Here is a 123,406-nt window from a genome sequence, read left to right on the forward strand (position 1 = left end):
AAATTATCACTATTTTTAAATTTTAAATGTGGTATTCTTAAGATAATTTTAACTAAAATATTTTATTTCTCTTATTATAATTATTTAATTATTGGCATAATAATTTATTTGATCCTGCAACTTTATAAAAAAAGTTATTTTAGTTCTTTATTTAAAATTTTATCTCTTTTAGCCCTTAAAATTGTATTTTTATCAAATCACTCCAAAATGGATGAAAAAGTTAACATTTCTTTTAAATTTTACTAATATGACATACACTTAGATTGCACGTGGATAACATGTCAAGTATTTAATTAATTTTAAAATTAAAAACATAAAATCTATTTTTAAAATTAATAATCATTAAATTATTAAAATTAAAAAATTATTTTTAATATATTTTTTAAAATTTAAAATAAATAATTAAATCGACATGTCATCCATGTGGCAATCCACGATATGCCACATTAGTAAAGTTATCACATGTTAACTTTTCATCAATTATGGAGTAATTAAAAAAAGAAAATGCGAGTTGAAGAGTTTTAAAAAAAAGATGAAAAAAATAAATGAAGAGCTAAAAGAACTTTTTAACCCATGTTACAATATCACTAGAATATCTAATTTCATTACCACCGCTGTTTTTATATTAATTGTAGATAAATGCACCGCTCATCCAAACTCACCTTTAAGATAAACTTGATTCATAAATTATTTTATTTGGTGGTGGTCCGAATGGAATCTTACAGTTTAATTTACAGTTTGATTAAGATGAGTTAGTTACGTAACATTAGTTATGGAGATTAAATGATTTTTTATTCTTTTTAATTTTTAATATTGAGTAAATTAGCTCATCTAACAAATTAAAGCAATTTAATTCTTATCAATTTTGAACGTGAGCAACTAAGGACAATTAATCACAATAATAATATATATTTTTAATTTTATATATTTTTAATTAGTATAATAATGAGTTTAACTCTCAAAGTTTTCACATTAGGTCAATTTCATCTTGATTTAATAAAATTGCCGTAACATTTACATATTCTTATTAATTTGGTTATGATTTAAGAAATTTAGCTTATAATATTTATATATTTTTATAATTTTAAAATTATGAAAAAAAATTAAGACAATGATAATTATATTTAATTATTTTTTTCCGAAATTAACAATGATTAAATTAGTCAGAATATCAACATTTGGAAAGGTGTTTTTTTATCTCTACTGTATTTGCTTGAATATTAAAATTTTCACTAAGCTGCAATTAAACAGGTAAAAGACGACAGATAGAAAATAGCCATAATCCATGTCCGTTCCTTACAACCTACGGCAAGGATAAAACCCCCCCGTTGACTTCAAGTTTAGCTTCAATTAGTTCTTAGATTTCATCCAAAATTTCATCATCCACCAATCACAACTCGCCACGTGTGTCTCCTTTGTTTGTTAATCTCCTTCTCAAAACTATGATCAGAATTCAGATTCCTTGCTTCCACAGTTCCACTTAGAATGTTACTTCTAACACCTTCAAAACCATACAACTTTTTGTCTTGTTTCTTGTTTTCGAGCTTCATTTTACCTTTGATTCTTGGCTTCTGCTGTCTTCCAAGAGAGGATTTGAAAATGGGGAATGCTCTAAGTTTGTTGTACACCCACTTCTGCAAACCAACAACCACCGCCGGAGACGCTGGATCCTTTGGCTCCCACGGTGGCGTTTCAGCTCTTGCTCATGATATCTTCCAGTTTGAACTCACTTCACAGGTAATTCTGTCATGTTTTGCTTATATATTTTGGTTATTTATTTAAAATTTAATCTCTAGTTTAAAATCTTCTATTTTAATAATGTTATTAGTTATTATAAGGTTAGCATAGCTATGTCTTTTAGTTCAAACGATGATGAAATATAGTGAGGGTTAAGCTTTGACAATTACTTTTATTTCTCGGATTAGTTAGAATTCAATTTTAATAATTTTAAAGAACTTTTAAATTTAATTTTGATTTTAATTTTTTAAGTTATTGAACAATAAAATGAGTTGAGTTGGATCGGCTCAAAATAGTCTAGATTTGAATTTTTTAAAATCAGCCCGACTTGACTAGTGGACAAATCTAAGTCATTAGAAAAGGTTTTTTTTTTTTTTTTTTGTGTGTGTGTGTTTAAATGCTATTATTTTAATTGAAATAATTTACGGTGTAATTATTTGAAATAGTTAAATGACATAAATATAGGGATTATATCTCGAATTTAAGCATAGTAAAGGTCAGGGGCACATTATTTTACTATTTATGGGTTGAGTAGAGATTATGACTAATTTTAAATCTCTCAAAAAAGAGAATATATAATAAGAATTTATAATGAGATTTTAAAAAGAAAAATAATTGAGTTTAATTTTAATCATGATTTTGATTGTATTGCCCAACCTATTTTAGGTTCCTGAAGGGCTAAACAACCATGTGGTTTCATCCAAGAAAGCTCAGGCCAACTGGTAATAATTTATTAATTAATTAATTTTATAAGCTCAACTAAAATGATATCTTTTTCCCCTAATTTTGTAAGGTATAGAAAGCTATTAGATGCTTGGAGTGAAGCAAAACCTCCACCAAAAACTTCCGAGGAAGCTTCAAAGTTTGTTATTGACAATTTGAAGAAACACCAAAAGGCAGATGTTGAGGTAATAAAGAACATAGTTCTTAAAACATAATTGACATTTGCCACAATTTTTGTTAGAATTTAAGAAAACCAGGACATTAATGCATTGTAGGGACTATTGGCATTTTATGGTCTGCCTCTCCCTCAGACACTTGGCCAGCCTTCTGCTAACTCCGAAACATCATTGCCTCAAGGAGTTAAGTTCGAGTTACGGACTTTACCGGTAAGGACGCTTCGGTCCAACTCCAAACTTCATGTTTTCATTCAGTTAACGGTTTGAACTGATTGAATTAGGTGGATGTGAAAGCAATACCAGATGGAGATACCATAACAGTGTATGTAAGTACTACTGAACCCTGGGAATCATCGAACATACCTAAGGACGTACGAGTAGCAGCTGCTCAAAGATCGAAAGCATGTGCCGACAAGAATTATACTAAGGCAGATGCACTTCAGAAGAAAATTACTATTTCAGGATACAGGTTTTAAGCTATCAAATCTTCTCACATACGATAAATGCCGATTCGGGATCAGTTTCTAACAGCCTTAGCTTGTTGCTACAGGGTGTTGAATGTTCGGAACCAGGAGATTCTTGCTCGAAAGTATCGAATCCGGCTAAGGTAGCACATTTATTTGTTTATGTTCAATGTTCAATGTTTTATCAGCTAAATCTCAATCTAAAATGTGAGATAGGGGTATAGATGCACCAGAGAGTTCAATGCCATACGGTAAAGAAGCGAAAGAAGAGTTGGTTAAGCTTGTTGGTGGGAAATGTTTACGAGTTCTCGTCTATGGGGAAGATCGATACGGCCGTTGTGTCGGAGATATATATTGCAATGGAAAATTCGTACAGGAAATTATGTTGAAAAAGGGGCTTGCATGGCATTACTCTGCTTATGACCAACGTATAGAACTAGCAACTGTGAGTAACCAACAGATTCTCCATTCCTGCACTTGTTTCAATCAAAACTTGAAAAAACTGTCAAATTCTAAATGCTATGTGCTTGTATGAAACTAGTGGGAAAAGGAGGCTCGAGCGAAGCGGGTAGGTTTATGGGCTTTACCGAATCCTGAGAAGCCATGGGAATGGAGAAAGGACAAACGACAAGGCAGATGACAACGTCTGATACCTTGAATGAACCACATTTGACATGTACATAAAGAAATATGGGTGCCCTATAACTTGTACACAAGACCAGGGGAATCTACAAACCATTTGAACATTGTCAATTTGATGTTTTATTCCGATTTTAGAAAGTGTTAGTAACATGTAACATTTGTTCAAACAATTAAAGCAAGTGTTGTAACGTATATATTTTATCAATTTGATTCTTGTAAAAATCTATAGAACTCTTACCGCATTAGTTAGCAAAATGTACCTGATAATATTTATCAATTTAAAGCATCGAAAGGCAATTCTTGTGTCATTAAAACATGTATATCAACGGTAGAATCTAGGGTAAAAATTATTTTATTAAGCGTCACATTGCATTTCATGTAAAAAATAAATAAACTAGTCCTTATACATTAGATTAAAGAATAAATTGATTCTTTCTATTAAACTATACACTAGTAACATGAGACTAATTTACATTTTTTATTAAAAAATATAAAATACAATCTAACTTTTAATTTACCTAAAATCTATTATTATTATTATTATTATTATTATTATTATTATTATTATTATAATATAAGAGCTTTGAGGTGATAGGATACTATAAAATTTTTGGAGTAAAGGTCAGTAGTACCAACAGGAATCTGCAAACGAAACTCATTGGAAGCGCCTTTGACCATAAAAAAAATATCCCACCATAAGTCTTTCTCTTTCCTTGCATGTCTTCCAGCTTTCATTTACCCCAGTCCTCAATATCTCCTCTATAGTGCTACAGCAAAAGTTTTGAGAGCTAGGATTTTTCAAGATGGGAAATGCTCTTAGGCTCCTATATGAGAAAAGTTTGGAAGCCGTCGTCATTACGGAAGGTGGTTCAGTAGAGCCACGTTATACCACTACAGCTCCTCGGGTTTCAGCTCTTGCCCGTGATCTCCTCAACTTTGAAAGAACTTCCCTGGTAATGATTATTTCTGTGTGTTCTCTTTGTTGATCTTTTTGAGCTGAGCAAAGCTTATCTGTTTGTTTAAAATTGGAAACTGGTTTCTTCAAGGTACCGGAAGATCTCACTCAGCATGTTGTATCATCAAGGAAGGCTCAAGTCAAATGGTAACTAACATATCTGATGATGATGATGGTGATAATGATGATGATGATCAACACCATCTGGTTGACTTTTCTTGGTCTGTTTTACATTAAGGTATGGAAAGTTATTGCAAGCATGGAAAGAAGCAAAACCCCGACCAAAAACACCTGAAGAGGTTGCTAGGCTTATTGTTGAGACCTTAAGCAGACATCAAAAGGCAGATGTTGAGGTATAAAAAAGGCCAATAGCATCAAAAGCATTAGTTATGTACTGTTGTTAATGCTATTGCAGTAATGTTTTTTGTGTTCTAATTTACTTTTAGGGTTTATTGGAATTCTATGATCTTCCTCATCCTACTATTTTTGAGGAAATTTCTACTGGTGTCCCGATAAGATTGCCTGAAGGAGTGAAATTTGAAATGCATACATTACCAGTGAGGATATTAAATGCCATTTCAATATTGTTCAAGGGAGATTGCTCTCTGGGCCAGTCTTGAATCCTCAATGGTGAAGGTATTGTACTCTAGATGTCTATTCTTGATTATCCTCAAGTTTTATCTTCTGTAATTCGAGAAGAAGCAAAAGAGATTCACAAAGTTTAGAAAGTGTCTCGCCACCAGGGAAATGTTTAGCATTTAGCCACCAAATGCTAAACATTTACTTGGTGGGGAGATGCTCCTAAGTTCAGTGAACTTTTGGGGTTCGCTTCGGACTACAAGAGATAAAAACCCGGGGATAATCCATAATAGACTTTCTGAGTATAATACCTCCACCGTTGAGGTCTGAAACCGGCCTAAAGAGCAACCTCCCCTCAACAAGTATACATATTGGATTTGATAATTTCGATGCTGTAAACTTCTTTAACTTAATCAGGTAGATGGGAATACGGTACCAGATGGGGATGGTTTAAATGTGTATGTGAATACTGATGATCCTAGGGAGTCCTCGAACATACCTAGAGCCGTTCTTATGGCTGCGGTTCGAAGATCAAAAGCACGTGCTAAGAAAAACTATGCCAGAGCCGATGAACTTCGCGAGAAGATTATTGAATCAGGATACCAGTTAGTTACATTCAACTTGTCAAATTTTTAGTACTACTGTGATTCGAGATTGTTAATCGTTGTTTGTCTGCAGGGTCATAGACTTTCAAAACGAAGAGATTCTTGCTCGAGAGTATCGGATTCGACTGAGGTAACATTGTCTGTTTGTAGGACTTTTATGTTCTATAGTGTAACTTGTTGAAAGCATATAAACGGGGGTATAGATGCACCTGAGATGTTGATGCCGTTCGGAGAAGAAGCAAAACAAGAGTTGGCTAAGCTTGTTCGTGGGAAATGTTTGAGAGTGCTTGTCTACGGGAAAGATCAACACGGTCGTTGTGTTGCAGACATATCCTGCAATGGCATTTTCGCGCAGGTAGATACCCTTTTTGTAAGCTTCAATTCGGTTTACCTGATAAGAACGAATTAATCTGCAAACCTGTTGCTTGAACAGGAAGTAATGCTAAAGAAAGGACTCGCATGGCATTATGTAGCCTACGACCAACGGGTTGAATTCGCAACCGTAAGTAAACAACAATCCTGTATGTTCTTGCACATCGTTGAGTTAAAACTTGTGACTATTGTCTTTGTACGTATGTAATATCAGTGGCAAAAAGAGGCTCAGGCAAAGAGAACCGGCCTTTGGGTACACTCAAACCCGGAGAAGCCATGGGAATGGAGGAAGAAGAACAAACGGTAAGGTAGATAAAACTGTCCTTAAGGATCCATAACATCTTGAGAAGTGATAAAAGTACACAATTATCATATTTGTGTAAAGAACCATGTTTGATAGTTGAAACTTGTTGTAAGTTGTTTCAAAAACTTGATGAATGATATGTATTTGCAGCATGGAGTCCAAGGAGGAGTGTTGAAATTGGCCAACCATGCTGCTGTTTGAAGTGCATGCAGCTTGATGACATGCTGCAGCACGTATGCTTGCTGTGACAGCAAGGTTTTCTCTTTAGTTTCTTTGTTAAGCTACTTAGTTGAAAATGAACAAGTTGGTATTGTTTTGATGTTTTTAGGTGCTGATTGACATAATCAGCTTGTGTGCAAGTTAAGTTTTACTTGTTTCTAAGTATAATTAGTGGTAGTAGGTACTATTTGGTGATGTATTTGACTATATATATGTTGTTTTTCTAGTTGAATGAATGAGTTGAATGAGCTATCAGCCATAAGCTCCCTTGCTGCACGTTTGTGAGCAAGTAAAAATTTTCTTGCACCTTGCTTCATGTTCTGTTCTCTCTGTTCTCTTATTTTGCTGCTGCCATTGTTCCAACATTGATCCATTCCCATATCTCTTGTTTGTATGCAATGCTTATTATTATCAAATGATTGTCAAACATATATATGTACATTACTTTTGAAACATGGATGTGCTCCTAAAATTGATCTCTAAGGAGAGCATTGTACCATAATATGGCATGCTCAACTCAAACATATGGACACCATTTAACAAAGACATAAAATCATATTCATGTCGGCCGAATCAAAACATCTTCGTGTAGGACCATAGCTTTATCCAAAATTTCCAAGCATAGATTTGCATAAAGATCTGTTCAGCATGCAAAATCCCCAACGGTGCAATCCATAAAATACCAAAATCCGTTAACAGGGAAAAGAAAGCATATTCCATTAAATGAAACTCCTTTACATATACAATTCAGTCATAACAATCTATGATCTCAATAGCAAATACAGCAACACTTGAAAGAACAAAAGATGATAAAAAACAAATGATCATCAAAGGGTACACAAAGGGAACAAAAAATAATCAAGTGAGAGTGTGAAAAGAATAGAAACCACATCTCTATTTGGCAAAATAAAAGCAGCAAGTGAATATGTTTGCAACTTGCTCATTTGTTTTTGTTGGCACCATCTTGATCTCCTCTTCAGGGACCTTTTTGCAAATATTATGATAATGCACTTCTATATTGTTCTTGCATGAAAGATTAGATTCTCTACTAGACGTATGACTGATAAATTATTGTAGAGAAGCCTTACTTGATAGTTTATTGGCTGATGAAGATCTTTCATAAGTTGTTTCAGCCAAATACTCCCTTGTGGCGCTGATGTTGCTGACCAATATTCCACTTCGGTACTTGATAAAGACACTGTTGGTTGTCTCTTGCTGCATTATGATATTACTCCTGATCCAAGGCTGAAGATGTACCCTGTAGTTGATCGTCGCGTATCATAGTCTCCACCATAGTCGACATCACAATATCCAACCAACAGACATTCTTTTGTTTTCTTGTATAAAATATCAAAATTAATGGTGCCTTTAACATGCCTCAGGATGCACCGTATTGCATCGAGATGAGGCTTCTTAGGATTACTCATGTATCGACTAGCCACACCAACTACATAAATTATGTCTGGCCGGCTTAGAGTAAGATAGATATGACTTTCGACCAGCTATCAATACATAGTTACATCTTCTAAATGTTTTCCTTCATCTACTCGTAGTTTTATATTGGGATCCATGAGAGTGGAGATAGGCTTGCAGTCAAGCATCCCATACCTCTATAGAAGATCCTTCGCATTTTTCTGTTGGCTAAAAAATAATCCTTCCTTTGTGTGCTTTACTTCAAGTCCAAGAAAATGTTTGAGTTCTCTTAGTTCATTCATATGAAATCTGATAAAAAGATTTTTCTTTGTTTGTTGAATTTCCTCGCAATAATCTCCCGTGATGATTAAGTCATCTACATATACTAGCATTATAGCTAGTTTTCCTTGATTTGCTTTCACAAATAACCTAGAATATGAAGAAGCAATTGTAAAACCACTTTGTATTAAGAACTCACCGATCTTCTTGTACCATGTTCTTGGAGTTTACTTCAAGCCGTAAAGCGTCTTCTTCAGTTTGTAAACATACTCAGGATGGATATTATTCTCAAAACCTCTTGGTTGCTCCATGTAGAGGTCCTTGTCAAGTTCTTCATGTAGGAAAGCATTCTTGACGTCCATCTGCCACAGCTTTTAGGACTTTCTAGCTGTCAATTCTAGTAAGACTCGAACAGTTGTGATCTTTGTCACCGTGCTAAATGTTTCTTCATAATCCAACCCATATTGTTGAGAGAAAACAAGTCGAGCAATGGTTGAAGATGAATACATCTAAATCTATGTATTATAAAAGCAATAAGCAGCCCTAGATTTTCAACACATACGACGAATTCATTATGTCTCAAATTGATCACAATAATTTGCAATGCCACCTCCAACAAAGTGTCTCTCATGGAAATATCGAAAATATCGAATCCCAATACTATAATGATATGGGGAAATATGATGATTAGTGATATAAAGTCATAACAATAGTTAACATCCTCAACATAGAAATTGGAGATTATAATAATGAAAGATGCGAAGTAACTAACAAGAATGTTATGATGAGCAACATTTATATATCATTCGTGTCCATACGGTTTATCTTCCAAAATTTCCACTCATACCAACATTTGAAAGTGATATTGTTAACAAGATTTTCACTATTTTTAAATTTTAAAAGTGGTATTGTAACAAGAATTATACTAAGGCAGATGCACTTCAAAAGAAAATTACTATTTCAGGATACAGGTTTTAAGCTATCAAATCTTCTCATACACGAAAAATGCCGGTTCGGGATTGGTTTTTAGCGGCCTTAGCTTGTTGCTACAGGGTGTTGAATGTTCAGAACCAGGAGATTCTTGCTCGAAAGTATCGAATCCAGCTAAAGTAGCACATTTATTTGTTTAATGTTCAATGTTCAATGTTTTATCAGCTAAATCTCAATCTAAAATGTGAGATAGGGGTATAGATGCACCAGAGAGTTCAATGCCATACGGTAAAGAAGCGAAAGAAGAGTTGGTTAAGCTTGTTGGTGTGAAATGCTTACGAGTTCTCGTCTATGGGGAAGATCGATACGACCGTTGCGTCGGAGATATAAATTGCAATGGAAAATTCGTTCAGGAAATTATGTTGAAAAAGGGGCTTGCATGGCATTACTCTGCTTATGACCAACGTATAGAACTAGCAACTGTGAGTAACCAATAGATTCTCCATCCCTGCACTTGTTTCAATCAAAACATGAAAAAACTGTCAAATTCTAAATGCTATGTACTTGTATGAAACTAGTGGGAAAAGGAGGCTCGAGCGAAGCGGGTCGGTTTATGGGCTTTACCGAATCTTAAGAAGCCATGGGAATGGAGAAAGGACAAACGACAAGGCAGATGACAATGTCTGATACCTTGAATGAACCACATTTGACATGTACATAAAGGAATATGGGTGCCCTATAACTTGTACACAAGACTAGGGGAATCTACAAACCATTTGAACATTGTCAATTTGATGTTTTATTCTGATTTTAAAAAGTGTTAGTAACATGTAACATTTGTTCAAACAATTAAATCAAGTGTTGTAACATATATATTTTATCAATTTGCTTCTTGTAAAAATCTATGGAACTCTTACCGCATCAATTACCAAAATGTACCTGATAATATTTATCAGTTTGAAGCATCAAAAGGCAACTCTTGTGTCATTAAAACATGTATATCAACGGTAGAATCTAGGGTAAAAAATTATTTTATTACGTGTTACATTGTCTTTCATGTAAAATAAATAAATAAATTAGTCCTTATACATTAGATTAAAGAATAAATTGATTCTTTCTATTAAACTATACACTAGTAACATGAGACTAATTTGCATTTTTTTATTAAAAATATAAAATATAATCTAACTTTTAATTTACCTAAAATTTATTATTATTATTATTATTATTATTATTATTATTATTATTATGATATAAGAGCTTTGAGGTGACAAGATACTCTAAAATTTTTTTGAGTAAAGGTCAGTAGTACCAACAGGAATCTGCAAACGAAATTCATTGGAAGCGCCTTTGACCATAAAAAAAATATCCCACCATAAGTCTTTCTCTTTCCTGGTTTTTCTTCCAGCTTTCTTTTACCCCAGTCCTGAATATCTCCTCTATAGTGCTACAGCAAAAGTTTTGAGAGCTAGGATTTTTCAAGATGGGAAATGCTTTTAGGCTCCTATATGGGATATGTTGCAAACCCTCCACCACTGGGGATTCTGATTCAGTAGGGCCACCTTATACCACTACAGCTCCTGGGGTTTCAGCTCTTGCCCATGATCTCTTCAATTTTGAAATCACATCCCAGGTAATGATTATTTCTGTGTGTTCTCTTTGTTGATCTTTTTGAGCTGAACAAAGCTTCTCTGTTTGTTTAAAATTGGAAACTGGTTTCTTCAAGGTCCCTGAAGATCTCAGTCAGCATGTTGTATCATCAAGGAAGGCTCAAGTCAAATGGTAACTAACATATCTGATGATGATGATGATGATGATGATGATCAACACCATTTGGTTAACTTTTCTTGGTCTGTTTTACATTAAGGTATGGAAAGTTATTGCAAGCATGGAAAGAAGCAAAACCCCCACCAAAAACACCTGAAGAGGTTGCTAGGCTTATTGTTGAGACCTTGAGCGGACATCGAAGGGCAGATGTTGAGGTATAAAAAAGGCCAATAGCATAAAAAACATTAGTTATGTACTGTTGTTAATGCTATTGCAGTGATGCTTTTTGTGTTCTAATTTACTTTTAGGGTTTATTGGAATTCTATGATCTTCCTCGCCCTTCTATTTTAGAGGAAATTTCTACTGGTGCCCCGACAAGATTGCCTGAAGGAGTGAAATCTGAAATGCATACATTACCAGTGAGGATATTAAATGCCATTTCAATATTGTTCAAGGGAGATTGCTCTCTGGGCCAGTCTTGAATCCTCAATGGTGAAGGTATTGTACTCTAGATGTCTATTCTTGATTATCTTCAAGTTTTATCTTCTGTAATTCGAGAAGAAACAAAAGAGATTCACAAAGTTTAGAAAGTGTCTCACCACCAAGGAAATGTTTAGCATTTAGCCACCAAAGCCAAATGCTAAACATTTCCTTGGTGGGGAGATGCTCCTAAGTTCAGTGAACTTTTGGGGTTCGCTTCGGACTACAAGAGATAAAAACCCGGGGATAATCCATAATAGACTTTCTGAGTATAATACCTCCACCGTTGAGGTCTGAAACCGGCCTAAAGAGCAACCTCCCCTCAACAAGTATACATATTGGATTTGATAATTTCGATGCTGTAAACTTCTTTAACTTAATCAGGTAGATGGGAATACGGTACCAGATGGGGATGGTTTAAATGTGTATGTGAATACTGATGATCCTAGGGAGTCCTCGAACATACCTAGAGCCGTTCTTATGGCTGCGGTTCAAAGATCAAAAGCACGTGCTAAGAAAAACTATGCCAGAGCCGATGAACTTCGCGAGAAGATTATTGAATCAGGATACCAGTTAGTTACATTCAACTTGTCAAATTTTTAGTACTACTGTGATTCGAGATTGTTAATCGTTGTTTGTCTGCAGGGTCATAGACTTTCAAAACGAAGAGATTCTTGCTCGAAAGTATCGGATTCGACTGAGGTAACATTGTCTGTTTGTTGGACTTTTATGTTCTATATTGTAACTTGTTGAAAGCATATAAACAGAGGTATAGATGCACCTGAGATGTCGATGCCGTTCGGGAAAGAAGCAAAAGAAGAGTTGGCTAAGCTTGTTCATGGGAAATGTTTGAGAGTGCTTGCCTACGGGGAAGATCAATACGGTCGTTGTGTTGCAGACATATACTGCAATGGCATTTTTGCGCAGGTAGATACCCTTTTTGTAAGCTTCAATTTGGTTTACCTGATAAGAACGAATTAATCTGCAAACCTGTTACTTGAACAGGAAGTAATGCTAAAGAAAGGACTCGCATGGCATTATGTAGCCTACGACCGACGGGTTGAATTTGCAACCGTAAGTAAACAACAATCCTGTATGTTCTTGCACATCGTTGAGTTAAAACTTGTGACTATTGTCTTTGTACGTATGTAATATCAGTGGCAAAAAGAGGCTCGGGCAAAGAGAACCGGCCTTTGGGTACAATCAAACCCGGAGAAGCCATGGGAATGGAGGAAGAAGAACAAACAATAAGGTAGATAACACTGTCCTTAAGGATCCATAACATCTTGAGAAGTGATAAAAGTACACAATTATCATATTTGTGTAAAGAACCATGTTTGATCCATTCCTCTCTCTCTTGTTTGTTTGCAATGCTTATTATTATCAAATGATTGTCAAACATATATATATACACATTACTTTTGAAACATGGTTGTGCTCCTAAAATTGATCTCTAAGGAGAGCATTGTACCATAATATGGCATGCTCAACATATGGACACCATTTAACAAAGACATAACATCATATTCATGTCGGCCGAATCAAAACATCTTCGTGTAGGACCAGAGCTCTATCCAAAATTTCCAAGCATAGATTTGCATAAAGATCTGTTCAGCATGCAAAATCCCCAACGGTGCAATCCATAAAAATACCAAAATCCGTTAACAGGGAAAAGAAAGCATATTCCATTAAATGAAACTCCTTTACATATACAATTCAGTCATAACAATCTATGATTTCAATAGCAAATACAGCAACACTTGAAAGAACAAAAGATGATAAAAAACAAATGATCATCAAAGGATACACAAAGGGAACAAAAAATAATCAAGTGTGAGTGTGAAAAGAATAGAAACCACTCTCTATTTGGCAAAATAAAAGCAGCCAGTGAAGAAGCATCATGACCCACAACACTGCAAAAGCAATTAATTTTCAGTATCTATCAAAGAAAGCAATAAAAAATTAGCCTTTTAACAAGCATCTATAGCCATAACCAAGCATGCAAAACTGGTTCATATGGTTCCAGAAAGCAACAATAATGTGAATCAAATTTAGCTCTTTTTCCAAGCATCTAGAAGACAGCAGCTACATCAATTGAAAAGCAACAAAAATGAATCAATTTAGCCCTTTAAAAACATTTATAGCCATTGCGATACATTTGGCCAACAAGCACTTGCATATTGGTATCACCAGCATTAGCTTCCTTAAGAGCATCATCGAACTGTACTTTTACTAACTGGGAAACCACCCGAGCCAACGGAATCCGATCCGGGTCAACCCGGTTATCCATTTCCTTCTGCTTCACTCGCTCCGCATCCAACTCGGACTCACTTTTTCAGGGAAAGAAACGCGGTTTACCGATTTGGGTTTTACGTGTTACGCTCAGTGAAGCTTGTTTGATGGGACTGCTTTTGTAAAGTCTCGATCTTTCATTTGATTTTCCCATGAAAACACAATCTTTTTCTCTTTTCTTTATTTGAATTTAGATTTTTTTTTAAAATGAAAATTAATGAATTAAGAAAAGAGAAAAAGGTAGAGGAAATGGGTTTACTTTGCATGGATTATTCGATTGCTTTTCTTTTTCCTTATCTGGTTCTCATGGTGACAGTTTCCCTTTTTGGGTAGGCAGCTTTGATCTTTGAGAGTTTGGAGAGTGAAATGTCCAATCTTAATTTGAGCTTAAAATAAATATTTCATCAAGTTCGAATTGAGTATCAAGTTCTAAATTTTGAGTCGAGTTTAAACTTACTAATATTTAAGCTCGGCTCGGCTCAATTACACCGACACCGAAAATTAAAAGGTTAATCCTAGTTATACATGTGAACTTAAAATGCTAATTTTTAAAATATTTGGTTAAAAAAATTTTAAAAATGCTTTAGCAAATTTAGTTAAAGGTGACAATGGTTGATTAAGATTAAATAAAAGTGAACTACTTACTTAAAAACCAAATTTGTTTTTTATTATTATATTAAAACACTAAAATTGGATACTTAAACAAAAGTAGAAATATTAATTGTGATTAAGGATAATTTTGTTCTTCAAAATCAAAATCCCACAGCTTACCCAAAAATTTCCCTTTCCCATCTTCATCATTTTTTAAAATTTTTGCTTCTGATTTTCATTCAATTAAGTGAAATTTATTGGAACTTAGCCTATCCAATTCCTATTAAAGGTATGTTATTATATATATATATATATATATATATATATATATATATATATATATTACATTTTATGCATGAGAAAGTTTGATTAAAGTTTACAGCCTGGAAGATAGGATTCAATTTCAAGAACATTGTTTTAGCACATTAAAAAAGGGATTAATTACAATATATTCCAAATGCTCAAATTTATTTTTTGAAAATGTAGAAAGTTTTAAAAGTTGTCTCTATACACTTTTTTTTCCTTTAAATTTTTGTTTTCATCTACTTTGCTTCTTCCTTTCTCCAAAATGGACTAATACCAATATAGACTTAAAGGATAAGTATTCTAGTTTGCATTTTTTGAAAACAGAAATGTTAAAGAAAGCAAAGTATTGGCTAGCCCTATCATATTGGTTAAATTATGTTTTTGGTCCTTAAATTATATTCTATTATATATCAACTCTACTAGCGCGACTCGAACTCAGGCCACATCTGGACATGAACACCCTGACCATCAAAATTATTATTATTTAACTTTATGCATTTTTTTTAGTTTTAGTAATTAGCGAGGAATTTGTTTTAAAAACTGTGAGTTGATTTTTTTTCAAAAATTTTGGTTGGTTGAATTTACTAAATTTTGAATCTAATTTTATTTTTATAAAATATTTTTTCCTCAAAAATTTTTGTGTGTTGAATTCTCAATGTGCCTCCTCCACGGCTAACCAATAACATTACGAAAGTTAAGGTCAAATTAAATTAAGGGACTAAATATCAAATTTAAGAATAGTAGAGGGATTAAAACAAGAATTTCACCTTTTTAATTTCTTTTACATGTTTGAAAACAGTATTAAAATAAAAAAATAAAAGAAATCTGACATTGTTGGCCTTGATTATGTAATAAAGGTAGGTAGGGAAGGGGTTAGCTTCTCCAAGTGTGTTCCAACAGAGAAAAAATCATTAGCAATCAAAAGAAAAAAAAAATACAGAGAGAAGATTGGAAATGGAAGATCAAATGGTAAAGGTTGTCGGAGAAAGATTTTGTGTTCCTTACACCATGGAACTTGTCGTAAAGAGGAAACTACAATCATTTTCTAAATCACTTTACGAAGCTTTTGATGCTACCGGAAATTTTCTTCTCCAGGTCGACGGCGGTGTTTGGAAATTTCAAAAGAAAAGGGTTATGAAAGATCCCGCCGGTTTGCCGGTTGCCACTTTGAGAGAAAAGGTACGTAATGTAATGAAAAATATTATGGTTAAAATATGTTATCAGTCCTTATACTTTTCGTTGTTAAATTTAGGTTCATTACTAAATTATTTTGTAGTTACGTAGTTATCAATTGAGTTTTTTTTATTTAAAAATGTTACACTAATAAATTTAATGAAATTTATTTAATGATGTTAATAGTTAGACTTGATATTTGAAATTTGGAAAGTAGAGACTAAATTTATAAAATAAAATATAGGGATTAAACTCTTAATTTATGAAGAGTATAGGGACTAAAGGCACATTTTAACCACAATACTTTGGTTAAAATATGTCATTTTCCTTTTAATTTTTTAAATTTAGAATTTAGTCTCTATATTTTTATTTTTAGAAATTTAGTTATACTTTCATATTTCTAAAATTTAAGTTCAATTGTTAATACCGTTAAATTTTTCTTGTCAAATTTGTTGATGTAGCATTTTGAAGTAAAAAAAAACCCCACTTGATAGCTATGTAATTAAAAAATAACGTTGCAATGAACATGAATTTAACAAAATAATTGTAAGAGGGTTAACAATTTTATTTGAGTTTTAAAATATAAGAAGTAGACATAGGTGGACAGTCATTAAGATTTTGGGAGGTCTTTGGGGGCAAGACCCCCAAAGTTTTTGGAAATTTTTATTATAACCTTAAATTTTTAAAAAATTATTTAGCCCCCCCAAATTTTTGTAAATTTTCATTAAACCTTTAAAAATTTTGAGCGTTATAAATTAGACCTACCAAAATTTTGAAAATTCACATTAAAACCCTCAAAATTTTAGTTCTCTCAATTTAATGCCAAATTTGTCACTGGAACTAAAAGGTAGAATCACTAAATTATAAACTTATGAAGAGTAAAGGGATTAATGTATTATTTTAACCAAATATTGTTGTTTGGAAAGTGTTTTTTTTTTGGTAATGAATTTAATGATGTATGGATTGATGGTAAATCTTGCAGCAGGCATTGTCATGGAAACATCAATGGATGATTCATCAAGGTGAAAGCTCAGAGAGAAACCATTTTCTTTGCACTGTGCAAAAATCAAATGCGCTTAGGATCAAAAACAATCTGGATGTTTTCTTGGGGAATCGGTACAAGGATCATGGCAGAGATTTTCATGTCACCGGAAGTTTTTCTTCGCTTTCCTTCAAAGTTATAAGGGCTAATACAGTCATTGCCGAGGTAAAATTAACGGGTTAATTTAACTTTTAGTCCCTGACCTTAAAAATTAAGTTATTTTAGTGTATTTACTTTTTTTTATCCATTTTGATACGTGAACTTGACAACTGAGTTTTATTGTGAATTTGGATTCCATCAAGGATTGTGTCATTTTATCACTTGGATTTCTTTTAGTTTTCGGGTGATGAAATGACACAATCTCTGAGACAATACAATGATTGCAAAGGTAAAATAGGGGTTAATATAACTTTTATTCCTTGAACTTTGCGATTAATTCCATTTTGATACCTGCACTTTTTTTTGTCTACTTTGATACATAAACTTGACAACTAGGTCTATTGTGAATTTGAATTCCATCGAGATTTGATGGTGTGGCACTATGTAATTGTGTCACTTCATCACTTGGATTTTCCTTTTTAATTTTCAAGTAATGACATAGCATAATCTCAGAACGATACATCATCAAATCTTGAAGGAATTTAATGACTAAAATGAATCTAATTGTCAAATTTAGGTACCAAGGTAGATCAAATTGTTGAGTTCAAGGACTAAAAACTATACTAATTAACTCTAAAAAAACATAAAACTCTTTCCGCTTCAATTTTTGTTGAGCTAATGTTAAAAGACAAATAAATCTAAGCTCGGTTCATATTTTAAATGAGCTTATATTTTATTAAAAACCATCTTTCGAGTTTAATATTTTCATGTAAATCTTCTTAGATATCAAATTGACATTTAGTATTGAGCTCTCAAGTTAAACCATTCGAAATGAGAAATCCTTACGTGTTCCTAGGGGCAAATGCTCATTGAAGTTGGGGACTCGATTCTTCAATTTTTTGAAGATTTTAATCAGACTCTTAAATTTTTGAAAAAGATGTCATTAAATCTTTTAATTAAATCATAGATTCATTGTTGTATTATCCTTTCATTAATCAAATGTGATGTGAATAAATACAGGTTAGGCACAATTTCACATGGGGGAGCTGTAAGGGGAAAGAAAGTTTCAAGGTTAAAGTATATCCAGAGGTGGACTATGCTTTCATTGTAGCTTTGTTGGTGATTATGAACGAAAGTGACGGTCCATAGTATCTAATGCTGTGTGATTAGTATCCCAGCACAATTTTATGGCACATATACATATATCTATGTACAAAACCCAAGGGAAATTAACCTTAATGTGAGTGCATACGTTGCACATAGTTTAGGGTGCCAGTTTTTTTTTCCTTAATTTCTTTTGTATTTATTTTATTCCATCAATTTGGGTTGGGTCTTTAATTTGGGTTTAAACATTAAACTAGACTAGTTTAAAGACGAGTCCAAGCCTTAAAATTTTTAAGTCTGATTTAAGAAAAAATTATTTAGGTTTGGTTTAAGAAAACCGTGATTATCAAAATACCCTTTATATGTACGTAATACTAATTTAAAATATATGGTAATGAAATTTATATTTATATTTATATATGCTTTAGTATAATTATGCATAGAAACAATTAATAGTATTGATACAAATTACGCACGGGAGGAGAGTGAGGAGGAGTAAGTGACAGTTCTATGGAAGTCAATTCATCTAAGCGGAAAGCTAAAAAGGAATAAAAGGGCAAGCTAATTGCTCAAAGCAACTTTAAGGGTCGGGAAATTGATCTATTTTTCATCGTTGGGAATGTATTTATAGTACAGGTCCTTTTGTCCAGTAGCATGACGTGATTGGTTGTTATGAGGGAAGCTGCTATCATGCAATACGTGAAGGACGTGCATTGTGGGCCCTTTTTGTTATGCATTCTATCAATATAAGGTTGTTATACTCAAGTGGATTCTCATTATCTCAAGGGAATGTTCGCACCTAAAAAACCGGCACTTGCCGTCAATAAAAATAAAAATAAGAAAATTTGTTAATATTTTTATTTTTTATATAATACCAAATTTAGCCCTCAATATTTACATAGTTTTTTTTTTATTTTAACATTTTCATAAACTAAATTTGACCATTAACCTTTCAAAAAAATTAAATCGCTTTTTTTAACTAAAGTCAATTAATTATCTTTTAAAAAAAAATTGAAGTAAAGGATAGGAGTTCACCTCTGAAATTAGAAAGCAAAATGACATACGAAAGCCATAAATGGGACCAAAAAACCAAATGGATAGTGAAAGTGAAAAGGATATAATAGAATACTTTTCTAGTGGCAACTATATGCTTTTGCAAATTCTAATTTCACACAATAGAATAAGTTTCCACTTTTGTGCTTAAAAATTACATTTAATATATTTGTATTCAACAATCTTATTATAGGTTCTAATTATATCTGTTTTTTTACATAATTCGTAAAATTACCTATAGCTCCTCTCCAACCCATAAATAGGAGAATAATGTACTTCACCACACTTGAACTCACATCCTCTTGTATTGAAAATGGCATATTTTTGGGCATAACCTTTTGAGAAGGGAGATACAGCATATATATTTAGGAATCATATGCTTTATATTTTATTTAGTTCAGATACTTAAATATATGATATTGACTTGTTTAATTAATTTAATTATCCCTTTTCTTTCATTTAAATTGGCCCACAAAAACAAGATAATACCATAAATAAATAATTAAACAATAACACTAGCTAGTAATTTAGGGGTGGAATAAAAGAGTAATAATACTAATTACTTACTTTCACTTTTATTTTATTTTTTTTAACTTACTAATTTGAAGAACGGGACTTTGGTATCGTTGGTAAAGATTGAGATTTTTGGGTATTTGAGGACAATATTCAAGTTCAATCATGCATGACTGTCATTAGAGATATAGTTAGAAAAAAAAATTTAGGGGTCGAAATTAAGATTAATAATGCATGATTGTCAAAATGCTTAAATAAAAATGTAACATTTTTTAAAATGAAACTATAATTTCATCATATATTAGTTTGAGATTTTATAAATTTTAAGGGTTTAAAACAAAAATTCCTCGTTTTAGAGGGTCAGAGCCCTTGCTAACCCCAGGTTGATGTTTTGTTATTGTACATTTTATTTAAATTAATTTTAAAATTATTCAAATATATATTTGTAATTGCAATCCACTTGTTTTGAGATTATATTTATAAGCTCTAAAAATTGGAAAGAAAAGAAGAAATTGGTCACCGCATCTCCATGCTAAATTTGAAATGGAAATTGGATATATTCATGGTAGAAAGCGATATATTCATATGGATCATTTAATATTCCCCATTTATTTTTGGGCATATGCTTTTGATATTGAATGTTACTCATAATCTAAATATATGGAAAATAATCAAATCAAGTCCTTAATTGGAATGCTCTTCTTGGTCCTATATGATATGATTTGCCTCATATCATGCAATATTCATTATTTTACATGATAAAGTTACATTTAGATTCTCCAAAAAAAAAAAGTAAATTTGTGAATTAATTTCTCTAAAAATGTAAACATACAAGTTAATATAATAAAAATTTACATTTTAACTTTTATAAAGATATATAATTCGATTTTAATTACGTACTTGGCTCTAGTTTCATCCACAGATTGAAATTATTAGATTTTTGTAGAGGACGAAAGACATTTTCGACAAACTTGTTTTAGTGCTTGGCAAATTAATTGGGGTAGTGGTATGGATGAGTTATAGGAGATTGGAAAAGCGTCATCGTAGAACATGTCCCTTAAACAAGAAGGAATCATCACATGACTCAAATAAAAAATGGGGTTTTAAGAATAAGAATGATCACATGGTTAAAAATGATGCCAAGACAAAAGTATCCACTGTTCCCCTTCCCTGTCGGAGATTCTCATCTTCATTGATTGATAATCACTAACCTCTATCATCATATGGTGCAACATGAACAAAAGCCATCACATATTCCATTAAATTTGCCTAATAAATAGATTCTTTAATAATAGCATAGATTTTTTGGATAAAATTTCCTTTCTAAATGATTTTGGATTTGGTCTGTTAGGCTGCTCCTCACGTTGGCAGTACCCACGTATAATATCACCCCAATATAAATTCAATAATGATTAGAAAAATAAAAATAATTATGATAAAAGCTATTAATTTAATATTAAATTAAAATAATATACCAATAGATATAGATATAGATAAATCTAAATTGATATTGATCGAAACAACATTGAACTAGAACATATCTTGAACTACATGATATCAAAATTTTATATATCAATTAATGCGACCAATGCCAAAACAATATTAATTATTAATTATTATGACTGCTCCTATATTAAGAATTAAATTGTATTTTATTTTAGACATATATAAATTAATTATTGTATTATTATTTTCATTAAAATTAACGTAATTATCAAATTTTAAACGTAAAAATATAGGATAAATTAGAGGAGGGTCTTACTTTTAAAATAATAAGGAGAAAAGAAGTAGAAGTATCTGCAATAATAAGAAAGTGAAGAAGATAGCAGATATTTATTAGACAATGGAAACACTGAAAATGAGAAGGAGGAGGAGGAACTCTTCTCATGCTGGACCCCACACACTTCACTAAATCCAATTGCATTGGAAAACAACACTCACAACACAACAATAATAATAAGTTACCAAATTGACAGTTCTGACACAATAATTTTAACACCAGACCCAACTCAACTCATGGAACTCACATCTGTTATCTTAACCACGCGTGGGAGGAGGAAACTAAATTGCAAGAACAAGACCCGGAACTGATTTCCCCACCCGGTTGGAAAGGCTACTCTCCCAAACGTAAGGGCAATACACCGGCGCAATCTCCGCCGTCGAAGAACTGCAAGCTGACGGTGGAGAGTCTCCAAGGCGAGTAACGGTGAGAGAAGTGTTGAAATACTCCCTCACTTGGGTGATTGTCCCATCACGAACAGTCCAAGCGTGAACCCAGGAGATCGAACGGCTGTTGTCACAGCCTTCGACGATGACGGTTGATCCAAAGGTGGTGACTAAAACAGGGTCGACCTCGAAACGGAAAGGATCGTCGGATGAAGCGCCGGTGAGTAAGCGCATCAAAAACTGGTGAGTGGGTGGACCGTGGAACCACCACTCTAGATCGGGAGCAAGGATTTGGTGAACGGTGTTGACGTCTCGTGTGTTTAAGGCTTCATAGAGGGCAAGAACCACCGCTTGGTTCTTGTTGGTTTCCTCCACGATTTTTTGCTGAGCGTTAGCCAGTTCTTAGCAAAACGAACCAAAATAGCAAAGCAAAGATGATTTGGTTTTGTGCAATCAAAAGAGAACCGGCTAGGGGTCTTATGTGAGGATGTAAGGAAAAAAAGGGTTTATATAGAAAAAAACGGGTGATTTTGGGTTTTGATTCGCTACACCCGTTTCTCGTTTCATAATCTAAGCTAATGTGGACAAGTGGGAAGAATGGGGGTTACGTGGCTGGACATGAGTGGATTTAGCGACAAAGTGGGTCCCATAGATGATGAATAATCAGATTTTATCGTACGCGGCTAGGTGGGGATGATGACAGGTAGCAAATAGTCATAAAAAATTCTGCTGTACCCAACTCCTTTTGACCCCACTAAAAATTATAAAATAGTAATTAAATTATCCAAAAAAAATGATTTCCGTTAATTTTCTTTTTAAAATTAGATTAGCGAGTTTTAAACAAGGATTGGTACGGTGAATTAATATATATCAACAAGTAGATGAACATACCTTAGATTCAATCGATTTGACAATTAAAGTCAAAGATCGAAAAAGAAAGCTATTTAGATTTTAGTTTATAGGTCCGTGAATGTTTAAAGTTATATCATGGAAAAGATTGAATTGTAGAGGAGAAGAGAAAGAGAGCGTTCGATTGGTACAAGTGGTGCGAACAAAAGTGATGCAATAACGATTTTAACAACTTAAATGATAACTTTCAAATAGTTCAATGCCCACTTTATAACTTGTTGAACTTAAATAATCAAAATGTAAACTTACTAATAGTTTAGTGACATTTAACAATTTATCTTTCAATCATAGATTAATTTAATCATATCTCCTCAATCTATAACACAAATTTTAAATTAGTCCAAAACTTCAAAACCCACTAATTGAGTTGTAAAAATATCAATTAAATTTTTTTGTTAGCGCGTAGAAATTAGTTATTTTTTATGGTAATGTAATTTTTTTTTTATTTTTCTTGATTCATCGTTTCGGATTGGAAATCTAATCAAGTTTAAACCTCATTCAACTTTCCTTCTTCTTTTAAGTAAGACATCATAGAATAGAAAATTTTCACGAATCCAGTATGTATACTTGAAAAGTGGAAGAGGTTTTTAATGTTTAACAGGCAATATCAAAGCAAGCAAAATGGCAAAACAGTTGGCTCCATTATATTAATGGCACAACTTTATTTTTTGTTACATATCAAGGATTATAAAACTTATGTATGTATACATGATAGGTGATTTTCATTTCACATCACCTTAGTTTTCATTTCACTTTAATCACTAATTGGTATTTTGTCTCACATGATACGCATTTTCATTTCATATCACCTCAATTTTTTTTCTTAACGGATTTAACCATTCATGGTTTTTGTTTCATTAGATGGGATGTGTTTGTTTTTTTATTATTATTATTATCTAGAATTATACATAGTCCTTCACCAACCTGTAAATAAAAAGGCAATGCGTTAATTTCAACGCTCTTGAATTTACGTCTTTTTATATTGACAACAATATTTATGTTAATCGAACTAGAAATCCTCATATATCATTAATTGAAAGTCCAAACAATTTTGATTCAAAGCATACCCAGGCAAGTTACAATAACCAACCATGTGTTCAGAAATGTTCTCAAGTTGCAATTGATGTTATATCTAATAGTTGTAATTGACACCAACAAATATGTTTTATATGGTGAAAGTACCATAAAGGTTCTTGTGCTAAGAGTTAATTTGCATTTTGTTCTTTTTACTAAAAAGACAGATAAATTAGTCCATATATATTAGATTAAAGATTAAATTGATTTTTCTTGTCAAAAATTTTATCCATTTGCACTGCTAAAAATTGACATGACTGGTGAAATAATCAGACAATGACACATGGCGTACCATATGTACCTAATGTTAACGTATCAAGACCAGCTTTTAATGGTAAAAATGTATGAAATTTTTAACAAAACAACTAGTTTGTTCTTCCATTTAATGTTTACAATGACTATTTTTTTGAATAAAATGAAAAAATGCAATCTAATTCTTAATACAAAAAGTTTAGTTAGCCTGCCTTTGTTGAAAACAAAGGCCATGGACCATGGTAAATAATAGTTGGTATTGGTTTGGAGACAGGCCATGCTCATCTATCATCGTTACAGCACTAATAAGGGTCCCTCCTCGGCCTTTTGATCAAGATCAAACGCCTATTGCAGTCCACAAATTGTCTAGTCCAAAAGTGGTCCTCAATTGTCCCTACCACTATCACATTCCCTGGATCAGGATGTAAGGTTGAATTCTTTGGAAAAGTGCAGACAATTGCTCCAATAGCTTGCCAATGTAGCTAGAATTGAAAGATGGTAATATTTTGGAAGGTAGAGATTAATGTGACAAGGACCCAAATTGTGCAAATGATGTGGATTAAGATATGATTTGTCAATTTCCCCATAAACTTTTTCCAAAAAACAAACTAAAAGTGTTGACAGACAAAATAGTGAGTGATGGTTTGTTATATTAGGATCATGGAAGTTTTTTGAGCTGGAAATTTCAATTTCAATGAGCTATTGCCTGAAATGGCTGATGGTTAAAAGCACCTAGTCTCCCAAATGGATTTAGCCCTAGTGGGGTGGGTCAATCAAGTTCCTTTCAACTTAATTGCTATTCGTTTAGGGGAACCATGATAGGATATATTATGCATAAATGGCATCAACAACTATGAAAATTATTTATTTATTTATTATTAGTTATGTCTTTTTTACTTCAGGTTCGTAATTGTCTCTTCTAATAATATCATATTTAAAATTTAAACTTGCAATCTCTTTTGAGAATATAATGTGCTTTATCATTACACCAACACTCATTAATGCTATGTAAATTAATTATCCTCAATTAATTTTAAAAAATTAAATTATTCTAATTAAAATTTTAAAGTGTTAATACCGACTTAAATTACTGAGCTATTACCATAAATGGGTCATGATTAAAAGCACCTAGTCTCCCAAATGGATTTAACCCTAGTGGGGTTGGCTCAATCAAGTATCTTTCAACTCAATTTGTTGGAGGTAAATTTGTGCAAGTAACGAATAAAAAATAATAAAGATATTAAAAGATTGAATATATAAATTTTATGTGAAAAATTTCATCTGAAGAGGGTAAAAATTATGGGTAAAAATAATTTCACTAAATCAACAAAAAAGAAGAGTATAAAAATGGAGATAAAAACTAAATCTTGAAACCCAAAAATAAGAACTCTCAAAATTTAAACACAAAATTCTCTGAAAGCTTGTAAAAACTAATACTTAAATGTGTTATGAGTTAATCTTTCTAGGGTAGAAAAGAGTCTATTTATAGGCTAAATTCAAAAGTCAAATAATATTAAAATAATCTACACTAATCAGAGTTCGACTGTGACAAATAATCAAAATTTGATTGGAAGAAGAAAATCAAGAAAATTGCATGACACGTCGCCACGTCCCCTAGCGTGTCGTCGCGACGTCATTTATGCTTCTCCCTTGTTTCGTCGTCGCATTGTCATGATGTTACTCTTTGTTTGTGTCTTAATTTGACTTAAATACGAGACATACTCCACACAATTACTATTTGTTAAGGGCAACCATGAAGGATATATATTGCATTAGTGGTATCAAGAACATTGTAAATTAGTTTGATACCCCGTATAAAAGTAGCCCACCTATTGTAGCAATACCCAATTGATGAAAGAGAAAAGGTTAATTCCATTAAACGTCCTCAAATTATAATACGAGCTTTAAATTAACCTTAAATTTTCAAAATATTCTAATTAAAATTTTAAAGTGTTAGTATTGTGTCAATTAATCAAGTCATTTTGTCAACTCAGTATCAACTTAAGAGTTAAATGTTAATTTATGATCTTACATAGAGTATTTAAACACATAAATTAAAATTTGAATACGTTTGCACCTATCGCGTGGATAGCTCGATTCACACATGTTAAAAAATAGTGCTACTAGATTTTAATGGTGTTATCCTTTTTATAACATATCATATCCAAATTGTTGATACAATAGGCAAATAAGTGTTAAAAATTTAATCCATGTATTTTAAATGTGCTCCACGTTAGATTCAAGCTAGCATTTAATGCATACGTGACATTAGATTAGTGAAATAACTTAATTGATATAATACTAATAATGGAAATTTAGGGACTAATATAAAATATAGATAATAGTTTAGAGACGCTTGCTGAACATAACCCAAAAGTAAATGTCAACAAGAGTTCAATCACTCAATGAGTAGAAAACAGCCTGTAACCATTAGCTGCAGTGGTGGTTGCTCAGTTCATTTTTTAACTATGTGTTTGACGGTTCAATCTCTATTCATAAGAATTGAGTACGTTTCATAACCAACCGTTTATTTCTTCAAAGAGCACATGAAATGAGAGTGAGGATTTCACAAAATTTTATTATTATTTTTGCACCAATTTCAATGAACATTCAACTTTGATGATACAACATTCACCAGCCTATATTGTCAAATTGTGCCACCTATGCCAAACTTACTTCATCTCTAATGTCGTTTTTTTTCCCAGAAAAGAGCCAAGGTTAATTGCAAACGAAAGCAACCTAAATTTTCTGTCCTCTAATGAAGGAGCTGCCTTCAATAATACGCTCATTTATGCTATTTTATGATTTCAGATGTATATTATTAGCATGTATCCTTTTTGGGGGGGCTTTCCAACGGTGGCTACTAGTACAGGACCGTGCTTGCTTGTAAGGGCGTAGCTTAGATGGCAAGAAGAGGGGATTTTGCCCCTTAATTAAGTGGCTCAATGCAAAAGTTTGGCTTTTGTTTGGCATACAAGGTCACGTTCCACTAATATTTTAATCAGACATAAATTTTTAATTTCAACGACACTATTTTAAAAAGTTACAAATTTATCATTAAAATATTTGAAAGTTTTTATTTAAATCAGTAAATTATTTAAAGTTTTTATTTAAGTTGTTAAGTCTTTTTTCTTTTTAAAAGTTCGGCTAACAAACTCCAAGTGAATTTGATAGTTGGTACGGTAGATCAATACCCATTGACAAGTAGAATAACATATAATAGATATAAATCGATCAGATAATCATTATCGGAGATTGGAGAAGAATACTGTTTAAATTTTAGTTTACAGATTTTTGAAGTTCAAAAATTTTTCATAAAAACAAAAAAACCTATTCGACCATTATATGTGAACCGATATATCAACCAATTTTTTATTCAACCGATTTGAATAACACTGCTATCAACCCTTTAGACAGCTTGGAGTTGCTGGCTATGATTATGACGTATGCAAAAAAAATGGTCTATTAAGTTCCCAAAAATAGCAGCTACCTCGTAACTTCGCAAGCAATTTTCTATTGACAGATATTGTACTAGTCACTGTCCGACCAGCTTGCCCAGCTCCAATAAAGAATTTTTATGTTAAATTATAGTTTTGGTCCTTCTACTATATTCATATTAAGGATTTAGTCTCTACACTAATTTTATTTATTTACTTTTATAATATTATTGATTAGTCCGGATAGTTAACATCATTAACTATTCCAATTAAATTCTGATTTGGATTTAGAAAGAAAAAGAAACCATACTTTCCAGCCCCATAAAATCTATGTTAACAATATGAGTAAGAGTATTTTTATATTGAAGTATTATTTTAATTAAAATAGTTAATGGCGTTACCTATTTATACTAGTTGATAACAGTATATAAAAAAGGATTAAATTAAGCTAAATTAAAATATAAGGACTAAATTATAAATTTGGAATTAGTAGGTGAACAAGAACTACAATTTAACTTTTTTCTCGCTTGCGTGTTCAGGTGTGGGCTTTTCTACGTGTAACGCAATACAGATCTGATGTGAATTATGTTATCAAGTTATGAAATTAATGACCTTGGAATTTTAAATTTTGGTTAATAGTATAATATTAGTAATTTTTATTTGTATTAGGTTACATTTTAATTATTTTGTTTGAAGTGTTATGTTTTAGTCATTTACGTTATCGTTTTGTTACAAAATTATTCCTCTGTCGTAAAGATTTGTTATCTCCCAAAACGACAATTCAACATGACAGTTAAAATGAGTTTTAGGGCAAAAAAAAACCCAACTGTTATTTCTTTTTAAATTGGAAAAAATTGAGTTTTAAGGTAAAATTTTATATTTTATTTTCATAATTTTTTTAAACTTTTCTCATCTCAACTGGATATTTATGTTGGCATTTAAAACTCATTTTAACTATCACGTTGGACTGTCGTTTGGGAGGTAATAGATTTTAACGGCAGAGTGATCATTTCGTAACAAAATGATAACGTAAGTGACTAAAACGTAACATTTCAAACATATTTAACTAAGATGTAACCTGAGGCAAATAAAATTAACTATTTTATAGTTTACCCTTTTAAAAATATGTTATTTTAATAACTTAATTATTTTTGTTAAAAGTTTAATTATAGATAATATATCCTTAATATTTAATTATTGTATTATATGTTTAATTTTATGTAATAGAAATTCAAAAATAAAACAATATATTATATCATAAAATAAAAAGTCAGGTGGAGTAGTTAATTGGAAGATAAAATGATAATATATATATATATATATATATATATACGTGGGCATAAATACCAGTTAACTTTAATTAGTTTTATAATGCTTTCTGGCATTTTAACTAAATAAGTGTTGTGAATTTACTCTTTAACTCGATTGATATGGATATTATTGTTAATATAGGAAGATGAGGATTCGATGCTGTTGAAATGCATTATTTTCCTAATTATGAGTTGAGAAAAAGCTATAAAAAACTATGAGTAGCTATAAATATTATGTCAAAATAAGTAAATATTATCAGAAATTATAACGAAATTGTTTAAAAAAATAAACAAATCAAACAAGTGTTATTTCATGCATTTACAATATTATATATAAAGCGTGTGAGAAAGTTAGTAACAAAGGGAACAAAACAAGACAAGCATGGTGTGAAGTTAGTAGGACGAAAGTGGCCAACAATGTAGATCCATTGCCTTTTTGTTTTTTCTTTTATTAAACGCTTTCCTCGTGGACTCTGTCGTCATAATTTCATAACGACAACATCCATATTGGAATTTTTTATTCTATTTTATATATTTTAACAATTTGATTATAGATTCCGATCATATCTATTTTTTCTAATACGATATCTAGAATTACTTATAATGTCTCCCCAACCTATAAATAGTAGAAGAATGCGCTTCAACATACTCGAACCCACGTTCTCCTGCATTGGCAACAATGCTCATGTCAATCAAGTTAAGACTCAATCGACATAAATATATATTATATAAGAGTCTATTTCACAAATGTTATATGATGTTTATAATTACTCATAATCTCTCCCCAAGCTATAAATAGGAGGATAATACGCTCCAACACACTCGAACCCACGTCTTCCTACATTTGCAACAATGCTCATGTCAATCGAATTAAGATTCAATCGACATAAGTATATATATTATATAAAAGTCCATTTCACAAAAGTTAAAATCGAGAGTAGGGAAAAGGAAGATTCAATTTGAAAAAAAAAATTTGTTTGAATTTTGAGTTAATTGAATCGAGTTATTTATCTTTCGAATCAACTCGAATAAGTAATTTGATTTTTGTTGAATTTTATAACTTGAATAATTCAAATAACATATTCATGTAAATACTCTTTGGGTCCTTGATAATTTTGAAAATGTGCAAATTGATACCTAATTTCAAAGAGAAAATAAAAAAATCAAAATGATTCTAAAATTCAAATATTTATACAATATTGTTTTCCAAAGTTTTATAAATATATATAAATTAAAAATTTAAAAGATTACTAAAAATATAAAAATATATAAAATGCTAATTTATATATTTTAAAATTTTCAATATATAAATTTGAGGCATTAAACAAATAAATTATCAATTCAAGTTTATCATACTAATTACTTTATGTTGTTTTAAAAGAATTTAATCATATTGTCAACGAGATTTTAATATAGCGGTTTAATTTTTAAATTTAACTTGAACAAATTTATTCGATTCGACTCAATTGAATTGTATTTCACTCGATTTAATAAAAAATAATCATGTTAAAAAAATAAAATAATTAAGACTCATTTACTCGACTAACTTAAAATTCCTTAATGTTCACCATTAGGGAGGCAAATATATGAGTGACAAAATCTTGAGAAACAAGATGACAATATCAACTTATGAGCACAGTCTAATGGTTGGCATGGTTATTAGTTACTCTTAAAAGTCGCATAATCTATTGATTGACATTGTTATTGGTTGACTTATAATAGTGAGGAATAGTGTAATAGTTGTTGATTTCGTTACTTAACCATAAGTTCAGGATTCTTACTCATTTTGAAGAGCACCCACCAAAAAATTCACATAGCTAGCGAGAGTTGACTTTGGTGCTATATCACTAGATTTTTAGCCTCCAAATGATTTCCCATCTCCTGTTTAGAGAGACGCATTAAAAGTGTAATTATACACAATAGGACAACAATATATAGTGGATATTCTAACAGGAAAAGTCTCATCTTTCTAGAATATCTATCCCGCTGCCGGAGTAAATGCACCGTTAATTGCCAGCAGCGCAGTAAAGCACGCATCGGTTTCCGGTGCCATGTTTAATGTGTCCACAAGCATTATAGGTTCTGGAATTACATTGTCATAATTCCAGTCATTGTTACAGCTTTCACATTCCATTTCAATGGTGAAGAACACTTTGACCTCATAAATTGTTGTTGTATACTTGTATGGAAGTTACGTTTATGCCTCGGTTTCGAGATGGATAAACTTTCCTATATAATATCAACGGTCCGAATATCATCGGTCATATATGCTGCCATCTACTTCACTATAGAAAAGCCACACTACACAATCTAATACTTGAGTGAACATGTAAAGGAAACAAAGGCAATGCCACAATGTGTGAAAAATTTGAATTTCATTGTCGAATCCTTTTTTTGTAATCAACTTTTGGTTTTAAAACAAACGAAAAATGAGAGTCGCCACCAATCATTTTTTACTTAGGTGTGATCGGATCTCCTCGCAATTCAATCATTTTAATAAAAGTTTAAATTTACTAAAACGATGATTCTTGGTCTACAAAATCCAGAAAATGTGTTCGAGAGTCGGTTACGCACGAGGAAGGATTAGCACCCTCGTAACGCCCAAAATTGGTACCTAGTTGACTAATTAAAGTCTTAGTGTCGTGAATCAAAAATTTGAACAAGTTTAAAATACGATCCTCTTTACATTAAGGCACTATCTAACTAGAATAATTTTCGCGAAAATGGTTCATTTCAAGTTAATTGAGAAAAAAGATCGCGTCCCATAAGTTAGGACACCATGCCTTAAATCCTCGAGAACGAACACTAAAATCTTATTTTTATTTATTTTAAGATAGATATTTGACCATCTCGGTTTTAGAATGAAGCAATATCCCGTAAGTTAAGAATACGACCTTTCTAATTCCAAAATAATGAATATTTACGTCGTTTTAAAAATTTTCCTTTTTGTGCCTCGTGCAAAAACTAATGTAATACTTAAGTTGTACTTTTAACTTGTTTGAGCATAAGGTAAATGAATGAATATATAACGACATAGTAATTAACAAAATAAAACAAAGTTGTGATGAAATGATATCGAATAATAAATAAATAATAAAAAGCTAAAATTGTCATGCTTAGCGAATAATGCTAACGCAGCATCAATTTGTGGTAATAATGGCAAAATTAGCCTAATAAAATATAAAAGTATAATAGTAATAATAAATCATGATACTAATATGCATAATAGAATAATAATAACAATAATAATAAATAATCTAATTTTTTGAAAGTTAAAACAATAAATAAATAAGTAATAAATAATAGAATAATAATAAAATAATAAAGGAAAAAATAAAATAAAATAAAAATGCACAATAAATACAAAAATAAACCGAATTTAAGAAAAGAAATGATAAGTAAGTAAATAAATAAAATAAAAATATTGTAGCTTAAGCTAAATGGAATACTAATTTGCAAAACTATTGAATAGTTTGATATTTTCCATTGATGAATATAATAGGGTTTTGATGTTTAATGGAAGAAAATGAATCTTTGTTGTTAGTTAAACAATTTTTGTTAAGAGATTTGTAATGAAATTGTCAAATAGGGGTTAAATTGAGAAATGTGAAAATTATGTGTTAAATGTGTGAAATTGTGGAATATATGGGCTGCTATGAGCACCTATAAAATTTGGCTAGGCTTGGGTGTAGAGAAATTTGCATGAATTTTATTTTACGAGCCTAGGGACTAAATTGTAAAGAGGTCAAATTTATAGGGGCAAAATGGTAATTTTTCCATAATATGAATTTTGGATTAAATTGAATGGATTGAGAATTAAATTAATTAAATTTGATTATTTAGATCAAGAAAAACCACGTTCGAAATTAGATTGAGGCAAAGATAAAGGGGTAGATTGATCGGTCGATTTAATCCGTACAAATTCGAGGTAAGTTCGTATGTTAATAAGCACTAAATTATATGTGTTTTAAATGCTTTATTATAATTGTGAAGATACAACTCCACGGTAATGTTCGACGAAGTATCGACGACATAAATATCCCAGTTGAACCTTAGGAATAGATAGGATACAAATGACATGTCATTAGGGGTTACCGCGTTTTGGGTGCTGGTCTCATACGTCTTACTGGTGGCTGAGTTTTTGACATGTGTTGTGGTTACTTTACAGCTTGTGTGAGTAGCAGCTTGTATGAGTAGCACCTTGTAGCTATGTCTTGACTGACAGCTTGTGTGAGCAGACCCAGTGATAGCTCGAGAGTGAGCATCTAACCACGTATTGGCACTTAGTGTGTGAGATACCTGAGTATCCGATAGTATTCCAAATGGTTCAATGGACACAAATGATGATACAAGGTTATAAGAGTTGATACGAACCAGTACAAGTATTCATGTGAAATACGGAAAGTAATTCATAGTTGATGTGTTCATACATGACTAACATAATTGTGATTATGTGCTAGGCTTTGGGCCAATTGGAATTTATCTATGTTTTAATTATGCTTATCTAAATTGTGGATGAATGTGATTTGGAAGCTCGCTCGGTTTGGAAGTTGTTGGAGATCGCGTCGCACTATTAAACTCTCATTTTGGTATTTTGGACTTTGTATAACTTGGTTAAATGACATGTATAGGTGTTTTGGCTAATGTAGCCTATATGTTTTGTGGTGTTTTGGCCATTTATTTTGGCTTGAATATGGTATGTGTTTGGTTATGTAAATATGTATAAATGACCTTATGGTATGTGATGTACAGTTGCTTGGTGAATGCCTTGTTTGTGTATTGGTATTATGGGTACCAAATGGTTGAATTTGAGATGTGGCATGCATGATAAGTTAGGCACAATGTTTCACATATGAATTTAACCATTTAGGTATATTTTGGAAGTGTGATTGGTATTTTTTAAAGTGGTCAATGAATGTGTTGATGGATATCATGTTGTATGTGTGAATATTACATGTTATAAACTTGATATTGGTTGGTTTTGAATGCTTATTTATGCCACGGTCGTATGTGCGTTGTTGAGCTTAGGTTGGTACCACAATGGGTGAGATATATGGCTTGGAAAATAACCTATTTTTATCCACATGAGCAGAGACACGGGCTAATCTTTACCATATACCAATACATTCAACAGCTCTTGAGCTCCACCAAGTATCGTAAAAGCAAAGAGTTTAAATCATATCAACGATGACAACAATAATACAGTATACATATGCCAAAAATGATACCCTCGATTGCAAACCGGGCTAATCTAGAAGCTGCAATTCTTTTAAACAAGGGATCCTTAATATGCAAAAGTGACACAGACTTGTGCATCAACTAATCTCTTGCAAGTACATATAGGTTTTGTATATAGTTCAATACAAAGAATCTTGAGTTTGGTATAATAAACAGTAATAGTGAACTGATCTTGAGATAACTTGGAGAGATTCTTGCGAAAGATTAGAGAAAGTCCACTGAAGCAATCTTCAAGATTCTTCCAAATATCGAAAGCGGAATCACAATCCAAGATGCTGGGGGCTATTGCTTTGCATATAGAGTTCTTGATCTAAGGAAAAACCATGTGATTCGATATTGTCCAGGCACGAAGTGATGAAACCAAGCTTGTTCTTGGCAGATAATGCCATCAACATCCAACGTTTCCAGGTGTCATAGTTTAAAGGCGTGGGAGGTTGAGAAATGAGCTATAGATCGGGATTGTTAGATTAAAGGAGGTAATATGGATTGCTTTCATGAAAAAGAAAACCAAACGTAGTAGAAAATGATTGAAAAGGAACTGTTTGGATGCCAAGAAAAAAGATAAAGAAAATTAAACTAATCAGAGAGTAGATTTCCAACAAGGTAAAAAATAGAGGAACATTGCATGTAATGAAATTTATAGCTCATTCGACGAGAAGTAACAGAAATAAGGCTCCTAGGACAAAATTTGCCTTTTAGAAAACATCATTAAATTATCTTTTCCAGGTTTTTGTTACATCACATAAGACTTCGGTTTGGTCATAAAAAGGAAGGGAAAGCAACTATATGTGAATTTAACTATCATAAAAACAAAAGGAAAGCATTTAAAGATTGAAGATGGATCCAGCTTGGTCTCCCATTAATGGCATCTGGTGAAAAGCCTTCTCATTTGCCTCACCGAAAAATTTGAACAGTCGATATCCTTGGAAACAAATTCTCTCTATTTCCTGTCCATAAGAACATTCACGAACCGTCATCAAACATGCAAGTGAGCACGATAATAATGTTTGGAAAACAAGTACACATGAACATTATCAACTTTCAACTGACCTTCCACTCTTGGCTGATGGGGGAATTAGGCCTCTTTTCTCTAAGCTTTTAAATCTATCTCTTGCAAGAGTAGCACAACCCTTTATGCAACATACAAAAACCACAATGGAGAAAGTTAATTTTCATTACCTAAGAGTAAAAGAACTTGATGTTAAAAAGGATGTCAAACGACGTTACCTTTAGCTTACGGAGAGATCCAGTAAGTTCTTCGGATAAGAGGACTTGTGGGGGAGCAGGCTGGAATCTGGAATTATAAACAATACAGATCAATCGGGCATATGAAAAAGTACTGCATTATCTTCAGCTCATTCAATGCAATACGTAAAATCGAACATTCAGATGGAAAAAATTTCAAAAGACGAGGTGGTGGACAAGCCTTATGTCTTTCTTGCTTAAAAAAATGAGAACTTTATATGTTTGCATACTTAAAAAAATGAGAACTTAAAAAAATGCTTGCATACTTGTATTTCCCTAAGCGGGGTGGACAAGCCTTAAGTCTTTCTTGCTTAGCTATGGCCTTTCGAAGATGCCTCTTTTGCTTCTCCTCATCCTCTTTGGCTATTTCTTGTAAAATATCTGGCAAGCTGCATAGAGAAGAACCAACAGGTGATGAACATATGTTCTGCAATAAATAGATTATAAATATAGTAGAGACAAAGCTAAAATGTACTTGTCAATGTCTTTGGAAAACTCCACTGCCTTTTTAGCTTCAGCTTCTTTTTTTTGCTGTTCTTTCCTTCTAGCTCTCTTATTTAACTCGACTCGAGTCACCCTCTTTGTTTTAAGAGGCCTGCAGCATGATAGAAGCAAAAATTAACATGCAAATAAAGTGTTCCCCGATATTGAGTGCCTTAAGCTCTTGGGAAACCCCAAAACATAGGCACGCACATAGGAATGCTGGTTAGAGATTACAGAACTTTGAGTCCCATCTTCTCACATAACCCTCAAACCCCATATTTCCCGAGGCAAAGATGTAGTAACAAATACACAAGGAATTACAACAACAGCGATGCTAAAATCGACTAACCTTTTCTCAGTTGCTTTATCATCCTCACTCAAATTCTCCTCGTCCATTTGGTCGTCATTTCCATCATCTGCTTCAATAAAGTATTTCTAACAAAAGAAGATGGGTTAGAGTTTCATAACCACAACTTATTAGTGTTTAGGATTGCATGTATGAAGAATAAATAGTACATAAATGTAACAAATAGACACTCACATCATCTTCATCAACCACTTCTCCCATAACAGTTAATGGAACTGGCTGAGGTCCCAACTCGATCTTGTAGGCCTTTTGCATTTCTTCAGCAACCGCTTGTGCCAACGAATCCTGATGACTATCAAATGTGGGATTGTATGAACATCCCGGAGGCTCAACTTCGACTGCTGGAATAATCGATTGTTTAGATACCTGTCTAGCTTTGCCACTATGTTGACCTGAAAATCCATAAAGAGAATCAAATTCACCATGAGGAAAAAAACAGCTCAAAACTTTAAAACTTCTAAACACGGTATATTACCTCCATCTCCCCATATAGGAACCATACCAGAGTCAGGGACGGTTTCATCCTACAACCAAAACAAATCAACAATCAAATACTTATTAATAAAAAGGGATAAGTATCAAAACTATACATGAACTTTGATGCAATGTGTAAATTTTGATATGATTCAGTTTTCACAAATCACTAACAACATTATATAATTGGCACCATTTTACGTTGATATATTGCATGCACAATTAATTACATTAGAATCCAACATGAAAAATCATGTATAAATATGAACAATTCAAGTTTCATGTGTATAATTGCACACAAATCAAAATTCATGTATCAAATGACAAATTGGACCAAAGTTCTCACCTTGGGAACATCTTGAACTACATCTTTAGCATTCAAAGCTTCCTTCTTTTTCTTCTTAGAACTCTTTTGCTTCGAAGATGGTACAGCTTCAACAAAAGGGTTCTTCTTCAACATACTATCCACACGCAATACCTTTTCTCTTTTCTTCTCAATCTTTTTTTTCACAGAAAGATCTGATAAAACAAAGAAACCCCAATTAACAAAACCGAATTACAATTAAGAAAAAAAACAAAAAGGGAGTTATGTATTTAAAAAAAAAAAACAAGACCTTGAGATTTGTCGATGAAGAAGAGGGATTCAGTAGGAGCTGAAGTAAGAGAACCACCAGAGAGAGCATCTTTAGTGGATTTCTCGAAGAAATCATGGATGTCTTCTGTGCTTATGTTAGCTCTCCATGCTTTTTTACCTTTTCTTGAGGTTTTTGATTTCTTCCCCATTTTTTTTTTTGGCTAGGAGGGTGGCTTCGCGGCTGTGGAGTTAAAAGGAAGGAGACCGACGAAACAGAGGGTTTTTGTATAAGCTGTTTGGTTTTCGTGTGTTTTAAAACGATGTCGAGTTGTTTGATTTTGGTTCCTCTATAATGTTAACCATTGAAATTGAGTCTCTATATTGTAATTTTACATAACTTCTCCCTTATTTTTATAATTTCATTAGCTAGTGTAATTATTAAATTTATCCTTAGTTTCTCTACTTTAATTTATCAGGATTTGGTTCTCGTACTTTATGAAAATTGAGATGTTAGTCTAATTGGGTGACACTTATAAACATTGACGTTAAATTGGTGACTTGAAAACTAACGGTTCAACAATTTATCTGCACTGAATTTGTAATAAAAAATAAATATTAAACAATTTATTTGCAACAAATTAATAAAAATCAGTAGTTCAAGTCTATATGTTTACCAACAAATTGACTAACTTCTTAGTTTTAGTAAAATATAAGGACTAAATTATGAAAATTAAAATAAAGAGACTAACTTTTAATTTTTAAATAGAGGATGAAACTTGTAATTAAATTGTCATGAGCTAGTTGAAATAATTTTTAAAAAAATACCCTTCTAACATGTTAGGGTGATATTGATTTTTAAAAATTCAAGTCAAGATTTTAATTAAAATAGTTAATGATGTTAACTATTTAAATTAACTAATAACATTATAAAAATTAACAATCCCAAATTAAAGTATAAAAATCAAATTTCAAATTTGAACATAACAAAGGGACTAAACCATAAATTGACCCTTAATTTATTCTCTTTACGGCGGGCCCTATTTAAAACATAATGCAGGTAAGTTCAGCCCATTGAAAATAAACCTACGAAGAATTTAAGCCCAAATAAAAATAGTTGGCCAGTTGCTGCACTTCATACTATCTTATATATTAACTTACATAAAAAAGAACAGAAATAGCTGAAGATGATTAAACTACCTACCAGTAATGTCCAAATAGTTGCTGCTTTTTTGTGTTGATGGTGATCCATTTCTGTGATAAAGTATTCATGAAAATTTATTACATCCACTGCTAATTGCTTGAGTTCCTACATGATGCATGTTCTCAATGGGGTTGTCTTTGCTTTTCTTCTCTTGTTGTGTGGCTACTATCAATCTTAACACTGCTTTCATCACTTTCTAAATTCAACCACTGTTTAATGCCTTTTCAGTCTTCTTCTTTCACTGTCCTTGAAAACCCTAAACTGAAATATCAGTCCAACGTTACGAAGTAACAACATCATCATTGTTGCAGTCAGTCTTGAAGTTGTTGAAAATGGCTCCCTAAACAAATTTTCTATTGGCAAATTGATTTCTCTCTCGATAAATATGCAAGAGTGATGCTTCTTAGTTAATGCTTTTAGTGGTTTTATATGTATGCGAGTTATGTAGCAAATATTCTTTTGTGCTGAGATTTGTGTTTGTTTAATCTATTACATGTGACATTGATACTACAGTGTATAAAAGACACTCGAATGTTATTCTCATTTGCGGCATGTAAATAGTCTTATTTATAGATTAAGTTATTCGTTCAGGTTCGAAGATTCGTTTAAAATTTAACACGATTTAGATAAAAATATTAATTTTAAAAAATAGATTTAAAAAAATTAAATCTATTTAAAATAAATGTCGAACTCAAATTTAACCTAATCCGATATATAAATACTTCTATACCCATTATATTTTATGAGAAAAGCCTTGTTTTTTTTTTGGGGTTTGCATGTGTTGCTGGTAAAATTATGAACAATGAACCAAGGTGAAGCCCAAATCGAATGGGTTATTAGACCTTTCGTCAACGCTACTAAAGAAAAGCAACTTCATTGGGATTCACGCAGTGGATAATAAAAAAAAGCCCTCATAGTATTAGTAGTCATAACACTTTTGAAAGTCATTTATTTTAATTTTTAAAAAAAATAGTAAAACTTTATTTAATAAAATATATATAATTTAAAAATTATTTAAGATATAGAAATTAAATTCAAAATTCATGACAGAATTTAGCCTATAAGTAGTTGACAAGCAACCGCCACATTTACAAGCATTTAAGCAAAACCAGTTGCCAAGTGGCTGTGACTCATGGTTTTAGAGGAAATGAAAAAAACAAAAGGAAAAGGGAAAGTACTTCTGAGACCTGACAATTGACGCTTTCATAATAAAAAAAAGCATGGCGGCAACTACAAAGTACAACATTAAAAAAAAGCACAACCAAAACAGCCAACAGCAGCAGCACATTCGCCCTGAAAATTGAAAAACAAGGGGCTCTGTCCTTCCTTTGCCAGATGGGTTCAATTAATGTTGGCCACCCAAACAGGTAAACCAAAACCAAAACCAAACAGGTAGCTACATAAACAATGAGCTACACACGCACACCCTAATTAAAAACCTTCACCTGTTTTTGTTTTGTATTGTTTTTCATGTTCCCTATATAAATAAATACTGGTTTCTGTTGATTTCACAGTCTAAACTAGCAGCAAAGCAAATCCTGTTTCTTCTTTCAGTGAAAACACCATCAGTTGATTTTTATTTTTTATATTTCCATGGCTTCTCTTGTTCTTTTATTGTCTGAACTTGTTCGTCACCATGAACCAAACTTTGGTTTTGTAACACCAACACCATCTACCCCTTCTTCTTCATGCGGTGCTTCAATGTCTTGTACTGCCATTGTTGCCAGCAAGTACGAACCAGAGATTGTAGAAGAAGATCCACAAGAGCTAAAGGTTTCTGTTGACCTCGTCTGGCCGTAGTGCTCCATTACTATGATTTGATGCATGCATGCAAGCCAGATTTCTATGGTTTCTGAGCTCATTTTTGGCGTGTCATCATTTTGTTACATGTACAAAACTAGGAAGAATAATGTCTTTATGTAACACAACTGAACCCAACTTGGGTTTCAATTAATGTATTTAATCTTTTTCATTCGCTTTGTAGAATGATTGTTAATCGTTTCTTGTAATTTGAATTGCCTATTCTTTATGCACATGTTGATTCCAACAACAAAAAGGTGTAAGACTGTTAATTGGTAAGAACCCAAATCTGTAAAAAAATTTACACTGGATTTTTTATCAGTCTGGGACATGAACCCTAGGAAAAAAAAAATGAAAGGACCAAAATTGATATTTTGAATATTTTTTTTTCTGCTTTAACATCCAAGTTAACCCTGGCCTTATCTACTTCACTCAATGACCACAAAACAAAAACCATGGCTGCTCTTCAACATTCATGGCTTTCATCTCTCAAAACCACTGCTCTTTTCTCTTCCGCAAACCAACACAAGAGTTCTCTTTTCAAGGTTCCATTTTCTCAGAATTGGAGCCAATCTAGTGATGAAGCTTCAAACCCTGAGTCACCTAACTCGGAAGAAGCTGCTCCTGTTGACCCTGTGAAGCTTGCTTTTGAAAAGGCTAAATCTTATAAGAAAACCAAAGTGAACCCGGACGGGGATTCGAGTCCAGCTTCAGTTAAGGTTGCAAAGGAGAAGACAAGCGAGTACAAGGAGAATGGAAGTGAGAGCATAATTGCTTCTGGTAAGAATTGAGCATTCTTGGCTTTTTGCTGGTCTTATTATAAGTTCTGTATGATATATATTACATGTTACTAGGAAAATCATGCAGTTCATAAATGTGCTGATAATTGGTACTTGGTGGGCACTGATTATTTTTTCAGTGAAGAAAACTGGGAGTGAGGGTACCTCACAGCAAAGCAAGATTATGGAAAAGAAGGTTCAGAAGCCGGAAAAGTTGTCGATTTCGAGCATTGATTTCGTAGGGCTCGAGTTTGCTGATAAAAAAAAGAGCAGAGGGTTACCACCTGGATTGGTTCCAATTTCAGATCCTTTTACAGAAGGCGATTTGCCTGATGTTGAGATTCTTGTTGGGGACACAAGCCAATTTGGGGAGGCTACAATGCCTGAGACGAAGCCAAGCACGGAAGAAGAAGATTCGGAGTTTTACAAGCCGAAGGTATCAACATGGGGAGTCTTTCCTAGGCCCGGCAACATCTCGAAGACGGTAAGAAACGAATAATACGTGTGTCATTCTTGAATAACTTATTGCAATGGAACATGTTAAAAAACATACAGGCTCCTACTAGTTCCTAGAGAATAAACAAATTGATGCGATACAGTTTGTTTGGTGAGAATTGGAGCAAGTGATACAAATAAGAATTATATGGATATGTTCCACTTTAACAACTTGTTTGAGACCTGACCGTAGCTGCTCGAACTGTAAAATGACCGATCGAACTTCAATTCTCATGATTATCGAATTACAAGGTGCCTTCTTCATGTTCTCTCAAGAATCTCAAAAAGCATTTGTGATATTATTTCTTGGTTTTAGTTCGGTGGTGGAAGGACTATTCGACCCGGGGAAGTGCTTGAGACAGAACAAGATCGAGAAGCTAAAAACGAGCGCACGAGGCAATTGCTTGCTGCATACAAGAAGAAAGTTGGGTTAAATGTTGACCCAAAGCTAAGATCTGAATGTGAGAAGGTACTCAAATTCTTATCAAACCACAGTAGTTGTCTCAAATAGAAGAAAATGCAATTCATTTCTGAAGCAAGCCAGTCTGTATGTGTGTGTATATATTTTGCATATACTGCTTCAAATTGGACTATAAGTGCCCAAAGGACCATTCTTCTGAATTGATTTTTCATAATTACAGATATTGGAGGATGGCGACTCGTTGATGGGTTCTGGGAAGCTTAAGGAAGCTTTAGCATACTACGAAAGAATAATGGAGAAGATGCCGTTTCAGGTAATTCTCCCATTGTAACGTTTCACGGACAAAATGTGATTTGATCTTGTCTGTCTCTTTTAGTTGATGGTAGAACTTTTTGGTTAAATGCTCAAATTAGGGTCCAACCTTTAGGGGTAAAACCTTTTAAACTGTTCATATAACAGCCTAACATTTACAGAAGTGCTCAAATAAAAGCTTTCCATGCACTTTAGTTTGTAGTAAAAATTAGGGGAATGATTTAAGATGTTCTACTCGTCCGGTCATTCTTGCATACCGAACTAGACGTTTTAAGAACTAGTAATTTCTCTTTCAGATATCGAGTCAAGATCTGTAGCACCGTAGCCTTGTTATCATTGAAAAATCAATCTTATGTCAAAAAAGAATTCAATTCATTACAGCAAGTAATTAACCATAACAAGATATTCTTCTCCTTTTAGTTATTCTCTTTTGATTGTGCAGAGTGAACTTCATGGAGTAGCTGCTTTGCAGTGGTCTATATGTCAAGATTCACTTAGTAGGTAACCATTTAATCTGTTGGAACCGTTACGGCGTGCATGCATCCTTAGACTTGGGTATTACATTACTTTTATTTGCATACAAGATGGACTATAAGCAACTGCAATTGTTTGCAGGTCGAACGAGGCTCGAATTATGTATGAGAAGCTGCAGTCTCATCCAAACCCCAAAGTAAGCAAGAAAGCAAGCCAGTTTATGTACAGTTTCAAGGTAATTATTGATAATCAACTTATTGGTTTTGCTCCTTCATATCATCTGTATTCTTTAACCAATGTAAACAACAAATTTTCATGTATTGGTAGGCCATGGAAATGATGAAGGTAACAGGCTCAAACTTTTCACTAAAGAACACAGGCTACCAAAATTACTTTGAGGCATTTATAGAAGACAAAGCCAATTACACTGCAAATGGGTCTGAATTCACAGAAGGTGCATTGAATCAAGTCCTACCATATATGATTTTACTTGTTTCTCCCATTGTTGCTGTATTGGTCATTGCTGTACAGAAAGGGTATACAAATTAGTATTAAACCAAGGGAGACTACAACTCACACATGTTGTACATGTTTCATTATATACCTTTCCAAAAATATACATTCAAAGATTTCATTTTTCTGATTTCGTTAGCCGTATGATGATATAATATACCACGTTAGCTTGTTGTTACATAGGTAATGCGCAAATGTAATAATTTGATAATATTAATGATCGTATCGAATTTTTCATCATATTGTAACTGATCAAAATGTAATTTAAATGGTATATAAGTGACTAAATTTATAATTTACCTTTAATCTTAAGTATATAAACAAAATATAAAAATAAAAAAACTTTTCAGACTCTCTCAATTTTCATATTGAACAAATCGGTCCCTTTCGAGAAAAAATTGCAGCAATTTAATTTATATCAAAGTAGAAAGTGAGCAATTAAAAGAATTAATAATAGCATTGATTTTTTTATCAATTGTATATAATTTTGATTGGTATGATAATAAATGTAGTGCTTGATGTTTATATATTCTGTGTAAGTAGACAAAATATGTAAATATTACAAGTTAAATTTGTAAAATCAAGATTAAATTAATAAAAGGTGTAAATTTTGGGGTTAAAATTTGTATTATATCAATAAAATATATATAATTAATAGAAAAATGTTAACAATATAATTAGCTAGTTGAGCTGCTCACTTTTGAAATTGGAAGAGATTAAAAAACTGTGATTTTCTTAAAATGGATCAATTTGTTCAATTGTTCAATATCAAAATTGAGAGGGACCAAGGAAGTCTTTTTACCAAATAAATTATTTTCTTAATTAAAAAAAAGTACAGCTAAACGGTGAGTTTTTGGTTTTTTCAACGATAGTCACTCTCACCGCCTCTTACTCAGCATTTTCCCAGTCACCGCTTCTCTCTCAGCCTCTTACGGCGGCTCTGGCTCTCGCAGTATCCATCTCTAAATGCAATTTATCGACGGAATTCAAGGAGGGAAGAGAAGGTATAATAGAAGCCTGTTTGGCCGCGGTCTCTGATCTGTATTTTCATTTGTTTTCCCTTACGGTGATTATTATTCCCTTTACTAGTTCTTTGTTATGTTTCTGCAACTTGGCTAGAACTTAATTCTTCATTTTGAGCTATAATTGAAACCATATTTAGCTGTTAAAATGTCTTTATATTCTCGTAGTGTTGGTTTTAAAGGTAGTACTCGTATCTCTGTTGATTTTTTTTTTCTTTTTGTCTATGGTTAAAGATTAAGTTAGTTTCTTCTCCCCTTTATCTCGAATTACTGATTATTAATTCCTGATTTTTATTTGCTAATGATTTCGTTACTCAAATACTTTGTTTTTGTTTGATTATATATAACGTAGCTTGGATTTGAATTATTTTGGATTCTGATATCCTACAGATAATAATATATTAGACTTTAGATTTTTTGCAGATTTAGGCAGTTTTGCTGATTTGGACAATTTAGAAAACCGCAGATAACTGACCTGCTCCTATCCTTATCTGGGAAAAGAATTTGCTTGGAATTTTGATGGAAGCTTTTACTTCACTGTCAGTGAACACCATTAAAACAGGCCTTATTTGGCTTCTAAGAGTGGCATGGATAGCTGGAACACTTCCTATCCTCATAGCTTCACTCCCTTTTCCAATTCTCAAGTCATTTCATACCCTTTTACTAAGCTTTGCCAAGAGGGGCAAGATTATGCCATCTTCATCCCATGTAAGAACCCTTTTTTTTTTCTTCATATTTTTAAAGAAATTCCCATCAAATTTCATTCTTCAAACAATTTATTTTTCTTCCTGGGTTTTTGTGGCTTATGTAGAGGTTCACAGTTCCACAGAGTTTCTTTCTGCACTTCTATTTGTTGGCTGTGGTTTGGACGACATCCTTGTTAATGTGTACCTGGTACTTTGCATACAAAGTTGCACCTTTGGGTACTGAGTCTTTGAGTTATCCTTTTGCTGCTAGTCACTTGACAGGAGGGTCACATGTTTTTTCCATACACAAGTCTCGTTTTACCTCAGCCGAAGACAGATTCAATGTTTGGAAGTCTGTGTTGTTGTTGTTGTTGATGGAAGTTCATGTCTTGAGGCGGCTTTATGAGACCTTTAACGTTTTTAACTATAGCTCTTCAGCTCGAATGCACATTTTTGGATACTTAACTGGTATCTAGTGAGTTGCTGAACACTATATGCTTCTAGTTGACTGTTGTGACTTCTTTTCTTTTTAGCTGAGCATGGTCAGTTAATGCATGAGCTTGACTATTTTGTGCAGCGACTATTGGTTGATGTTAATATAATCTTAAATGCCCTTGTAGTTGCATTTAGTTCTGATTGTATGATAATTGTATTGGCAGTTTTTATACAGCAGCACCTCTGTCACTCTGTACATTTTGTGTACTAGAGGCTTTTAATTTTGCAGCTGATCAAGTAGCTGAATTTAAAGTTGAAGGCCAAGAACTGGTATCAATTACGGGTTTTGATTTTTGGGGATATGTGAAACCTATAACAAGGCTTGGATGGTGCCAATGGGCTGGTGCTGCTATATTTGCTTGGGGGTGGTTCCATCAATATTGTTGTCATGCAATTCTTGTAGGTGTTTTTGCCTGTTTACATCTATATCTGCTTGTGGGTGGTTCCAAATTTTATGGTCTATATGCATCGTTGTGCTGATTTTGGAGGGTTAAATGAATTGAATGTTAAGAGAATTGATATTGATGGTTTGTTTGTCACCCAATTTTTAGGTTTTTCTTAGCAAGACTGAAAATAAAAGCTATATCAAAATTTAAACAAGATGGGATGAACACAAGGATTCAATTTTTTGTAATGCTTTGTAACTTGTAGACACCCAGATGCTGATTTTCTGTCTTAAATACAGGGTTCACTTAGAGAACGCGGAGATCGAACTGCTGATTATGTGATTCCTCATGGAGATTGGTTTGAAATTGTCTCAAGTCCACACTATTTAGCTGAGATGGTGATTCTTTTTCACTTTCTTTTTGCGGATGGTAGTATATTGTTGCTTTCACAGTTATGTTTGTCACTTCCTTTGCATCGTGCAGATAATATATGCTGGTCTATTGGTCGCGAGTGGAGGAACTGACTTTACCATATGGCTACTTCTTGGATTTGTGGTATTTTGTACCTCCTTCATAACTTTGTCCCCTTTAGCTGAACACTTTGTAATTGTTAGACTCATTTGTGGCTAACTATTTCAGGTGGCTAATCTTGCATTTGCCGCAGCAGAAACTCACCAGTGGTACCTCCGGAAGTTCGAGGACTATCCACATAATCGGTGGGCCATTCTTCCATTTGTTTATTAGTTCCAAAGAGACAAAAAGTTCTGAAATATATATTTTTAAACCAGTTAGCTCCTGCTCTACTATTGTCTATAATTCCTTTTTGTTTGATTATAACTCGGTTACTGAAATATATATAGATGCCTAAGCTTTTTTCTGTTAAACATTATCATTGAGCTGTATATTGGATTATAAAATGCTTTGAAATTACTCGTTTATCTCCCTTCAACTTCCATGATTCTTCATACTTCTAGATTTCAATTATCAAGATATAATATCTACTTTGTCCGATAAGTTCGGCTTGGATTAGGTTGAACAGGCAAATACCCGAATCCAGTCTAGTCCAACTTTTGAACACTCAAATATTTTTATAAGGTGGTCCTATTAGGAATGTATTCCTGACTGTTGTAGAAAACAAATATCATGTCATCTATATGATTCTTTTTCTTTTTCCCATTTTCCACTAGCCTAATTATAATTCAATATAGTCAACCATTCCCAGTTTCCTTTACTTTCTCTAGAATATTCAACTCCCACAAAGCAACCTATGGGGTCCTTAGTCTACAATGCAAATTAAATTTATCAAAAGCTAGCATCCCATTTCTTATTTGTGTTTACATTTCTTATGTATGAAACAAAAAGTGGATCCTCCACAAGCTTTAAGCATTGCCACAACTTGAGGCAACTTTAATAAAAGATTGGTACTGTTTTTGTGAAAGCTACTCAACACCTTTCTTTTCTTTGTGGTAAAGCGAACTTGTATATATCCCAAAGTTCTAATCACTGTTTTAGGATATGACTTAATGTATTAAGGTTTACAAATAAAATAATAAAGTTGCTTTCATGACTTGATTCTCTATCTGATCACCTCATGCTTATCGATGGTTAGGTTTTTGATAATCACATATGATTCACTAATTAGAAGCTTACACTATAGTAGGATTTAGGACAGCTAACCAACCACTGTTTCTAGTTTTGGGTTTCATTACTATACTTGAGATAGTTGTTGGCTGCTTAAAAAGGTTTGCTTAAAAAGGTTAAGTTCTAGGACTGACATGCAATGAACTATCAATTGTTGGTTATAGGGAATTTCAATTATTCATTCCAGGGTAAACTACACTAATTATAAATTATTAGTCAATTTCGTTTTTAGTCATCCAACCATGAAAAGTTACAAAATGTCATCTAATTATTTAATTTTTTTCTTTTTTTGTCACTAGTTGGCTAAAGGTGGTATCTTTTAAAATTAACATAATAACAATTTTACTCTTAACATTCTACACAGTGTAATTTGGTCCTTTTTGCAGTTTTGCTTTTCTTTGTGACCCTTTCACTTATGATGTAAAAAAAATTATCAGCTAAATTTAATTGAAAATATACAAAAATGGAAACTCCCAAAAGTCCATAATAATTTTGATTTTTTTCTCATTCTTTTGAAATTAATTCTCTTTGTCATAAAGAAAAGCAAATCAACAAACAAAAAGAAAGACTAAATCACACTGTGTGTAAACGTTGAGGGTTAAATTTTTTAGAATCAAGACTAAATTGACATAATTTATAAATATTAATGGTTAAAGTTATTATTATATCAATTTTAAAAGCTACAACTGTTAGCTGGTTAATGACTAAAAATTATAAAATTGAACTAAAAATTATAAAATTGAATAATTAACTTATTACTTTATAACTTTTTATATTAGTTGGGTGACTACTTAGTTCAATTTACCCTTCATCCTATCATATAATTTATTGAGAGAAAAAATGATTTAGGGAACAAGAAAACATGGGAATTCTTTACAGGGGAATGGAGGGGGAGCTGTCTTCTTGTTGCTCTTGCGAAGAAGAAGCAAAAACACATAGATATACTGACATCCTTGTCTTATAACAACACTGCATTTGCATGGGATGTTTCATATATTTATTGATTCTTTGATATCTCTTCATAATGAAAATTTGTTGTGACTCAAAGTGTATTATTGTTATTGTTAGTCTGATATATTATTATTATTATTTGGTCTTGATGGTACCCACAAAGCTAGCTTGTTTCCTCATGGGGAAAGATTAAGGGGTTAGAATAAGTGGAACTACAATCATTACTAGAATATACAGTATATTTTTTATAAAGGTGATATTATAAATCTATAATACACCTATAATAGGATTTAAAATTTAAATTATATTTAAAGTTTTAAAAATTATATATATAAATAATATTATTCATCAGTGAGATTTAGATTATTTTATTAAAATTTAAAATATTATTTTATTTATTAAAATGTTTTTTATTTTTATAAAAATATTATTTAAAATTTAAACATTTCATTAAAATAATATCTTAACTAAAATCTTTTATGTTTATTTCATTTAAGAATAAAATTAATTTGATTAAAATTTAAATTATTACGGAGAACTAATTTTACTTAATACTTTATAACCGTTGTTGTTACATTACAACTTGACTGTTACAATGAAGTGTTATTATAGAAAATGATTGTCATAGAGAGAGATGATTGTATTACGAATCCCTCAACAAATATTAAGATTAAGATTGTTTGAATTGAATTGGATCAACTGATTAGATCGGTTGAATTAAGAACCGGTCAGGGAATTGGTGCAGAGAAATGCATTGAATCGGATGATATAGGAATTGATATGGATTAGTGGAACAAAATGATTAAACTGAATATTTAATGATTTATTTAATTAAACTTTATGGATTATCGAATTGGTAAATTGGTGGCTTGACTAATTCGATTTTCAGTTCGATTCTAAAAGCCTTAGTCAATATTATAGGTAGCAACGGAACAAGAGAGGTAGGTAAAGGTTTTAGCCCAAAAATGAAATATTAGCTCTTTAGTCTTTTTAAAAATTGAAAAATTTTGATTTCATTCAATAATAAAATTATATTTTTGCCTTTTTAAAATTTAGAATTTAATTATAAATTCTCCAATAACAAAAAAAATCATAAAATTCTTTCAAAATTTCAAAATTTAAATTCGATACTAAAATATTCTAATTTCGGCTTGACCATAGACTAAAACTTCTAGAAGCCTTCATTAATATATACATGTGTTGTTTTGTGTCGTAAATTGCATGCGTAAAATCGTTTCAGTACGTGGTTGGTTCTTTTTTTAAATAATTATTTCTTAGTTAAAACGTGAAACGCATAAAAATAAAAAATTTAAGTAAAAGAGAAAATAATTAAAAAAACAGTATAAAATGGTTGAATTGCTGATAAACGTTAGGTGAGGTTGGGAAAATCAAAATTGATGTACGCTTACGTTCAATTTCAATTTGTTGACATTTCTAATTGCAAATTCATGGGTTTTTTATATTAATAATACAAAAAATAATTACGAAAATCAAATGAAAAATTAATTATTTATGAGAATAGATCATTTAAACAGTAAAAATGGTGTCGTTAATCTACCAAGTGGTATTATTTATAAAAATAATATTTTAATAAAATAAATTTAAAAAATAAAAAGTTAATTTGAAAAATGTGACGTGAAAAATGTTAAACGGCATCCCTTTTTCATCTTTTTAATATAATTTATGCACTTTTCATCTAATTATTATTTTTAGTATTATTAATGAAAAAAAAAACCCCGTAATTTCATATTTAGTTTTTATTGAAATCTGATAAAGGGAATTAAAAAATAGGCATGGGGGGAAGAGCGTGTGTGTAAGGCTGTGCGTTGTGACCCCACACGCAGCCCATATCGCCGACCATTGCCTTTGTCTTTTTATAACGTGCCACCGCCCTTTGCCCCCAACCTCACCTTACCTTTTTCCCATCACTTGCTTCCTTCCTAATCTTTTTTTTTAAGGATAAATTATATCTAACGTGATTAAATTATTGATAAATTTATATTTTAGTCATTTAATTTTAAATTTTATGTTCTTATCGTCAGACTAATTAAAAACTCTCCTTCTCATTTTGTTTTACAATTTAATTTTTTTCATAAAATAATTTTAAACGTCACAAATATTCAAATCAAAATTTAAATAATTTTCTTTTCCGATCTCTAATACAAATCATCAGATCAATTTAGATCTAAGTTATATTTTTCTACTTACCGGTAGGTACTAATCTACCTTATAAGCATCTAATCGTCACTTGAAACTTACTAACCGGACTTTGCTTAACAACCCGGTGATTTAAATAATATTATTTGAATAGTTAATTAAATTAAATAAAAAATTTAAATAGTTTAGTGATCATTTTATAATCTTTTAAAATAAGTGATCAAAACATAAACTTATTAATTGTTGAGTGTAATTTACATTTTGTTTTATAATCATCATATTTTCTTTGAATTACGTACATTAGTTCATTGAAGGTATATGAATACATCTCATATGGTCATTGGCATAATATACAATATTCCAAATATTTTGTAAAGCAATAATTCTATTAAACTAAAATAAAGGGGTCGCAAAACTCAAACACCGGTTATCTTAATTTAGTGCAAGTCAGAATCTAATTCTTATCTCAACCTTATTCAAATTTGGTGACACTGCCACCCCCACTACAATCCCACACCAAAGCTAATTATAATCTTTTATATAAATATAAAACTACTTTTCTGGTTTTCTTCCACAGCTCAATTTCCCTAGTTTCTAGGGGAACCAAAACCCACCCTTTGAACATGGTTCAAAGAAAGGTGACCAACAAGCTTGAAATTGGTGTCCAAGCTGATCATCATATTGATGGCAAGAACAAAGGGACTGGTTTGAAGAAAAAAATGAAAAAGTGCAGATCAATCAAGTTATCAGATATGAAGGAGGGCCTAAGATCATCATCACCTTTGGTTTCAAGGAAAACTATTTCTCCGCCTGTTAAACCATCACCACCACCTCACAACAACAGCAGGTCTATCATCAAAGGAGCTAGCAGTGGATCACCAAACTACATGAAGTCCACCAGCAGTTCAGAGGCTAAAAAAGAGACCTCCGCCAGCAGTCAGGTGAGTTCTCGTAGGAAAAGTTCGGCTTCCGGTTTAACAAGAACGTCTAGTTTGAAGTTAACAAAAACTCCTAGTTTCAAACCTGTTAGAGCTTCCGCCAAAAAGTGTTCCAAGGTTGCTTTGCGTTCAGATATGAATGTACAGAAAGCTACATGTTCTTCAACTTTAAAGGATTCGAAGTTTCCAGCTTATCTTATGCTTAATCCTGGTGGAACCGAGTATGAAGGAACTTCGATTGTGAAGGTTTGTTCATATACTTATTGTTCACTCAATGGTCATCATCATGCTCCTTTGCCTCCATTGAAATGTTTCTTGAAAGCAAGAAGACGTTCAATGAAAGTACAAAGAAGCATGAAGGTGGAAGCTTTGAGCCCAAGAAAGGCTTGTGGTGATGGAACAGAGGAATTGAACTCCTCCATGGACTTTTTTGTTGAAATATATGGCAAAAGCAAAGGTGAGGATAGTTCTGAATGTGGCAATGAAACAGCTCCAGAGCCTGAAACTGAGTCACGAGGTTCACTAAACGCTGAGATTGATTTTGGTGAAAACGTTGAACATGGCAGTGAAGTTGTTTCTCAAGTAGATACCAGCGAGAACGAAGAGTTTCGAGGGATTTCGGCTAAAGAAGAATCCTCACCATGGAGTTTTAATGATGGGGACAAGCAGGAAGGTGATTGGAGCGCTGATATGGACGATACCATGTTTGAAGTTATTGATTTGGAGTGGGATGAATGGCCATTTTCTGCTTCACAGTCCGGCGATGAAGCCTGTTCTGCAATAGAATCTGATACGAGCATGGAGTATTCATCGGAAACCGTTAGGAATGACATGACAGAGGAGGGTGTGACCGACGATAATGAATGTACAAACGACATTGATACATGTAGCCAGGTATCTGAAACCTTATGTTATGACCTAGTTTTGGCTACTACCATCGATGAAGAACATGGGGAACGAACATCAGGCAAGGAGGAAATGTTGGAGAATGGAGTTCCTGCAACAATTAATGAGGTCTTTGAAGTAGATTCTACATTTGAAGTTCCAAGTAGCGAAATTCGAGACAAAACCGGGAACGTAGATGTTGCCGGATTGTTGGTTGAAGTTAATGATGCTATTGATCAGACCCTAGAGGAACATGAAGATGCTGCAGATGGGGACACTAGGCACAAGCCAAGAAGCAAAGCTATTGCAAATGAAGAACTACCCGAAAAGCACACCACGAAATGGACGATTGGACATGGAAGACACGACGAGAACAACGACGAATTGAAGACATTCAACCCGAGAGAACCGAATTTCCTATCTGTTGTTCCAGAGACAGATAAAGAAAAAGTTGATCTAAGGCATCAAATGATGGAAGAAAGGAGAAATGCAGAGGAATGGATGTTAGATCATGCACTTCAACAGGCAGTAACCAAGCTTGGACCAGCTAAAAAAAAGAAAGTGGCATTACTTGTTGAAGCTTTTGAAACAGTCTTACCATTGCCTATAACTAAATGTGAAACTCATTTAAGGCATCATACTTCAACAGGATTTGCTCATAGCCATGGTAGAACCATTCAAGCTTGTAACTGATAGACTGTTCTGTTACATGTTATTTATTTGGTTTTTTAGTTTGTATTTGTGGGTGAGAATTATGTCTGCTGTTATGTACTCGTAATGGTGGCACTAAAGTTTATGTTTTAAATATTTAATGCATCAATGTTTTTTACATGTATGTTTGAGGTATAAGAATTTTAATTATTCTTAGAATAGTGATCATGCTAAACTAATAGTAGATACACATGGGATGCATGGATGCCAAAAATGTTTGCTTTTTCCACAACATTATTGTGTATATACATGTGTATGTATACAATGTTGTTCATTGTTTCCACTTACAATGACGGGTTGTTTGTCATGTGTTGTATGTGAAAAGTAGGTAATTCTCCACGTATAAGTTTTCTCGTCTTAATTTAGTTTACACTCAATATTTTTTTAATATTTTTAAATAGATATATTTGTTTAACATTTAAAATTTGATTGTGATTTAAATGTATATATTTTTAATTCCACGTCTAAATTTGAGAAAAATTGTTAAGTTTTAGGAGTAGTGTAGACAATTTCTTTTTTAGGAATTAGGTTAAAGAAAATGTAACTTCCAGCACTCACAACACATGTGAACCAAATTGCTTGCATTACTAAAATAGCTGAAACTTTGATGCCTGCCTGTCTATTTATCCATCAAACAAGTGGACTAGTAAATGCAAACTCAAACAATATTTTTTCTCCTCTCTAATGGGGTTTTCAAGGACAAGAAGATCAGACTCTCTTATTGCTCTTAGCTTTCTCACCATTTCCTTTCTATGTTTAGAAAATGCCAATGGTTGTTGCAATGTATACAAAGGTAAGTGGGTGTATGACAGCTCCTACCCTCTCTACGATACATCAGCCTGTCCTTTCATCCACAAGGAGTTTAATTGCCTCAAGTATGGCCGCCCTGATCATCTTTACCTTAAATATAGATGGCAACCAAGCAAGTGTAATTTGCCAAGGTACATATCTCTCACCGCCCTCAAAGTTTGATCTGCATGGCTATTAGCTTAATGGAACAAATGACAGGTTTGATGGGACGCATTTGTTGAGGAGATTAAAGGGCAAGAAGATAATGTTTATTGGGGACTCCATAAGTATAAACCAATGGCAATCTCTGTTATGCATGCTTCACGCTGCAGTGCCTACTACATCTGGTATAATCACACAAGACTTGCATAATCACACTGTTTCCACTGTTACTTTCAAGGTAATCAATTTATTCTAGACATACATACACAAATACATGTATGTATAGGTAACTAACTATGGTCTATGTATATGGTGGACTAAAACTTTCAGCATTATAAGGTATCCGTGATGCTATTTCGTTCGTTGTACTTAGTAGACGTTGATAAGGAAACAATTGGCAGAGTTCTGAAATTGAATTCTGTAAGGAATGGAAATCTATGGAAAGAAATTGATGTTTTGATATTCAACACTTGGCATTGGTGGCACCGTAGAGGACTGAAGCAACAGTATGAGCTCTACAAAAATAAGTATAATCTGATTAACTGATGACTTTTAGTAAGAGCTAAAGATCTGTAATTGTTAACTGCAGATGGGATTATGTGCAATTTGATGGGAAGATTCGTAAGGACATTGATCGCACGGTCGCTTTTCGTACTGCTTTGAGAACATGGGCTAAATGGGTTGATTCAGATGTGGATACCAATAGGACTAAAGTTATATTTCAAGGAATTTCCCCTTCTCACTACAAGTGAGCTTTTTCCCTGTTGCGATCTCTTTGTTCTGTATCGGCCTTCCGAGTAACATGATTACTGGTCTCTTGTTTATGCATGTATCAGTGGCATAGATTGGAATGAGCCAGGAGTAAGGAATTGCTCAAGGCAGACGACACCATTCAAGGGATCGATTTATCCAACTGGTTTGCCTCTGGCAGAGTACGTAGTTAAAGAGGTCATAAGGAACATCAAGAAACCTGTTCATTTGCTTGATATTACAATGCTCTCTCAATTAAGAAAAGATGCACATCCTAGCACTTACAATGACTTCAACGGAATGGATTGCACCCACTGGTGCGTTGCCGGCCTCCCCGATACATGGAATCTACTTCTGTATGCAGTTCTCATCAAATAGCAGAGAAATTTGGTTCAGGCACTAGCCACCCAACATATATGTGGTCTCCTTAAATTATTTATTTTGCTTACTCAAAAAAGATCATAAGATTATACATTGAAAATATAATAAATTTGTTTTACTTCTGTTTGCAGTTCTTAATTATGCATGTGATGTAATTCACTTATTTATGGCATTGGTTTGTTTTCTTCTTGCTTTAGATTGTTTCTCCTATTGCCTAAAAAAAGAGAATTGGTGATATTATCATTGTGAGGATGAAAATGAGAATCCTGAGATTGAAGAGATATTAGCTTCAACTTTTCATCAAAATACTGAAATAAGTACATAATATTCTTTATAGAGAGAACAAAAAAAGATGAAACAAGCACACCCAAAATGAGTAGCAATCTTAGTTAAATCGTCTAATCCCCCAAGCTGATACAAAAATACCAGCAAAAAGTATAATGTGGCTGAAATGCATCCGTAAAACTGGGGTCAACCTTACTACAAAAAGTTTTCAAGTTTGTAATTCCCAGTGCCAAACATGATGCACTTCAAAATCAACACTTAGGTTTATAATGTGAAATGCAACAGTTCAATAGTGGATTTGCAAAAACTGAATAAAGGAAAGTGGACGCCCCCATACTCCAATAGAGCAACTCAACCTACAATGAAAAAGGCATTTCCATAGTCACTTTGTAAAGCATTAGTTAAGCCATGATGAAAATAGAAGAGTAAAATACCATTTGGTTTGAATTAAAATGAAACTGAGCTTGTCTCACACGGACCCCAACATATTTCCTTATTTCATTTGGAGCAACTGATCAGTAACCTCGACCGCTTGAGAATTTTGAACACTCTGTACGTGCGTGATCAAAAGAAACAATTATAAAGAAAGGTAAAACCAACGTTTTCAAAAGTTAAACACTTTAAAATGATTGGTACCATTTCATCGAACATATGTTTTATGCTAGTGTTAAGATCGCCTTCCCACTGCAGTTCACCGTCCTCATCTCCTGTTAAGTGCGCTTGTTCCAGCCTTGGTGTGCTTAACTCTCCTTGACAGAAATTCTTCATTTTGGGGCACTTTTTCACCTTCACCATTTGCAAGACTGGGAACTCCAACAAGTGATGCGCCAAGGAAAAGCTTGCTAGACTTGGCAGACAACTTAGTTCCAAATACTTCAGTTTGGGGAAAACAATGTTGCCTTGTATTTCTTCACCCTCACATGCTATGATTTCTTGTATCATCTCACAATCATCTATGCTCAGGCTTTCTAGTAGCGTCAGGCTCTTTGCTGTCCAGCATGCCATTAGATTGATGAATCCATGGCATCTTGAAACTTCCATACTTAATAGATTTTTGAAAGACAACAAAAATGGCTCTATAGTCTTTAACGTTAGCTCTGGAAGTTGAGACAACCTTAACGCCTCTAACTGATAGCATGCCGATGTGTGCCTTTCCTCATTGATGAGTCCTTCAAACAAAGTCTTTAATGTCAACTCTGGAAGTTCAGACAAGCTTAATTCCTTTAACTGAGAGAACGCTGATGTATGTCTTTCCTTGTGGCCGAGTCCTTCAGACCGGACTAATTCAGAAATGGAAGCATTGTTTATAACAAGCTTCTGAAGCTTTGGTAGTGAGCGAATGAAGGAATATGGAAGAGTAGTGGATGTCTCAGGAAAGAATTGGAGGTTAAGAAGTTTGAGGTTTGGGAAACACTGCAATGAGAGTTGTCCATCACATATCCCCTTCATCATATCACTCGTCGTCAGTGTTAAATCTTGTAAAACAGGGAAAGTGTCCTGGACACCAACAAATATATTAAACATGGATTAAAGAGTTTTAAATTTAAGTAAGAGAGAAGGTGAGAATATTAGTTAGTTAAAAAGGCAATTTATAGGTAATCTCATTTGATTTGGATATAATCTCGAGTAATGAACATGGAATATCAACTATCAGTGAGCATACCTCATTGACGCAAAACAAGGGTTGTTGGTTTGAGATTTGAACCTCACCAAATATCTGTGCTTTGGGGCATTCAATAACGTCCATTTGTTTCAAGGATGGCCATTGGCTGGTATGCATCCTAGAGAAGAAACTTTTCAATCTCGGCAACTTACCCAATCCAAGGTGCGTTACATGGGGAAATACAAACTTGGTCGTCACTGTTTCTGCCATAGTAGACCGAGTAGCTGATGTTGACTGTGACTCATTGGCAATGAGTCCTTGCAGCTCAATTATTTCTTCTAACGAATCACAATTCTGAATCCGCAACTTCTCCAGACGAGGGAAAACAACCTAATAAACCATTTGATTGGGTTAATAACTGAAAAATGTTGAAATGAAAAAAATTAATGAAAGAAGTAAAAGGAGAAGAATGGTAAAGTAAAAGGAGAAGAAATGACCTTTTCATTGAGGACAGCAGAGTCATTTGTTTGTGTAGGTTGGTGAATTTGAGGTTCATCTCCACATACAGATTTAGAGATGAAAGTTTTCAGCAGAGGACATTTTTTTAGCGTTAGCTTTTTTAAGCATGGGAATTCAGAGTAATTTTGAAAGCAGAAATTTGTGAGTTTGGGAAGGTCTCCCAGTGACAGCAACTTTAGTTTAGAGAAAATCGTATGATTCCTCCTTTGATCTTCTGCACCCAATCCATCCGTGAAGATTACTTGTTCCATCGCATTACAGTCTTTAATTTTAAGACGTCGGAGCAGCACAAGATCTTTTAGTAAGAACGACGGAAACAGGTATTTCAAATTGTGACACCCTTCCACCCGTAAGTGTTTGAGAGATAAGGAAGATGGGTGGTGCCATATCTCATGAATGTTAATGGAGGACAAAGTCAGATGCTTCAAATTGGGAATGACAACCTGCAGACATATATAAATGTCATAATAAGATAACATAACTCTTCCTTCTTTACATACAAATACAAATTCAATCAAAATCAGAAGAAGAAATGATAAATTGTAGAGAAAATTGAAACATGGACTGAGTTAAGTGATAAAATGTAGAGCTGCATAAATCTAACATCATTCAACCGCCTTTCTTTTCTATCCTTAAATTACACTTTCATTATCATTTACATTATTTATTTTTCATTTACACTTTTATTTTATTTCACTAATTAATTAACAGAAAAATCAGCAATTTTCACTTTTTCATTCAACTTTAATTATGGTTTGAAGGTTTTTTATTGCTGTAAAATAGTTAATATATTTTAATTATGTTTAATAATTTTAATATTATTACTTTATATTAATTACATGAAATAAAAATACACTATATTTGTCACATATTTATTTATTAAAAGGCTTAATAAGACATTTGATATCCGAAACGACACTTTTTCTTAATTTAGTATCTAAGTTTTTTTATGTCTAATTTGATATCTAAACTTGTTAAACATTATACAAATTACTCCATTATACTAATCGTGTTATTCCTCAATATGATACGTATGTTTTTCTTTCTATTCTTATAATCAATCAACCAGTTTACCCCGAAGCCGTTACGAAAAATGATGTGGCACTAAAAGACCAATTCGCCATTAACCTGTGGCATTTCTTATAAGAGTCTCACACCCAATAACAATTTGACACATGGTAACATTATAAAAATATAGTTTTAAATTTTTAAAAATAATATTTTTTAAATTCATTAATATTTGAAAAATAAAAATATAATATATATTTTTTGAAAAATAGAATTAATTTTTTTGTTAAATTAAGGTTAATTAACAATTTTTTTAATTAGGTCCCAAAGTATCAAGTTTAGGTACTAAATTAGAAAAAAAGAGTCAAATTTAGGTACCAAATGTTATATTAAACTTATTTAAAAAATATAATTATTTATTTTACAATTTATTAAAATTAAAACAAGTGGTTAAGTATAATGGTAAGGTACGTTGCCCTCCCAAAAGAAGGAACTAGGTTTGAACTTAGAGATGACATTATTAAGAAGGTAGCCATTAATCCGAACATAAACCATAAAAGCGGATATAAAATTACCAAAATAAAAATTACTAGCTTCTCTAATGTTAAGTGATTTTACCTATTTAATTATTTTTAAATAATATGTTTTGAATTATTGTAATTGCTGTAAAATAATATTCATTATCCAAGCTATTGGATATAATTAAAATATTTAATAATATAAATGATATTATAATAAATTTTGAAATCACAATTAAAATATTTTATTATATTCAATGTTTTACTTCGTATAATTAATATAAAGCAACATATAATTCAGAATAATAACACATATCATTCACGTTTAATAAAAATTTTCCTAATCACCATTAAAGCATTCGTACAAATTATAAAGTATTGATATATTATAAATTAACTTGACAGTAAGTGTATATTTAAGATGACTAAAAGGCCTGGAAAAGGGAAGTAATAATGTCTAAAAGATTTTGTTTGATATTCTTCATACTCAACAACCTCATTCATTGCTATCTTTTATGCTATCAATTCCCCCACTATTTATCTAATACATTCTCATCATATATGGATTCTCATGAATTCATCAAATAGAAAGAGAGAAGATATGAATTATTTAGTGCACATAAATATTGAATATCAAACTCACCTTGTCGCAGAATAAAGTTGTAGTATTATCTTCCACGCCTTGCTCGCCAACCACTTTATCACTCTTTATTGAATTTAAAGAAGAAAACGCCGTCATTTTTGGACACCCAGCTATTGCAATATCACTCAAATTTGAAAATTCAAGAGCTCGACTTCCCAAATAAAAATTTGTCAAGTTGGAACACGCCTTTATTTCTACAAAGGAGAGCTTAGGAAATGTGAACTCATGTGCTGTTGCTTCCTCCTCGTCTTCCCTAATCACTTGTTCCATTGTATTGCATTCTTTTACTACTATCCACCATAGTTGCTTGAGGCTCAAAAGCATAGACGAGGTAAAAATGTACTTCAAGCTGCTACATTTATAAAAGTTTATTTTGCCAAGGCATGTCAATTCCAAAACTGCTCGAGGGCTTTTTTTCCATATTTCTATCAACTCGGGAAACGTGTCAGAGATGGTCAAATAACCTAGGCTATGGCATCCAACCTAAAACAACAAATTCCTCCATATTAGTACATTCATAATTCAAAAATAAACACTCTTTGTTAGTTATTCAACAATGAAAGAATAGGAAAGAAAATCGAGCACTAACATTCATTGCATCAGGACAAGGAAGTTAGATAGCATTATGAATTAACTCCGTACCTTTTTTATGTTCAACAGTTGTAAGGTGGTATTCAAGTCACCTGCCCAACACCCTTTCATATCGAAACTATCCAGTTTTACACTTTGTAATTGTGGGGTGTTTAAAACTCCCTCAGAAAAGATCTTCAATTCAGGACACTCTTCCACAACTACTTCTTCCAAACAAAGAAAGTTGAAGGTGTAACTTCCAGGACAAAAGCTTGTGAGGCTCTTCAAATTGCTTAGTTGTAAACATTTCAAGTTACGAACCACAATCGTTTGATGGTAGTCTCCCTCATTTGCCACTATTTCTGTTATTTTAGTGCAGTCGCTTACCCTCATTGTTATTAATTGCACCATCTTCTCAAATACTAAGGGTGTAACTAAGTTTGTCATCATTTTGCAATATGACACTTCCAAAGTTGTGAGATTTTGGAAAGATACTGATGAGGCTCCAAGATTTATCAAATCATCACAATTCTTAATTGTGAGTGTCTGGAGATTAGAAAGAATATGGCCAAGCTCCGAATCTTTCTTCCATATATGCTTAAGATTTTTGGAAGAAGTCAATTGCAGATTTTTTATTGGTGAGGGAGTCCCAACATCTCCCTTACAAGGGACTACATGTTCGAAATCAAAACTATCAAACTCGAGACTTTTCAGATTGTAGAATCTTCGGAGGAAAAAGAATATAAAAGGAGATCCACCATGATGCCCTTTAAGAACTTTAATGTGGGGAAACAAGTTTGGTGGAAACTGGTCCACATCACCAACAAGATCTCGTAACCGAAGTTGTTCTAGATTGGGAATGATCTAGGAAACCAGTTAAACATAAACAAATCAAGCTCAATGTTTGAGTAATAGGATTTTATTTAAAATTTTTAAGAACACAGAATACCTTATGAATGAAAACTGATAAAAAAACCACACACACACAACTTGAAAGTCGAATGAAGAATAACAAGTTGAACTTTAACGTATTTAACGTATTTAGAATAAAATACATGACAGTCAAATCAAATATTGCTTGAAAATAAAAGAAAATAATAAAAATATAATTTGAGACCTAATATACACTATCTGAGAAGCCTTTATTGAGCACTTTTAAAAAATTTGATTCTTATTTGAGCACTTTCAAAATGTTTTGGTCCTTATTTGAGCAATTTAAAAGGTTTGCTTTCATTTAAACATTTTTATGGCTATCAAACCAATGTAAGATTCAGTTAATTGAATTGCATTATTATGTCATATAACACATAGCATGCGGTTTAGATGATGAAAACAAAAATATTTGGAATGATATACGTACCTCTTCAATCAACATTGCTGCCTCCCCATTCCCTTTCTTTCTTGCATTAATCTAACATCTTCTAAGGCCATTATCATTAGCAAAGCAGAACAATTTGTCCTCAATGTTTTCAACATGGGCCACAGGATTGTATGTTGCCCTTTATAGGGACATTTGAGCTCTTTTAAGTCTTCAACCACAAGTGAAGACACTTTGGGAAACTCAAACCTCATAGGCTGCTCCTCTACTCCTTCCCCTTCTGATACAATCTCCTCCACCCCACATTTTATTATGCTTAAATCTTCAAGTTGTAGAAGATGTTTGACTATTGACGCTGGAAATAGAATTTTCAAACTCTCACACCCTGAAACACTTAATTTTCGTAGATTTTGAAAAGAATCTGATGGTAGGTCATTTTGAAATATCATCTTCACATTACTCAACTGGAAGATCGTCATGGTTTCCAAGCTAGGAACAACAACCTATTCATACATATATATATATATATATGTATATAATGCCCATTTTAAAGTTAGCTCATATATCGCAAGCAAAAAAACAATAAAGGACAAATCAATTGAATTATACAAGTGTAAGACTAATGAAATAAATCACCTTCTCATTGAAGAGAGCCTGCGTGCCGGACTGATTACTAGTCTGACTAATGAATGCTTTTAACCTCGGGCAACCCTTAATCTCTAGCTCTTTCAACAATGGGAATTCGATATTATAATTTCCAGAGAAGAAGAAGATGAGGTTTGGAAGGTTACCTATCCGCAGGGAGTTTAATTGAGGGAAACAAATCACATCTTTCCTTTCTTCTTCTTCTACTTTTATTTCCTCTGTAAATATTATCTCCCTTAAGCACATGCAATCAGCTATGTCAAAGCGTTGGAGCTGCACCATACTTCTGGCGACAGAGGGTGATAACAGATGCTCAAACTTACAGCGTCCTTTGATGATCAAGCTCCTCAAATTCGAAATCCAATAATTTGTCTGGTTGTGCCACATTATGTCCTAAAATATCAAATTTAGGTGCCACATTGAAAAAAGAAGACAGAAGTACCAAATTAGAAAAAAGTGTCAAGTTTAGATACAAAACGTTATATATAATTGTTTATTTTACAAATTATTAAAACTAGTAAATGAATTACATTATAAATTTTACTAACTTCTAATATTTCATGTCTCTTGATAATTTTATCATTTAATTATTTAAATAATATATTAGTGTAAAGTAACATTTATTATTTGAATTATTGAATATAATCAAAATATATTAAATTATTTAACAATATAAATATTATTATAATATTTTTTTCTTTTAAATCTATAAAAAAATCAAAGTAAAGGGATATTCAATTCAGATTGAGTAGGAATTGTTTTGTTTTAAATAGATTTAGGGATTATAATTATTTATTTTATCTAAATATTTTCATAATCCTGGTACAAGAATCAATTTTATGAAAATAGGAAAGAAAGAAGATTATAATGTTGGGTGATATATATAAGAAAAATAGGAAGAAATTAAAATTTCAATTCATTACCCTATAAAGTAAATGGTATTATCTGCCACTTCTAAAACTTAGCTTATGAAATGAAAAAGGAAGTATTAATTTCTATCTTAATTCAACCAGTGTTGAAATAACTAAAGATTTACTCATCAACCTCATCCTTTTTTTTATCGTTTATGCTATCAATACCCCCACTTCAAATTCAATTTCTCATATATGGATTATCACCATTTATATACTCATCAATTCATCTAATAGAAAGAAAGAAGATATGAATTTTTTAGTGCACATAAATATTGAATATCAAACTCACCTTGTGGCAGAATAAAGTTGTAGTATTATCTCCCACGCCTTGCTCGCCAATCACCTTTTCACTCTCTCTTGAAATTGAAGAAGAAAATGCTGTCATTTTTGGACACCAAACTATCCTAATATCACTTAACTTTGGAAATTCAAGAGCTCGACTTCCCAAATAAAAATTTGTCAAGTTGAAACACGCCTCCAATTTTACATAGAAGAGTCGAGTAAATGTGAACTCATGTGTTGTTGCTTCCTCCTCGTCTTCCCTAATCACTTGTTCCATTGTATCGCATTCTTGTACGTTTATCCTTTCCAATTGCTTGAGGCTCAAAAGCATAGACAAGGTAAAAATGTATTTCAAGCTGCTACATCGATAAAACATCATTTGGCTAAGGTTCTTCAACTCCAAAATTGCTCGAGGGTTTTTCTTCCATATTTCTATCGACTCGGGAAACATGTTAGAGATGGTCAAATGATCATTTCGGCCATATAATTGTCCCTAAAACAACAAATTCATCCATATTATTACATTCATAATTCAAAAATAAACACTCATTGTTAGTTATTCAACAATGAAAGAATAGGAAAGAAAATCGAGCACTAACATTCATTGTATCAGGACAAGGAAGTTAGATAGCATTATGAATTAACTCCGTACCTTTTTTATGTTCAGCAGTTGTAAGGTGGTATTCAAGTCACCTGCCCAACACCCTTTCATATCGAAACTATCCGGTTTTACACTTTGCAATTGTGGGGTGTTTAAAACTCCCTCAGAAAAGATCTTCAATTTAGGACATACTTCCACAACTACTTCTTCCAAATAAGGAAAGTTGAAGGTGTAACTCCCTCCACAAAAGCTTGTAAGGCTTTGTAGTTTGCTTAGTTTCAAGCATTTCAATTTACCAACAACTATTGTTTGACGGTAGTCTCCCTCGTGTGCCACTATTTCTGTCATTTTAGTGCAGTTGCTTACCTCCATTGTTGTTAATTGCACAAGACTCTCAACTATTAAGGGTGTAGCTAAGTTTGTCATCATTTCGCAATTTGACACCTTTAAAGTTGTGAGATTTTTAAAAGATAATGAGGAGGCTCCAATATTGATCAAATCATGACAAAACATAACTCTGAGTGTTTGGAGATTAGAAAGAATATGGCCAAGCTCTGAATCTTTCCTCCACATACGCTGCAGATTTCTGAGATTAGACAAATTCAATTTTTTTATTCGTGACGGAGTCCCAACGTCTCCCGTACAAGGGAGTCCATCTCTGAAACTAAAACACTCAAGATCAAGACTTTCTGGATTGCAGATTTTTCTCAGGAAAGGAAATATAGGAAATCCATCCCCGAAGCCACCATTCACTTTAAGAACTTTAACGTGGTGAAAAAAGTTCAGTGGAAACTGGCCTTCATCACTAAGATGTGGTAACTCAAGTTGTTCTAAATTGGGAATGACCTAGGAAACCAATTAAACATTAACAGATGAAGCTCAATGTTGATGTACATGCTTAAATAAAACCAATGTACAGGAATAGGATTTTTTTTTTTTTAAGAAATCAGAATAGCTTATAAATGAAAAATGATAAAATAAAAAAAAACACACAACTTGAAAATAAAAAGACAAGAAATCATTGTTTCTGATTAAAACAAAAGGTTTTAAAACGCTAATATAATAATACATGACACTTGTACTTCCTTAATTGCTTTCAACACAATAAGCTCTTCTCTGACTCACTTTCTTTCCATCTTACATCCTTTAAGAGGTATAAAATCTTCAAATAAAGTCTTTACAGGTACTTTAACTTGATATCAATAAAAATAGGTAAATTTTAACGTATTTAGAATAAAATATATGACAATTGAATCAAGTATTGCTTGAAAATAAAAATAAAAATATAGTTTGAAACCTAATATACAACATTTTCAAAAGGTTTGACTCTTATTTGCATACTTTCAAAATATTTTGGTCCTTATTTGAGCATTTTGAAGGGTTAGGCTTTCATTTGAACATATTTGTAAAGCCCTTATATGAACATTTTGAAAGACTTGAGTCTTATGTGAGTAACCCTTTATTTGAAAATTTAACCTTTTTATCATTGTTCGGTGTTTCTTTCTATTTTTTCAAAAAAAAAAGGTAAAATACTCTTATGGTCAATCTAAAGTAAGATCTATCTTATTTTGATCACTCTAAATTTTTTCTCAATTTAACCACTCTAAATAAGATAATTGTATGAATTAATCACGACGTTAAAAATTTCATTTTATTTTAGTAGATTGTTGGTTTAGCATATTAGTCTATTGAACGATTGACATGTGGTTTTTTTTGGCTTTTAACTAAAGAGTTAATGGGGAAAAGTTTTGGACTAATTATAAGAATATTGTCCCTAATTTTTTTTAATTTTTATGTACTTTTTGAGATTTTTTATATTTTTGAATTTATATAACTATTTATTTATATATACATATTAATTTTAGGTTCAATACTAAATTGATAGAATATGTAAATATTGATTGCTAAATTTATCAAAATGTTAGAATCAAGACTATTTATCACTCATTAACATTTAATAAGAGTGTGATTGATAAATCATTAAAAATTCATTTCATTGAAAATAAAAATTTTCAACATTTAATTTTTTTAATTGTGTTTGAGAACCATATCACCATTTTACTTAATATAAAAATTTTAAAATGTTAGAACAGATAACTATTTATCACTTAATGTGAAAAATAGTAAGTTGATTTACTTTTCAAAATCTTATTTTTGAAATAAATTATTTCTGAATTTTTTGAAAAATAAAAAAAATAATTTTTATTTAAAGATAATATGAAAGTATGAAAAGATAAATATTATCATAATAATATTAATTATAATTTAAAAGAATGAATATTATGTAATTACATAATTGAATTGATGATATGATTAAAGGTGATTCTAACTCAAGTAAAATGCTTAAATATAAATATTAGATAGATAGGTCTAATGTAAGACTTCAGTTAATTAAATTGCATTATAACAACATAAAATGCATGTGATGATGAAAAGAAATATATTTGTAATGATATACATACCTCTTCGACCACCAAAGCTGCCTCCCCATTTCTCTTTCTTTCTTGGATTCTAACATCTTCTAAACCCATTATCATTAGCAAAGCAGAACCATCTGTGGTCAATTTTTTCAACATTGGCCACACAATTGTATGTTGCCCTTTATAGAAACATTTGAGCTCTTTTAGGGATGTAACCTCAAGTGAAGACACTTTGGGAAACTCAAACCTCACAGGTTGATCCTCTAATCCTTTCCCTTCCGATACAATCTCCTCCACCCCACAATCACTTATGCTTAAATCTTCAAGTTGTAAAAGATGTTTAGCTATAGACGCTGGAAATAGATTTTTCAAAATCTCACACCCTGAAACACTTAATTCTCGTAGATGTTGAAAAGAATTTGGTGGTAGGTCAGTATGAAATATCATCTTCACATTACTCAACTCGGAGATTGTCATCGTTTCCAAGCTAGGAACAGCAACCTATTCATATATATAATTCATGCCCATAAGAAAGTTAGCTCATATAATGCAGGCAAAAATTAAAAAATAAAAAAGGGACGAATCAACTGAATCATATAAGAGTAGTGTAAGACTAATGAAATAAATAACTCACCTTCTCATTGAAGAGAGTATGCATGCCGGACTCAGAACTACTTCTACTGATGAATTCTTTTAAATTCGGGCAATCCTCAATGTTTAACTCTTTCAACAAAGGGAATTCGATATTAAAATTTCCAGAGCAGAAGAAAATGAGGTCTGGAATACCCTTTATATGCAGGGAATTTAATTGAGGGAAACAAATCACATCTTCCCTTTCTTCTTCTTCTACTATTTCTTTTGTAAATATTATCTCCCTTAAGCGCATGCAATCCTTTATCTCAAAGCATTGGAGCTGCTCCAGCCTCCTGGCTACAGAGGGTGATAACAGATGCTCCAAGTTACCGCATCCATTGATGATCAACCTCCTCAAATTCGAAATCCAAAGACTTGTCTGGTTGTGCCATATTGTTTTAGTGTTAATAAAACACAATTGCAAGCTATCCGGAAAACATATTGCACACATTTACACATAATTCTTTTTTTTTCTTTTCTTAATCTTAAATTTTGTGTATTGAATTGAGTTTGGATTTTCATTGGGGTTCAAATTTATTTATTTTTATTATTAGAAAATGTAATTAATATTTTTTGATGGTGTTACTAAATAGTTACTAAATATGAACAAAGCTAAACAAATACCTGTTTATTGAAAAGTGGTACCGGCTCAAAACTTGTGGAATACTCCTCCATTCTGATTATGACATCAACTCTCTTTAAATTTGAAAATTCTTCTCCATTATTTAACTCCGCAAGTACACTCTTGATGCCTTCATGTCCCTTTAGGTCAAGATGCAAATCTTCACTCCTTTTCAGCAACATTTTCATCCCATTGTTCGAAGAAATGTTTGTATATATCTTGAGCTTCAATGTTCTCGAACATTCATATTTTGAATACTACTCAAATTCATTATAATCACCTACGAGAACCTTATATCTATCCAATGTCTCAATGAATCCATGCTTTGGAATCATTTGAACATCAGGAATATTAACATGTAAAGTAGTTAGACGAGACAAATTGTTTAATTCATCAAGGCGTGCATTTCTCCTTTCGTTGCCGACTACTCCTTCATTTTCCCATTCAGCAAAGCTTCCCTCCATATATAATTCTTCTAATTTAGACAAACTTGATAAGACATTTGGCGGGATGATTTTGAGTGCTCCACACCAACTCAAATCTAACAACCATAACCGAGTCAATTGTGCTATCTTCTTGGGTAATTCTTTGATCCTTGACAAGGCAAGGTCAAGGATTTCTAAATTTTTAAGCTCTCCAATGATTGTTATGTCTTCAACTCGCCATCCTCCTAAACACAACATGCGAAGATTTATGAGGTGAATAATTGACTCCGGTAGGTGAATAATTGACTCCATTAGTAGGAAATTGAAAATTCGTGATGTAAATCCAAGACTCTGAGACTTTCAATTCGTCTGAAAAAATCGGGAGGAATTGCCACTGAATCATCATGGGCCATATGGAAAAAGGAAAGACCTGAATACTCCATCTCCTTAGGAAGCTCGGCTACAATTTGAGGACAAGGTAAGCTTATCACTCTCAAGCTGTTCATTTTCGCCTTATCGGACCACTCCTTTGGAATATGATCTCTCAAAACAAGCATATGGTAGTCCCTCGATGCAATAGCTAAAGCAGCATCCCAAACAACATCATGGATATCAAAGTGCTCATCATCATAACTATCAAGCAACAGGGAAGAAGCTTTGAGATTAGCCACAACCGTCAATACTTCATTTCTAGCTTCTTCCATAGTGTTGACACCACCAAATAAACCCAAACCCACAGTATATCTCATCAACTTCTCAACCAGACCATTATGGCCTATTACACAGCAAAGCAAGAAAGTCAGCTTAACTTCCTCACTTTCTAAATAATTAAAACTCCACTCAATAGCTGAATATGCTGCAGTTATCCCCGTGAAGTTGCTTGATGAAGGCCTCTCTAGTTCTCGTAAAGCATTCTTCCACTCAAACAATCTCTTGTTTCTCAAAGTCCCTGCAACTGTCGCAATGGCTATCGGTAATCCTGCACATTTTTTGGCTACTTCCATAGCTGTAGGCTTCAAATCGCAACTTTCAACACAACCGCCAGCCTTCTTCTTGAACAGGTCCCAGGCCTCCTTTTCATTTAGAAGCCTAATGGAAAAATGTTTTTGAGCATCCATCCCATTTGATAAAACATTGAGCTCTCTAGAAGTTAATAGTAATTTGCAGCCCTTGTGTTCATCTCCCAAAGGAATCCCCACTTCCTCAATATCAACCTTCCTCCAAATGTCATCCAAGACAACCAGAACCCTCTTCTCTTTCTTCAATCTTTCTCGTAGTCGAAGTGCCTTTACATCAGTACTCTGCTCCTCAAATTTCAAGTCCAATAACTCCGCAATTCTCTTCTGAATTTTCTCAATATCAATGGTTTGAGTTACTGTTGCTATGACAACCGAATCAAACAACTTGTCCTTGACCTTTCTAGCGATTTCTTTTACTAGCGTTGTTTTTCCAATGCCGCCCATACCGTGCACCCCAATAACGCTGACGCTATCATCTTTCAGTGCCCCTATTATTTCATTCAAAACCAACGTTCTTGAGTGGAATTCCTCGTAACCTTTACCTGGTGGGACAGTGATACTCTGTAAAGGTACAGGATAAGAAACACCGTCAAACTTGCCCTGTTCAAGTAGCTCGGCAACAGCCTTCGCCTCCGCTGCAGCTTTCAGGCTATGCTTGTAACGAGTCCAAAAATTAGGACACAAACCAATGAAACACTTTTTCTTTGCTTTTTCTTCATCTTGCATCACTTTCTCTACTTGTTCAGGGATCTTCCTGTCCACTGCCGACATCCAGTTGTTAACATCACGTTCGATCTCTTCGCCGTTTCGTTGAGCTGCACCAACAGAATGCTGCACTCTGTCCCTTGCATCTTTCAGCTTCTCAGCTTGGTCCTTGAGGGTCTCAACATTTTGCTGATGACTGGAAAGGTATTTGACATGGTTTATGATAGGAGAAATCGTATACTCTGCAGCTTTAGTGAAAATAGAGCTAACGATGCCAATAACGAACTCCATTGAGAGAGCAAACAGCAAGTGAACTGAAAAACCACAGCCGCAACAGAAATCAAAACAAAACCAGAAGAAAAAATTACAAGTAAAAATGAGCAAAAGTAGAGCTTCTGTAAACAAACAAGTAAGACCAAAATGAAAGCAGATGGCGTACCTTTCCAAAATATAAGAGAATGATTGAGCGATGAATTCTCCCAGTTTTGAACGATCGAAATAACAAAATAATAATGTTTGTGCTAAAACATTTACATTATTCTACAATAAAAATATATGCAGAATAAACACAATATTTTTTTTTTTGGTGAATTATAAGAAGAAGATAAAGTTCTAATAGTAAGGCGATTGACGTGACTCAAATTTAAATCCCACTTGGGATGATGAATACCTTAACCATCAAACCAATATATGGGATCCATAGACGATAAACACAAAGTTTTAATACACAATGCAATACTTGTTTTATACTCCATCATCACTTTCTTAATTGCTTACTGAACAAAAAGGCTCTTGTCCTTAACAGTTTCTTTCATTTAAAAGATACACACATAACATTCTTATTTTGCTTAGTTTCAAAATTATGTTTCCTAATTTACTTTCCCCCTTTTAACATTAAAATTACAAAATATTTATTTTTATGAAATCACCATAATTAAATTTTAATAGAAAATTAACTAAAATAACAAATAGCCGAAACTCAATAAAAGTCAAATGAAAATAAAGATGTAATCTACTTCCGTATGTAGCTCTCATCAAATAGCAGAGAAATTTGGTTCAGGCACTAGCCACCCAACAGATATGTGGTCTCCTTAAATTATTTATTTTGCTTACTCAAAAAAGATTATACATTGAAAATATGATAACTTTATAATTCCTAATGAAGATTTAGGGAGAATCATGAGTAGCTTCTTAGCAGATCAATTCCGAGTTGACATTAATTCTTTCGACAATGAAAACCGATGAACAAAAATTTTTGAACAACTAAAAGCAGGACATTGTCGCCAAGTATCATCCACAAACTTGAGATTGATGTTTGAAAATAACATAGTGCATAATTAGCTGCTTGAAAACAACATAGAGCATAATTAGCCTATGGTCATGAATTTTGGGTTCTCAACGTGATTTATGCTTTCTTGCTTGTGGGAAGAGCTGAAGGGATTAATTAAGAATGCAGATGAATATAATGTGACTGTTGTTCACTACTGAACGATTGCTACATGCATGCATGCATGTAATTCAATTATTTATGGCATTGGTTTGTTTTCTTCTTGCTTTAGATTGTTTCTCCTATTCACTAAAAACAGAGAATTGGTGTTATTATCATTTATATTTTTGTGAGGATGAATATGAGAATCCTGGGATTAAAGGAGATATTAGCTTCAACTTTTCATCAAAATACTGGAATAAGTACATTATATTCTTTATAGAGAGAACAAAAAAGATGAAACAAGCACACACAAAATGAGTAGCAATCGTAATTACATGGTCTAAACCCCCAAGCTGATACAAAAATACCAGCAAAATGTATAACGTGGCTGAAATCCATCCTTACTACTAAAAGTTTACATGATTGTAATTCCCAGTGCCAAGCATGATGAACTTCATAATCAGTACTTAGATTATAATGTGAAATGCAACAGTTCAATAGTGGATTTGCAAAAACTGAATAAAGGAGAGCGTAGCCCCCATACTCCAATAGAGCAACTCAACCTACAATGAAAAAGACATTTCCATAGTCACTTTGTAAAGCATTAGTTAAGCCATAATGAAAATAGAAGAGTAAATTACCATTTGGTTTGAATTGAAATGAAACTGAACTTGTCCCACAAGCAACGGAACATATTTCCTTATTCCAGTTGGAGCAACTGATCAGTTACCTCGATCGCTTGAGAATTTTGCATATTCTGTACGTGCGTGATCAAAAGAAACGATTATAAAGAAAGGTAAAACCAACATTATTAAAAGTAAAACACTTTAAATCCTTTGAAATGATTGGTACCATTTGATCGAACATATGCTTTATGGTGGTGTTAAGGTCGCCTTCCCACTGCAGTTCACCATCCTCATCTCTTGTTAAGTGCATATGTTCCAGCCTTGGTGTGCTTAACTCCCCTTGAGAAAAATTCTTCATTTTTGGGCAGTCTGTCACTATCACTATTTGCAAGACTGGGAACTCCAACGAGTGATGCGCCAATGAAAAGCTTGCTAGACTTGGCAGATGACTTAGTTGCAAATACTTCAGCTTGGGAAAAACAATGCTGGCCTGTAAGTCTTCACCTTCACATGATATGATTTCTTCTACCAACTCAGAATCAGCTATGCTCAATCTTTCTAGTAGTGTCAGGCTCTTAGCTGTCGAGCATGCCATTAGATTGATGAATCCATGGCATCTTGAAACTTCCATACTTAATAGATTTTTGAAAGACAACAAAAATGGCTCTAAAGTCTTTAATGTTAGCTCTGGAAGTTGAGACAACCTTAAGGCCTCTAACTGATAGCATGCCGATGTGTGCCTTTCCTCGTTGATGTGTCCTTCAAACCGGACTATTTCAGAAATGGAGGCATTGTTTATAACAAGCTTCTCAAGCTTTGGTAGTGACTGAATGAAGGAATATGGAAGAGTAGTGGATGTCTCAGGAAAGAATTGGAGGTTAAGAAGTTTGAGGTTTGGGAAACACTGCAATGAGAGTTTTCCATCACATATCCCCTTTATCATATCATTCGTCTTCAGTGTTAATTCTTGTAAAACAGGGAAAGTGTCCTGGACACCAACAAATATATTGAACATTGACGAAAGAGTTTTAAATTTGAGTTAGTTCAAAAGGCAACTTATAGGGAACCTTATTTGATTTGGATATAAATTCAAGTAATGAACATGGAATATAAACTATCAGTGAGCATACCTCATTGACGCAAAACAAGGGTTGTTGGTTTGGGATTTCAACCTCACCAAATATCTGTACTTTGGGGCCTTCAATAACCTTCATAAATTTCAATGATGGCCATTGGGTGGTATGCATCCTAGAGTAGAAACTTTTCAAACTCGGCACCTTATCCAGTCCAAGGTGCGTTAGATGGGGAAATACAAACTTGGTCATCACTGTTTGTGCCATAGTAGACCGAGTAGCTGATGTTGACTGTGCTTCATTGGCATTGAGTGCTTGCAGCTCAATTATTTCTTCCAACGAATCACAGCCCTGAATCAGCAACTTCTCCAAACGAGGGAAAACAACCTAATAAATCATTAGATTGGGTTAATAACTGAAATATGTTGAAATGAAAAAGATTAATGAAAGAAGTAAAAGGAGAAGAGAACAATGGTAAAGTAAAAGAAGAAGAAATGACCTTTTGATTGAGGACAGCAGAGTTATTTGTTTGTGTAGGTTGGTGAATTTGAGGTTCATCTCCACATACAGATTTAGAGATGAATGTTCTCAGCAGAGGACAATTTGTTAGTGTTAAATCTCTTAAGCATGGGAATTCAAAGCCATTCTCAAAGCAGGTATCTTTGAGTTTGGGAAGGTCTTCCAGACACAGGGACCACAGTGTAGAGAACATCTGATTCCTCTCTGGTGGGTGGGATGGGTGGTGCCATATCTTATGAATGTTAATGGAGGACAACTTCAGATTCACCAAATGGGGAATGACAACCTGTTGACATAAATAATTTGAGTTTGGATTTTATGAATATAAATAACAATATAAATTATAACACATTTCTATTTTCATCAAATAAATTCAGTTGTATTTTAAGGTTAGAGAAAAAATTAGAAAAAATAATTTGTTTTTAAAATGTCTTTCAAATAAATATTTATACTATTATTCAAATATCAAACTTTTAAAACAAAAATCATATATTAAAAGTATTATATATGTACTTTAATTTATTTTAAAAATAAGATAAAAACTACTCTATTGAGGATTCAAGTTTGGATGCATACTCTTACCAGCACAACTAAAATCTAAATAAAGTGAATAAAGTCTACACTTCGCTCAAATTCATCAAATAAAAAGATGATATGAATTAATTAGTTCCGATAAAGATTGAATGCCAAACTGACCTTGTCATAGAATAAAGCGGCAGTATCATCTTCCACGTCTTGCTCGTCAATCACTTTTTCACTCTTTCTTGAAATTGTAGAAGTAAATGCTGTCATTTTTGGGCACTCGGCTATCGTAATAACCCGCAACTTTGGAATTTCAAGAGGTCGACTTCCCAAATAAAAAATTGTCAAGTTGGGACACGTCTCTATTTTTACAAAGGAGAGGTTACGAAATATCAAATTATGTATGGTTGCTCCCTCGTCGTCTTCCCTGATCACTTGTTCCATTGTATTGCATTCTTTTACTTCTATCCTTTTTAGTTGCTTGAGGCTCAAAAGCATAGACGGGGTAAAAATATAGCTCAAGCTGCTACATTTATAAATCTCCATTCTGCCAAGGTTCTTCGACTCCAAAATTTCTTGAGGGTTTCTTTTCCATATTTCTTGAGATGTCCAAAACAAATGGGCTATTGAATCCACCCTAAAACAACAAAGCCATCCATATTATTACACTCATAATTCAAAAATAAACACTCTTTGTAAGTTAGTCAAGTAGGTTTTAATTTTTTTTAAATGATGAAAGAATAGGAAAGAAAATCGAGCACTAACTTTTATTGTATCAAGACAGGAGGAAGCTAGATAGCATTATGAACCAACTCCGTACCTTTTTTGTGTACAACTGTTGTATGGTGGTATTCAGGTCCCCTTTCCAACACACTTTTCGATTGTAACGCCCTTGTTTTACTCTTTGTAATTGCGGGGTGCTTAAAACTCCCTCAGAAAAGATCTTCAATCTAGGACACCTTTCCACAACTACTTCTTCCAAACAAGGGAAGTTGAAGGTGTAACGCCCTGGACAAAAGCTTGTGAGCCTTTGTAGGTCGCTTATTTCTAAACATTTCAATTTCCTGACAACTATTGTCTGATGATAGTCTCCCTCATTTGTCACTATTTCTGTCATTTCACTGCAGTCTCTTACCCTCATTGTTGTTAATTGCACCAGATTCTCAACTACTAAGGGTGTAACTAAATTTGTCATCATTTTGCAATATGACACCCACAAAGTTGTGAGATTTTGGAAAGATAATGACGAGGCTCCAATATTTTTCAAATCATGACATCCCCAAATTGTGAGTTTTTGGAGACTAGAGAGAATATGACCAAATTCCGAATCTTTCCTCCATAAATGCTTAAGATTTTTGGAAGAAAGCAATGTCAGATTTTTTATTGGTGAGAGAGTCCCAACATCTCCCTTACAAGGGACTACATGTTTGAAATCAAAATGACTAAAATTTAGAGTTTCCAAATTGTAGAATCTTCGGACAAGAGGAAATATATAAGAAGATCCACTATGGAAGCCACCACCCACTTCAAAAACCTTAATGCGAGGGAACAAATCCGATGGAAATTGATCCGTATCACTAAAATTTCGTAACTCAAGTGTCTCTAAATTGGGAATGACCTAGGAAACCAATTAAACATTAACAAATGAAGCTCAATGTTGATGTACATGCTTAAATAAAACCAATGTAGAGTGATAGGAATTTTCTTTTTAAAAATTTAAGAAAACAAAATACCTTATGAATGAAAACTGATAATAATAATAATAAACACAAGCAGAAACCCGAATGAAGAATAGGAAGTCTGAATTAAAATGCACAAGCAATCATTGTTTCTGATTAAACAAAAAAAAAGGCAGAATAATGTAAGTTAAAACAAAAGGCTAATATAATACATGATAGTTTTACTTTTTAATTGCCTACAAAACAATAATCTCTTCTCTTTCTAATCTGATGATTAAATGCTCAAATTAGTGTGCAACCTTTCAAAATGTTGATATAAGCCCAACCTTTATAAAAATCTTTAAATGAAAATTTTTCACTTACTTCAATTCAATTTGAGTAAAAAATAAGTGAAATCTAATATATTTAGGGCACGTTTGGTTCGCTGTATTGGATTAGAGGTGTATTGGATTAGAGGTGTAATGGAATAGAGGTGTAATGGAATAGAGGTGTAATAGCAAATCAACTGTTTGGTTGAATGTAATGGAATAGAGGCGTAATAGTAATCTTGTGTTTGGTTGAATGGAATAGAGGTGTAATAGCATAATGAAAAAAACTAAAATGACTAGAATACCCTTACCATAAATTTGTTTTGATAAATGATTATTGTTATTGTTATTTAAATTTTAATAAGATTATTAATATCAATAATAAATAATTTAATCATATTTAAACATAATTATTATTAAATATATTATAATTAAAATATATAATTTAATAAAATTCTTAATAATCAATATTCTTATATAAATTTACTCAAATCATAATATATGATACTATAAAATATAAATTAACATAATTATTATTATATATTATAATTAAAATATATAATTTAATAAAATTCTTTTAATAATTAATATTCTTATATGAATTTACTCAAATCATAATATATGATACTATAAAAGATAATTTGAAATAATTAATATTAAATATATTTTAATTAAAATATATGATTTAATAAAATTTAAAATAATTATAACTAATAAATTATCTTATATGAATTTGTATAATTTAAAATAATTATTATTACATATAATTTAATAATAATATATAATTTCATAAAATTCTTAATAATAAATTTTCTTATATGAATTTATACAATTTAAAATAATTCGGATCAATCACACCTTCATTACTAAAAGTTACATTTCTTTGCATTATAATTCGCAATCTATTTGAAATAGTTTATACACAAAATCCACCGCTTAAAAATATGGACTCTTCCTCGAGCATAACTAAGCTTGAATTTCATTAAATTACTTTCAAAATTTCATTAAATTACTTTCAAAGTTAAGGATCAACATTTAACTACAAATTTTGAGTTTGCTAGTTTACAAAATTGAATTATTTTGGGAATTTGTTTCGACTTGAACATCCTCGTCGAGTAACAATCGAACTTGAGAATCTTACGAAGTCGGCGACCGGTTTTACTTGCTTTCTTGGAGCTTGATTTGAATCTAGTATATATTTGCACGAGAAGAGATTTGCCTCGATGGACTGTCTCTTCATGTACTACAGGTGAAGCTTACGTAAATCATAATTTCACACACAAGTTATTAATTCATGCAATGCAAAATGTTTGAGAAGCAGAATAAACCAAGAGGCGACCTATGTTACTGATTTGAAGTTCAACTCTTTGGAACACAACATGTATGCACGAACATGCCAAAAGTTAAAGTCCGCATGATATATGTAAAGGATGATTCACAAGAATTTATAAAGAGAACTTACCTTCTTGATTCGGAAGAAAGGCTTGCTTTGTCTGACCCGCATACGAACCTACATCTACCTCATCGGTAGAATGGCTGTGTATAACGGGAACAAACATCGAGCATAAGAATAACATGCAAGCGCTTAAATCATGATTAAAGTGTAACACAAAAGTGACCACCATATCCTTTGTATTTGCAACCGTTAAATTGCAGAAAATCAATAATAATTATAGATGTTTTATAAGTAATTTGTTAAAATGACTTTATTTGTTCATGTATGCCATGAATACCAAACATTGAATGCACTACAATCCATCTATTTACGGATAAACCTTCCTACATTTAGATACCTTGAAGGAAGAAGCGCCTTGGGAGCAGATGGAGCGTATGATGTTTCCCTTTCAATTTGCAAGTCGTTGAGCCTTCGAAACTCTTTCAAAGCGCTTGAAAATCTTTTGCAAGTTTAGCATCTGCTACCTTCTCTTGGCCTATAATTAATTAAAGGAATTAAAAGGCATCAAGCACTTCCTCAAGAGAAATGGGAGGAGAGAAAAGAGGCGGCGGGGTCCTGGCCCCTCTAAAATGGAAAATTTGCACTTGCAAACACTACAAAATCTATAAGATTATAAGTTAATACATGATAAAATTACATTTTGGCCCCGAAAATCCTAAAGTTTATAAAGATATAAGCTAATACAATGGTAAAATTGGATTTTAGCTCTCATAAAATATAATAACTTAATTTCAATCCAATTTTTTTGGTTTTGACCACGATTAAGCGATTTAGGCAATAAGTTCATTAATCTATGCATGAATTGCCACAAACATAATAGAATGAATATATATATGTATGTGTGTATATGAATGGAAAACACCAAGTTTATCATCCTGAACTTACACTAATTAAAGACTTGTGATCATTTCACTAGCTTGTTTAAGTTTAGCGAAGTGTCCTTCACTAATTGCCCAATATGTAGCCTTGTTTTATGCCCTTAAGTTAACCATATCAGCTACTTTGAACAACGATAATCTAATTAGCATATAGTAAAAATCACTTAAGAAATTGAAAGAAAGAACTACTTGCCCACACAATACAAGGAAGTAGTCGCTAGCTGGCGATATATATAAAAAACAAGTGAATCATCCGTAATTGAATCTTTCAAATAGAAGATCGAAGCTAAGCTAAGTGCAATTGAACAAAATTAAACTAAAATTTCGTGTATTCGAATCAAAATCGAGAAGACTATGAAGATTGAAATCATGTGATCACTTAAAATTGCAATGGCAATTGAATTGGCAAGAACTCACAGACTTTTCTCGAGCTCAGCGTATCCTTAGAATACCGAGAGGCGTTGACGAGCCGTTGAAAGGTGGAGGCTGCTTGTGTTGATCTGGAAAATGCCGAGGCCCTTTGCTTGCGTGGCGTCTTGCTTGCCGTTGATCAGGTTTTGCCTCGACACCAATGGCCGTCTGGCTTCCAGATCTCGAAAGCTCATGATTACTGCTCCACTATATAGCTGTGCTTGTAATAAACCCTCGCTTTCCCCAGAAAATTTTGAGATTAAATTTTTTCGGGAAAGAGGGTGGGAAAATAACAATCGATTCAACTATCAGAAATAAACAACCGATGCTTCTCATGCAATGAAGATGATGATTTATAACCCTCTCTAATCATGCTTCAGAAAAGACAAGCAAATCAGCATGCAAAGCACCCACAATCCAAGGCAAAGACAGAAAACTAAAATGAAAAGTTCATCCATACCTCACGCCGAGACCGAGAGAACCTAATGAAGCAGTGGCTTTCAAACGTGCTGCAACAAATGAAAGGGAAAAAACGATCGACAGAGAAAATCGGTAAAAGCGACGAGGAGAAATTATCGAGACGAAGAGGAGAGGGTCGGGTAGGGAGGAGGGTAAAGCAGAGAGTTTGGGAGGAAGCCGGACGTAATGTGTATCTGCGATTTGGGAAGGGATTAGAAAAGCGGAATTTGGGGATTAGGTCGGGATTGTATTACAGCGTAATACCTATTACAATGAACCAAGCGGAATAGGAGCGTAATGTAATAGGTGCGTAATCGGGGCGTAATGGATTAGCTAATACACTGAACCAAACACATAGTTAGAATAATATACAGGATATAGTTGAATCAAACATTGCTTGAAAATAATATAATATAATATAATATAAATATAATTTGAGACATGATATACACTATTTGAGAAAACCTTATTTGAGCACTTTCAAAGATTTGGTTTTCATTTGAACATTTTTGTAAATGTTAGGATCTTATATGAGCATTTTAAAAATTTTAACTCTTTTGTGAGCAACCCTTAAAAGGTTAGGCCCCTATTTGAGTATTTAGCCTTTTTCTTATCCAACTTGTCCCAACACTTCGTACTTTTTCTTTCTATCTTTTTCACAAAAATAAAAGGTAAACTATAGCTATGGTCACTAAATAGGGTTTGTCCTATTTTGGCAACTTTAAATTTTTTCTCAATTTAGTCACTTTAAATAAGATAACTGTGCAAATTTGTCACTGTTGTTAATGGATTGCTAATGTGACTCATTAGTCTATTAAGTGACTGACAAGTGGCTTTTTTTTTATTAACTAAAGTTTAAACTCAAAAAGTTTTGGACTAATTATAAGGACGCCTTTAAGCTTTAGTCAAAAGTCAATAAAAAATTTCACTTGTTAGTCACTCAATGTGCTAATATGTCACATAACAATCCATTAAAAGAAAACAAAAATTTTAACAGTAATAACTAACTCACATAATTATCTTATTTAGAGTGCCTAAACTAATTTTTTAAAAAAATTTACAGATTTAAAATGGTATTATTCTATTTTGAAAATATATCGTCTCATATTTTCAAATTTAAATTTAAATTTTTAAAATGTGTTTCATAACCATATTAACATTTTATTTAATATAAAAATTATAACAAAAAGTCTTAGAATATAATAAGTAAATAGATAACTATTTATCACATAATGTGAAAAATAGTAAGTTAATTTTATTTGTCAAAATCTTATTTTGAAATAAATTATTTCTTATTTTTAGAAAAATAAAAATAAAAATTTAACTTTTATTTAAATATAATATAAAAATATAAAATGTTATCATAATAATATTAATTATGATTTTAAAAAATTAATATTTATATAATTTCATAATTCCAATGATGACCCTAAACCGGTAAATACTTAAATATAAGTATTAGATAGATATCTCCAAAGAAATGCCTATCAAAGCAATGTAAGGTTCAGTTAATTAAATTGCATCATTATGGCATATAACAACATAACATGCATGTGATCATATACGTACCTCTTCAACCAACAAAACTGCCTCCCCATTTCCCTTCCTTTCCTGGATTCTAACATCTTCTAAACCCACTATCATTAGCAAAGCAGAACAATCCGTGGTCAATTTTTTCAACATTGGCCACACAATTGTATGTTGCCCTTTATAGAAACATTTGAGCTTTTCTAAGTGTTTAACCGCAAGGGAAGACACTTTGGGAAACTCAAAACTCACAGGCTGCTGCTCCACACCTTCCCCTTCCGATACAATCTCCTCCACCCCACACCGGCTTATGCTTAAATCTTCAAGTTGTAAAAGATGTTTGGCTATGGATGCTGGAAATAGATTTTTCAAAATCTCACACCTTGAAACACTTAATTCTCGTAGATTTCGAAAAGAATCTGGTGGTAGCTCATTATGAAATATCATCTTCGCATTTGTCAACCCGGAGATTGTCAGACTTTCCAAGCTTGGAATTGCGACCAATTCATATATATCATTCATGCTCATAAGAAAGTTAGCTCATGTAATGCAGGACGAATCAACTGAATCATATAAGAGTGTAAGACTAATGAAATAAATAAATCACCTTCTTATTGAAGAGAGTATGCATGCCGGACTCAATACCGCTTTCACTAATGAATTCTTTTAATTTCGGGCAACCGTCAATCTCTAGCTTTTTCAACAAAGGGAATTCGATATTATAATTTCCTGAGCAGAAGGAGATGAGGTTTCGAAGGGAATGCATATCCAGAAAGTTTAATCGGGGGAAACAAATCACATTATTCATTTCTTCTTGATCTTCTTCTTCTATTTCCTCTGTAAATATTATCTCCCTTAAGGACTCACAGCCCCATATCTCAAAGCGGTGGAGCTGCACCAGACTCCTGGCGACAGAGGGTGACAACAGATGCTCCAACTTGCCGCATGCAGTGATGATCAACCTCCTCAAATTCGAACTCCAATGATATGTCTGCTTGTGCCATATTATGTTGTTGTTAATGGAATGATGGAAAACAAGTTGCATACATTTTCAAACAATTCTTTTCTTGTAAAAATCTAAATGGAAGGGAAACGAAAAGATAATACGTAACATAATTTGGAAATATGGTTTTCGATTTTAAAGAATTTTAGTTCGAACTGTGAATTCCAATTACATTTTCATAATTTTTGTGTATTGAATTGATTTTGGACTTTCCATCAGTTTGGATTAAAATTTAAATTTTGGGTTTGAAATTTATTTTGTAGCCTTAAAAACCATTGGATAATTAATTATTTTATTATTAGAAATTTAAGGTTAGTGGATCAAATAATTATCTAATAATTATAACTTTATGACGATGTCACTAAATAGTTGCAGTATAAATAAAAGTTGTAAAAGAATATATGAATAATGTCAAACAAATACCTGATTAATGAAAAGTGGTAGGGGCTCAAAACTCGTGGAACACCTTTCCTCTTGACAGCAAAAGCTAATAAGTTGCGGCAGCCTCTCAAGTTTTATGAAACGTAATTCAGAGAGCTCAATTTTGTTCATTGTGATATATTGCACCTGCATACCATTTTGGACATGAAGACTCTGTAAATGTGGAAAATCGTTCCCTTTATTTAACTCTGCAAGTACATTCTTGATGCCTTCAAGTCCTTTTAGGTCTAGGTACAAATCTTCAGCCTTTCCCAGCAACATTTTCACCCCATTATCCAAACAAATGTTTGAATATAACTGGAGCGCCAATCTCCTTGAACATTCATGTCTTGGAAGCCAGTTGGATATAAGATGATCACCTACAAAAATCCTGTATCTGTTCAATGTCTCAATGAATCGATGCTTTGGAATCATTTGGATATCAGGAATACGAACATATAAAGTAGTTAGACGAGACAAATTGTTTAATTCATCAAAGCTTGCATTTCTCCTCTCGCTTGCATTTAGCTTGATTAAAGTAGTATTATCTTTTTATAACTTTATTTTTTATTTATTAATTTATATTCTCTTTTGGTAAAGGTGACAAAAGAAAGGAACAAGCTATGACCAATTATTGAGTTGGGGGCTTAATGGGAATACTATTTTGGTACTGTGTTTTGGAGGTAAATTCGAAAAAGATCTTATTAAAATCTGTTGGAAAAATATTAACACATAGATCAAAAGCTATCAACATATCTATATAACTATTTATAGCCAAAAAAGAAGCAGATTTAAAAAAAATGGTTGTTTAGGCCCATTTTGACATATTTATGGTAATAGTTTAATTTTTAATAGAAAAAGTAAAATGTGTAAGAAAGCACGATGCCTTTACCCTTACTTGACATCGACATCAATTTGAACTTTAAAGTTCAAAAACCTTAACAAAAATTAAAAGTATTGATACACTTAAGAAAATATCAATACCTTTCACCATCTATTGATACCATCATCAACTTTTCAATATTCTATCTATGTTTTTCTTTTGTTCATTTTCATATGTATTTGTCTTCGCATATTTTACCATTTCTCAACTTGTTTGTTTACCCTACAAGTTTATCATATCTAAAACATGAATTTAGCAAAGCTGCTATTGTGGAACCAAAAATATTTTGTATTGATGATGAGATTTATGGAACTTACAAATTGGCTATCAGGCCTTGAACTAATATTGTAAATGTACTCCCATTTTTAATGGTATCTCGCTCTCTCTACTCTGATAATGTTTTCTTTTCTCTCCATTAAATTATAGAAAAAAATATTTTGGTATAGGAGGATTCATCATGTATCCATCTTCTAAAGTTAGGAGAAGACTACCATTAGAAAGTAGCACTACACAAAGTATCTCTCTTTCCCCACATTGTCGATAAACTTCTGTAATCCAATCAACAGATTTATAAATTCCATTGTAACTCTAATTGTAGGAAACAACACATGTAAGGGTACCGATATTAAAAATGCATCATCCTAGACACAATTTCATTTTCTCTCTCCAAAATTGGCCTATTCTAGTAAATATGTTAAAAATAAGCCTAAATAACTAAATTTTTTCTTAAATCGGCCTTCCTAACTAATTTAGTTTTTATATAAAACGATGATTTATGCTTCACATAAATTAAATCAATAATCAAGTAAGTATATAAGTGGGTGTGAACTTATTAAAATATCAAGAAAGTAACAAATATATAATTAAATATATAATTAGTTAACTAATGAGGTGTCACAAATATTAGAATGCTACGTTCAAAATTAAGAAAAATTATTAAATTTTAAAATGAATGTGAAAAAAATTACAGATCAAATTAAAAGAAAATGTCATGTTCGGAACTAAATGTTGACTAACCTTCATTTATTAACCCAAATGTTAATAGGATTAAATATCTTAAAATAATTTTAATCTTTAAAATTCGACACGATTTAAAGTTTTTAATTTTTTAGGCATAACAATAAATTTAACTTCTAATATTTATTGTTTTCACTTTAATCTTAATTTTTTTATTACTTTATCTCTCAACCTTACAAATATAATCAAATTGTTTCACTTTAGTCTTAATTTTTTCTCCTCTCCAGTGGGGTTTTCAAGGAAAAGAAGATCATACTCTCTTATTGCTCTTAGCTTTCTCACCATTTCATTTCTACGTTTATGATAATACTCTAAAATGACATATTTTTATGTATTAATTACATATTTATTTTGAGTACGATCTTATTAATTTATACTTTTTATGATTTTTTATCTTGTAGGGATTAAATTGCAGGCAAAAGAAAATTTGAGGGCAAAAAGAGTGAATTTGAGGACAAAATGGGCCAACATTTTTTATCTGGTATAATCACACAAGACTTGCATAATCACACTGTTTCCACTGTTACTTTCAAGGTAATCAATTTATTCTAGACATACATACACAAATACATGTATGTATAGGTAACTAACTATGGTCTATGTATATGGTGGACTAAAACTTTCAGCATTATAAGGTATCCGTGATGCTATTTCGTTCGTTGTACTTAGTAGACGTTGATAAGGAAACAATTGGCAGAGTTCTGAAATTGAATTCTGTAAGGAATGGAAATCTATGGAAAGAAATTGATGTTTTGATATTCAACACTTGGCATAGGTGGCACCGTAGAGGACTGAAGCAACAGTATGAGCTCTACAAAAATAAGTATAATCTGATTAACTGATGACATTTAGTAAGAGCTAAAGATCTGCAATTGTTAACTGCAGATGGGATTATGTGCAATTTGATGGGAAGATTCGTAAGGACATTGATCGCACGGTTGCTTTTCGTACAGCTTTGAGAACATGGGCTAAATGGGTTGATTCAGATGTGGATACCAATAGGACTAAAGTTATATTTCAAGGAATTTCCCCTTCTCACTACAAGTGAGCTTTTTCCCTGTTGCGATCTCTTTGTTCTGTATCGGCCTCCCGAGTAATATGATTACTAGTCTCTTGTTTATGCATGTACCAGTGGCATAGATTGGAATGAGCCAGGAGTAAGGAATTGTTCAAGGCAGACGACACCATTCAAGGGATCGATTTATCCAACTGGTTTGCCTCTGGCAGAGTACGTAGTTAAAGAGGTAATAAGGAACATCAAGAAACCTGTTCATTTGCTTGATATTACAATGCTCTCTCAATTAAGAAAAGATGCACATCCTAGCACTTACAATGACTTCAACGGCATGGATTGCACCCACTGGTCGTTGCCGGCCTCCCCGATACATGGAATCTACTTCTGTATGCAGCTCTCATCAAATAGCAGAGAAATTTGGTTCAGGCACTAGCCACCCAACATATATGTGGTCTCCTTAAATTATTAATTTTGCTTACTCAAAAAAGATCATAAGATTATACATTGAAAATATAATAAATTTGTATTACTTCTGTTTGCAGTTCTCAATTATGCATGTGATGTAATTCAATTGTTTATGGCATTGGTATGTTTTCTTCTTGCTTTAGATTGTTTCTCCTATTGCCTAAAAAAAGAGAATTGGTGATATTATGATTGTGAGGATGAATATGAGAATCCTGGGATTCAAGAGATATTAGCTTCAACTTTTCATCAAAATACTGAAATAAGTACGTAATATTCTTTATAGAGAGAACAAAAAAAGATGAAACAAGCACACGCAAAATGAGTAGCAATCTTAATTAAATCGTCTAATCCCCCAAGCTGATACAAAAATACCAGCAAAAAGTATAATGTGGCTGAAATACATCCATAAAACTGTGGTCAACCTTACTACTAAAAGTTTTCATGTTTGTAATTCCCAGTGCCAAACATGATGCACTTCAAAATCAATACCTAGGTTATAATGTGAAATGCAACAGTTCAATAGTGGATTTGCAAAAACAGAATAAAGGAAAGTGGACGCCCCCATACTCCAACAGAGCAACTCAACCTACAATGAAAAAGGCATTTCCATGGTCACTTTGTAAAGCATTAGTTAAGCCATGATGAAAATAGAAGAGTAAATTACCATTTGGTTTGAATTGAAATGAAACTGAGCTTGTCTCACACGGACCCCAACATATTTCCTTATTTCATTTGGAGCAACTGATCAGTAACCTCGACCGCTTGAGAATTTTGAACATTCTGTACGTGCGTGATCAAAAGAAACAATTATAAAGAAAGGTAAAACCAACGTTTTCAAAAGTAAAACACCTTAAAATGATTGGTACCATTTCATCGAACATATGTTTTATGGTAGTGTTAAGGTCGCCTTCCCACTGCAGTTCACCGTCCTCATCTCCTGTTAAGTGCGCTTGTTCCAGCCTTGGTGTGCTTAACTCTCCTTGACAGAAATTCTTCATTTTGGGGCACTTTTTCACCTTCACCATTTGCAAGACTGGGAACTCCAACAAGTGATGCGCCAAGGAAAAGCTTGCTAGACTTGGCAGATGACTTAGTTGCAAATACTCCAGCTTGGGAAAAACAATGCTGGCCTGTAACTCTTCACCTTCACATGATATGATTTCTTCTATCAGCTCAGAATCAGCTATGCTCAATCTTTCTAGTAGTGTCAGGCTCTTAGCTGTCGAGCAAGCCATTAGATTGATGAATCCATGGCATCTTGAAACTTCCATACTTAATAGATTTTTGAAAGACAACAAAAATGGCTCTAAAGTCTTTAATGTTAGCTCTGGAAGTTGAGACAACCTTAAGGCCTCTAACTGATAGCATGCCGATGTGTGCCTTTCCTCGTTGATGAGTCCTTCAAACCGGACTATTTCAGAAATGGAGGCATTGTTTATAACAAGCTTCTCAAGCTTTGGTAGTGACTGAATGAAGGAATATGGAAGAGTAGTGAATGTCTCAGGAAAGAATTGGAGGTTAAGAAGTTTGAGGTTTGGGAAACACTGCAATGAGAGTTGTCCATCCCATATCCCCTTTATCATATCATTCGTCTTCAGTGTTAATTCTTGTAAAACAGGGAAAGTGTCCTGGACAACAACAAATATATTGAACATTGACTAAGGAGTTTTAAATTTGAGTTAGTTCAAAAGGCAACTTATAGGGAACCTCATTTTATTTGGATATAAATTCAAGTAATGAACATGGAATAGCATACCTCATTGACGCAAAACAAGGGTTGTTGGTTTGGGATTTCAACCTCACCAAATATCTGTGCTTTGGGGCATTCAATAACCTTCATAAATTTCAATGATGGCCATTGGGTGGTATGCATCCTAGAGTAGAAACTTTTCAAACTCGGCACCTTATCCAGTCCAAGGTGCGTTAGATGGGGAAATACAAACTTGGTCGTCACTGTTTCTGCCATAGTAGACCGAGTAGCTGATGTTGACTGTGCTTCATTGGCATTGAGTGCTTGCAGCTCAATTATTTCTTCTAACGAATCACAGCCCTGAATCAGCAACTTCTCCAAACGAGGGAAAACAACCTAATAAATCATTAGATTGGGTTAATAACTGAAATATGTTGAAATGAAAAAGATTAATGAAAGAAGTAAAAGGAGAAGAGAACAATGGTAAAGTAAAAGAAGAAGAAATGACCTTTTGATTGAGGACAGCAGAGTTATTTGTTTCTGTAGGTTGGTGAATTTGAGGTTCATCTCCACATACAGATTTAGAGATGAATGTTCTCAGCAGAGGACAATTTGTTAGTGTTAAATCTCTTAAGTATGGGAATTCAAAGCCATTCTCAAAGCAGGTATCTTTGAGTTTGGGAAGGTCTTCCAGACACAGGGACCACAGTGTAGAGAACATGTGATTCCTCTCTGGTGAGTAGGATGGGTGGTGCCATATCTTATGAATGTTAATGGAGGACAACTTCAGCCTCTTCAAATGGGGAATGACAACCTGTTGACATAAATAATTTGAGTTTGGATTTTATGAATATAAATAACAATATAAATTATTACACTTTTCTATTTTCATCAAATAAATTCAGTTGTATTTTAAGGTTAGAGGAAAAATTAGAAAAAATAATTTGTTTTTAAAATGTCTTTCAAATAAATATTTATACTATTATTCAAATACCAAACTTTTAAAACAAAAATCATATATTAAAAGTATTATTTATGTACTTTAATTTATTTTAAAAATAAGATAAAATTTATTCTATTGAGGATTCGAGTTTGGATGCATACTCTTACTAACACAACTAAAACCTAAATAAAGTGAGTAAAGCTTACGCTTCGCACAAATTCATCAAATAGAAAGATGATATGAATTAATTAGTTCCGATAAAGATTGAATGCCAAACTGACCTTCTCACAGAATAAAGCGGCAGTATCATCTTCCACGTCTTGCTCGTCTGTTGGAACAAAGAGACAATAACAGGCTGTTTTGTATCTTGCTTGAATAGCAAGCCTCGAGCCTTGTTGAAGAAACAAACTCAGAAGCAAAACAGAAAATGAAACTAGCAGGAGAATAACAGAAAAGAGAGAAGAAGGAATGAATGAAAAATGAGCTGATATTTTTTTCATTAACTCAAAACAAGGCATTAAGCCATTACATATTTCAGTCAACAAGTAAAACAAACAAGTAATCACCTAATCAACTACCTAACTCCACTAATTTGCATTGAAACTTACAAGATTAGCTTGTACAACTTGCATTCTTGACTTTTCGGTCAATCAATATCAAAACATTTACCTACTTAGTTCAACATGAACTAGATTACAAAACAATCAAAATGGAACTAAAGCAGCAAGTGGATTGGCGACTTCAAACTTGATTCTTTGCACACAATGGCACCATTGCTTTCGCTATTTCTTGAGCATGACCACCTTTGCATGTCGTGCATGGCCACCTTTGCATGGGAACTAAACTTAACACTCCTCCTTAGTTTCCATGCTAGTAACACCTAATTCCCTTTTGAATTTAACAAATTTAGACACATTGAGTGCCTTTGTGAAGATATCGACAATTTGCATACGAGCGCAATGAATCATTTCGATTTCATGAGCTTGTTCCATCTCCTTATAACATGCAACTTAATATTGAAGTGCTTGGTTCTACCATGAAAAATGGGATTTTTGCAATTGCAACAATGATTTGTTGTCATAATAAATCTCTGTTGCCTCTTTTGGTTATGGTTTAAATCACCAAGATTTTCTAAGCCATATGGCTTGATTCACAGCAGATGCTGACAACATATTAAACCTGCTTTGTTGATTGTGCCACGACTTTGTTTCTTAGAACTCCAGCAAAACATGCTTGAGCCAAGACTAAATGCATATCCGGATGTGCTCCTCATGTCATCACTCGATCCAGCCCAGTCACTATCAACATAGCCTATCAGCTTCATGTTTTCAGCCCTTTTGAACAATACACCATGATCAATGGTGCCTTTGATGTATCTTAGCACTCTTTTAGGCGCTTGAAAGTCTGATCATTGCAGCAATTCATGTATCTCGATAGCACACTAACAGCAAACATGATATCGGGTCTTGTTGCAGTCAAATACAACAGACTACCAATGAGACTCTTGTACATAGTCTCACAAATTGGTTCACCACTCCCTTGCCTCGAAAGCTTCACTCCAACAGCCATTGGTGTGCTTGTTGGCTTGCAGTTCTTCATAGAGAACTTATCCAGGATCTTCATAGTAAAAGAACTCTGACTAAGAAAGATTCCCTTTTCTGTTTGCTTCACTTCCATTCCAAGGAAGTAGTTCATTCTGCCTAAATCAGACATTTCAAACATTTCCATCATTTTTCTTTTGAAATCTGCGAGCATTCTTCTATCTCCTCCAGTTACCAGTAAATCATCAACATAGAGTGACAGGATAAGTGAGTTTCACTTGGTTCTTCTTCACATCGATGTTGGTTCACTGGGACTTCTCTCAAATTCCAAACTGAGCAGGTAAGAGTCAATTCGAGCATACCAGGCTCGAGGAGCCTGTTTCAGACCATATAAAGCCTTTTTCAGTCTGTACACCATGTGTTCTTTGCCAGTGATCACAAATCCTTGAGGCTGCTCGATGTAGATCTCTTCTTCCAGGAAACCATTGAGAAATGCAGACTTAACATCAAGCTGATGAATGGTCCACTGATGTTGAGCAGCCAAGGCAACTATCATTCTAACTGTGTCAAGCACAGCTCTTTGGTGCAAATGTTTCGGGTAGTCCGGACCATACCTTTGGCTAAATCCTTTGACAACAAGCACGGCTTTTAGCTTGTTGATCGCCATCGCATTACTGTTTTACTCGATAGACCCATTTTACTCCAATGGTCTTCTTTCCGGCGGGTTTATCAACTAGCTCCCATGTGCGGTTCTTCTCAATCATGTTGATTTCATTGACCATAGCTAGTTTCCGACCTTCATCGCCTCGGCCTCTTCAAAGCGCTAGGTTACGCTATTGCAACTGTGCCCTTTCATAAATATCATCTAGGGGCCTTGTGCCTCTCACGAGCACATCATCAACATCCATTTCGGTCCTAGTTGCTCAAGTTGACTTGATTAGGCACTAGGTCTTCAAGCGCTTACGCTCATTTTTCTCCCAATTCCAAAGAGCTTTTTCATCAAAGATGACATCTCTGCTCACTGGACTTTGTTTGTCAAGGGATCCGAACCTGTAGCCCTTCTTGACCGGTGTAGCCTACTAGAACACTGGTTGAGCCCTTTAGAGAGCTTGTCTCTCTTTTCTTTGTATTTGTGCATAACACGAGCAACCAAACACCTTCAGATGTGCCAAAGAAGGCTTGCCGAACCAAGCCTCGAAAGGTGTCTCGGATGCAAGAGCTTTGGTAGGAAGCATTACGAAGGTAAGCTGCAGTGTTCTTGCCTCGGCCCACATGGTTTTGGGCGGTTTCTTTTCAAGCAGAGACATCCGCCATATCCATCGAGCTTCTATTCTTTCTTTCGGCTACCCATTCTTTGAGGTGTGTAGACATTTGTGGTGATGTTTGATACCAACATCATTGCAAATGGCTTGAAACCGAGTGAAGTGTACTCGGTGCCATTATGCATCCTTATCGATTTCAAACTTGCAACCTGTTTCTTTCTCTCTGACGTTTTAAACTTCACAAACACTTGAGCTACCTCGGACTTGTGTTTTAAGAAGAAAATCCAGCAAAACCTTGTAAGATCATCAATGAAGAGGATGAAATACACTTTTCTTTGAGTGATTCGATCCTCATCAGACCACATACATCGAGTGCACCAGTGCAGTCTTTCAAGTAGCTCTCAAGTGAATTTGTAGGAAATGGCGGTCTTGCTGTTTCCCCATCCGCAAACTTCACATACATCATCATGCTCCATCGAGTGGTGAAGTTCTCTGCCAAACCCTCTTTGGCCATCTGAGCCATTGATCCGAAGTTGGCATGTCCAAGCCTTTGATGCCAAAGCTTGGAGTCATCAACAGAGGTGTGTATCTTTGAGTTTGAGTCATTTGCCAGTGAACCTCAAAGCATTTATCGGTCATTGTGATCATCATAAGGCTTGATCCACTTGGATCGATAATGTGGCATTGTTTGTCCTTGAACACAACAGAATAACCTTTCTCGGCGGTTGAGCTATCTTTGAGAAGGTTTCATCAATCTCGCACCAACAAACACATTTGGAATGATCTTGTTGCTGTGGGAGTACATATCAAGCACTTCTCCTCTTCCTTGATCCTTATAAATGACCATTTCCAACCTTGACCTTGGTTTTATAACTTCATCCAAGGTTTTAAACAAGGAGGCATCTGGTGACATGTGGTTAGTGCAACCACCGTCCAAAGAACTTGACCTTTTGAGCATTTCTTACGAGCAAGCTAAGCGAGGAAGCAAAGAAAGACACTGTTCTTCTTGGTCACTACTGATCCTCGGCTACTCGAGCTTCAACCTTTGATCGCTGAAATTGATTACGCCTTGGCTTACTCCCTGCTTTCTGAGACCCTTTCAACATGGCCCTTCTTCTTGCGGTGTTGGCATCGCATCCGCCTAAACCAACATCATCTTCGGATGACTGGCCTCTTGCAATGTCTGCAGGGCTGGTCATTACTCCTTCGATGTCGATCTTAGGCTGTTTTTCCAAGGCCTTTTGCTTCTTGCGACTTTGAAGCTCGAGGCTTCTCTGGCCTTGGCATTGAATGCACCTTCCTGGTGATCTTCAGCTCTGCTAGCTCTCCTTTGTTCCTGAGCATAGAAAGTGTTGATTAGCTCAGTCAAAGAGATGGTAGCAAGGTCTCTTGAGTCCTCTAAGGAGGATATCTTGGCCTCATATCTCTCAGGCAAAGTGGAGAGGACCTTTTCCACAATTCTTGCCTCATCAAAGTGCTCACCAAGGAGCCTTATACTGTTAACCACTGCTATGATTACATCGCATCTTTGCTTCACTTGTTTCTTCTTCCTTCATCTTTAGATTCTCGAAATCCCTTCTCAAATTTAATAGCTGCTGTTGCCTTGTTCTCTCAGTGCCTTGAAACTCCTCCTTAAGCTTATCCCAGGCCTGTTTTGGAGTCTCACAGGCCATAATTCTAGTGAAGATGACATCGATACAGTTCGGATGCGAGGACATGGCTTTATGCCTTTTGGTCCTCTCATCGACATGTTTGCCTTATCTCGAGCTCTTGTGGGATTAGCCTCGGTGGTCTGGCTCGACATCTGTGTTAACAACTTCCCACAGATCAAAGGCTGCAGGTAAGTCTTCATCTTGACCACCATATGTGGAAGCCATCTCCATTGAAGACTGGTGGAAATTTGGTGAAAAACTTGAGGAAGACATTCAGCTTTCTTAGTTTAATACAACAGGTCCACTAAGAATGAAGCTCTAGATACCAATTGTTGGAACAAAGAGACAATAACAGGCTGTTTTGTATCTTGCTTGAATAGCAAGCCTCGAGCCTTGTTGAAGAAACAAACTCAGAAGCAAAACAGAAAATGAAACTAGCAGGAGAATAACAGAAAAGAGAGAAGAAGGAATGAATGAAAAATGAGCTGATATTTTTTCATTAACTCAAAACAAGGCATTAAGCCATTACATATTTCAGTCAACAAGTAAAACAAACAAGTAATCACCTAATCAACTACCTAACTCCACTAATTTGCATTGAAACTTACAAGATTAGCTTGTACAACTTGCATTGCTGACTTTTCAGTCAATCAATATCAAAACATTTACCTACTTAGTTCAACATGAACTAGATTACAAAACAATCAAAATGGAACTAAAACAGCAAGTGGATTGGCAGCTTCAAACTTCAGTTGCTGCACACAATGGCACCACTGCTTGCTGCTATTTCTTCGAGCATGACCACCTTTGCATGTCGTGCATGGCCACCTTTGCATGGGAACTAAACTTAACATCGTCAATCACTTTTTCACTCTTTCTTGAAATTGTAGAAGAAAATGCCGTCATTTTAGGGCACTCAGCTATCGTAATATGCTGCAAATTTGGAATTTCAAGAGATCGACTTCCCAAATAAAAATTTGTCAAGTTGGAACACGTCTCTATTTTTACAATGCAGAAGTTAGGAAATATCAAATTATGTATGGTTGCTCCATCCTCGTCTTCCCTGATCACTTGTTCCATTGCATTGCATTCTTTTACTTCTATGATTCTTAGTTGCTTCAGGCTCAAAAGCATAGACGGGGTAAAAATATAGTTCAAGCTGCTACATTTATAAATCTCCATTCTGACAAGGTTCTTCGACTCCAAAATTTCTTGAGGGTTTCTTTTCCATATTTCTATCAACTTTGGAAACGTGTCAGAGATGTCCCGATCAAATAGGATATTGAATCCACCCTAAAACAACAAATCCATCCATATTATTACACTCATAATTCAAAAATAAACACTCTTTGTTAGTTAGTCAAGTAGGTTTTAATTTTTTTTTAAAATGATGAAAGAATAGGAAAGAAAATCGAGCACTAACTTTTATTGTATCAAGACAGGAGGAAGCTAGTTAGCATTATGAACCAACACCGTACCTCTTTTGTGTACAACTGTTGTATGGTGGTATTCAGGTCCCCTTTCCAACACACTTTTTGAATGAAATGCCCGTGTTTTACTCTTTGTAATTGCGGGGTGCTTAAAACTCCCTCAGAAAAGATCTTCAATCTACAACACATTTGCACAACTACGTCTTCCAAACAAGGGAAGTTGAAGGTGTAACTCCCTGGACAAAAGCTTGTGAGCCTTGGTAGGTCTCTTATATCTAAACATTTCAATTTCCTGACAACTATTGTCTGATGATAGTCTCCCTCATTTGTCACTATTTCTGTCATTTCAGTGCAGCCGCTCACCCTCATTTTTGTTAATTGCACCAGATTCTCAATTACAAAGGGTGTGACTAAATTTGTCATCATTGTGCAATTTGACACCTCCAAAGTTGTGAGATTTTGGAAAGATAATGACGAGGCTCCAATATTTTTCAAATCATCACAACCCCAAATTTTGAGCTTTTGGAGATTAGTGAGAATATGACCAAGTTCCGAATCTTTCCTCCATACATGCTTAAGATTTTTGGAAGAAAGCAATTTCAGATTTTTTATTTGTGACAGAGTCCCAACATCTCCCTTACAAGGGACTACATGTTTGAAATCAAAATTACTAAACTTTAGATTTTTCAAATTGTAGAATCTTCGGACGAGAGGAAATATATAAGAAGATCCACTATGAATGCCACCATCCACTTCAAAAACCTTAATGCGAGAGAACAAATCCCATAGAAATTGATCCATACCACTAAAATTTAGTAACTGAAGTGTCTCTAAATTGAGAAGGACCTAGGAAACCAAGTAAACATTAACAAATGAAGCTCAATGTTGATGTACATGCTTAAATAAAACCAATGTAGAGTAATAGGAATTTTCTTTTTAAAAATTTAAGAAAACAGAATACCTTATGAATAATAATAATAATAATAATAATAATAATAATAATAATAATAATAATAATAATAATGACAAACACAAGTAAAAACCCGAATGAAGAATAGGAAGTCTGAATTAAAATGCACAAGCAATCATTGTTTCTGATTAAACAAAAAAGGCAGAATAATGTAAGTTAAAACAAAAGGTTAATATAATACATGATAGTTTTACTTTTTAATTGCCTACAAAACAATAATCTCTTCTCTTTCTAATCTGACGATTAAATGTTCAAATTAGTGTGCAACCTTTCAAAATGTTGATATAAGCCCGACCTTTATAAAAATCTTTAAATCAACATTTTCACCTACTTCAATTTAATTTGAGTAAAAATAAGTGAAATCTAATATATTTAGAATAATGTACATGATAGTTGAATCAAATATTGCTTGAAAATAATATAATATAATATAATATAAATATAATTTGAGCCATGATATACACTATTTGAGAAAGCCTTATTTGAGCACTTTCAAAAAAGTTTTAGAATTTATTTGAGCATTTTAAAAGGTTTGGTTTTCATTTGAACGTTTTTTTTAAATGTTAGGCTCTTATATTAGCATTTTAAAAATTTTAACTATTTTGTGAGCAACCCTTAAAAGGTTAGGCCTCTATTTGAGCATTTAGCCCCTTTTTTATCCACCTTGTCCTAACACATTGTACTTTTTCTTTCTATCTTTTTCACAAAAATAAAAGGTAAACTACAGCCATGGTCACTCTAAAATAGGGTTTGTCTTATTTTGGCAACTTCAATTTTTTTTTTAAAATTTAGTCACTCTAAATAAGATATCTGTGGAAATTTGTCACTATTGTTAATGGATTGCTAATGTGACACATTAGTCTATTGAGTGACTGACAAGTGGCTTTTTTTAATTAACTAAAGTTTAAGCGCAAAAAATTTTGGACTAATTATAAGGATGCCTTTAAACTTTAGTCAAAAGTCAATAAAAAATTTCACTTGTTAGTTTTAACAGTAGTAACTAACTCACACAATTATCTTATTTAGAGTGCCTAAATTAAGAAAAAATTTTAAAATTTACAAATTGAAATGGTATTATTCTATTTTGAAAATATATCGTCTCACATTTTTAAATTTAAATTTAAATTTTAAAATGTGTTTCATAATTATATTAACATTTTATTTAATATAAAAATTACAACAAAAAGTGTTAGAATATAATAAGTAAATAGATAATTATTTATCACATAATGTGAAAAATAGTAAGTTGATTTTATTTGTCAAAATCTTATTTTTGAAATAAATTATTTCTTCATTTTTAGAAAAAAATAAAAATTTAACTTTTATTTAAATATAATATAAAAATATAAAATATTATCATAATAATATTAATTATGATTTTAAAATTAATATTTATATAATTTCATAATTCCAATGATGACCCTAAACTAGTAAATACTTAAATATAAGTATTAGATAGATATCTCCAAAGAAATGCCTATCAAAGCAATGTAAGATTCAGTTAATTAAATTGCATTATTATGGCATATAACAACATAACATGCATGTGATCATATACGTACCTCTTCAACCAAGAAAACTGCCTCCCCATTTCCCTTCCTTTCCTGGATTCTAACATCTTCTAAACCCACTATCATTAGCAAAGCAGAACAATCCGTGGTCAAATTTTTCAACATTGGCCACACAATTGTATGTTGCCCTTTATAGAAACATTTGAGCTTGCTTAAGTATTCAACCGCTAGGAAAGACACTTTGGGAAACTCAAAACTCACAGGCTGCTCCTCTACACCTTCCCCTCCCGATACAATCTCCTCCACCCCACACTCTCTTATCCGTAAACGTTCAAGTTGCGGAAGATGTTTGGCTATTAACGCTGGAAATAGATTTTTTAGACTCCGACAGTCTGAAACACTTAATTCTCGTAGATTTTTAAAAGAATCTGGTTGTAGCTCATTATGAAATATCATCTTCGCATTTGTCAACCCCCTGATTGTCATCCTTTCCAAGCTTGGAATTGCAACCTATTCATATATATCATTCATGCCCATAAGAAAGTTAGCTCATGTAATCCAGGACGAATCAACTGAATCATATAAGAGTGTAAGACTAATGAAATAAATAAATCACCTTCTTATTGAAGAGAGTATGCATGCCGGACTCAATACCGCTTTCACTAATGAATTCTTTTAATTTCGGGCAACCGTCAATCTCTAGCTTTTTCAACAAAGGGAATTCGATATTATAATTTCCTGAGCAGAAGGAGATGAGGTTTCGAAGGTAATGCATATCCAGAAAGTTTAATCGGGGGAAACAAATCACATTATTCATTTCTTCTTGATCTTCTTCTTCTATTTCCTCTGTAAACATTATCTCCCTTAAGGACTCACAGCCCCATATCTCAAAGCGGTGGAGCTGCACCAGACTCCTGGCGACAGAGGGTGACAACAGATGCTCCAACTTGCCGCATGCAGTGATGATCAACCTCCTCAAATTCGAACTCCAATGATATGTCTGCTTGTGCCATATTATGTTGTTGTTAATGGAATGATGGAAAACAAGTTGCATACATTTTCAAACAATTCTTTTCTTGTAAAAATCTAAATGGAAGGGAAACGAAAAGATAATACGTAACATAATTTGAAAACATGATTTTCGATTTTAAAGAATTTTAGTTCGAACTGTGAATTCCAATTACATTTTCATAATTTTGTGTATTGAATTGATTTTGGACTTTCCATCAGTTTGGATTAAAATTTAAATTTTGGGTTTGAAATTTATTTTGTAGCCTTAAAACCATTGGATAATTAATTATTTTATTATTAGAAATTTAAGGTTAGTGGATCAAATAATTATCTAATAATTATAACTTTATGACGATGTCACTAAATAGTTGCAGTATAAATAAAAGTTGTAAAAGAATATATGAATAATGTCAAACAAATACCTGATTAATGAAAAGTGGTAGGGGCTCAAAACTCGTGGAACACCTTTCCTCTTGACAGCAAAAACTAATAAGTTGCGGCAGACACGCAAGTTTTATGAAACGTAATTCAGAGAGCTCAATTTTGTTCATTGTGATATATTGCACCTGCTTACCATTTAGGACATGAAGACTCTGTAAATGTGGAAAACCGTTCCCTTTATTTAACTCTGCAAGTACATTCTTGATGCCTTCAAGACCTTTTAGGTCTAGGTACAAATCTTCAGCCTTTCCCAGCAACATTTTCACCCCATTATCCAAACAAATATTTGTATATAACTGGAGCTTCAATGTCCTTGAACATTCATGTCTTCGGAGCAAGATGGATATAGGAATATCACCTACAATAATCTTGTATCTGTTCAATGTCTCAATGAATCGATGCTTTGGAATCATTTGGATATCGGAAATACGAACATATAAAGTAGTTAGACGAGACAAATTGTTTAATTCATCAAGGCTTGCATTTCTCCTCTCGTTCTCAACTACTCCTTCATTTTCCCATTCAGCAAAGCTTCCCTCCATATATAATTCTTCTAATTTAGATAAACTTGATAAGACATTTGGTGGGATGATTTTGAGTTGTCTACACTCACTCAAATCTAACAACCTTAACCGAGTCAATTGTGCTATCTCCTTGGGTAGTTCTTTAATCCTTGACAAAGCAAGGTCAAGGATTTCTAAATTTTTGAGCTCTCCAATGATGGTTATGTCTTCAACTAGACATCCTCTTAGACATAACGTGCGAAGGTCTATGAGGTGATTAATTGAGTCAGGTAGATAGGAATATGAAGGTAAATCCAAGACTCTGAGACTTTCAATTCGTCTGAAAAAATCGGGAGGAATTGCCACTAAATCATCACGGGCCATATGGAAAAAGGAAAGACCTGAATACTCCATCTCCTTAGGAAGCTCGGCTACAATTTTAGGACAAGGTAAGCTTATCACTCTCAAGCTGTTCATTTTCGCCTTATCGGACCACTCCTTTGGAATATGATCTCTCAAAACAAGCATATGGTAGTCCCTCGAAGCAATAGCTAAAGCAGCATCCCAAACAACATCATGGATATCAAAGTGCTCATCATCATAACTATCAAGCAGCAGGGAAGACGCTTTGAGATTAGCCACAACTGTTAATACTTCATTTCTAGCTTCTTCCATAGTGTTGACACCACCAAATAAACCCAAACCCACAGTATATCTCATCAACTTCTCAACCAGACCATTATGGCCTATTACACAGCAAAGCAAGAAAGTCAGCTTAACTTCCTCACTTTCTAAATAATTAAAACTCAACTCAATAGCTCTATATGCTGCAGTTATCCCCGTGAAGTTGCTTGTTAAAGGCCTCTCTAGTTCTCGTAAAGTATTCTTCCACTCAAACAATCTCTTGTTTCTCAAAGTCCTGCAATCGTCATAATGGCTATCGGTAATCCTGCACATTTTTGGCTACTTCCATAGTGTAGGCTTCAAATCGCAACTTTCAACACAACCGACCTTCTTCTTGAGCAGTACCAGCCTCCTTTTCATTTAGAAGCCTAATGGAAAAATGTTTTTGAGCATCCATCCCATTTGATAAAACATTGAGCTTTCTAGAAGTTAATAGTAATTTGCAGCCCTTGTGTTCATCTCCCAAAGGAATCCCTACTTCCTCAATATCAACCTTTGCCCAAATGTCATCCAAGACAACCGAACCCTCGTCTCTTTCTTCAATCTTTCTCGTAGTCGAAGTGCCTTTACATCAACCTTTGTGCTCCTCAAATTTCAAGCCCAATAACTCCGCAATTACATTGCGAATTTTCTCAATATCAATGGTTTGAGTTATTGTTGCTATGACAACCGAATCAAACAACTTGTCCTTGACCTTTCTAGCGATTTCTTTTACCGCGTTGTTTTTCCAATGCCGCCCCATACGTGCACCCTAATAACGCCGACGCTATCATCTTTCGGTGCCCCATTATTTCATTCAAAACCAACGTTCTTGAGTCGAATTGCTTGTAACCTTTACTTGGTGGGACAGTGATTCTCTGTAAAGGTACAGGATAAGAAACAAATCAAACTTGCCCCGCTCAAGTAGATCGGCAATGACCTTCGCCTCATTGTAGCTTTCGGGCTATGCTTATAACAAGTCCAAAAATTAGGACACAAACCAATGAAACACTTTTTTTTTGCTTTTTTGTTGAAGTTGGTCAGCATTAAGCCAACACTCGATTCCATACAGGCCATGAAGACCAAGCAAAGTGGAGCAGATGCAAGGGTCACGATACAAGCTCATTTTGTTCATTTTGTTATATTTAGTTGATGAAATGAGTGTTAGTTCATTTCTAACTAAGTTAGCTTTCGATTGATGTAATTAGCTTATGTATGAGTAAACACAGTTTTGTATAAGTTTACAAGCTAAGATTTCAAGTTTCTATGTAATTAGTGGAGGTAGGTAATTACTTGTTGATTTTGACAAGCCTTATGCTTGAGTTATGTCTTGGCTTCAAGCCATTGTTTTATGTATGAATGAAATCAGTTTTGTTCATCAATATTCTCTCAAATTTCCCACTTATTCTCTTCTTTCTTTAACTCGAAATTGTTTGTTTGCTCAAGAAGTTTCGAGGCTTGCTCGACAAGATACTTCTTGAGTCGCTTGATTTCGTTGTTGCACCAACAATTGGTATCGAGCTTATTTCTTAAGGGACCTATTATACAAATCCATGGCTTCATCAAGCTTTTCACCACCGCACCTCAAGTATTCAATGGAGAAGGCTATCACATATGGGTGGTCAAAATGAAGACTTACTGCGGGCTTATGATCGTGGGAGGTGGTCAACTCAGATGTTGAACCGTAACCACTTAGAGGCAATCCAACAATGGCTCGGATCAGGCGAGATCTTGATGAGAGGACCAAGAGGCACAAGGCCATGTCTTGCATTGAACTCAAAGGTCGATGTGATTTTCACAAGGATTATGGCACATGAATCACCAAAACAGAACTGAGATAAGTTGCAAGAAGAGTTTCAAGGGACAGAGAGGACAAGGCGAACGATTCATTGAATTTGAGGAGAGATTTGAGAATTTAAAGATGAAGGAAGAAGAAAGCATCAAGCAATATTCGGCAGGATTATGGTCGTGGTTAATAGCATCGGGCTCCTTGGAGAGCGCTTTAATAAAGCTAGGATAGTGGAGAAAGTAATAGCAACTCTGCTCGAGAGGTATGAGGCAAAATCTCATCTCTCGAGGACTCAAGGATCATCCACCATTTCCACGACCGAGTTGATCAATGCTCTATATGCTCAAGAGCGAGAGGAGAGCAAGTAGATGGAAGAGCATCAAGAAGGTGCCTTTCGAGGCAAGGACAAATCGCCTACAAAGGCAAGAAGGCACGGAAAGACAAGCCAAAGAATGATGTTTGCGAGAAGAGAAGGTCAAACTTGCAAGCACTGCAGAAGGGTGGTCATCCGGAAGAAAATCTTGGTTCAATCCGGATCTTGTGTGTCGACATTGTAAGAAGAAGGGTCATGTTGAGAGAGTTTGTAAGAGCAAGACCAAATTAAGACGAACCGGTCTCAACAGATGAAAGTGAGGCTCGAGTAGCTAAGGAGGACAAGTGACCAAGAGGAGCAAGTCTTTCTTTGTGTCATGCTCATTTGCTCAGGAAAGGCTCTCATCTGGTTGGCTCCTAGGCGATGGATGCACCAATCACATGACACCGATCTTGCAATCTTCAAGTCTTTAGACGTAAACCTGTAGAACCAAAGTCAAAATTGGTAATGGGCACTTTATTCAAGTGAAGGCAAAGGTGATGTCTTGATATGCACTCCACAGTGCCAAAATGATCTCAAATGTGCTCTGGTGCTCGAAATTGTGAAACCTACTCAAGATAGCTCAATTCTTTGGAGAAAGGTTACTCTGTGGTGTTCAAGGACAAGCGATGCCAAATCGGTGATCCAAGTGGATCCAAAGCGATGGCGATCCCTATGGTGATAAGAGCTTTGTGGTTGATGGACAAAGAAGTCGCATTGCCTACATGACCACATCGATGAATCTAAGTTGTGGCATCAAAGGTGGGACATGCCAACTTCGGATCGATGGCGAATGGTCGAGAAGACTGGCTGAAAACTTCATCAACTCGGTGGACCATGATGATGTGTGTAAAGTGTGTCGACTAGGAAAAGCAGCGATTGCCATTTCCATGAATCAAGCACGGAGAGCCTCGAAAAACTCCAACTGGTGCACTGCGATGTGTGTGGCCCTATGAGGATCGAGTCACTAAGTGGAAGCAGTATTTCATCTTGTTTATTGATGATTTCTCTAGATATTCTTGGCTTTACTTCTTAAAAGAAATCGAAGTGGCCACTTGTGTTTTGGAAGTTTAAAGCTGCTGCTGAGATGTAAAGCAGTGCAAGTCAAGACCATAAGGTCGATAATGGACCGAGTACACCTCGGCTCGGCCCAAGCCTTCGTGATAAGCGGGCATCAAACACCAGCTTACCAACACTTATACACCTCAACAGAATGGTGTAAGTGAAAGGAAGAATAGGAGCTTAATGGATATGGCCAGGTGCTTAATGATTCAGAAGAATCTGCCTAAAGCACTATGGGCAGAAGCAGTTAACACTGCAACATACATTCAAAATAGACTTCCAACCAAGGCTTTGGATCAGAAGACTCCATTCGAGGCCTGGTTTGGCTTCAAGCCATCACTGGCTCATCTGAAGGTCTTTGGATGCATATGTTACACACATGTACCGCTGTTTAAAGGGACAAATTATGCGAAAGGGCTCGACCTGGTCTTCTGGTGGGCTACAAAGACCTTTGTTAAGAAGGGCTATAGGATCTTGGATCCTTCAACAAACAAAGTGTCAGTAAGCAGGGATGTGGTATTTGATGAAAGGTCATGTTGGAACTGGGAAAGGCATGAACCTGAGGAAGTTTCTGAAGAACTTACAACAAACCAAGCTGAGCCAGAACAAAGTGTTCCTGAAATGGACATTGATGATGAACCAGTCAGAGGAACAAGATCAATGACTGAGATTTATGAAAGGGCTCATATAGCCATAGCTGAACCAAGTAACTTTGAAGAGGCTGAAGCTCAGCAAGAGTGGAAGCAGGCAATGGCTGAGGAGATCAGCATGATTGAGAAGAACCAGACCTGGGAATTGGTTGAAAGGCCAGTCAAAAGGAAGGTGATTGGGGTGAAATGGGTGTACAAAGCCAAGCAGAATGCTGATGGAACCTTGAACAAACTGAAAGCAAGGTTGGTTGTCAAGGGTTCATCAGAGGTATGGCTTGACTACGGAGACCTTTGCACCAAGAGCTGTGCTCGACACCATCGATCATTGATTGCCTTATGACCCATTTCGAATGGAAAATTCATCAACTCGATGTGAAATCAGCCTTCTCGAATGGTTTTTAGATGAAGACATCTATGTTGAACAACCACAAGGGTTTGAAATAGTGGGAGAGAGCATATGGTCTACAAATTGAAGAAGGCCCTATATGGCTTAAAACAGCTCCAAGGGCACGATGCAGTGAGAATCGATGGCTACTTGGTGATCCGGGATTCAATCGAAGCAAGAGTGAGCCAACATCAGTATGTCAAGAAGCAAGGGACACAAACACAACTCATTGTGTCCCTATATGTTGATGACTTCTTGGTGACAGGAGGAGATCGGCGATCTTTGGTTAATTTCAAGACCAAGATGCAAGAGGTGTTTGAAATGTCCGATCTTGGGAGATGTCCTATTTTCTTGGAATGGAGGTGACTCAAGCACGAATGGGATATTTTAAGTCGAAGAGCTTTGCCACAAAGATTCGACCAAGTTCTCCATGCAAAACAGCAAACCAACTAAAACATCTGTTGCTGTTGGAGAAAAACTATCGAGCCAAGGAGATTTTGAGAAGGTATGTGAAACTACCTACAGGAGTCTAGTTGGTTGTTTGCTATACTTGACTGCCACTAGACCGGACATAATGTATGTTGTAGGATTGCTCTCAAGGTTCTTGCATTGTTGCAATGAGAAGCATTTCAGTCGCCAAGAGAGTGCTCGAGATATGTCAAAGGCACTTTGGACTATGGCTTAAGGTACATGAGAAAGGAAATCTAAATCTAGTTGGGTACTTGATAGTGGTCGAATTTGGATCGATAGATGACATGAAAAGCACCTCGTGGTATGCTTTCAACCTTGGTTCACTATGTTCTCACTGGAGCTCGAAGAAGCAAAGTCTGGTGGCACAATCTCTGCTGAAGCGAGTATGTGGCGTGACAAGTCTTATCAACCAAGCCATTTGGCTTAGGAAAATCTGGTGATTTGAATATGGATCAAAGGGAAGCAACAGAGATCTTCGTGACAATCAATCTATTGTTGCAATTGCCAAAAATCACGTGTTCCATGGAAGAACAAAGTATTTTAGCATTAAGCTATATGTTGTTCGAGAAATGAAGCAAGCTCGGAAGTGAAGCTAATTCACGCAATTCAGAGGACCGACTTGCGGACATTTTGACTAAAGCCCTTAATGTCACAAGGTTTGAGCATTTAAGAAGAAAATTAGGTGTTTGCACCATGCTAACCAAGGAGGAGTGTTGAAGTTGGTCACATTAAGCCAACACTCGATTCCATCTGAGCCATGAAGACCAAGCAAAGTGGAGCAGATGCAAGGTCTGCGATGCAAGCTCATTTTGTTCATTTTGTTATATTTAGTTGATGAAATGAGTGTTAGTTCATTTCTAACTAAGTTAGCTTTCGATTGATGTAATTAGCTTATGTATGAGTGTAAACACGCTTTTGTATAAGTTTACAAGCTAAGATTTCAAGTTTCTATGTAATTAGTGGAGGTAGGTAATTACTTGTTGATTTTGACAAGCCTTATGCTTGAGTTATGTCTTGGCTTCAAGCCATTGTTTTTATGTATGAATGAAATCAGTTTTGTTCATCAATATTCTCTCAAATTTCCCAACTTATTCTCTTCTTTCTTTAACTCGAAATTGTTTGTTTTCTCGGCAAGTTTGAGGCTTGCTCGACAAGATACTTCTTTGAGTCGCTTGATTTGTTGTTGCACCAACATTTTCTTCATCTTGCATCACCTTCTCTACTTGTTCGAGGATCTTCCGCCCACCGCCGACATCCGCTTGTTAACATCTCGTTCGATCTCTTCGCCGTTTCGTTGAGTTGCACCAATGAATCGTCGCACTGTCCCTTGCATCTTTTAGCTTCTCGACTTGGTCCTTGAGGGTCTCAACATTTTGTTGATGATTGGAAAGGTATTTGACATGGTTTATGATAGGAGAAATCGTATACTCTGCAGCTTTAGTGAAAATAGAGCTAACGATGCCAATAACGAACTCCATTGAGAGAGCAAACGACAAGTGAACTGAAAAACCACAACCGCAATGTAAATCAAAACAAAACCGAAGAAAAATTACAAGTAAAATGAGTAAAAAGTAGAGCTTCGTAAACAAACAAGTAAGACCAAAATGAAAGCGGATGGCGTACCTTTCCAAAATATAAGAGAATGATTGAGCGATGAATTCTCCCGTTTTGAACGATCGAAATAACAAAATAATAATGTTTGTGCTAAAACATTTACATTATTCTACAATAAAAATATATGCAGAATAAACACAATATTTTTTTGGTGAATTATAAGAAGAAGATAAAGTTCTAATAGTAAGGCGATTGACGTGACTCAAATTTAAATCCCACTTGGGATGATGAATACCTTAACCATCAAACCAATATATGGGATCCATAGACGATAAACACAAAGTTTTAATACACAATGCAATACTTGTTTTATACTCCATCATCACTTTCTTAATTGCTTCTTGAACAAAAAGGCTCTTGTCCTTACAGTTTCTTTCATTTAAAAGATACACACATAACATTCTTATTTTGCTTAGTTTCAAAATTATGTTTCCTAATTTACTTTCCCCTTTTAACATTAAAATTACAAAATATTTATTTTATGAAATCACCATAATTAAATTTTAATAGAAAATTAACTAAAATAACAAATAGCCGAAACACAATAAAAGTCAAATGAAAACAAAGATGTAATCATGAGTAGCTTCTTAGCAGATCAATTCCGAGTTAACATTAATTCTTTCGACAACTAAAAACAGGACATTGTCGCCAAGTATCACCCACAAACTTGAGATTGATGTTTGAAAATAACAGAGTGCATAATTAGCTGCTTGAAAACAACATAGAGCATAATTAGCCTATGGTCATGAATTTTGGGTTCTCAACGAGATTTATGCTTTCTTGCTTGTGGGAAGAGTGAAGGATTAATTAAGAATGCGATGAATATAATGCATTGTTGTTCACTCTTGAACGATTGCTACATGCATCTTTGTTGAGCATTGGCACGCAATGCAACAAACTTCCAGCATGAGATGTCATTTGAAGATTGAATCGAAGCTACTTTCTTTTGTTTAAATTTTGTATTTTGTGATGTTAACAAGTTGGCAAGTTGCTTGATATCTAAAGCTAGTACTTTTAGATTTGAAATTGATGGATGTAACAATTTGAATTTTTCACTTTTCTTTTGTAATATTTTAGTTGGCAACTTGGCAAATTTGGTAGGAGCAGTTACGTTTAGGTAACTGACTTGTTTTTTTTTTTGTTTTTTTTTATCTCCTTTATATTTTGAAATGGAAATGGAATGAAAGCTGAAGGGGGGACTTTCTTATTCGGTCATTTTTTCTTTTAGCTTATCAAATTGTTTTGTTGGCTGTTTTTCATGAGCTTATGCTCTTTGTTGTTCATTGTTGCTGCTGTTTTTTTTTCCAACAAATGGTAATCAGAGCCTCTTGTCTTTGAGGACCTCTGTTGTTTAAGTTTTTTTGTTTCAAAATAAACTCAAAAATCGTGTTTGTCAAACTAGTTTCAGCAACATGAGCTTTGCACCTCATCCACCACCAGTTTTTGCTAGAGAAAACTACCACATTTGGGTAGTTAAAATGAAAACTTACCTCCAAGAACTTGATCTGTGGAGTGCAGTTGAAAATGATGTCGAGCCACCACCCTGAGAGCAAATCCAACCATTGCTCAGATCAGGCAACATGGTGAGGAGCGAGCCAAGAAGCATAAAGCCATGGCACGCCGCCGAGAATGGAGTGTCTGATGTGATTTTTACTCGCATCATGGCCTGTGACTCACCCAAACAAGCTTGGGACAAGCTAAAAGAGGAGTTCATGGGATTAGACAAGACTAGGCAGCAACAAGTCATCAACCTTAGAAGGGAGTTTGAAAATTTGAAGATGAAGGAGTCAAAAACTATCAAGCAATATTCTAATAGGATTATGGCTACTATCAATAATATTAGACTCCTTGGAGAAGATTTCAGTGACAGCAGGGTTGTTGAGAAGGTTATTACCACCTTACCTGAAAGGTTTGAGTCAAAAATCTCCTCATTGGAGGACTCGAGAGATCTCACAACCATTTCTTTGTCTGAGTTGGTTAACTCACTCTATGCACTTGAGCAGAGAAGGGCAAGTAGGCAGGAGGAGAGTCCTGAAGGTGCTTTTCAAGCAAAGGTCAGATAAGGCTCCAGCTCAAGTCAGAAAGCTAAGAAGCTTTGGTTTGAAAAGAGGGAAAGATCAAAGAAAGATGCCGGTAGAAGGAGGTTTCCACCATGCGTTCACTGCAAGAAGACTAATCATTTGGAGAAGTATTCTTTGGACCGGACTGGACATCTGATTAAAAAGTCTGTAAGAAGTATGGCCATCATGAGAAAATCTGTAAAAGTCATGAGAAGGCACAAGCACGTACCAAGACAAGCCAAGTCTGCCGAGGATGTCCAAGCTCGGGAGGAGCATGTATTCTGACTTCATGTTTTGCGTACTAACAAAGAAGAGCAGCTTGGCTTGTGGATAGTGGTCGCTCACACCACATGGTTGCAGATGAGAGCCTTTTCAAGAACATTGATGGAGCTATGTCTCAAGGTCGGGATAGGCAATGGCAACTTGATTGAAGCAAAAGGCAGAGGTGATGTGGTGATTCACACTAGTTCAGGTAACAAAATCATTTCTGATGTGCTCTATGTGCCAGAAATAGACCAAAATTTACTCAGTGTAGGCCAGCTAGTCAAGAAAGGCTTTTCACTAGTTTTCAAGAATGATTCTTGTGTTATAAGTGATGCTCATGGTAGGGAGATTGTCTCAGCACCTATGGGAGACAAATGTTTTATGCTGGATGTGAGTCAGCTTGAGAAAAGTGCCTATACAAGCTCAGTTGACAATACTGATCTTTGGCACAAGAGGTTTGGCCATGTTAACCTCAAATCACTTGATTTGCTGCACAAAATGAACATGACAGAGGACATGGTGAAGGTTAGTGCAAGTGAAGGTGTTTGTGAAGTGTGCCAGCTTGGTAAGCAGGCCAGGTTGCCTTTTCCAGTAAACCAAGCATGGAGGGCTCGAGAAAGACTTGAGTTGGTGCACTCAGATGTCTGTGGACCAATGAAGACGCCTTCACTGAATGGCAGTAAGTATTTTATACTGTTTATTGATGATCTGACCAGATTTTGCTGGGTTTATTTCATAAAACAGAAGTCAGAAGTGTTTGAAGTTTTTGGAAAGTTCAAGGCATTGGCAGAAAATCAAACAGGCTGTAGGATTAAGGCCTTGAGGACAGACAATGGTTCTAAATACTTGTCTGAAAGATTTCAGAAGCTATGTGAGCAGGCTGGGATTCATCATTAATTGACCACAGTGTATACTCCTCAGCAAAATGGAGTATCTGAGAGGAAGAACAGGACAGTGATGAACATGACCAGATGTTTGTTGTTTCAAAGCAAGCTTCAAGCATTTTTTGGTGAAGGTGTCAACACCTCGGTGTACTGCTCAATAGGTCGCCAACACATCTCGTGAATGATAAAACTCCTTTTGAAGCATGGTATGATCTTAAACCAACTGTTTCCCATTTAAAAGTATTTGGTTGCATGTGTTTTGTACTTGTCCCTGCAGAAAGAAGAACCAAGCTCGAGAAGAGGTCAGTTCCTGGTATATTTGTTGGCTCTGAGTCGCAAGAAGGGCTACAGAGTATTTGATCCCTCAACCAAGAAGATTTTGGTAGCGGGGATGTCAAATTCGATGAAGGAAGGTTTTGGAGTCTAGATGGCTCTAACACAAGTCGGTTTGAAGAAGAGCAGATTGATGACAATCTAGAATTGGCGTAAAATGAAGTCGAGAATGCCAATGTAGATGATGCTCTGTAAGAGGACCAGTCTATTGTCGATATCTACCAAAGATGCAATGTGGCCATTGTTGAGCCTTCAAGCTATGAAGAAGCGCAAGAAGCAAGAGCTGGAAGAAGGCTATGGAGGTGAAATCGACATGATCCACAAGAATGACACTTGGGATCCGTAGATGACTGATCAAAAGAAGGTCATAGGTGTCAAGTGGGTTTTCAGGGCCAAGTTCAATGCAGATGGCTCTCTGAACATGCACAAGGCAAGGCTTGTGGTGAAAGGGTACAATCAACAGTTTGGCATTGATTTTGAGGAGACATTTGCTCCAGTGGCAAGGCTGGATACCATAAAGCTTCTATTTGCCTTCGCTGCACAGAAACAGTGAAAGGTCCATCAGCTTGATGTCAAGTCAGCTTTCCTTAATGGTTTTCTTAAAGAAGAAATTTATGTTGAACAGCCTGAAGGATTTAAAGTCCAAGGAAAGGAGGACAAGGTTTACAAGCTGAAGAAGGCACTCTATGGACTAAAACAGGCTCCTCGAGCCTGGTATGACAGGATAGATGCTTACCTGTCTAGGCTCAATTTCGAGAAAAGTTTGAGTGAGCCAACTTTGTTTATAAAGAAGTCCAAAGATGAGGCTTTGCTGATTGTCTCAATATATGTGGATGATCTATTAGTGACTGGAAGCAGGGTCGATTTGATTCAGGAGTTCAAGAAGAATATGCAAGACATGTTTGACATGACAGACTTGGGAATCATGACTTACTTCCTTGGTATGGAAGTAGACCAGTCTGATCAAGGCATTTTTATCAGCCAGCATGCATTTGCCTTGAAAATTCTCACTAAGTTTCATATGGAAAACAGCAAACCAATGGGCACACCATTAGCTGTGGGAGAGAAACTAAGTAGCTTTAGAAATGAAGAAAAGGTAGATGAAAAGGAGTATAGAAGCCTGATTGGTTGTTTACTTTACTTGACAGCAACCAGACCTGACCTTATGCATTCAGTTAGTCTATTGTCCAGATTCATGCACAGCTGCAATACAACTCATTTGAAAGCAGCAAAGAGAATACTCAGGTATGTCAAAGGTACTTTGAAGTTTGGTGTAATGTTCAAGAAAGGAAGTGAGCTGAAATTAACTAGCTACTCAGATAGTGACTGGGGTGGATTAGTTGATGATATGAGAAGTACTTCAGGCTACTTCTTTACACTTGGTTCGGGAGTTTTCAGTTGAAGTTCAAAGAAGCAACAAACTGTTGCTCAGTCTACTGCTGAAGCCGAATACATAGCAGCAAAAGAAGATGAATCAAGCCATTTGGCTTAGGAAGTTGCTATGTGATTTGAATGAAGAACGACTTGAGCCTCTTGAAATTATGGTGGATAACCATCAAGAATTGCCATCTCCAAAATCCATTTTCATGGCAAAACCAAACATTTTAAGCTCAAGTTTTACTTTGTTAGAAGTTGTTCAATCCAAAGAAGTGTGTCTAACACATTGCGACTCACAAGATCAATTGGTCGACATTTTGACAAAGCCTCTTAGCACAATCAGGTTTGAATTTCTAAGGGATTCAATCGGTGTTTGTTGCCTACAGTCCAAGGAGGAGTGTTGAGCATTGGCCTGCAATGCAACAAACTTCCAGCAGCAGCATGTCTGTTTGAAGATTGAACCAGAAGCTACTTTCTTTTGTTTAAATTTTGTATTTTTGTGATGTTAACAAGTTGGCAAGTTGCTTGATATCTAAAGCTAGTACTTTTAGATTTGAAATTGATGGATGTAACAGCTGAATTTTTTCAGCTTTTCTTTTGTAATATTTTAGTTGGCAACTTGCCAAATTTGGTAGGAGCAGTTACGTTTAGGTAACTGACTTGTTTTTTTTTTTTTTTTTGTATCTCCTTTATATTTTGAAATGGAAATGGAATGAAAGCTGAAGGGGGGACTTTCTTATTCGGTCATTTTTTCTTTTAGCTTATCAAATTGTTTTGTTAGCTGTTTTTCATGAGCTTATGCTCTTTGTTGTTCATTGTTGCTGCTGTTTTTTTTTCCAACACATGCATGTATGTAATTCAATTATTTATGGCATTGGTTTGTCTTCTTCTTGCTTTAGATTGTTTCTCCTATTCACTAAAAACAGAGAATTGGTGTTATTATCATTTATATTTTTGTGAGGATGAATATGAGAATCCTGGGATTAAAGGAGATATTAGCTTCAACTTTTCATTAAAATACTGGAATAAGTACATTATATTCTTTATAGAGAGAACAAAAAAGATGAAACAAGCACACACAAAATGAGTAGCAATCGTAATTACATGGTCTAAACCCCCAAGCTGATACAAAAATACCAGCAAAATGTATAACGTGGCTGAAATCCATCCTTACTACTAAAAGTTTACATGTTTGTAATTCCCAGTGCCAAGCATGATGTGAAATGCAACAGTTCAATAGTGGATTTGCAAAAACTGAATAAAGGAGAGGGTAGCCCCCATACTCCAATAGAGCAACTCAACCTACAATGAAAAAGGCATTTCCATAGTCATTTGTAAAGCATTAGTTAAGTCATAATGAAAATAGAAGAGTAAATTACCATTTGGCTTGAATTGAAATGAAACTGAGCTTGTCTCACAAGCACCGGAACATCTTTCCTTATTCCAGTTGGAGCAACTGATCAGTTACCTCGATGGCTTGAGAACTTTGCATATTCTGTTCGTGCGTGATCAAAAGAAACGATTATAAAGACAGGTAAAGCCAACATTATTAAAAGTAAAACACTTTAAATCCTTTGAAATGATTGGTACCATTTGATCGAACATATGCTTTATGGTGGTGCTAAGGTCGCCTTCCCACTGCAGTTCACCATCCTCATCTCTTGTTAAGTGCATATGTTCCAGCCTTGGTGTGCTTAACTCCCCTTGAGAGAAATTCTTCATTTTTGGGCAGTCTGTCACTATCACCATTTGCAAGACTGGGAACTCCAACGAGTGATGCGCCAATGAAAAGCTTGCTAGACTTGGCAGATGACTTAGTTGCAAATACTTCAGCTTGGGAAAAACAATTCTGGCCTGTAAGTCTTCACCTTCACATGATATGATTTCTTCCACCAACGCAGAATCAGCTATGCTCAATCTTTCTAGTAGTGTCAGGCTCTTAGCTGTCGAGCATGCCATTAGATTGATGAATCCATGGCATCTTGAAACTTCCATACTTAATAGATTTTTGAAAGACAACAAAAATGGCTCTAAAGTCTTTAATGTTAGCTCTGGAAGTTGAGACAACCTTAAGGCCTCTAACTGATAGCATGCCGATGTGTGCCTTTCCTCGTTGATGAGTCCTTCAAACCGGACTATTTCAGAAATGGAGGCATTGTTTATAACAAGCTTCTCAAGCTTTGGTAGTGACTGAATGAAGGAATATGGAAGAGTAGTGGATGTCTCAGGAAAGAATTGGAGGTTAAGAAGTTTGAGGTTTGGGAAACACTGCAATGAGAGTTGTCCATCACATATCCCCTTTATCATATCATTCGTCTTCAGTGTCAATTCTTGTAAAACAGGGAAAGTGTCCTGGACACCAACAAATATATTGAACATTGACCAAAGAGCTTTAAATTTGAGTTAGTTCAAAAGGCAACTTATAGGGAACCTCATTTGATTTGGATATAAATTCAAGTAATGAACATGGAATATAAACTATCAGTGAGCATACCTCATTGACGCAAAACAAGGGTTGTTGGTTTGGGATTTCAACCTCACCAAATATCTGTGCTTTGGGGCATTCAACAACCTTCATAAATTTCAATGATGGCCATTGGGTGGTATGCATCCTAGAGTAGAAACTTTTCAAACTCGGCACCTTATCCAGTCCAAGGTGCGTTAGATGGGGAAATACAAACTTGGTCATCACTGTTTCTGCCATAGTAGACCGAGTAGCTGATGTTGACTGTGCTTCATTGGCATTGAGTGCTTGCAGCTCAATTATTTCTTCTAACGAATCACAGCCCTGAATCAGCAACTTCTCCAAACGAGGGAAAACAACCTAATAAATCATTAGATTGGGTTAATAACTGAAATATGTTGAAATGAAAAAGATTAATGAAAGAAGTAAAAGGAGAAGAGAACAATGGTAAAGTAAAAGAAGAAGAAATGACCTTTTGATTGAGGACAGCAGAGTCATTTGTTTGTGTAGGTTGGTGAATTTGAGGTTCATCTCCACATACAGATTTAGAGATGAATGTTCTCAGCAGAGGACAATTTGTTAGTGTTAAATCTCTTAACCATGGGAATTCAAAGACATTCTCAAAGCAGGTATCTTTGAGTTTGGGAAGGTCTTCCAGACACAGGGACCGCAGTGTAGAGAACATCTGATTCCTCTCTGGTGAGTAGGATGGGTGGTGCCATATCTTATTAATGTTAATGGAGGACAACTTCAGGTACTCCAAATGGGGAATGACAACCTGCTGACATAAATAATTTGAGTTTGGAATTTATGAATATAAATAACAATATAAATTATTACACTTTTCTATTTTCATCAAATAAATTCAGTTGTATTTTAAGGTTAGAGAAAAAAATTAGAAAAAATAATTTGTTTTTAAAATGTCTTTCAAATAAATATAGTTTGGATGCATACTCTTACCAACACAAGTAAAACCTTGAGTAGTTATCAATCTCAAATATGAATAAAATTTACGCTTGGCTCAAATTCATCAAATAGAAAGATCATATGAATTAATTAGATCATAAAGATTGAATGCCAAACTGACCTTGTCACAAAATAAAACGGCAGTATAATCTTCCACGTCTTGCTCGTCAATCACTTTTTCACTCTTTCTTGAAATTGTAGAAGAAAATGCCGTCATTTTTGGGCACTCAACTATTGTAATATTCCACAAATTTGGAATTTCAAGAGGTCGACTTCCCAAATAAAAATTTGTCAAGTTGGAACACGTCTCTATTTTTACAAAGGAGAGCTCAGGAAATATCAAATTATGTATGGTTGCTCCCTCCTCGTCTTCCCTGATCACTTGTTCCATTGTATTGCATTCTTTTACTTCTATCCTTTCTAGTTGCTTGAGGCTTAAAAGCATAGACGGGGTAAAAATATAGTTCAAGCTGCTACATTTATAAATCTCCATTCTGCCAAGGTTCTTCGACTCCAAAATTTCTTGAGGGTTTCTTTTCCATATTTCTATCAACTTTGGAAACGTGTCAGAGATGTTCAAATCAAATGGGCGATTGAATCCACCCTAAAACAACAAATCCATCCATAGTATTACACTCATAATGCAAAAATAAACACTCTTTGTAAGTTAGTCAAGTAGGTTTTAATTTTTTTTAAATGATGAAACAATAGGAAAGAAAATCGAGCACTAACTTTTATTGTATCAAGACAGGAGGAAGCTAGATAGCATTATGAACCAACTCCGTACCTTTTTTGTGTACAACTGTTGTATGGTGGTATTCAGGTCCCCTTTCCAATACACTTTTCGATTGTAAGGCCCTTGTTTTACTCTTTGTAATTGCGGGGTGCTTAAAACTCCGTCAGAAAAGATCTTCAATCTAGGACACATTTCCACAACTACTTCTTCCAAACAAGGGAAGTTGAAGGTGTAACTCCCTGGACAAAAGCTTGTGAGCCTTTGTAGATGGATTATTTCTAAACATTTCAATTTCCTGACAACTATTGTCTGATGATAGTCTCCCTCATTTGTCACTATTTCTGTCATTTCAGTGCAGTCGTTTACCCTCATTGTTGTTAATTGCACCAGATTCTTAACTACTAAGGGTGTAACTAAATTTGTCATCATTTTGCAATTTGACACCACCAAAGTTGTGAGATTTTGGAAAGATAATGACGAGGCTCCAATATTTTTCAAATCACCACAATACGAAATTCTGAGTTTTTGGAGATTAGAGAGAATATGACCAAGTTCCGAATCTTTCCTCCATACATGCTTAAGATTTTTGGAAGAAAGCAATTCCAGATTTTTTATTGGTGAGAGAGTCCCAACATCTCCCTTACAAGGGACTACATGTTTGAAATCAAAATGACTAAAATTTAGAGTTTCCAAATTGTAGAATCTTCGGACAAGAGGAAATATATAAGAAGATCCACTATGGAAGCCACCACCCACTTCAAAAACCTTAATGCGAGGGAACAAATCCGATGGAAATTGATCCGTATCACTAAAATTTCGTAACTCAAGTGTCTCTAAATTGGGAATGACCTAGGAAACCAATTAAACATTAACAAATGAAGCTGAATGCTGATGTACATGCTTAAATAAAACCAATGTAGAGTAGTAGAAATTTTCTTTTTAAAAATTTAAGAAAACAGAATACCTTATGAATGAAAACTGATAATAATAATAATAATAGTAGTAGTAAACACAAGTAGAAACCCGAATGAAGTATAGGAAGTTTGAATTAAAATGCACAAGTAATCATTGTTTCTGATTAAACAAAAAAGGTAGAATAATGTAAGTTAAAACAAAAGGCTAATATAATACATGATAGTTTTACTTTTTAATTGCCTACAAAACAATAATCTCTTCTCTTTCTAATCTGACGATTAAATGCTCAAATTAGTGTGCAACCTTTCAAAATGTTGATATAAGCCCAACCTTTATAAAAATCTTTAAATGTACATGATAGTTGAATCAAATATTGCTTGAAAATAATATAATATAATATAATATAAATATAATTTGAGACATGATATACACTATTTGAAAAGTTTTATTTGAGCACTTTCAAAAAAGTTTTGGAACTTATTTGAGCACTTTAAAAAGTTTGGTTTTCATTTGAACATTTTTGTAAATGTTAGGCTCTTACATGAGCATTTTAAAAATTTTAACTTTGTTGTGAGTAACCCTTAAAAGGTTAGGCCCTTATTTCAGCATTTAGCCTATTTTTTGTCCACCTTGTCCGAACACTTTGTACTTTTTCTTTCTATCTTTTTCACAAAAATAAAAGGTAAACTACAGAGATGGTTACTTTAAAATAAAGTTTGTCCTATTTTAGCAACTTCAAATTCTTTTTTCAATTTAATCACTTTAAATAATATATTTATGCAAATTTGTCACTGTTGTTAATGGATTGCTAATGTGACACATTAGTCTATTGAATGACTGACAAGTGACTTTTTTAATTAACCAAAGTTTAAGCACAAAAGTTTTAGACTAATTATAAGAATGCCTTTAAACTTTAATCAAAAGTCAATAAAAATTTCACTTGTTAGTCACTCAATGTGCTAATATATCACATAACAATCCATTAAAAGAAAACAAAAATTTTAACATTAGTAACTAATTCACACAATTATCTTATTTAGAGTGCCTAAATTAAGAAAAAAATTAAAATTTACAATTTGAAAGGTTATTATTCTATTTTAAAATATATCGTCTCACATTTTCAAATTTAAATTTAAATTTTTAAAATGTGTTCCGTAATCATATTAACATTTTATTTAATATAAAAATTAAAACAAAAAGTGTTAGAATATAATAAGTAAACAGATAACTATTTATCATATAATGTGTAAAATAGTAAGTTGATTTTATTTGTCAAAATCTTACCTGTGCAATAAATTACTTCTTCATTTTTTAGAAAAATAAAAATAAAAATTTAAATTTTATTTAAATATAATATAAAATATAAAATATTATCATAATAATCTTAATTAAGATTTTAACAATTAATATTTATATAATTTCATAATTCCAATGATGACCCTAAACCAGTAAATACTTAAATATAAGTATTAGATAGATATCTCCAAAGAAATGCCTATCAAAGCAATGTAAGATTCAGTTAATTAAATTGCATCATTATGGCATATAACAACATGCATGTGATCATATACGTACCTCTTCAACCAACAATACTGCCTCCCCATTTCCCTTCGTTTCCTGGATTCTAACATCTTCTAAACCCACTATCATTAGCAAAGCAGAACAGTCCGTGGTCAAATTTTTCAACATTGGCCACACAATTGTATGTTGCCCTTTATAGAAACATTTGAGCTTTTCTAAGTGGTCAACCGTAAGGGAAGACACTTTGGGAAACTCAAAACTCACAGGCTGCTCCTCTACACCTTCCCCTTCCGATACAATCTCCTCCACCCCACACCGTCTTATCCATAAATGTTCAAGTTGCGGAAGATGTTTGGCTATTAACGCTGGAAATAGATTTTTTAGACTCTCACAGTCTGAAACACTTAATTCTCGTAGATTTTGAAAAGAATCTGGTGCTAGCTCATTATGAAATATCATCTTCGCTTTTGTCAACTCGGAGATTGTCATCCTTTCCAAGCTTGGAATTGCAACCTATTCATATATATCATTCATGCCCATAACAAAGTTAGCTCATGTAATGCAGGACGAATCAACTGAATCATATAAGAGTGCAAGACTAATGAAATAAATAAATCACCTTCTCATTGAAGAGAGCATGCATGCCGGACACAATACTGCTTTCACTAATGAATTCTTTTAATTTCGGGCAACCCACAATATTTAGCTCTTTCAACAAAGGGAATTCGATATTATAATTTCCTGAGCAGAAGGAGATGAGGTTTCGAAGGTAATTCATACGCAGAAAGTTTAATCGGGGGAAACAAATCACATTATTCATTTCTTCTTCTTCTTCTATTTCCTCTGTAAATATTATCTCCCTTAAGGACTCACAACCCACTATCTCAAAGCGGTGGAGCTGCACCAGACTCCTGGCGACAGAGGGTGATAACAGGTGCTCCCACTTGCCGCATCTAGTGATGATCAACCTCCTCAAATTCGAACTCCAATGATATGTCTGCTTGTGCCATATTATGTTGTTGTTAATGGAATGATGGAAAACAAGTTGCATACATTTACAAACAATTCTTTTCTTCTAAAAATCTAAATGGAAGGGAAACGAAAAGATAATACGTAACATAATTTGAAAATATGATTTTTGATTTTAAAGAATTTTAGTTCGAACTGTGAATTCCAATTAAATTTTCATAATTTTTGCCTATTGAATTGAATTTGGACTTTCGATCAGTTTGAATTAAAAGTTAAATTTTGGGTTTGAAATTTATTTTTTAGCCTTAAAAACCATTGGATAATTAATTATTTTATTATTAGAATTATAACTTTTTGACGATGTCACTAAATAGTTGCAGTATAAATAAAAGTTGTAAAAGAATATATGAATAATGTCAAACAAATACCTGATTAATGAAAAGTGGTAGGGGCTCAAAACTCGTGGAACACCTTTCCTCTTGACAGCAAAAGCTAATAAGTTGCGGCAGACACTCAAGTGTTATGAAACGTAATTCAGAAAACTCAATTTTGTTCAATGTGATATATTGCACCTGCATACCATTTTCGACATGAAGATTCTGTAAATGTGGAAAATCGTTCCCTTTATTTAACTCTGCAAGTACATTCTTGATGCCTTCAAGACCTTTTAGGTCTAGGTGCAAATATTCAGCCTTTCCCAGCAACATTTTCACCCCATTATCCAAACAAATGTTTGTATATAAATAGAGCTCCAATGTCCTTGAACATTCATGTCTTGGGAGCCAGTTGGATATAGGATGATCACCTACAATAATCCTGTATCTGTTCAATGTCTCAATAAATCGATGCTTTGGAATCATTTGGATATCAGAAATACGAACATATAAAGTAGTTAGACGAGACAAATTGTTTAATTCATCCAGGCTTGCATTTCTCCTCTCGTTGTCAACTACTCCTTCATTTTCCCATTCAACAAAGCTTCCCTCCATATATAATTCTTCTAATTTAGACAAACTTGATAAGACATTTGGTGGGATGATTTTGAGTTTTCTACACCCAGTCAAATCTAACAACCTTAACCGAGTCAATTGTGCTATCTCCTTGGGTAGTTCTTTGATCCTTGAGAAAGCAAGGTCGAGGATTTCTAAATTTTTGAGCTCTCCAATGATGGTTATGTCTTCAACTAGACATCCTCCTAGACATAACATGCGAAGATCTATGAGGTGATTAATTGACTCAGGTAGATAGGAATATGAAGGTAAATCCAAGACTTTGAGCCTTTCAATTCGTCTGAAAAAATCGGGAGGAATTGCCACTGAATCATCAGGGGCCATATGGAAAAAGGAAAGACCTGAATACTCCATCTCCTTAGGAAGCTCGGCTACAATTTGAGGACAAGGTAAGCTTATCACTCTCAAGCTGTTCATTTTCGCCTTATCGGACCACTCCTTTGGAATATGATCTCTCAAAACAAGCATATGGTAGTCCCTCGATGCAATAGCTAAAGCAGCATCCCAAACAACATCATGGATATCAAAGTGCTCATCATCATAACTATCAAGCAGCAGGGAAGACGCTTTGAGATTAGCCACAACCGTCAATACTTCATTTCTAGCTTCTTCCATAGTGTTGACACCACCAAATAAACCCAAACCCACAGTATATCTCATCAACTTCTCAACCAGACCATTATGGCCTATTACACAGCAAAGCAAGAAAGTCAGCTTAACTTCCTCACTTTCTAAATAATTAAAACTCCACTCAATAGCTGAATATGCTGCAGCTATCCCCGTGAAGTTGCTTGATGAAGGCCTCTCTAGTTCTCGTAAAGCATTCTTCCACTCAAACAATCTTTTGTTTCTCAAAGCCCCTGCAACTGTCGCAATGGCTATGGGCAATCCTGCACATTTTTTGGCTACCTCCATAGCTGCAGGCTTCAAATCACAACTTTCAACGCAGTCGCCAGCCTTCTTCTTGAACAGGTCCCAGGCCTCGTTTTCATTTAAAAACCCAACAAAAAAATATTTCTGAGCATCCATCCCATTTGATAAAACATTTAGCTCTCTAGAAGTTAGCAGCAACTTGCATCCCTTGTGCTCATCTCCCAAAGGGATCCCAACTTCCTCAATATCAACCTTGGCCCAAATGTCATCCAAGACAACCAGAACCCTCTTCTCTTTCTTCAATCTTTCTCGTAGTCGAAGTGCCTTTACATCAGTACTCTGTTCCTCAAATTTCAAGCCCAATAACTCTGCAATTCTGTTCTGAACTTTCTCAATATCAATGGCTTGAGTTACTGTTGCTATGACAACCGAATCAAATAAATTGCCCTTGACCTTTCTAGCGATTTCTTTGACTAGCGTTGTTTTTCCGATCCCACCCATACCGTGCACCCCAATAACGCTGACGCTATCATCATTTAGTGCCTCCATTATTCCATTCAAAACCAACTTTCTTGACTCAAAATCCTCGTACCCTTTAAATGGTGTGATAGTGATACCTTGCAGAGGCACAGGATAAGAAACCTCGTCAAACTTGCCCTGTTCAAGTAGCTCGGCAACAGCCTTCGCCTCCTCTGCAGCTTTCAGGCTAAGCTTGTAACGAGTCCAGAAATTAGGACACAAACCAACGAAACACTTTTTCTTTGCTTTTTCTTCATCTTGCGTCACTTTCTCTACTTGTTCAAGGATCTTTGTGTCGACTGCAGACAACCATTTGTCAACATAACCTTCGATCTCTTTGCCGTTTCGTGAAGCTGCATCAACAGAATGCTGCACTCTGTCCCTTGCAACTTTCAGCTTCTCAGCTTGGTGCTTGAGGGTCTCAACATTTTGCTGATGATTGGAAAGGTATTTGACATGGTTTATGATAGGAGAAATCGTATACTCCGCAGCTTTAGCGACAATAGAGCTAACGATGGCAATAACAAAGTCCATTGAGAGAGCAAAGAGCAAGTAAACTGAAAAACCACAGCCACAACAGAAATCAAAACAAAAGCAGAAGAAAAAGGTACAAGTAAAAATGAGCAGAAAGTAAAGCTTCTGTAAACAAACAAGACAGAACAAATGAAAGCAGATGGCGTACCTTTGCAAAATATAAGAGAAGGATTGAGCGATGAGTTTTGAACGATGGAAATAGTAATTTGAGAAAAGGCAAGTCAATGTAAAAGTAAGCAAGTTTCAAGTGTATTGTATGTTTCAAAAAACATGTATTACTTTCGCGGATACAACTAAAAAGTGAAGAAGACAACAGACATGATGACCCACCACGCCTATGCTTTTTCATTTATTGCAAGGTAGCATTAAATGTTGGGTAAATTGCACAATTGGTCATTTAGGCATTGCAGTCAAAAACTATTTTCATTTTTTAAAAATTATTCTCTCTTTAGTCACGTGACATTAATTCAATATTATTATATACTCATTTTAATCACCCAATTTTAATAAATTTTATTTTGATCACTCATTTTATGTTTTAAATTAATTTTATTTTTTCAAAAAATACCTTCTTTTTCTCTGCAACTCCATTTCCTATAAAACCCAGATAATTCATTTTCTCTTGTTAATGAATAAAAACTAAAATGAAAGTGTAATGACATTAAATTAATGGTGAGTGACCAAAATAAAACAATTTTAACCATTGTGCATAAAATGAAAATAATTTTTAATAATAGTTCCTAAAATGAATTTTTTATTTTTAGTACTAAAAATAAAACTTTTGAAAAACGGTGACCAATTATATAATTTTCCTAAAATATTTTAGCTTGATTAAAGTAACATTATCTTTTATAACTTTATTTTTATTTATTAATTTATATTTGGGGCTTAATGGGAATACTATTTTGGTACTGTGTTTTGGAGGTAAATTCGAAAAAGATCTTATTAAAATCTGTTGGAAAAATATTAACACATAGATCAAAAGCTATCAACATATCTATATAACTATTTATATATGGCTAAGTTAGCCAAAAAAAAAGCAGATTTAAAAAAATGGTTGTTTAGGACCATTTTTGACATATTTATCATAATAGGTTGAATTTAATAGATAAAGTGAAAATGGGTAAGAAAGCTCGATACCCTTAAAAAGTATCAATACCCTTCAAAAATATCGATACCCTTACTTGATATCGACATCAATTTGAATTTTAAAGTTTAGAAAACTGAACAAAAATCAAAATATTAATACACTTGAGAAAGTATCGATATTTTTCACCATGTATTGATACCATCATCAATCTTTCAAAATTCTATCTATGTTTTTCTTTTGTTCGTTTTCATATGTATTTTTCTTCTCATATTTTACCATTTCTCAACCTATTTGTGTACCTTACAAGTTTATCATATCTAAAGCATGATTTTAGCAAAGCTGCTATTGTGTAGACCTGTCCATGGGCCGGGCCGGGCCCAGAAAAAAATTTCGGCCCGCCTCTTAGGCCCGGGCCCGACCCGAAATATGAGCCTGAAATTTTTCCCAGTCTCGGCCCGAGAAAAAATAATAAGCCCGAGCCCGGCCCGGCCCAGTTTTTAATAAACACAAAAATATTTTAAAAATAAAAAAAATAAAAAAATTTAAAGTATTTTAAAATTAAAAAATAAAAATAAAAAATATATATTTATTATATTCGGGCCGGGCTGGGCCCGGGCCAAAAAAGTTGAGCCCGAGCCCGGCCAATTTTTTAATCGGGCCTCATTTTTTTGCCCAAGCCCATATTTCGGGCCTATATTTTTACCCGAACCCTCCCATATTTTGGGCGACCCGTCGGGCCGGACCGGGCCGCCCGGCCCATGGACAGGTCTACTATTGTGGAACCAAAAATATTTTGTATTTATGATGAGATTTATGGAACTTTGACTTACAAATTGGCTATCAAGCCTTGAAAGAATGGGTGGTAGTGGTGGTGGCAGCTGCTTCCTTGTGAGGCTGCTATAGTGGCACTTTCCTTAAACTAATATTGTAAAGTTACTCCCATTTTTAATGGTATCTCACTCTCTCTATCTCTCCATTAAATTATAGAAAAAAGATTTTGGTATCGGAGGATTCGCCATGTATCCATCTTCCAAAGTTAGGAGAAGACAATATGCCATTGTAACTCTAATCGTAGGAAACAACACATGCAAGGGTACCGATATTAAAAATGCATCATCCTAGACACAATTTCATTTTCTCTCTCCAAAATCGGCCTATTCCAGTATATATGTAAAAAATAAGCCTAAACAACCAAAAAAATTTCTTAAATCGGCCTTCTTCCTAACTAATTTAGC

At 34.0% G+C, this 123,406-nt stretch overlaps 20 protein-coding genes and 1 pseudogene across 25 annotated transcripts; 10 read left to right on the forward strand and 11 right to left on the reverse strand.

Annotated features, from left to right (window-relative positions):
• The first annotated feature begins 1,289 nt into the window (after positions 1-1,289).
• LOC105776057 (staphylococcal-like nuclease CAN2) lies at positions 1,290-3,964 on the forward strand. The gene is made up of 8 exons (XM_012598520.2): positions 1,290-1,737; positions 2,404-2,459; positions 2,531-2,645; positions 2,736-2,846; positions 2,918-3,105; positions 3,187-3,243; positions 3,317-3,545; positions 3,642-3,964. The coding sequence occupies exons 1-8, from the start codon at positions 1,486-1,488 to the stop codon at positions 3,738-3,740; spliced, it is 1,107 nt and encodes a 368-aa protein (XP_012453974.1). The 5' UTR covers positions 1,290-1,485; the 3' UTR covers positions 3,741-3,964.
• A 398-nt stretch (positions 3,965-4,362) lies between these two features.
• On the forward strand, positions 4,363-10,094 carry LOC105785020 (staphylococcal-like nuclease CAN1). The gene is made up of 8 exons (XM_052622104.1): positions 4,363-4,695; positions 4,789-4,844; positions 4,936-5,050; positions 5,144-5,254; positions 5,694-5,881; positions 5,955-6,011; positions 9,652-9,880; positions 9,977-10,094. The coding sequence occupies exons 1-8, from the start codon at positions 4,546-4,548 to the stop codon at positions 10,073-10,075; spliced, it is 1,005 nt and encodes a 334-aa protein (XP_052478064.1). The 5' UTR covers positions 4,363-4,545; the 3' UTR covers positions 10,076-10,094.
• Positions 6,018-13,072, forward strand: LOC105785019 (staphylococcal-like nuclease CAN1). Of its 2 annotated transcripts, none has more exons than XM_052622107.1 (4): positions 6,018-6,236; positions 6,315-6,383; positions 6,468-6,561; positions 12,898-13,072. In XM_052622107.1, the coding sequence occupies exons 1-3, from the start codon at positions 6,096-6,098 to the stop codon at positions 6,558-6,560; spliced, it is 303 nt and encodes a 100-aa protein (XP_052478067.1). In that variant the 5' UTR covers positions 6,018-6,095; the 3' UTR covers position 6,561; positions 12,898-13,072. The 2 variants fall into 2 exon arrangements, with proteins under 2 accessions (XP_052478067.1, XP_052478066.1); XM_052622106.1 differs by lacking the exon at positions 12,898-13,072 and adding an exon at positions 6,708-7,072 and having other exon boundaries at positions 6,468-6,556.
• LOC105776059 (staphylococcal-like nuclease CAN2) lies at positions 10,687-13,072 on the forward strand. Its single transcript, XM_052622105.1, has 9 exons — positions 10,687-11,031; positions 11,125-11,180; positions 11,266-11,380; positions 11,474-11,584; positions 12,030-12,217; positions 12,291-12,347; positions 12,413-12,572; positions 12,651-12,719; positions 12,804-13,072. The coding sequence occupies exons 1-9, from the start codon at positions 10,882-10,884 to the stop codon at positions 12,894-12,896; spliced, it is 999 nt and encodes a 332-aa protein (XP_052478065.1). The 5' UTR covers positions 10,687-10,881; the 3' UTR covers positions 12,897-13,072.
• A 2,607-nt stretch (positions 13,073-15,679) lies between these two features.
• LOC105776060 (protein LURP-one-related 14) lies at positions 15,680-18,486 on the forward strand. Of its 2 annotated transcripts, none has more exons than XM_012598525.2 (3): positions 15,680-16,013; positions 16,990-17,214; positions 18,169-18,486. In XM_012598525.2, the coding sequence occupies exons 1-3, from the start codon at positions 15,789-15,791 to the stop codon at positions 18,295-18,297; spliced, it is 579 nt and encodes a 192-aa protein (XP_012453979.1). In that variant the 5' UTR covers positions 15,680-15,788; the 3' UTR covers positions 18,298-18,486. The 2 variants fall into 2 exon arrangements, with proteins under 2 accessions (XP_012453979.1, XP_052477872.1); XM_052621912.1 differs by having other exon boundaries at positions 16,993-17,214.
• A 3,146-nt stretch (positions 18,487-21,632) lies between these two features.
• Positions 21,633-22,482, reverse strand: LOC105776064 (wound-induced protein 1). The gene has a single exon (XM_012598531.2). It carries the CDS (start codon positions 22,216-22,218, stop codon positions 21,880-21,882), a length of 339 nt encoding a protein of 112 aa, XP_012453985.1. The 5' UTR covers positions 22,219-22,482; the 3' UTR covers positions 21,633-21,879.
• Positions 22,483-34,891: 12,409 nt separating this feature from the next.
• LOC105776058 (ribosome biogenesis protein NOP53) lies at positions 34,892-37,635 on the reverse strand. The gene is made up of 10 exons (XM_012598521.2): positions 37,388-37,635; positions 37,120-37,292; positions 36,775-36,823; positions 36,474-36,691; positions 36,282-36,367; positions 35,925-36,044; positions 35,716-35,838; positions 35,432-35,498; positions 35,255-35,334; positions 34,892-35,151 (listed from the first exon to the last, which is right to left on the reverse strand). Exons 1-10 carry the CDS (start codon positions 37,554-37,556, stop codon positions 35,145-35,147), a joined length of 1,092 nt encoding a protein of 363 aa, XP_012453975.1. The 5' UTR covers positions 37,557-37,635; the 3' UTR covers positions 34,892-35,144.
• Positions 37,636-40,760: 3,125 nt separating this feature from the next.
• On the forward strand, positions 40,761-43,472 carry LOC105777599 (uncharacterized). Its single transcript, XM_012600942.2, has 7 exons — positions 40,761-41,128; positions 41,268-41,611; positions 41,939-42,091; positions 42,264-42,356; positions 42,798-42,856; positions 42,971-43,064; positions 43,157-43,472. The coding sequence occupies exons 1-7, from the start codon at positions 40,804-40,806 to the stop codon at positions 43,376-43,378; spliced, it is 1,290 nt and encodes a 429-aa protein (XP_012456396.1). The 5' UTR covers positions 40,761-40,803; the 3' UTR covers positions 43,379-43,472.
• A 706-nt stretch (positions 43,473-44,178) lies between these two features.
• On the forward strand, positions 44,179-46,815 carry LOC105778158 (polyprenol reductase 2). Of its 4 annotated transcripts, none has more exons than XM_052621589.1 (7): positions 44,179-44,408; positions 44,777-45,072; positions 45,176-45,525; positions 45,710-45,944; positions 46,231-46,329; positions 46,415-46,486; positions 46,571-46,815. In XM_052621589.1, exons 2-7 carry the CDS (start codon positions 44,884-44,886, stop codon positions 46,673-46,675), a joined length of 1,050 nt encoding a protein of 349 aa, XP_052477549.1. In that variant the 5' UTR covers positions 44,179-44,408; positions 44,777-44,883; the 3' UTR covers positions 46,676-46,815. The 4 variants fall into 4 exon arrangements, with proteins under 4 accessions (XP_052477549.1, XP_052477548.1, XP_012457242.1 ...); XM_052621588.1 differs by having other exon boundaries at positions 44,788-45,072; XM_012601788.2 differs by having other exon boundaries at positions 44,179-44,346.
• A 4,368-nt stretch (positions 46,816-51,183) lies between these two features.
• On the forward strand, positions 51,184-53,332 carry LOC105777159 (calmodulin binding protein PICBP). Its single transcript, XM_012600255.2, has one exon. It carries the CDS (start codon positions 51,304-51,306, stop codon positions 53,194-53,196), a length of 1,893 nt encoding a protein of 630 aa, XP_012455709.2. The 5' UTR covers positions 51,184-51,303; the 3' UTR covers positions 53,197-53,332.
• Positions 53,333-53,483: 151 nt separating this feature from the next.
• On the forward strand, positions 53,484-55,454 carry LOC105775774 (protein trichome birefringence-like 39). Its single transcript, XM_012598279.2, has 5 exons — positions 53,484-54,155; positions 54,223-54,403; positions 54,496-54,671; positions 54,755-54,913; positions 55,002-55,454. The coding sequence occupies exons 1-5, from the start codon at positions 53,899-53,901 to the stop codon at positions 55,291-55,293; spliced, it is 1,065 nt and encodes a 354-aa protein (XP_012453733.1). The 5' UTR covers positions 53,484-53,898; the 3' UTR covers positions 55,294-55,454.
• A 114-nt stretch (positions 55,455-55,568) lies between these two features.
• Positions 55,569-64,060, reverse strand: LOC105775777 (uncharacterized). The gene is made up of 6 exons (XM_052621599.1): positions 63,609-64,060; positions 57,682-58,146; positions 57,245-57,574; positions 56,218-57,078; positions 56,016-56,131; positions 55,569-55,937 (listed from the first exon to the last, which is right to left on the reverse strand). The coding sequence occupies exons 1-5, from the start codon at positions 64,050-64,052 to the stop codon at positions 56,075-56,077; spliced, it is 2,157 nt and encodes a 718-aa protein (XP_052477559.1). The 5' UTR covers positions 64,053-64,060; the 3' UTR covers positions 55,569-55,937; positions 56,016-56,074.
• A 181-nt stretch (positions 64,061-64,241) lies between these two features.
• Positions 64,242-68,059, reverse strand: LOC128031976 (uncharacterized). The gene is made up of 4 exons (XM_052622583.1): positions 67,880-68,059; positions 67,257-67,634; positions 66,665-67,123; positions 64,242-65,048 (listed from the first exon to the last, which is right to left on the reverse strand). The coding sequence occupies exons 1-4, from the start codon at positions 68,057-68,059 to the stop codon at positions 64,242-64,244; spliced, it is 1,824 nt and encodes a 607-aa protein (XP_052478543.1).
• Positions 68,060-68,134: 75 nt separating this feature from the next.
• Positions 68,135-70,458, reverse strand: LOC128031953 (probable disease resistance protein At1g52660). Its single transcript, XM_052622584.1, has 2 exons — positions 68,661-70,458; positions 68,135-68,547 (listed from the first exon to the last, which is right to left on the reverse strand). Exons 1-2 carry the CDS (start codon positions 70,315-70,317, stop codon positions 68,135-68,137), a joined length of 2,070 nt encoding a protein of 689 aa, XP_052478544.1. The 5' UTR covers positions 70,318-70,458.
• Positions 70,459-72,155: 1,697 nt separating this feature from the next.
• LOC128034040 (uncharacterized) lies at positions 72,156-82,771 on the reverse strand. Its single transcript, XM_052622585.1, has 9 exons — positions 82,340-82,771; positions 81,521-81,904; positions 80,956-81,360; positions 75,155-75,813; positions 74,370-74,832; positions 73,654-73,959; positions 73,212-73,541; positions 72,308-73,069; positions 72,156-72,212 (listed from the first exon to the last, which is right to left on the reverse strand). The coding sequence occupies exons 1-9, from the start codon at positions 82,769-82,771 to the stop codon at positions 72,156-72,158; spliced, it is 3,798 nt and encodes a 1,265-aa protein (XP_052478545.1).
• A 1,924-nt stretch (positions 82,772-84,695) lies between these two features.
• On the forward strand, positions 84,696-85,684 carry LOC105775775 (protein trichome birefringence-like 38). Its single transcript, XM_052622586.1, has 4 exons — positions 84,696-84,770; positions 84,863-85,038; positions 85,122-85,280; positions 85,369-85,684. Exons 1-4 carry the CDS (start codon positions 84,696-84,698, stop codon positions 85,682-85,684), a joined length of 726 nt encoding a protein of 241 aa, XP_052478546.1.
• A 331-nt stretch (positions 85,685-86,015) lies between these two features.
• LOC128033669 (uncharacterized) lies at positions 86,016-88,821 on the reverse strand. Its single transcript, XM_052621600.1, has 6 exons — positions 88,631-88,821; positions 87,915-88,220; positions 87,473-87,802; positions 86,583-87,344; positions 86,381-86,496; positions 86,016-86,302 (listed from the first exon to the last, which is right to left on the reverse strand). The coding sequence occupies exons 2-5, from the start codon at positions 88,125-88,127 to the stop codon at positions 86,440-86,442; spliced, it is 1,362 nt and encodes a 453-aa protein (XP_052477560.1). The 5' UTR covers positions 88,128-88,220; positions 88,631-88,821; the 3' UTR covers positions 86,016-86,302; positions 86,381-86,439.
• A 678-nt stretch (positions 88,822-89,499) lies between these two features.
• LOC128034041 (uncharacterized mitochondrial protein AtMg00810-like) lies at positions 89,500-90,080 on the reverse strand. Its single transcript, XM_052622587.1, has 2 exons — positions 89,843-90,080; positions 89,500-89,753 (listed from the first exon to the last, which is right to left on the reverse strand). Exons 1-2 carry the CDS (start codon positions 90,078-90,080, stop codon positions 89,500-89,502), a joined length of 492 nt encoding a protein of 163 aa, XP_052478547.1.
• A 2,850-nt stretch (positions 90,081-92,930) lies between these two features.
• LOC128034043 (uncharacterized) lies at positions 92,931-99,345 on the reverse strand. Its single transcript, XM_052622588.1, has 7 exons — positions 98,293-99,345; positions 97,332-97,715; positions 96,767-97,225; positions 94,364-95,080; positions 93,633-94,097; positions 93,131-93,196; positions 92,931-93,041 (listed from the first exon to the last, which is right to left on the reverse strand). The coding sequence occupies exons 1-7, from the start codon at positions 99,343-99,345 to the stop codon at positions 92,931-92,933; spliced, it is 3,255 nt and encodes a 1,084-aa protein (XP_052478548.1).
• Positions 99,346-99,581: 236 nt separating this feature from the next.
• LOC128034044 (probable disease resistance protein At4g27220) lies at positions 99,582-101,095 on the reverse strand (annotated as a pseudogene).
• A 10,462-nt stretch (positions 101,096-111,557) lies between these two features.
• On the reverse strand, positions 111,558-121,208 carry LOC128031904 (uncharacterized). Its single transcript, XM_052621598.1, has 10 exons — positions 118,574-121,208; positions 117,796-118,173; positions 117,231-117,689; positions 114,792-115,589; positions 114,126-114,608; positions 113,511-113,816; positions 113,069-113,398; positions 112,165-112,926; positions 111,954-112,069; positions 111,558-111,876 (listed from the first exon to the last, which is right to left on the reverse strand). The coding sequence occupies exons 1-9, from the start codon at positions 121,079-121,081 to the stop codon at positions 112,013-112,015; spliced, it is 6,081 nt and encodes a 2,026-aa protein (XP_052477558.1). The 5' UTR covers positions 121,082-121,208; the 3' UTR covers positions 111,558-111,876; positions 111,954-112,012.
• Between the last annotated feature and the right edge of the window lie 2,198 nt (positions 121,209-123,406).

This window comes from Gossypium raimondii, chromosome 10 (genome assembly GCF_025698545.1).
Source record: "Gossypium raimondii isolate GPD5lz chromosome 10, ASM2569854v1, whole genome shotgun sequence".
Taxonomy (NCBI): domain Eukaryota; kingdom Viridiplantae; phylum Streptophyta; class Magnoliopsida; order Malvales; family Malvaceae; genus Gossypium; species Gossypium raimondii.

Bases quoted from the DNA above. Each gene is read 5' to 3' on its own strand.
- LOC105776057 (XM_012598520.2), top strand. From the start codon at position 1,486: ATGTTACTTCTAACACCTTCAAAACCATACAACTTTTTGTCTTGTTTC. The intron at 2,460-2,530 runs GTAATAATTTAT...TAATTTTGTAAG, and splicing joins AAGAAAGCTCAGGCCAACTG to GTATAGAAAGCTATTAGATG. The intron at 2,646-2,735 runs GTAATAAAGAAC...AATGCATTGTAG, and splicing joins ACCAAAAGGCAGATGTTGAG to GGACTATTGGCATTTTATGG.
- LOC105785020 (XM_052622104.1), top strand. From the start codon at position 4,546: ATGGGAAATGCTCTTAGGCTCCTATATGAGAAAAGTTTGGAAGCCGTC. The intron at 5,051-5,143 runs GTATAAAAAAGG...ATTTACTTTTAG, and splicing joins ATCAAAAGGCAGATGTTGAG to GGTTTATTGGAATTCTATGA. The intron at 5,882-5,954 runs GTTAGTTACATT...GTTTGTCTGCAG, and splicing joins ATTATTGAATCAGGATACCA to GGTCATAGACTTTCAAAACG.
- LOC105785019 (XM_052622106.1), top strand. From the start codon at position 6,096: ATGTTGATGCCGTTCGGAGAAGAAGCAAAACAAGAGTTGGCTAAGCTT. The intron at 6,237-6,314 runs GTAGATACCCTT...TTGCTTGAACAG, and splicing joins GCAATGGCATTTTCGCGCAG to GAAGTAATGCTAAAGAAAGG. The intron at 6,557-6,707 runs GTAAGGTAGATA...ATGTATTTGCAG, and splicing joins TGGAGGAAGAAGAACAAACG to CATGGAGTCCAAGGAGGAGT.
- LOC105776059 (XM_052622105.1), top strand. From the start codon at position 10,882: ATGGGAAATGCTTTTAGGCTCCTATATGGGATATGTTGCAAACCCTCC. The intron at 11,032-11,124 runs GTAATGATTATT...GGTTTCTTCAAG, and splicing joins ATTTTGAAATCACATCCCAG to GTCCCTGAAGATCTCAGTCA. The intron at 12,348-12,412 runs GTAACATTGTCT...GCATATAAACAG, and splicing joins AAGTATCGGATTCGACTGAG to AGGTATAGATGCACCTGAGA.
- LOC105776060 (XM_012598525.2), top strand. From the start codon at position 15,789: ATGGAAGATCAAATGGTAAAGGTTGTCGGAGAAAGATTTTGTGTTCCT. The intron at 16,014-16,989 runs GTACGTAATGTA...TAAATCTTGCAG, and splicing joins TTGCCACTTTGAGAGAAAAG to CAGGCATTGTCATGGAAACA. The intron at 17,215-18,168 runs GTAAAATTAACG...GAATAAATACAG, and splicing joins CTAATACAGTCATTGCCGAG to GTTAGGCACAATTTCACATG.
- LOC105776064 (XM_012598531.2), bottom strand. From the start codon at position 22,218: ATGCGCTTACTCACCGGCGCTTCATCCGACGATCCTTTCCGTTTCGAG.
- LOC105776058 (XM_012598521.2), bottom strand. From the start codon at position 37,556: ATGGGGAAGAAATCAAAAACCTCAAGAAAAGGTAAAAAAGCATGGAGA. The intron at 36,045-36,281 runs GTTAGTCGATTT...ATCATGCTGCAG, and splicing joins GATAAAGCAACTGAGAAAAG to GCCTCTTAAAACAAAGAGGG. The intron at 35,335-35,431 runs GTAACGTCGTTT...TGTTGCATAAAG, and splicing joins GATCTCTCCGTAAGCTAAAG to GGTTGTGCTACTCTTGCAAG.
- LOC105777599 (XM_012600942.2), top strand. From the start codon at position 40,804: ATGGCTGCTCTTCAACATTCATGGCTTTCATCTCTCAAAACCACTGCT. The intron at 42,092-42,263 runs GTACTCAAATTC...TCATAATTACAG, and splicing joins TAAGATCTGAATGTGAGAAG to ATATTGGAGGATGGCGACTC. The intron at 42,357-42,797 runs GTAATTCTCCCA...TTGATTGTGCAG, and splicing joins TGGAGAAGATGCCGTTTCAG to AGTGAACTTCATGGAGTAGC.
- LOC105778158 (XM_052621589.1), top strand. From the start codon at position 44,884: ATGGAAGCTTTTACTTCACTGTCAGTGAACACCATTAAAACAGGCCTT. The intron at 45,526-45,709 runs GTGAGTTGCTGA...TTGTATTGGCAG, and splicing joins GGATACTTAACTGGTATCTA to TTTTTATACAGCAGCACCTC. The intron at 45,945-46,230 runs GTAGGTGTTTTT...TCTTAAATACAG, and splicing joins ATTGTTGTCATGCAATTCTT to GGTTCACTTAGAGAACGCGG.
- LOC105777159 (XM_012600255.2), top strand. From the start codon at position 51,304: ATGGTTCAAAGAAAGGTGACCAACAAGCTTGAAATTGGTGTCCAAGCT.
- LOC105775774 (XM_012598279.2), top strand. From the start codon at position 53,899: ATGGGGTTTTCAAGGACAAGAAGATCAGACTCTCTTATTGCTCTTAGC. The intron at 54,404-54,495 runs GTAATCAATTTA...TAAAACTTTCAG, and splicing joins TTTCCACTGTTACTTTCAAG to CATTATAAGGTATCCGTGAT. The intron at 54,914-55,001 runs GTGAGCTTTTTC...TGCATGTATCAG, and splicing joins ATTTCCCCTTCTCACTACAA to TGGCATAGATTGGAATGAGC.
- LOC105775777 (XM_052621599.1), bottom strand. From the start codon at position 64,052: ATGTTTCCCGAGTCGATAGAAATATGGAAGAAAAACCCTCGAGCAATT. The intron at 57,575-57,681 runs GTCATTTCTTCT...ATGGTTTATTAG, and splicing joins CTGCTGTCCTCAATGAAAAG to GTTGTTTTCCCTCGTCTGGA. The intron at 57,079-57,244 runs GTATGCTCACTG...GTTGGTGTCCAG, and splicing joins CCTTGTTTTGCGTCAATGAG to GACACTTTCCCTGTTTTACA.
- LOC128031976 (XM_052622583.1), bottom strand. From the start codon at position 68,059: ATGTTGCTGAAAAGGAGTGAAGATTTGCATCTTGACCTAAAGGGACAT. The intron at 67,635-67,879 runs GTATTTGTTTAG...TGGCACAACCAG, and splicing joins TACCACTTTTCAATAAACAG to ACAAGTCTTTGGATTTCGAA. The intron at 67,124-67,256 runs GTGAGTTATTTA...ATATATGAATAG, and splicing joins ATACTCTCTTCAATGAGAAG to GTTGCTGTTCCTAGCTTGGA.
- LOC128031953 (XM_052622584.1), bottom strand. From the start codon at position 70,317: ATGGAGTTCGTTATTGGCATCGTTAGCTCTATTTTCACTAAAGCTGCA. The intron at 68,548-68,660 runs GTCTCAGAGTCT...TGTTGTGTTTAG, and splicing joins TTTTTTCAGACGAATTGAAA to GAGGATGGCGAGTTGAAGAC.
- LOC128034040 (XM_052622585.1), bottom strand. From the start codon at position 82,771: ATGATTCCAAAGCATCGATTCATTGAGACATTGAACAGATACAGGATT. The intron at 73,960-74,369 runs GTCAGTTTGGCA...TTATGTCAACAG, and splicing joins CCGCTTTATTCTATGACAAG to GTTGTCATTCCCCATTTGGT. The intron at 73,542-73,653 runs GTCATTTCTTCT...ATGATTTATTAG, and splicing joins CTGCTGTCCTCAATCAAAAG to GTTGTTTTCCCTCGTTTGGA.
- LOC105775775 (XM_052622586.1), top strand. From the start codon at position 84,696: ATGGGCCAACATTTTTTATCTGGTATAATCACACAAGACTTGCATAAT. The intron at 85,039-85,121 runs GTATGAGCTCTA...TGTTAACTGCAG, and splicing joins CGTAGAGGACTGAAGCAACA to ATGGGATTATGTGCAATTTG. The intron at 85,281-85,368 runs GTGAGCTTTTTC...TGCATGTACCAG, and splicing joins ATTTCCCCTTCTCACTACAA to TGGCATAGATTGGAATGAGC.
- LOC128033669 (XM_052621600.1), bottom strand. From the start codon at position 88,127: ATGTTCTCTACACTGTGGTCCCTGTGTCTGGAAGACCTTCCCAAACTC. The intron at 87,803-87,914 runs GTCATTTCTTCT...ATGATTTATTAG, and splicing joins CTGCTGTCCTCAATCAAAAG to GTTGTTTTCCCTCGTTTGGA. The intron at 86,497-86,582 runs GTACCAATCATT...ACGCACGTACAG, and splicing joins AACATATGTTCGATGAAATG to AATGTTCAAAATTCTCAAGC.
- LOC128034041 (XM_052622587.1), bottom strand. From the start codon at position 90,080: ATGATGGAAATGTTTGAAATGTCTGATTTAGGCAGAATGAACTACTTC. The intron at 89,754-89,842 runs GTAGTCTGTTGT...TGCAATGATCAG, and splicing joins TATGTACAAGAGTCTCATTG to ACTTTCAAGCGCCTAAAAGA.
- LOC128034043 (XM_052622588.1), bottom strand. From the start codon at position 99,345: ATGGAAGAAGCTAGAAATGAAGTATTAACAGTTGTGGCTAATCTCAAA. The intron at 94,098-94,363 runs GTAAAACACGGG...TTGTTGTTTTAG, and splicing joins GCACCCCGCAATTACAAAGA to GGTGGATTCAATATCCTATT. The intron at 93,042-93,130 runs GTATCTAGAGCT...AATTTCCACCAG, and splicing joins TCTCTTTGTTCCAACAATTG to TCTTCAATGGAGATGGCTTC.
- LOC128031904 (XM_052621598.1), bottom strand. From the start codon at position 121,081: ATGGACTTTGTTATTGCCATCGTTAGCTCTATTGTCGCTAAAGCTGCG. The intron at 113,399-113,510 runs GTCATTTCTTCT...ATGATTTATTAG, and splicing joins CTGCTGTCCTCAATCAAAAG to GTTGTTTTCCCTCGTTTGGA. The intron at 112,927-113,068 runs GTATGCTCACTG...GTTGGTGTCCAG, and splicing joins CCTTGTTTTGCGTCAATGAG to GACACTTTCCCTGTTTTACA.